The 144,179-nt window shown below is 40.2% G+C and overlaps 6 protein-coding genes across 8 annotated transcripts in view; 3 read left to right on the forward strand and 3 right to left on the reverse strand.

Annotated features, from left to right (window-relative positions):
• Positions 1-10,831, reverse strand: part of lcp1 (lymphocyte cytosolic protein 1 (L-plastin)) — a 13,651-nt gene extending 2,820 nt beyond the window's left edge. Inside the window, exons 1-11 of the mRNA XM_026144780.2 lie at positions 10,686-10,831; positions 4,853-4,948; positions 3,789-3,937; positions 3,544-3,667; positions 2,709-2,841; positions 2,235-2,316; positions 1,954-2,119; positions 1,578-1,720; positions 1,100-1,195; positions 344-539; positions 81-159 (exon numbers count right to left, since the gene is read on the reverse strand). Coding sequence (XP_026000565.1) covers positions 81-159; positions 344-539; positions 1,100-1,195; positions 1,578-1,720; positions 1,954-2,119; positions 2,235-2,316; positions 2,709-2,841; positions 3,544-3,667; positions 3,789-3,937; positions 4,853-4,916 — 1,232 coding nt within the window. The 5' untranslated portion in view covers positions 4,917-4,948; positions 10,686-10,831. The remainder of the gene's footprint in view (positions 1-80; positions 160-343; positions 540-1,099; positions 1,196-1,577; positions 1,721-1,953; positions 2,120-2,234; positions 2,317-2,708; positions 2,842-3,543; positions 3,668-3,788; positions 3,938-4,852; positions 4,949-10,685) is intronic.
• A 7,124-nt stretch (positions 10,832-17,955) lies between these two features.
• Positions 17,956-23,331, forward strand: LOC113007924 (GDP-Man:Man(3)GlcNAc(2)-PP-Dol alpha-1,2-mannosyltransferase-like). Its single transcript, XM_026144987.2, has 6 exons — positions 17,956-18,108; positions 18,388-18,609; positions 18,916-19,118; positions 19,446-19,614; positions 20,795-21,414; positions 21,575-23,331. Exons 1-6 carry the CDS (start codon positions 18,053-18,055, stop codon positions 21,856-21,858), a joined length of 1,554 nt encoding a protein of 517 aa, XP_026000772.2. The 5' UTR covers positions 17,956-18,052; the 3' UTR covers positions 21,859-23,331.
• A 499-nt stretch (positions 23,332-23,830) lies between these two features.
• nek5 (NIMA related kinase 5) lies at positions 23,831-43,488 on the reverse strand. 2 transcript variants are annotated; one of them, XM_026144982.2, is made up of 24 exons: positions 43,330-43,488; positions 42,460-42,587; positions 41,815-41,911; positions 41,638-41,735; positions 38,660-38,743; positions 37,845-37,915; positions 34,667-34,753; positions 33,122-33,176; positions 32,747-32,860; positions 32,279-32,365; positions 31,610-31,706; positions 30,309-30,421; positions 29,911-29,969; positions 28,891-29,055; positions 28,106-28,184; positions 27,735-27,848; positions 27,497-27,577; positions 27,244-27,345; positions 26,177-26,257; positions 25,887-25,985; positions 25,464-25,638; positions 25,253-25,363; positions 25,011-25,149; positions 23,831-24,225 (listed from the first exon to the last, which is right to left on the reverse strand). In XM_026144982.2, the coding sequence occupies exons 2-24, from the start codon at positions 42,580-42,582 to the stop codon at positions 23,931-23,933; spliced, it is 2,526 nt and encodes an 841-aa protein (XP_026000767.2). In that variant the 5' UTR covers positions 42,583-42,587; positions 43,330-43,488; the 3' UTR covers positions 23,831-23,930. The 2 variants fall into 2 exon arrangements, with proteins under 2 accessions (XP_026000767.2, XP_026000770.1); XM_026144985.2 differs by lacking the exon at positions 23,831-24,225 and having other exon boundaries at positions 25,048-25,179.
• A 2,459-nt stretch (positions 43,489-45,947) lies between these two features.
• Positions 45,948-67,041, reverse strand: itm2bb (integral membrane protein 2Bb). Of its 2 annotated transcripts, none has more exons than XM_026144524.2 (7): positions 66,798-67,041; positions 50,784-50,915; positions 49,593-49,661; positions 48,374-48,517; positions 47,890-48,000; positions 47,047-47,197; positions 45,948-46,796 (listed from the first exon to the last, which is right to left on the reverse strand). In XM_026144524.2, exons 1-7 carry the CDS (start codon positions 66,879-66,881, stop codon positions 46,708-46,710), a joined length of 780 nt encoding a protein of 259 aa, XP_026000309.1. In that variant the 5' UTR covers positions 66,882-67,041; the 3' UTR covers positions 45,948-46,707. The 2 variants fall into 2 exon arrangements, with proteins under 2 accessions (XP_026000309.1, XP_026000308.1); XM_026144523.2 differs by having other exon boundaries at positions 50,757-50,915; positions 66,798-67,036.
• Positions 67,042-69,516: 2,475 nt separating this feature from the next.
• med4 (mediator complex subunit 4) lies at positions 69,517-73,118 on the forward strand. Its single transcript, XM_026144869.2, has 7 exons — positions 69,517-69,673; positions 70,395-70,461; positions 71,057-71,227; positions 71,583-71,640; positions 71,746-71,832; positions 71,917-72,048; positions 72,427-73,118. Exons 1-7 carry the CDS (start codon positions 69,603-69,605, stop codon positions 72,597-72,599), a joined length of 759 nt encoding a protein of 252 aa, XP_026000654.2. The 5' UTR covers positions 69,517-69,602; the 3' UTR covers positions 72,600-73,118.
• A 1,324-nt stretch (positions 73,119-74,442) lies between these two features.
• On the forward strand, positions 74,443-107,262 carry sucla2 (succinate-CoA ligase ADP-forming subunit beta). Its single transcript, XM_026144041.2, has 11 exons — positions 74,443-74,599; positions 77,499-77,694; positions 80,664-80,763; positions 82,093-82,255; positions 86,374-86,502; positions 90,721-90,859; positions 95,047-95,208; positions 96,327-96,469; positions 96,606-96,726; positions 105,630-105,718; positions 107,008-107,262. Exons 1-11 carry the CDS (start codon positions 74,516-74,518, stop codon positions 107,080-107,082), a joined length of 1,401 nt encoding a protein of 466 aa, XP_025999826.1. The 5' UTR covers positions 74,443-74,515; the 3' UTR covers positions 107,083-107,262.
• Positions 107,263-144,179: the final 36,917 nt, after the last annotated feature.

The raw sequence follows: 144,179 nt of genomic DNA on the forward strand, positions 1-144,179 counted from the left end.
TGTAATCTGGAGAATGTGTTCATATTCTCAACATGCTGCATGTCAAAGAAGGACAGAGGAAGACCGGTGAGGTGTCTTACGCGTAGAGATGGTTGACACGAGGGTTGACTCCCAGTGAGTTCATCCAGTTCCTGAAGGTGCGCTCCTCTCTGGTTTCACCTGGAAACAAACAAACAAACAAAAAAAGTCTGCTATTAAACATCCATGGCAGGAAAACTAGGGCACAGAGATCGGGAAAGTTGGGAATCTCTCACATATGAATTAAGCCCGCTTTGAGTGCTCAGAAAGAGTAGAAAAGCGCTATATAAGAACCAGTCCATTTACCATTTACCATTTACATTACCTTCGATGGAGCTCCAGTCGATGTCCTGGTTCTCTGGCTTCTTCAGAGCCGGGTATTTGTTAAACAGATTGGCAACAAAAGCCAAGTTGAGTTTAGGGTTGCCGCGGACGACATCTGTGGGCATAACGAACTGTCTGCACCCGAGCCGGTCGGCCTGGTCCAGCATGAGCTCCGCTCGCTTCAGGTCGTCTTTCTCCTGCAGAGCGAGCAGCAAGGGCGACATTAGAATGTGAGAACCAAATCAGAGTTTCCTGCACTCAAAATAAGCTGCTGGCCCACACACCTGCTCTCATCACCGCACCGGCCGCTGATCCCAGCTGATTACTGCACTACTTAAGATGGCGAGTCTGCACTAGTCTTCGCTGGATCGTTGAGCGATCAGCGTCAGTCAAACTTGTGTATCTGCCAACCTGTATCTTGAAAGCCCTTTGTTATTATCCCGCTAACCCGACCTTTTGTGTTTAGATCGTTTTTGGAACCAGATTCTGAGAGGAGTGACTGAGGAGGAGCTTTTGTACAGAAAGTGTGGAGCACCCTTCCCCCTAACCCTGTTTCCCACGGACCCTGGCGACCCGGACCCGTTTCCCCTGCACGTTGTATATAGCCACTTGGTGATTGTGTTCACTGTGAATAAATGCACTGTTCTTCACTTAAAGGAATACCCTGGCCTGCGCCTGAGTCTCTTTCGGAAACCATATCAGAACTAGTCCTATAAATGGTCACTATGGCTATCAGATGCATGCTCGGGTGTCTTACCCTGAGTCCTGACATGTCAACGGCAATGGGGGGAATTCCCTCTTCGTCTCCTTTGGGTGCCACCTGGTTCAGCAGGTTGTAGTACGCCTTCGAATCCTGGAACAAACAGTTTGGAAAGGTTACCTTCTAGCAGCCAAACAAAAACTTCACACTGTAGAGAAGAAAAGGTCTTTAATGTGAGTCTGTCTGTAGTACGGTATCGATGAAAAATTGATGTTGGCTGATTTTACTTTCGTTTAAGAATAAAAGTGATCACAACTCGGCTACTCCAGTTCTTTTCTCCGTTTGGTCTGCGGGACTCTGAGAACACAGAGTTAGACTTACTTTTGCTGATGTTGTTTAAACCCAGCTTGTGTTTCTGGGCCTGAGACTGCTTATGCATTATACACATGGCCCAGGTGTGTGTGTGTGTGTGTGTGTGTGTGTGTGTGTGTGTGTGTGTGTGTGTGTGTGTGTGTGTGTGTGTGTGTGTGATCACCTTGATGTCGTTGTTGAAGTTGTTGATCTTGCCACAGCCCGCCTCCTCCAGGTGATAGTTGGCCCAACGCAACAGCAGCTCCTCGGGGGAAAGTTTCATCAGATCCTCAAGACTCTCTCCATCCCGCAGCAGAGCGATCAGAGCTGCAGGCATGTGTTTTCATTAAAAACATCCTCATGTGCATGGAGTGAGTATAGATTAGCTGGTAAGCAACTGAAAAGTAGCTGGTGGCTTTGGTTTTACTTTTGTCTTGAATACATGAATCTGATTCTCAGCAAGTAAATAATATCACTTCCAAAGTATTTTTTTAACATCTGTGGTCATTTTTTAGTCTGTTTTTAGCTTTCATTGTATTCTAAATGAGAAACACACGCACCTTCATTCCTGCTGAGCTCAATGTCAGCGAACAGCCCGATCTTGATGACCTGCCACAGCAGACCCAGGACCAGGTGCTGCCTGCCCTCCTTCAGGTCCTCAGCTCCAATGTTCACCACATGGCAGCCAATGGCTGATGCAGAGTTCAGGGCCAGGTTCAGGTTCTCCTGTTAGATCAAGCAGTAAGATATCCCATGCACAGAGACTCTGTTAGACTGCTGATTGTGCACAGTGGTAGGTAAAGGAGATGAAAAGCGTTGCCAGAATCCAGGAGAGTCTCACCTGGATGGTGAAGGGTGTGAGCTTTTTCTTGTTGATTGTTCTCTCATCGATGGTGTCGGCTACAGACAGGTTGATCATTTTACTAACAAGAGAGGAAAAACATCCAGATTGATAACGGAACTGTTTTCTTTCCCCAATTCGAAAGTAGAACTGATAAAGGCTTTTTTTTAAATGTCCCTGAAGCTAAGATATCTCAGCAAAGAAGTACAGTACATTTAAGAGATCTAAAAATTATTACACAGTATCACAGTTGTCTTCTTTTTTGGAGTTGGATTTCTCATTTAAACTTTTAAATTTGCTCAAATTTTCAGTTTATAACCAACCAGTAAAGTTATTATAGCTATTTAAAACTGAAGTAATATCCAACCCAAGCACGTCTGTAAAAAATTATGCAAACTGGGTCAACCCCTGTATGTAAAACCGTGATTTAAGTTTTCAGGAAGTCAGCTGTTGTTCCTGTGAAAGATAACGTACCAGAGAACGATCCCATCTCCCATGGCGGTGAACAGGTCGTTGGTGTTAGGATCCATGGGCAGAACATGTTTGCAGTCTGGATCCTTCTCCAGAGCTTTATTGATCCAGTTCACAAAGGCTACCTTTTCCTCCTCTGCAGAACAAAAAAAGCAAATTAAAGTGAGCAGCTGGATGATCATCTGCGTCGACCACGTGCAAAATATTAACAAAACTGATTGTTTGGTTTTTTTTGTTTCTTTTTATAAACATATGTGTGTCAGACTTTGGTGTCTGATTCATTCAGATGATTTCCTGAGGCAAGTTCAACAATGCACACATATAACAACAGATGTACTTTTTACTGACTCAGACTATTTGAATTTTCTATCGGTGGCCTCATTTATCCTGATGCATTTCATTCACACAGGTTAGCATCTCATATTGAATAATAGGTTTGTTTTATTGTTTACATAAACACTTTTAAGCTTGGTTGGCATCAAATCAAGTGAACTATTGATATGAAAACTCTCCAGTAATGTCTAATGTATTCAGATGGTTTGGGTGTGTGTGTGTTTCCATATCTTTGTGGGGACCAAAAATGAGAATGTTACTATGCTTACGGGAACCAACAGACCTTATGGAGTCAAAATGCCTGTCCCCACAAGGTTGAAGGCATTTTTGAGACTCAAAATGTGGTTTTAGTGTCAGGCTTACAGTTAGGTTATGGTTAGGTTTAGGCTAAGGGTTAGGGTTAGGCACTCATTTTTGATGGTTAGGGTAAGCGGCTAGAGAGAAAGCGTGATATCAATTTGATGGCCCTACTAAGATATGAAAACACGACTGTGTGTGTGCTGACCTGAGTAAGAGTGCTGAGTGCCAGTCTGCTCTGAGGTTCCTGCCACATTACAGATGCCCTCCTTCTTGGTGATTGCTTTCTTGAAGGTCTTTGCAACCTCTGCACTCTTTAGTCCATGGACAATCTGGAGATGGGAACAAGAAAGAAAGGTGAGAAATAATCATTTATGCAGTATGCATGAAGTGAGTGATCAACACACTATGTCTGCACTGTGTATTTGTCTGATCATTCTACAGTAAACTCACTTCAGTAAACTTATCAAAGTTGAGCTCTTCGCTGCTCTTGCTCAGCTCCTGGATCATCTCTCTGACTCTGTAGCCCGGCAGTGAAAGGTTGGCGGCCTTGAGGACAGCATCAAGCTCATCCTTGCTGATAATGCCGTCATTGTCCACATCTGGAGGAGGATGGAGGGGAAAGCACAACTTTAAAGAGGGTCCATTAAACTTTCCCTATAAAGTCTCATACAATGAAGACAGTAAAGGAACTCATGTGAGCCGCTCTGAATGGCTCAGGCACAGCTCTGTATGATGTCAGGTGGATATCCTTAATATGGTCATCTCAGGCACACAGCGGGTGGGTGGAGCTTCTGTGCGCCCAAATCATCTCCTCTTCAACTCCAACCAATCAGAAGAAAGATGGAGTGAAGCTAAAGTCATCATGCAAAGCTACTCTACTCTGCTCTATTCACTCTGCTAACGGCGCAGATTGCACACTACTCTCTAACACAATGTCCGGCCTGAAATATTAGTCATAGGTATTGTTTCATTATCTAACTTCATGTCCGGTGTGTAACTTCCTTCTCATCTCTGTGGCTGCACAGGCTGCTGAGATTACACATCATCCTTACTCAAATATTCAAAATGATATTAGTTTAACCTGTTGCTGTGTCTTCTTAGGGATCTCTTCCTTACATGGCATTTGTATTTATTTGAATGGTAACTGTATGAAATTTGGAATGATCAAATCTTTGTCATGAGAAGAAAGAAAAATACTATTAGAGGAAAGAACTATCAAAAGACAGCCAAGTCTGACTTTTCCCACTCACCCAGGACATTTTAAACACACTAACAGAGTCAAAGTCTTACATCTTTTGAGCACACCTTCAGAGATCCTCTGAACATCAGACTTTTAGTCACTTTAATTTTAAAACTGTGATTTTAAAACTGTATATACTGTATATTCTGTGTATTTATTATTTCACTCTTATTGCCTGTTCTTATTGTCCTTATCTTCAACGTTATGCTGCTCTGTTGTTTGTTAATTGCACCTTGGGGATAAATAAAGTCTTTCTGATTCTGATCTATCTTACCAATTTTAGTGAACGCTTCTCTAAGATCCTCCAGCTCCTCTGCAGTGATCGGTGGGGCGGCCATGTTGAAGCGTGAATCAGTAGAGGAACCTGAAACTGGCACAAGAGAAAAAACACAAGACATCCTTAAATTTAAAAGTCAAAGCCTGTCAGCACTGAGGAGCATGTAAGCAGGGACCATGTGGTGGAGAAAGAAAGAGGAAATTCAAAGATGGTATCCTGATTTTCTACTGTGAAGCAAACTGCTCAGTTCTCACTTCTGCCAGTGTAAAACTTCCTGCTTGTGCTTCACTTCCTGCCTGACAGACAAAAGCCTCTCTGTTCATTACTGCTGCGTGTGTAATAAGATCAGAGCACTCTGAGGTCCCCCAGGTAACCTTTAACCACCCACAGTCAAGTCGCAAGTACACACAAATTCTTTGCCAAAAGAGGAAACAGCACAGTGATGCTCTGGTTCACAAAAACCCTGTTTAGTAACCAGAATCTTTTCATTCACATTACGCTGCGTCTGCATTTGTAGATGGCGGTTGTCTAGTCGACATTCAAGCCTCCAGTTTTGTAATTACCACCTCATCATATGTCAATCAAAAGTATCCTTTGCTCTCATTGGTGGTTGCATCAGCTGCTCACCTTGAAGCTGAACTTGGAAACGGCCTATTTTTGTTTCACTCTGTATCCCTGACACCCTGCAGTCTCCAGTCGACACAACACTGCTGGTCTCTTCCTGTGTGGACGTCTCTGAAGAACATTTCTAGAAACACGGTCCCTCTAACAACCCATGCAATAAATAAAGGGTCTACCCAAAGCTGTGCAACAACAACAAGTCTCACTCTATGGGGTGGTACTTTTTAATTGCTGAGAATCTTTTGAGGTACTGAGTGTAGCCACTGGTTTAGCAGCAGCTACCATCGCTTCAGTAAATCAAGGAATCGCTCTATGCATCTCTGTTAGTCTAGCTTGATGACTGTTTATGTTGTTTGGACATAAATCAAATGGATTAGGGTCGTCTCATTTTGACGGTATTTTCTCTGCTGCTAGGCAATCAGTGGGCGGAGCCATCACCCCTACTACTGGGCATCAAAAGAGGTTCTTATGCTAAAAGATTTGTGATGTAACAGAAAATTCAGATGATTGCAGTTTAGAGCCAAAGAGAATTAGCTCAGAGACCACAGCAACCAAAGCTGCAGCTGTCTGAGAATTTACATTTCTGGGTGTTATCATTACTGATTTGATTTATAGTCAAAGACGACGTTACCCTGTTTGAATCTGTGATAAACGATGAACCACAATTTAAGCTAGTGATTAAATTAAGAAGAATTAAACTAATTTATTTAGTTTTTGAGAGCTGATGAAGAGATCAAGAGATGGATGGATCGATGGCATGTTCAAACTCTGTCTAGCTTTCATTTGGGGACAAACATCCACCAGGAACTGGAGACAGAGATCAGCAAACAGAAACTCTCACATCATGTTGTTGCATGCAAAAATGCTGCAGTAGAGCTAATGATGTTTTATGTGTAAGCTGACTCTCAGCTGCTGAAGGCACATTTTGCTCCTTGGATGTAGAAGTTTTAGTTCTGAGGACTGCTGGGAGCCCATCAACCTCAGCCTTTCAGCCTCTGTCTAAAACAGCTTCTTGGACGCAACAACACAGTCAGGTTTTACTCCTTTAGATGTTCTTTACTCACAAAAAAGTTGAAATTCACAGAGAGGAACTGAGCAACTGAAGATGTGATCGATGATCTCAGTTCAGTGGGGAAGTTTGAGGTCACATCGCAAATGAGGCAGAGCAGTGCCAAACTTCAGACTGCAAGTGTGGAAACTTTGACTATTTGTAACATTTACTTCTGATGCTGTAATGTGACAGAAGGTCCTTTATTTCACCGTTCTGCCAGTTTTGGTTTAACACTCTAGATACAGATTTATTTATTCATGTACTATTTATGCCACCGAGTAAACCTAATGTTTCCAGTGTCCCTTAGGCAACACAGAGACTAAATGAACAGAAATCATTGCATTATATTCTCCTTGCACTATCATGCGTTGCATTTTTAAAGAACGCGATTTAACTGGAGCGCTGTCGATTTTTGCAGCCAAACAGTCACGTTGACAATGACCACATGTGTTCATGACCTGTTTCTTTTTTGCTTATTAGAAAGGAAAAAGCAGCAGATAAGGAAGAGTGAAGCAGTTCTGAGTAGCTGCCAATCACATGACACACAGGACGTTCTATTTCAGTCTGTCATGATTCACTCCGAGCATTTGTCGACTTCAGATCCTTTTTTGGCAGTCGAATGTGAAGAGAAACACAAAGTAACATTTAAGACAAAAGGAGGAACGGGGGTACAACAGATTTACAGGGAAGACGGTTTGATGATGACTTTAAAATTTATGACTTTATTAATGAAATTGTTGGATGAAAAGCAACCTGATGTAAGGGATGATAAGAAAAGGCAAATTGCTGTAAAATGCATATCGATTTATTAGATGGTGTCGCAGTATAAAGAGAAGTGTCTCAGCCTGCGTTTCCATGTTATGCAATTGAAGGATACTGATGAAAGATAAGTAACTGATTGCAGACAGCTGTAAGGTAATGACGAAATACTTTGTTTAAAATGACTGTTGTAAAATTACCTGTTATACCAATGTTAATGAGGGGCAGCCAATCAAAAGAAAGCTGCCTTAAAAAGAGTAAAGTTAGCTGATTCCAGGTGATCTATCCAAGATAGGATAAATAAAGACGCAGCTAATATTGGTATGAGTCAGAATATGTAAATGTGTAAAAACACCCAAACTTCTTCTCCTTTCTTTTTCCCCATGAATGCTAAAACCGCTAAAGCTAACCCCACTGAGCTACAAGTGAAGAAAAAAAATAAAGAAAGACTTAATGATGCACATTTGTGGATCAGATCCATAGAGATGACAGGTTACAGATGTATGAATCATTTGGATTGAACTGTGCAGGTTACAGTAAATGTTTCTCAGCCTCAAGTGGGCAACAGTGAAATGTCCTTCATGGAGGGCCGGACTGGGTTTTGTTTAATTGTTTGTAAAGAGTGAGAATAGGTGTAGGAGATGATTAGCTCCTTTCTGTAGCAGCCCTTTGGACTTGGAAGCAAGGCACTCAGATACACTAATAAAAAGATTCCTCGCCCGCAATGAACATGAAACAATAAATATGAGAACAATGCAACTGAAATATAAGGTTAATTTATTCAAATAATTCATGATTAAGGAAAATGTGCCTGGTGTAAACTGCATTTGTACCAATCAAGTAAATTTCATTTGGGCAGATTCCATTAAATGTAACATTTCACATTTACTCGTGTAACTAAATTATTTGGGAAACTTACATGTAATTAAATTAGTTAGCAATAAACACAGCCTGAAGTCAGCAATAGATAGATCTATAGATACTTACATAGATGTTACAGCAGCATGATAAAGGATAAAAAATAGTGCAGTCTAAGATATACAAAGATAAACAACATAGTTGGATAAATGTGCCACAAGCACCCAAAAAGGGCCTTATAAGGGCTTTATACTGTTAGATTATTTATACTATTAAATTTGGGCAGATTCTTTTTCTTTTTTTCGAGCGTGGGTGAATGACAAACGCAAGACTCAACCACTGGCAAACATTAGCTGCTGCTAGTATGTCTGCTCTGGCACTCTTATTTTGATTTTGGAGCCAAATTCACCATGCGCACACATGTAAGCTTTTCATATCTTTTAGGTACGAGAATTAGCTTTGAGCCACTGAAAATCAAGCGGCCTGTTAGACAGCAGCCAGAAGTCAGAAGCAGAAATGAAACTCCGCTCAGCAAAAGTACGGGTCTTAACACTTTTAATGTGCTAAAAGTCTTGCAATGGGTCATGGAAATGAAATGACTCAGTCTGGCCTTTATGGTGCAAAGTGTCGCTGAGCTCTTCTGCACTGATGCTCTTCCATGATCTGCCTCAAACTATCTCTGTGGCAAGTTTCTTTTCACAGTTTTATTTTTAGAGATTTTTTAGATCAACTATTTCTGATTTAGCATCTGCATGCATGAGTTCTCCTTTTGTTGCTAATATTGTTTTCCTTCTGAAAACTTTAACCGCCTTAAAAACAGGGTTTACGGTTCACATGGTTTAACTTTCTCATGTACATGGGTCATGAGTCTGTGTGTATTTCACCTTTTCCCAGCACTGCTTTGTATCTTGACTCTGGCTAACACCTGGACTAAACAGCATTTATAATAAAACAACAACAACAAAAATATTAAAATCTAAAGTTACTTACACATGAATGTTGTGTCTGAAATCTCTTAGTGTAATTTCTAACATAGTTAAAATAGTGAAGTGTTGCTGAAGCTTTGATGATTTAGGATTACTAAATATGTCCCCAGCGAGAGGCGGGGCATGCACTAGCCAAGTCATCAGCCTGTCAGCCTGTCAGAAGCAATCAGACAACCACGCTCACATTCACACCTACACCCCAATATGCACGTCTCTGAACCCAAAACGAACCCACGCAGACATGAGGAGAACGTGCAAGCTCCACGCTGAGAGGCCCCAGCTGGGATTTGTACCAGTTCTTCTGCTGTGAGGTGACCCTGCACCACTGCGCCACCTGATATTAAAACAATCTAACTGTAAAGATTTCCACCTTCCACTTTGAAAATAATCGGAGAACATGCCACCAAAGCTCTGCACGCTGCTATGGTGAGCTGGCGTCATTACAGAGAAAAGCGTGGGGGGAAAACATGATGCAAACAGGCCATTTTAGTGTGTTCTATGTGTTAAAGCGAGGGCGGTATGTTTCCTCACCGCAGCATCGCATATCCCATGCTTCGTGCATGCTGTCATTTGTTTAACAAAGCCTCACACCACAGGAAACGCTTTTACACCTATGTTTCTCCTCATTTCCATTCGGCCTCTTAATGGCCTGCAGCGGCACGATCTAAAACATGCAACACTAGCAAGCGTCAACAATTTCCTGCACTGAATGTGCACGTGTTGCTTCATCTGTTGGCAAGCATCCTGTTTCATCAGAATATTGCATGATTGACAAGTAAAATCAAATAGCAAAGTAGTGTAGCAGAAGTATTATTATTTGGTAAACATGAGTACAAGTACTTTAAAAAGCTGAAAAAAGCACAAAGAAAGAGGGCCGTCTCAAAGCATCATGGCCCCGATCTCATCTCTTAGTGCGCATCGTCCAAGCGGCTCTGAGTTAACTGTATCCACAGCTTAGCATCTTCTCCAATCATAAAGTATTAATCGCTTGTCCTGAGATGATCTCTAGATTTCTGCCCACCCATTGCTACCTTAAAGGGATTTTTTTGCAGTTGAAGTTTGAAAACCGCAAACTTCCTTTTTCAGCTCTCTGCACTGTTCCTCTCCCCCATGCAGGCCTCACTCTGCTTCTAACTGCTCTTATTGTTTAATTTATGTGTGGCAGGTGTTAAATGATTAAAGGCAACATGCACGCTGTAAACAAGGCGTTTAGGTTTGGAGCAAACAAGGTTTGGAGTTTTGTGCTGTTGGTTTCTAAAGCAGGGCAGGCTTTAATGAATACAGCAGCAAAACTGAGCTGCAGTCAAGAAAGATCCAGCTTCAGTACTAAAATCAATGGCTATGCAGCTATATATGCGATAATACATCATTACAAAGATGTCCTGCAGAGATGTCCTTTATCTCTCGGTCTTTCTTGCTCTCTCTCTCTATCTTTTAATATTTAATATCTATTAAATATTAAAAAGAAAAATCTGAGTCTTTTTCTCACCCTGCAGTTACGCCTTCAGGAAATACCTACGTGGATTAGAAGCCACCTGCCCTCTACCTTCTTTACCTGAGAGACGTAGTGAGGAAGCTGATCTCTGGGCTCGGAGGGTTACACTTGTCGTCTGTCTTTATCTCTTTCGTCCTCAGTCGGTTCTTCTGGCTGCTGTGCCGCTCACTGCTTTTCAGACAGCGCACTGAGTTGGGACCGAAAGCAGGGCAACGACGCATCTATTCAAATCTAAGAGGAAGGAAGTGACATGCAACACTTGAAACTAGAAACAGGAATGAAAGGCGTTTTTTGTCTTTATATGGCAATGCGCGGTGGCTACAAGTCAAGGTGACCCCCCACCGCTAAAGGTTTGAAGCTTCTTTTACAGTTTTTGAGCAGTCGCCGTGGACGTTTAGGTGTCGCAGGACTCCAGTGGTATCATTTAAAACATTGTGACATCAAAAAGAAGGTGTTAGTTAAAAGAAACAAATTCAATAGATGAATCAATACTGAAGAAATGTGGGCAAGTAGTTTTTCTCCGTCACCTTATATCATTTAGTATCTACTTATTTAATCTGCAGTTTCATTTTTATTTGGATATAATTGTGGTTGTTAGTGTTGTTGTTGTTGTTAGATAAAGCAAGGAGGGAAGCTGAGAGGCAGGTAAAGACAAAAAGTAGAGAAAGACTACTAACAGAGAGCTGGAGTTACAGAGAGCCATGCACGGAGGAACAGTTAGGTAAACTACAGCTGTGCTGTGAAAAAGAATATTTTCATGCCCACCTGTAAAAAACTAAGTGTGGCATTAATGCTTCCATAGAAACTAAGAGGGTAAGTATCAAGTGCAGTTAATTAAACGACGATCAAAAAGTGTGAGCACCTCTAAAAAGCAGAGGTTGTGGCAGTTTGCAGGTCTGGAGTAGTTAAGTGCAGGGGTGTGTCAGCACAGTGCATCAACCTTCCCAAAGTTCCAGCAAATTCCCTCCAAAGTCAGACTGTGCAATTCTCAGAGAACCTGCAAAAATACACAACAAAAAACAATGTCAGACTTTAAAGACTGCAGCTAGCAAGCTAATGTTAAAGTTCATGATGGCACAATTAGAAAAAGACTGAACAAATATGACTTGTTTGGAAGGTTTGCCAGGAGAGAGTCTCAGCTCTCTAAAAAGTACATCTCAGCACAAACCACAAAGACATCTGGAACAATGTCCTTTGGATAGATGAGACCAAAGTGAAGATGTTTGACCATAAAGCACAGCACTGTAGTTGGAGAAACCCAAACACAGTTAATAAGCACAAACACCTCATACCAGCTGTCAAACACGGTGGTGGGGGGGTCATGATTTGGTCACAGGACCTGGGCACATTGGTGTCACTGAGTCACCGCGAACTATTCGAGAGTCAAATGTGTGACCATCTATCTGATCTCTAATGATCCCAAGCACACCCATCAAATCTACAATAGAATGGCTGAAAAAGAAAGGAATTGAGCTTGTGTAATGGCGGAGTCAAAGTCCAGACCTCAGTCTGACTGAAATCTTGTGGTAGAAACTCAAGAGAGCAGTGCGCAGACAAAAAACCTCAAACTTCAACAAAGTGAAACAACATTACAAAGAAAATGGACCAAAATGACTCCACAATAATGTGAGATACCAGCAAGTCATAGAGAAAAGATTACTTCTAATTATTGTACTTAGTGCACTTTGTTTTTCACAGGATTGCTCAGAGTCCTCTGAAAGCTCTCTTTTTTACGACATTATACAGTACTGTGCAAAAGTCTTGAGCCACCCCTCACTTTTTTATAAAAGGGAAAATAGGTGCAGTGATTTATGGAAACGTGCAATTGTATCCTTGTAACTACCTGAAAGTCCATATTTGGCATGGCCACCTTTATTCTTCAGCAAAGCCTGAAAACTCATAGGTAAGCTACTAAGTAATTTGTGTAATCTCTAAAGGTTGATTCTGTTCATCTGGATGTAGCATTTTCAGTGGGAGAAACGTTTTGTCACTCATCCAAGTGACTTCTTCAGTCTCAGCTGACTGCAGGTTTCTCCAACCTTATAAACAGTACATTTGCATAATGACTGAAACCAGCCCACTGAAGGAACAATGGGCTGGGAGGTCAGTTCCTTCATCATAATTATGCAAATTCTCATGACCACTGATCAAAGCCCACTGATCAATGGCCATGAGTACCATTCACAGAGAGTTGGGGAATGGCTGCAATCACAGCATTGTACGATGGCGAAACATGTACCCTTAGGCCCCCTCCTCGATTCAGAGATGGTCTTTCCCTTTTCATGTAAATGGCCTCCTTGACTCTGCGCTCAAACCAGCAGGAGGGGAGGAACAGGGAGGAACGCTGGTTTGAGCGCTGAGTCAAGGAGGCCACGTCCAGATGAACAGAATCAACCTTTGGAGATTTACTTACCTGGATGATTGAGCATGCATCAAGATAATTTGTGTAATAGTTTGAACCAAATATTAAAAATATGGATTCATCACTCCACTAGCCCACTGACTGCGTTACCCCTGAATGTGTGGTTTGTTATCTAATTGTGAAACAGCTGGTTGATCCTGGTTGTTCCTACGGGTCACTTAAGCAAAGTAGTGCCGTGTAGTAGCTATTTGTAGCTGTGCCCATAGAGGGATGTTCTTACAAAAACACTTTCCAAAGAGCCCACATGCTGCCACCCACTGGACTCCTGGTGACCACTTGACTGTTTCCATCTATTTTAAGATGTGACTAATTACAAACAGAACTGGAGTACATAATATGTCCACTAAAGTGTTTTTGCATAACTTAACTAACATGCCATTTTAAGCCTTAGTGTGTTATTCTGCTAGGCTAGGTTCTTAGCAACTCAGGACTATAGTAAATGCTAACTAAATCATATTTTTAATGTTTCTCAAACTTTTAATAATGTTCTGGTGATAAAAATGATAGAATTACTGTTGGTGATCCCTAAGCCTGGCCACACTGTTACAGAAGCTTATCTGTTTGGCTTATTGCCATAGTAACTTTAAGGGCACTATATCTGATTTAGTTACCAGCACTACTTTCCTTGATAGATGTTATTACCTGGTTATAGGTCAATCAATGGTATTCTGCACTCTCATTGGTAGTCACTTCAATTATTTAACCATTAGTTAGTTATTATTAATCTCTGGTTCTCTTCCACAGTGTGTCTTTTGTCTTTTTCCTTCCCACTGTCACCACATGCTTGTTCAAAGGGGTTCATATGATTGTTGGGTTTTTCTCTGTATTATTGTAAGACCTTTACCTTATAATACAAAGCACCTGTTGTTGTGATTTGACTGCTGCTGTTATAAATACATACGTTTTTTTCAATGGACAAATTGTCAAGTGGAAAACTCTCTTGAAAAAAGAAATGGCCTGCTGTTGGCTGTGGTCACCAGAGGAATACAAAAGAGGAACAGAGCACATTCTCACATACATAAATCTTCCTTTTAAAAAAACAAAACAAAAAAAAAACAAATGTCGTCTAAATTCAAACCAAAACTGCTGAATCACTTAGTGCTGCTCAAATCTGGTCTGAGCAGCATTAAGTGGATCATTTCAAGTCGTCTGGTGAGTCAGTGACATCCAACCCAAAATGGAGCATCACATGGTAATGATGTCAGGTCAACATCTGGCTGGTGTTGAAGAAAAGAAAGAAGTGATAGATGATCAATGTTAAATTGTGTTGTAATAACTGCATTTTCTGCAGCCATGTGTAATTTTTTTAAAGTAGACTCTTGGATGCGTAAATAACAGGAAGTGCACCGCGCAATATCTGTGTCTAAACTCTGAGCACGTTCTGTTCCTCTTTCTCAACATACCTTTATTTTTATTTTACCCTTTCATATCAGAGAAGACACCAATGAAATAAATAGCATTAATGAGTCACTTTTATTTAATGTCCCAGTAAGCGATGAAGCTTTTCCTGCCTTGACATGTCAGAACAGCTGCTATGAAAAGGCTGTTTGTGTTTAGATGCACATTTATTAATACACATTTTCAGTTCATACATGGAATGAAGATCAGCCAAAGCATCAGATCCATATGGAGCAACAAAGAAACTGTGACCTTTCTCATGTCAGAGAAACTAAACTGGACAGGACAGTTAGTGCCACCTGCTGCTTGTCTCAAGGAAACAGCTGGTGTCAACACGAAGGCAAAGAAAAAGGTTTTAATGAGCTCATTTCTTTCATTTCTCAATAGATGAGATACATTTATAAATCATAAATTAACTGCAAGGCTTTGAAATTTCACATATTTACAGATCCTAAGTCACAAGTAATTTTTGCATTTGTATAAATGTACAATCTGGTTTTGCTTGTTCACAGGCTGCAGTGCAGGAGGGGCACAGTAAGTGTTGGTTTTTGATCACTGTGGGGTGCACACAGCTGGTATTTTTGAATCTACTCAAGCATGAGCGACATTGCTTTTTGTCTCCTACATGGCAGCAGGTGCTTTGACACCTCTGAATGTGAGTGGGGCAGGTTTGAGGGGATCCGTCAGGCAGCAGGTTTACACCCGCGTCCGGGAGCAGCCCTCGGGCCACATTTGCACCCTTCTCACAAACAGAGTCACTGAGGGCTTCCACTACAAACTACTGCAAACACCCTACCCCCACTCCTCCAAAGAACAAAAAACTCAAAGTCAAGTGTCATTGCAATGTGTCGCTTCCTGTTATCCTGATCTGAGAAGGTGTCGGTTGCTAGTAACTAACTAAAGTTGCTGTTTTGCTAAATTATAATTGCAAAGATGCTCGGCTCGGACCCCAGAGATTTTACCTACAGGAAAAATCACCAACATAAACTATTGATTAATCATGTTTTGTTAATTGGGGTACTATTTACTAAATGTTTATCAAAAAAGGCTAATTTGCATCATATAATATGGACTGATCTTGGATAAACATGCAGCGAACCAACAGAGACTCATAGTCCATAACCAGGAATAGTCCTAACCTTTGTGCTGTTTGTGCTTCCAGCTTACATCATGACGTTGTATTTACACTAATATTCTGATGGATTTGAATACTGCACCTTTCATAAGTAGGCCCAGACTACTTCACCCACCAGGGAGTCAAATTTGTTCACGGTGCCCCAAATTAACACTTTATATTGTAAAATGAACAATATGTGTTTGATTAATAGTCTATATTTGCCTTATCTGACTTAAAAGCTCCCTCTTATCTCATCACCACCACCATCACACTGGGATTCCCCTGGAAATGTCTCAGAGTAAGCCTACTGAACCTCTTCAGTAGAGGCACTTCATGTTTCTAACAAGTTTTATGAAGCCTGTGTCGCCTCAGGTCTGACCTCGCTAGAAAAATTTGGACTTTCAGGCACAATATCCCATTGCCTGTTAGTATCACATTAGCAACTCTTTGCTACATTCAGAACGTACTCTACACCCAGCTGGTAAACACTAATATGCATTCATAATCAACTGACAGTTCATACTACATACTACAGTTGTAGGTGAAGACGCTGGTTTCTCTTTAAGACATTCTGTTCAGCCTGTAGTAGTGTCAGATTTTATACACAGGTTGTTTTCATGTAAGATCTAAACCTGGAAGGTAACAAGTATCGTACGACTTCCAGGACTCTGATTATAAATATCAAAAAACATACCTGATTTAAATTTGATATCTCCCTTTCCAGGTTGGCTCCTTGTGCATCTCTTGACCACTTTCATTTTAGCTGCACTCGTGGGCTTCAAACTTGCGCAGCATGGAAACATGGGTTTCTTTTGCAAACTGACCCAGTTCAGTGTGGAGGAGCATCACTGGTAATGAGACTGAGATCTCTGGCTTGAATCCTGAAAACTAAAAAGTCTGCAGTGGCCAGAAGGAAGCAGAACAAGTCAGAAGCATGACTGGGAGCATATAGGGAGAGATGATCAGTGTGAGATTCTACTACTGTATGATCCTGAAGCACCTACAGCAGAACGCTGTGAATTTTATGGTCCTCCAATAATAATAATGTAAGATAAATGTGAAATCATTAAAGCAGTAGATTAGTGAAAGCATTACATTCCTTCACACAAAGCAACAAAACACAGAAACACAGCATGTTTCCTGTGTCAACAGCAGGTACCTATTATCCATTATATAATCATACAGTATGATTGTCACCAGATTGGTTCATATTTTTTCTACAGACACAGGAAGACGCTCCTGGTTTTGAATGCAAAACCCAATCAAATCTGTGTTTCCTCCCTTGAGATGCTCTGGCAGGCCTTTACTGCTTCTCTGTCTGCTTGTTTGAAGGTTTTGTTCTTAATCAAGGGAGAAATTCTCCAATCATCCCCTTTAGCTGTCTTCTGTGCTCTTTCGCACCTTTTGGAGTTGCTGAGTTAGCCTGTTCAGAATCAGAGTCAGAAATATTTTGTTAATCCCAGAGGAAACAGCATGGTCACAGTTGTTCCACAACAGTAAGAAGAGTAAGAAATATTATTTGCAATAGTGATAAGTTAAAGTATCAATATTATATATAATACATTATACTATAGAATAGCTTTAATGTCTCTAATGTCTCTAAATCTCTGCCTAAATAAATAAATAAATCTGGGTAAATTCCCAGATGATTCCAGATGACCCCCCTTACCCCCCTGGAAATTACACCCCTGGCATTGATACTCCAATCAATACTCTAAAATCAAGTTCAATATATAGCCCACTGAATTTTGTAAATAATTAATTTTTGGGGTAAATTAAAAAATACAAATCAAACACACACTATGAAATTTGTGTGCTGTAACATCTACTAAAAAAAATCTCTCTTTTGATCTAACAAATTATTGTAGAAATAACTGTAGAATGAGTAATCACAGTGATTTAGTGGTCATTAAATTGTGTTCAGAATTTAAAAATACTGATTTATATTTATATTTATCCGGTCTACATAAGCTGCCTTTCTAAGTTAAAAGTATTGGTATTGTTATTGCCAATACTAGCCCTGTAGTTACTTGGTATTGGATCGATTCTAACCTCTGCAGTATCGCACAGCACTACCGACTGCTCTCCCAGCTTTAATGAAACTTTGAAGTGTATCATAAACAGGAAAATGATATTAGCCTTCAGAATAAAAGTTGTGCCTAACTCCTGCACCTAACAAATTTCCAACAGGTGCGACTTTTACTTTGAAGGACAACTTTAATGGTTTCTCGTTTGCGGGCACTCTTCACAGTTTCCCTCAGGGAGAAGCGAGTCCCTCTTTACTCACAAAATATGAACTCAAAGTTCACCACCCAGTGTTTAATGGTACATTCATTATACCCGCGCAAACTCCCCTCCTCTGACCTCCGTTGCGACTCAGGAAAGTCACGTGTCGATGACGTGTACGTAAACAAAGGCTGAACCAATCACAGTCGGTGAACTCCGGCAGCTGACAGTTACTTCCGCTTGTCACGGAGTTGTGTTGTCAAAATGGGACACGACAACCACCACCACCACTTATCTCTGTGTTTTTGCGATTTAATGAGGTATGTGTTGCTTTATTTGCAGTTCAGTGATAAAATGGTGTACAAAGAGCTGGTGCTAAACCCCCCAAACAAAAAGGAAAAGTATTGTTGAGACACGCGACAAGCTAACTTTTGCTTAACTAGCAGCTAGCTGACTTATCATTAGCCTAATCAACAGTAATAACAGATTTACTGTCGCCTGTCCGGTTGTAACGATAGTAACAGATTAATAATTATCTTGAGTAGAGCTTGTTTTTAGTGTCACACATTGCCAGTCCTCTTTTTTCCGTCCCTCCGCAGGCTGCTGTGGTCGCTGCTGGTGCCATGCCTCTACCTGAGCCTGATCCTGACCCTCGTCCTCCTTCTGCTCCTTTTGGGGGTCCGCATGTGGCTGCAGGGGCGCCGCAAGGCCCGTCGGGCTCAGGATGATGGCCCGGCGGTGGCTTTCTTCCACCCCTACTGTAACGCGGGAGGAGGCGGGGAGCGGGTCCTCTGGTGCTCCCTGAGGGCCCTCATGCACCGGTAAAATATTTAAAAATAATTTTAAGGGAAAGTATGTTTCATGTTTGTTGTTGTTTGTAGGTTGGCGAGGAAGTCACTTCTCTTCCAGCTCTGTCCTTGATTTCACAGCTATGTTTGGTTGAAACTACCTCTACTATTGTCTCCAAGACCCACAGACCATCTAGTGAGACCATTAGATCAGCTTCTTTGCTCTCTAGCAAATAGTATAGTACAAGTGACTGCTTTTAAAAACATAAGCTGACCCTCAGACCACAGAGATAAACCCTAAGTTTAAACACTAATGTAGAGTTTCTGCCTTTATCCCAGATATCCCGGCGTCTCCTTTGTGGTTTATACGGGTGACCAGGGAGTGACGGGTGAGCAGATTCTGGAGGGAGCCCGGCAGCGATTCCACATCACGCTGCCTCGATCAGTCACCTTTGTCTTCCTGCGTCACCGTGTACTCGTGGAGGCCAGCTCTTACCCTCACTTCACCCTGCTGGGTCAGAGCGCAGGCTCAATGTTCCTGGGTAAGATCTGGGCTAAAATGGAGAGACTAAATAAATTCAAGTACTTATTTATATTACAGTAAGATTTTTTTTCTTTGATTTAATATATGGGAACAAGATGATGTATATTTCTAACATTTTCTTTGTAGTCTCCACCCTATTTTGCTAACGTTTCTGCAAACATGAAACACATGATGTGTATGTGATTCCTTCATATAGATGTGATCCAGTGCTGTGGATCATATGTCTTTAATTTTACTGAATTTATTCTTTTCTGTGGGATCAACAGGTTTGTAAGTTGAAGTGACGCAGTGTGTGTGTGTGTGTGTGTGTGTGTGTGTTTTTTAGGGTGGGAGGCACTGACGGCCTTCGTTCCTGACCTGTATGTGGACTCGATGGGCTACGCCTTCACCTTGCCGATCTTCCGCTACCTGGGAGGCTGTAAAGTGGCAAGCTACGTTCACTATCCCACTGTCAGCACCGACATGCTGTCTGTGGTCAGAGAAAGGAACCCAGGGTAAAACTGCATTTAGACACAGCTCCATTTAATCCAGAGCTTCCCAAAGTATTAGCGCCCACACAAAGGCAAAGCAGGAGATGAAGCATAGCTGAATGTGTTTCCAAACCAACTTCATTCTAAGCCAAAGACTAGAAAATATGGTGAAGCATGTCTGCCCTTTGGTTTCACCTGCACAAGTGCCGAGGTCGGTCTCCCCTGCAGAATTGGTTTTCCCTTCGTCGGGAGCAGCGCTGCGCTCTTCAAATCACGGACAAACAGTATCCCACATTCTTGATTTTTAGTTCACAAACACTTGTTGTAATGACTAACTACTCCTGACATTTTGGAGATGTTAGGTCTGTATACAGTAAAGTTACAGTGGGATACAAATAACATCAGGCTGATCCTGCCACGATTTCTTTCCCCGGTTCAAACAGTATCCCACAGCTGTTGATGTTTTTAAACCCATTTTGCACAGAGAGGCATTTTTTGAGAAGTGTATTGATAGCAATGTTGAATATTATTACACAGGAACTAAAAACAACTACACGTAAAATAATCACACCGTGACGCCTCTGCCTTTCTAAATGGAGGGACAGTAACTGCGTGTGTGTATGTAAGCGTGTAAAACCTGCAGATAGTCAGATTAACATTTTGTCTCTATCTGCCATTCTGCAATTCATCTCATGTAAGCAATAACGTGGCGCACAGCGTGACGTGAAAAAAGGCACATACCTTTGACGTTGCGTGAGGAACTCAGTATTCCTTGTCCACACTAAACGCAAAAAGGGAGTTTTGAAAAAAATCGCAGTTTTCAGTGATTCGAAACGCTGTTTACGTTTGGACGGAACAGCTGCGTTTTCACAAATACCCGTGTAGGTGTGGACGTAGCATAAAAGAGTTAGTAGTTTATTTCATTGCTACCTGTAATTTGAGTGGTACTCATGGACAGAAAGAGTAATTGAAAAAAAATCATCCAGCCTTTCTGTAAAATGAAAACAGAGAATTGCTACGTACACGATGTGTTCAGTGTGGAGTGTGTTACTAGATTTGCCCTAAGCTATTCAGTTGTGCTGTATGAAAGCGTCCCAGGCATTTGAGGCTAATCCAATCCTGACCTGTAAATGTTCTGTTGTGTGATTACTCTTGCCCAAAAAAAACAAAAACCTTACCTTTCATCTTCGTCTTTATATTTCAGATTCAACAATGCTGATTTCATCTCAAGAAACCCAATCCTGAGTGCATTGAAGGTGGTGTACTACTGCTGCTTTGCTCTGCTGTACGGCCTGGCCGGCTCCTGCAGTGACGTCATTATGGTGAACTCCACCTGGACGCTGGGACACATCCTCGCTCTGTGGCGCTCTCCGAGCCGCACCAGCATCGTCTACCCTCCCTGTGACATCAGGGCCTTCCTAGATGTCCCGCTGGAGGACGAGGACGAGATGGAGGGCTGGGAGGAGCTTGGAAGAGAAGAAGAGGACGGCGGCAGAGGGGACAGGAAGCGCCACTCCATTGTGTCGGTGGGTCAGTTCAGGCCAGAGAAGGATCACCAGCTCCAGATCAGAGCATTTCGCAAACTGCTAGACAGGAAAGGGGACGGCCCAGGGGGGAGAGAGTCTCTACGGCTGGTGCTGATTGGCGGATGCAGGAACCAGGAGGATGAGGAGAGGGTGTTGATGCTGCGGGGACTCTGTCAGGAGCTGGGCATCGCCGACTATGTCGAATTCAAACTTAATATCCCCTTTGAGGAGCTGAAGAGAGAGCTGGTGGACGCCACCATTGGTCTGCACACAATGTGGAATGAACACTTCGGCATCGGTGAGGACAGCATGTGTTACTAAAACCGTAAAAAGTATTTCTTTTTCAATAGTACTTACTACACAGTTTTCCACAGAAATGACCCAATGAAAAACTTAACAGTACGACTTTTGTATCAGATCAGCCGGTCTGAACATTAATCCTCCATCTTTGTCTCCAGGTGTGGTGGAGTGTATGGCCGCAGGCACCATCATTCTTGCCCACAAGTCTGGAGGTCCAAAGCTGGACATCGTGGTGCCGTACGAAGGCAGGCAGACGGGCTTCCTGGCTGACAGTGAGGACAGCTATGCAGCTGCCATGGAAACCATCCTGTCGTTGTCACCAACCGCTCGACTGGAAATGCGCCGTAACGCCAGGGACTCTGTGGAACGATTTTCCGACCAGGAGTTTGAGTCTTGTTTCCTGGCTGCCATGGAGCCTCTGATGGGTACTCTAGAGCGATGAGTTAAAACAGATGAGGTGCCGAGTCCACCAGGGACCAGAACGTTGTTGGTCTTTTAAATAGTGCTACACACATATATAGGATTGAACAGTGAGGGTCATGTGTATGTTTAAAATGGCTTAAGCTTGAAGGTTTAAGTGTGATGGGGTGGATCATTTTCAGCATAATAATCTCACAAAGCAAGTCAACATCATCAAGACACATTCGAGGTGGACACCCAGAGAAATAATTGGGATGAATAAACAAAACCAACAAAGAGTGTAGGACTGTGCGTGTGTCACAATTGTGTGAAAGTCTTCAGTGACAGCAGAGCTGGAAGCACGATGATGGGAAAAAAAATCGGGTGAAAAATCACATTCTGTTCACCTCCAAACTGAGTCATGTGTTCATATGACTTTACATAAAAAATTACAAGACACCTTGAGGTTCAGGAAATATCCTCTTTAATCTCATAATTATAGCTATTATTTATGTTCTCTGTCATATTTGCTCCAGGAACAATTTAGGCAATCCGGAGATCACCTGGGTTTTGTTAGGATGTGCAACAATGGACACTCATAAAAGCTAAAAAAAAGACAACAATAAGGTGAGGTCATCGGAAGGTAAAGCTAGGTAACAATGAAAAAGAACATTAACGGAGTTCTCACATAAAGACGAGAGAGGTGTTAACATTCCCGGATGAACGTTTAATTCCCGTGATTTATTTTCATCCTCATATCTTTACAGTTTCAGATTGGATGTTATCCACATAACTGCTTCGCCCCATATGTGCTAACAACCTTTTGTGATTAGTAAACTAAAAATACAGATCGAATCTGGTAGATAAAACTCACAAGACACATGCAAATCCAACAGCTCTAAAGAGCTTTCACTGTTGGTGGAGCTAAGGCTTCTGTGTTCGTGCTAAGCTAAGCCACACTTGCTGCATCTCTGTGCTGAAGAGAAAACTGATTGTGAGAAAGACCACAGGAACACTCACGTTTCTCAAAATGTATTTCGTTAAATAATTTAATATTGCGGGGAGAGTGACATTCCAAGCTCCAACACTTTTAAGCGTGTAGAAGTGATTTATGTCCAGTTAATACTGATATAGTTTGATTTTATTTTTTGCAGTGGCGTGATGTTAGCAACATGCTTGTAAATGTACGTGAAGGGAAGGGTGGAAATGTTGTCTGATGAAGAATTTCTTGTAACGCTTTCTGTGTGCACAAGAAGCACTTAAACCCACAGGTTTGTGGTTTTAAACCATGGCCAAAGCACTCTTAATTTAAATGTTTTTTCAGCTGTTGTATTCCTGTTTGTGATGAGGTCCAGGCATGGAAATATTATTATATGTAAAAGGCTGACTAACCTTTATTTTTAAAGATGAATTAGAACTATTTAAGTCTGTCCATGTAAAAAGGCTGTTTGGAGTTTGTTTCACTTGCAAACTGCAATTAAATAAAATAATGCTGCAATAAACGAAACACTTCAGATTTGTTGTGTGCTGCCAGCCTGTTGTAAAAAAAACACACATGAAATAAACGAGACGAGATATCGTGCGCAAAAGTAAAACATTACCAAACATGATTAAAAACTCATCTGTTAAATGTCATATATGAGACCTGTACTATGAAGCCAGTTTAGCTGCTTAGCTGAGTCCTGCGGTCCATCACCATCAACCAATAACATGTCAGTGAAATAATGTCATATTATAGTATCATGGAGTGTCCGATAATACCCATTTGTATTAATTTAGTAGTGCTTTTCCCCTCTTACAAGCCAAAGTGCCTTAAATTTCACAAAAACTCTTGTGCTTTTAATAGTGTATGTTTCCTCACACACACATTCACGTAACTGCACATTATTCAGGCTTAACATCTTATTCCACTGGGCTATTTACTGGAATAGGTTAAAGATAACTGAGAAAGTGTGACTTGTTGTTACGCCAGATAAACAACCTAAATTAACAACAATCCTTCACAGAGTCATGTATTCACATCATGAAAACAATCACTTTTTATTATCAGATTCCAGTTACTCTTACATTTTTGTCCAACTCTCACAAAATCAAAATGTTAAAGTTTGCAGGCGGTTAAGGAGTCTGAGGCTGCTCGTTTGAAGCTGTGGTATGTTGTCTGTGGGACTCAGGCTCAGCAGGAAATACCTTGAACGATCCCGCTTCTTCACTTGAATTCTGGACCTCTGCTTGGATTTGTTGAGGATCTCCAGAGCTCACTGCACCTTCATCCATCTCCTCCTCCATCCTATCAGCTAGTGGTTCGCGTTCCTGCTCCTTTTCGTCTGAGCTCGTGTCCTCCATGACAAACAGGTTCCTCATGGAGTCTGCCACTGCTTCTCTCAGCTCATCCTCTGACTCCTCAAAGTTCCTAATGAGAAAGAGTGGAAAAAATTAACACTTAATGACATGTAAGAGTTTAAAAACAAACACACATTGACCAAAATGTTTGATGTAATTAAGTAAGATTTGTGATGTTGCAGAATTGTACACTGCTGAGTAAAGATGGGTAGAGGCTTTTCGACTCGCTGCACATTGTGGCTCAACCTCTGTGTAGAAATGTGACTAAAAATATGAAGCATTGCAAAAATCATTGCTCAATGTAAAAAGTAACTTTGTTGTCTATAATACATTCATATCTTATATATCTGGTATTGTTCTATTCCCCCCTCTGAAATTCAGAGACATGTAAAGCTCTGCGCTGTTACATGAATCAGTAGCACTGACGAGCAATTTTTGGTGCATTTTTTCACTAAATTCTTCTGGAATTTGACTAATGTGTCCAAAGTTATAGTTGACAATCTGATTCTCTTTCATTTAATCCTCTAATTCAGGGGTCCCCAATCCCAGTCCACGAGGGCCAGTGTCCCTGCAGGTTTTAGATCTCACCCTGGGTCAACACACCTGAATCACATGATTAGTTCATTACCAAGCACCTGGTCCATCAGCTGTGATGGATCAAGGACACATCTAAAACCTGCAGGGACACCGGCCCTCGTGGACTGGGATTGGGGACCCCTGCTCTAATTTCTGTACAATACTGTAATAAACTGATATCTGATAACTGTAACTCCATCTGGTTCAGCTCACTGTGGCAGCATGGAGTAAAAATACGCAGTATATTTAGAATGTGAACAGAAGGAAGTGTTGACTTACGTGTCATCATCATCTGACCTCGGCTCCAGACGCTCTTCATCCATCTCCACATCAGACTCCTCCTCTCCTTCACCATCCCTTTCCTCCACTTTGTCCGGGTTAATTTTCTCCTCTGTTCCGTCCTGCTGTGTCTCTAAATCTTTTTCACATTATAGACATTCCAGGACCACTGAGAACAGCACATTTCACCCTTTACACTGCTGGTTTCAACACCCATCAGATGTGAGTGTGTGATGTCTCACCTGTGGCCACTGAATCTAGAGTTGATGATGTGAGCTCAGCCTGAGCCAGAGCTCTCAGCAGGGTGTTAGGGGGCTCGTCAATCCACTGCCTACGACCTGCCACTTCCTCACCTTGTCCAATAGATCGACATTATTCAGAGAAGCAAAAACCGACTAATTGTAATAAACATTTTGAGCATCACCACCCAGCTGTTCTGTGGGTATGCTGCACCTTGTCCAGCCTCGACCGCCGTGTTGTAGACTGAGTTGATGTCCATGTTGCCGAGCGCGTTCAGCAAAGTCTGAGGAGTCCTGTTGCTCCACCCCCTCCTCCCCTGTAGCCAATCCTTGAGCTTCAGCTGTGCTCCTTCCTGGAAGGACAGAGTTCGATTCAGTGGATCCACTTCCTGCATGGAAAAGGAACGTAAGAGTGAGAAGAAGATTGGCAGTTAGAAAGATACTAAAGACTATATTTATTATATTTATATTTATTTAATTAATTATTTCACCTTTTCTTTTATTTGGCTTTGATTGATATCTTGTGTAATTTTATTATATAGTTCCTATGTACAGCACTTTGTGTCAGCTGTGGTTGTTTTAAAGTGCTTTATAAATAAAGGTGATGATGATGATGATGATATCTTCTGTCTCTCACCTGGTCATCCTGTTTTCTTCCTTCCTCTTCTTTCTCCTCCTCCTCCTCGTCTTCCCTTAGCTTTTCATTATCTAATCGGATCTCAAACATGATTCCCCTCTGTAGACGTCACAAACCCCCAAAAAGAGCAAAAGATACAGTAGTCTTCAGTGCTTCAGATGTGTCAACAACTTAAATGCCACTGTTGAATCTGGAAAGGTCTTCAATATTCAAATAGTTTGAATGCAGGTATACAAGTAGAATTACTGGACTAAACCTCTGCAGAATTGTTTTTGTTGGTATAAACTCACTTTGTCTTTGTGTTTTCTCTCCAAAGCTCTCATCTGGTCTCTGTTCTCCTCTCTGATCTGCCTCAGAGCTGCTTCAACATCCTGCAGAAACCAGACACAGAGAAAACTACAGTTATGAATTCTTCTGTAGAATGAATATTGTATCCCTAAATATGTGTGCAAACACTACAGTGATTGCTTTAAAAATAAAGCAGAATATACTGTCAGAGTATGGTTATAGGGTTGTAATAGTTCGTGAAGATAATACAGGTATATGCCATGCAGCCACAGGGTGTGATTTGCAAGGAGAATGGACCTTTAATCGATCTACAGTACAAACAACACTTTGTGCACTGGCAACGCTTTGATAGTTGAAATGATATTGCAAAGACGTGAACAATCTGGATTCTGTTCTGTTCCAACTTGTTGTTTCAGAGTCAAAACTATTACATTATTAATATAAAAAATTAAATAAAAAGATTTAGAGTGTCACATTTTACAGGACATTCAATACAAATATTTACAGTGGGTGTCCAACGCATGCCTGGTCATCTACATCAGCATTCCCTAAAAAGGTGAGATCTATAGTCTCGTATTTCATTCCATTGTATTCATTCAGTTATGCACGGTGTCTGTTGTCTCACATCCTGCAGTTACAAAGCCTTGATGTGAAGAAAGGCTACAGTTTGTTAGTTTGGCAGCTGATGGCGACGCTGCTGCGATGGGCTGTTAGAGAGGAACGGTCAGTGGAAAGACCAACCCTAACTTGACCATCATACACTGCATTCACAAGTTAGAGCCTGCAGTCCATGATGGTGCAGAACATGTTACAGAGATATTTTCACATATTTATGAAGTGTTTGTTGCTGGTCTGAATAAATGTAAAGCCTTGCCCCTTTTCCTCTCTGGAGGTTTGCATATATGAGTAAAAGAGGGGCACTGCACTGCAAATATCACGCTACAGGAAAGCAGAAAATTAACTGGCCTCTGAAAGAAATTAAATTAGCTTTAGAAAATTGCTTTATATTACTAAAATATCATCAATATGAAGAAAGTATTTGTGATTCCTATCCAGTAATCTATTTCACCAGTGCAGGTGCTGCTTCCTGGGGCTCTTTGTTGTCGACAGATGGTTCTATGTCCTTGGATTGCTCCAACACAAAGGTCTCGAGTTTGTGTTGTGGCCTGGCCTGAAACATGACAGGATGAAAATATGTTAATGCTCTTCATTATTGACTGAGAGTTGCTATTATGTGTATTTTCTGCAGAAGGTTGATTCAACCTTTGAAGTGACCCAAAGTGTAAAAGGGTAAGTTCAAGAGTTCAGGAGTTTGTACGTACCTCTGCTTCAGCTCTCATCCTCATCTGTTTCATCTCCAGGTGATATTGCTGTCTAATGAGATCGAGCTGACGCAGGTACTCCTGCAACCACACACACACTCTAAAAGCTACTAGAAAACATTCCTAGGAGAGTTTTTCTGCATTTCTTTATTTCTGTAAACACATTTTTGTCCTTCATTTAGATACTAAACATAACTGCTCACTTTAATGGCTGCTGTGTCTTGTGAGTGTGTCCCACCTGCTGACCCCCTTGTCTCTTGTCCAAAGGCATATGTTGGTGTTCAGGTTTGCCCACCTCCTGCTCTTGACCACCAGGCTTGCTGTTGCGCTCAGCTGTACATGGACGCAGACCCTGAACAACAGAAAAGCGAAGGCTAAAGGTAAAAGTGGCTAATCGTTGTGAAAACTGTGCCACTTTCATTTCTTACAGTATAGTCTTACAGGTAATAAACTCTACTGTGCATTAGTACAGTTTAATAGTGAACAGTTTTGATGTACTTGTGTTCCACTACACTAACCACAACACTACAGCTCCGCTTATAGTTAATACACTAATAGAAGAGTAGATATTCCAGCAACAGTGTGTGGAGGCACAGAGCTTAGTCCTACCAGCTGTTTCTCTGCTCTCAGCTTGTAGTCGTTGGCCTCCTGTCTTCTCTGCAGGTATTCATTTCGAGCGGCAGCCACACTGACAGAAGAAGATTAACTGTTACTTTAGTTCAATTCAATTGTATTTATATAGCGTAAAATCACTGAACAGGTGCTTAAAGGTATTTTATATTGAAGGTAAAGACCCTACATGGGTTACAGAGAAAACACCAACAACTAGATCACTGTCTTTGAGTAAGCCTTTGGCGACAGTGGGAAGGAAAACTCCCTTTTAACAGGAAGAACTAGGCTCAGGGCATCTATCATGACCTGTTGGGGTGAGAACAGGAAGACAGGGCAGGACCGTTCTTCTCCCTTGCAAAAAACTCTTATCTACTTGAAAGCTGAACAGCTGCTGACTGTTTTTATGAGTCGCTGCTATTTACATAAAGTGTGCTGCTAGGTCCTAGTATGAGTGCAGTTCCAAATTTATGGTCGTCTGGATGAAGGCTGGTCTAGTTTTGGAGACTTTTCCCTGATGCTAGGGAATCAGAGCTAACCAAGAAGATATTTTACCGTTTTATCCCATTTAAGTACTTAAAAAGAACCTTTAATGGCTGTATGTACAGCTGAAACAAATCATCCATTAATGAAGAGGAACTCAATTGACAGCTATGCTACTGTAATGATAGCTGGATGTACTTTCTATCCTATTGTTTTTATTGGTTGATTTAATTTAAAGTTTTTACAGAAACTGTTTCCTGAATAATTGTTAGCTACAGGTGTACTGGTCTTTGGTCACTCACAGCTGATATGGTTCCACAGAACAAGGAGCAGCTTGGTCTTCACATTGCTCCTTTGGTCTTTCCACAGGAGGAAGAGGAAGAACATCCTCTTTGTTCCTCCTCTGAAAGGCATCCAACTGGGCGTGGTAATGCTGGTAATGGCTGACAGGCTGCTGACCATTAAACCTGTAATTAATATTACATATTATACATGCATGATAAACCATCATCATTAAGTGAAGCTAATGGTTGATTAACCAAACCTGAGATCTGTATCTGTATGAATGATAAGAAACATACAATAGAGGTATAAGAAAGTACATCCTTTCAATTCTAAGGTTTTACATATCAGGACATAACTTGATGAGCTCTGGAGACTTGATGATGATGATTTAAATCAAGCACATTTGATTAGCAGCACATGGCTGCTACTTACCCACTTAATTCCCTCTGCATCAGCTAAGGGTCTACTTTGTCATACACTGCTTCTGCATTTTGGCTTAATTTTTGTTAAATATATAATGACATGGTGTAATTTGTCTATGTTCAAATCCAGTCTGGGGACTTTCTGTGCAGAGGTTACATGCTTTCCCGTGTCTGTGTGGGTTTTCCCTGGGAACTCCGGCTTCTTCCCACAGTCTAAAAACATTCTTGGGTTTAGGCTAATTAGTGATGCTAAACTGGCCATACATGTGAATGTGAAAGTGAATGGTTGTCTGTCTCTCTGTATTAGCCCTGTGACAGACTGATGACCTGTCCAGGATGTACCCCAGCTCTCACTGTATGAAGCTGGGATGGGCTCCCCAGTACCCCAACCCAAACTTGAACTGGATAAGCAGAAAAAGGATAGATGGATGTAATATGTCATGTTCATATGAGGCTGCGGCTAGCTATTATAAGCTCTAATTTTTTTTTACAGATCATCTTGAAATAAGATGCACTTAAAGCTGGTCAGGTTACACAGCTGTAAACAGAAGTGTCAATATCAGGCGGGAATAGGACCAAAGGAGTTACTATGCGTTCACATCATTCTGAGCAAACCTTTGGATCCCTGGAAACTCTCTATTGGCTGCTAGTTGTGCTTCTCTACGTTGAGGAGGCTGCAATTACAAACAAATGCAGTATTAATACAACAGAAATACAAGAAAAACTAAAGAACTGTATTATACCGACTGAGCTGTGCTTCCATTGCTTTACTGCAGCTTTGTTAAAAGAACAAAGAATTCCAGTAAAGCAAAAATCATGCTTGGGTGATACGAGCTCTACTCCAAATCTGAAAAAGCACCTACTAGCTAAGTACAGCAGTTCCACACCACTGGAGGTACAGTAGTTAAAAATAAGCTAGCAAGTCAAGCAAGTCATTAACCGCTGAAACTTACAAAGTTACTTTTTTATGGTGGTAATCAGTGAAACTGTGGATATTGTTTCCATGTTATTACTTTATGGTGGGTGGGTGTGTAGGCTTTGAGAGGGACTTTCCAATCTGGTTTAGCAGGCACTCGCTTGTTGGCATTCCCCGGCCTCTCGGCTACTCTAGCCTTCTGAATCTTACCTGGAAAACATGAGAATCTTGAGTTAGAATAACAAGGAGTGGGCTGTTTTTTGCTGTCTGTGAGCACAGAGTCACACGCTGTGATTGTTGTTGATGGTCGCTGTCTCACAGATAAAGTTCACTTTTCTTGGTTTCTGTGTTTTTAATGTGTCACTTTCACACATGACATAAATGTAGGTTTATACGTGTATACCGTGGGGGGGGGGGGGGTTTACTGCTTTGACAGTGCATGCAGTTTTTCATGCACTGCTTTATCGATTAAAAGAAAAAGACTAAATCACTCACACAACAGGTAAAAATAATGTGCAAGTGTTGAGACAAATAAGTTAGGTAACCATTGTGAAGGAGAAAGTGAAAATAAACACCCCCTCAGTGATTTGTCCTTGGGCTGTGCGCTGATGTTATCAAAACACAATGTGAGCCAGGATGTAAGGTGATTACATTTAGTCCAATCAGGTTCCAGCTCTTCCCCAACAGTTACTGAGTGATACGAGCGGACAGGAGTTTCCCTGCAGCTTATCAGATGTGTTGAAGGACAGTCGTGGTGTGGGTAAGCTACCACTGGGTGTCACTACAGTATACACAATTGAAGACTCAGAACAGAACTGAAATTATTAAGAGATTCTCTTACTGCTCTTATACCTGAAGGCTCTGCTGATGTTTATCTAATACAACTCTTAGTGCTTGTACTATAAAAAGTAATGCAAAAAGTTTTGGAAAAAAACACTCCTGCATCATAGACAGTGACTGGAAAGACACCACAGGGAATTATGTTTGATATGTGCACACAGCATACAGAGGCATCCCTACAGCTATGCTTTATGTTCTTTAAATTATTTTGAAAGTAAATTAAAACATATAACCATCAATAAACACATCAGACTAACATCTGAAGCCCCTGAATTCGATCTGCACCATAACAACATGGTCCAAGTCATAATGAACTATCTTGAGCAACACAACAGAAAAAGAAGTACAAGCAGAAGTATTGCAGCAGATGGTCTGGGCTGTAAGGAGTCTTGACCTCAACATCATGGACACAGTCTAGGAATAGAATAGGCAGAAGATACTGACAGAACCTAAATCAGAAGGGGAAAAAAAATCAAAGCATGTTTTCCAGGAGATGTGTGAGGGAAAAAAGCTGCCTTCCAAGTAATTTAAAATTTTGTATTGTAAGTCCAGCTGCACCTGGTGTTTTTGCTGCTCCCCCTCTTGTTTTAACTGGTTGAGACCCCACAGCTTTGTTTCTATGCAACACGGTGTGGCTAAACTCCTCTTGCATCACCTGCTCACACACAAGAAATCACAAAAACAGAAGCAAACCTGCACATTCATATATGTATTTATCTGTCAGAGATTTTTATGACCAAGTCAATACCTGGAATTTACAAACATTTAAACTAACACACTATATCATTTTATGTAATGTGAGATCTGTTTGAATTCATGACCCGTGAAGTTCTGTCTGAAAAACAAAACAATTCCTGAAATCTGAATTATCTAAAATCTCAATTAATCTCAATTAATATTTAGTAATGTTTCAATCTGTTTGACAAATATATTGGGCACTGAAAAAATATTTTAAAATATTTATAACTAAGTAGTTGTTTAGTATTATGCCCATATAGTACTATTTTTTAAGAAATTTGTTTGCTGTGCTTGTATGATCTTGATTGATTGATTGATTGATTGATTGATTGATTGGTTTATGTGTTTGATTTTGTTTCATGAATTAGTGACAGTGCTAATATTATCTTATTCCTAAACTATCTTTTTTATGTTGTAAACATGAACAATTTCCTTTTACTGAGACGATTTGATGACATCAATAATCTGTGAACCAATCCGATTGCAAACCTGAGTATCCAGGTGTTTGCTGATATGTTTCTCCAAAATAGGACGTCGGAGGACTGAAGTGACTGAGGGACGGTCTCGTGGGTTGACCTGAAAAAGAAAGAAAAAAAATGTTTGCTTTCATGTGTATGCACAATTAAAGTACAAACTCAGCGCTTCCTGGGAGATCCAAAGGTATTTTTTAGCAAAGACACACCATCTCGGTCTACCAATGCAGTCTCTTTCCTGTAGGAAGCATCCAGACTAGCTGCTCCAAAGTGACATCTTGGTCGCATGACCAAACCACTTCAGATATTAGCCCAAAGGAGCAGTTGTTCTACTCCCTGCTAATTACAGTCTGACTCATTACTAATTAAGTCTGAGTCAAAAGACCAGCTTCATGTTCATACTTGTTGGTTTTGCACACTTGTTTATCTAACTCATATCCACAGACCAAATGAAAAACCTGGAAGTGACATGAGAGTGTCTGACCTTAAAGAGCTGGGTGACCAGCAGGCGTAGGTCGTAGGAGTAGCGGCTGGGTACTGGGCTGTAGCGCCCCCTGCAGATTTTACTGACAAGCTGTCGCAAGCTGCTGGCCTCAAACTGCAGGAGACAAGTCGACACAGGCACACACAAATACCCCATGGGATATATATATGCAGCACACAGAGAGTTCATGTAAATGTCTCTACTTTGGACGACCAAAACAGATTCTGTGTCAGTTTCCTATTCGGTCTAATTCTGATTCTCTTACTGCACTCCTACACAGAGGCCAGCATTGGCGTAAGTGTTAGCATTAAGACAGCATTAGTGAAGCTGAGTGTGTGAAGCAGCTTTGGGTGTGCAGGGCGTTGGGCATCTTACTGGATGTTTTAGGGTACAGAGTTCATACAGGACACACCCCAGAGACCAGATATCCCTGCAGGAAGGAAACACACACACACACACACACACACACACACACACACACACACGCACACACACACACGGACCAAGGTTAGAAGGAAAGATTTCAAAAGCAATCGGACATCATTTTAACCACATCAACTTTCTAGTGAGACATAGACTTTATTACAAACCACTCTCACCTCAGTGTTGATTTTTGGGGGTTTTATTTACTAGAGTGTGTTTGCAAAGCATGTTAAATTATTATTTCTGATACACCTCACCTGTATAACTCAATATTTCCTTGTGAAACTTAAGTTTCCAGTCCGCTTGAGCTGAACAACACCACAATCTTAAGAGCACTGAAGCAGCTAATCAGAGCATAGCTGCCAATAGTAAAAATTCTTTTCAGGCATTTGCTTTCTTGGCTCAGAGCCAAGCGTGGGTGTGGGGTGTTTATCCTCTCGCAGTTTGGTGGGACCTTTTAAGCGTTGAGAAGTTAAAGGCATTTCTGTCTTCTTCTGAAAGGACAGCTTAGGAGTTTGGAATTAGTTCATGTCAGTAGGGGTGTCAGCCATGAAAACTGTGTGTGTGTGTGTGTGTGTGTGTGTGTGTGTGTGTGTGTGTGTGTGTGTGTTTGTGTGTATGTGTGTGTGTGTGTGTGTGTGTGGGAAAGAGGAAGGAACTTTGACCTCAGTTGTATCAAAATAAGACTGCAGAAGAGTGCAGCAAAAACACAAAAGAATGGAGGAAGGACGAATCATCAGCTTGAGATGTTGCATGTGTGAGTTTGCTTTTGGCAGGCCTGTATGTGTCTCTCTGTGTATGTGTTTCAACACATTGACACGAGTGAAGGTGCTGCAGCCTGAGCAGATCATGACTGGAAGATTACAGCACCGTGCTCTATTATTACACCCACAAAGCTAATCCACAGCCACAGGTTCTAGCAGGGAACCTCCTCATTCTGGCCTCAGCTATTTGTTTAAACCCTCCCACATCCAATCACAGCTTAGTCCCCAAAAACAAGGTGTAGCAGGGATTTCAAGATCACAATGATTTCACCAATGATTTCCTGGAACAAAAAAAGGTTTTAGGCTTCAGTGGCTGATTCCGTGTGATGCAGTTTCCTACATAAGCTGCTCCTAATAAACAGACTTTACACTCTGGCTCCACTGCTAAAAAAGATCAAAGTTAATGACAGATCAATTTATTTGTGCAGACATTTAGATGTCTGGTTTCAGAGCTGAACACAACTGGAGCTTCAGCCCCACACATGTGAGGTACAAAACAAAAACACAGTTTTACCATATCTGCTCTATTTTTGTGCCCCTCCTTTAATTGGTTTGTATAACTTTTTCTTTAAACATTAAATTGTGGGCACAACAAGCCTCTGTAGCTTATCATGGAATAAAATAAATATCCAAAAAGAGGTTATATTATGGAGCTTACTGGTTGCACAGGTATAACAGAACAATCTGAACAGTATGATATATATATATCATACTGGCAACCACACATACATACGTCTTGTTGTTATAGGGCCGATTCTCACAGATCTCTGGGGAGAGGTAGTACGGTGTCCCAACACAAGTCCTGGCCAGCTCCATGGTACTACACAATGTACAGAAACAACACTATTAGGATAAATAAATTAACTGTAAATACAAGTTTATATGCATGCTATCAAAGAACATACACTAAATTACTAGTGGTCTCATAAAGCAATATGGGTGTTTTTCATACAAATGTTTTTTTAGTAAGGGCACTCAGTGAAAACAGTTGGTTGAGGCAAAGTCTTGAAGGAAGCATTTGTTTTTGTTTTTTTGGTCAGCCATGTAAGATGGAAGTCATCATTAGTGGTGACGAGAAACATTAAATATATGTTCTGGAGAAAAGCAAATGAAATGACTTTCTGGAAAAATGTAAACACAAACAAGACCAAACATAACTTTAAACTGAAGCTCCTTTTGTCAGTGAGTCAAAATGTAAGAACATGAAGCTATGAACCTAAGTGATCAGGAAAATATGTATCATAAGTTATCTAACTGGCTAATTAGATTGTAGAAAACTTGTTTCTCTTCTTTACAAAGACTAACACGTAAGTCTGGTGTTTATTTTTTAGCCATTTTCACCTGCTCACTGGTTATTTTCTCTTTTATGAATTGTTTTTATGGGAAAATCCCAGTAGATCATCAGATTTTGAGCTGCACCTAACAAAGTGGTTGGTGAGCGTATATTCACCAGTAATTGGGACACGGTGTTTAGACCAGTGTTTGTGTGAATGGGTGAATTTAGCATGTTGTATAGATTGTTTTGAGTACTCCAGGAGAGTAGAAAAGGGCCATATAAGAATAAGTCCATTTACCGTACATTGCCTGCACTGAGATTGAAGAACTGGATTATCAGAGCAAACTCTGCTGTTAGAAAATAAATCATATGTAAATGCAAGTTTTGCAAAAGCTTTAATATAAGAGCTTTTAGCCTTCTCCCCTATCCGTCTAATGTGAACCATTACTTTAATTATCTGCTGTATTTTGTTACTGGGGAAAAAACGAAAAACACATTCGAGTTAATTGGCAACTAAGCTTAATGGACTGCCATTAAAGAAGCATGGTTTGCACAAGTAATAGCATTTTATAGGCTATTCTATATTGTGCTGGGAGCCAAACAGAGTGCTTTCAGCCCTGGGGTAATATGATGACATTTCCTGGTACCTGTTAGGATTCTGGCTGCTGCATTGTGAATGAGCTGAAGTCACCCTACTGATGATTTGGATAATCTGGCAAACAGAGCATTACAGTAATCTATCCTACTCGATATGAATGCATGGACCAATTTCTCAGAGTCAGTTTGAGACGATATTGATGCGATTATCAAAACTGAAACCCAGAATGACTGAAAGACTCCAGACTTGCTCACTGAGAGAGACAGAGTGGATAAATACGAAAGCATTTTCTGTCTCTGACTTTTTGGAAAAACAACAAATATTTCTGTTTTGTTTCTATCCAGCTCTAGAAAACTTTCCAGACATCAAGCAGTTAATGTCATCAGTGCAGCTCATTAGTTTGTGAATGGAGGTTAGTTCATCAGAGGAAAAGGATAAGCACAACTATGTGTCATCTGCATAAGAATGGGAGGATATCTTATGATTCTTCGTGATAGTATCAAGTAGGAGTACGTAAAGGTTAATCAGCAATGGACCAAGGACTGAGCCTTGAGGATCCATCCATCCATGCAATCAGGAACCTGACCTGGTAAACCCACTGTGTCATGAAGCCTTTGAATTAGAATGTCGTGGTGCTGAAAGCAGGAGTGAGTTCAGATAGAACTAAAACTCAGACTCTTTGTGAGCCATTATTGATGTTTATTGATGTTCTTTTTATTTTTTAACAGCCCTCTGTATCTTTAGCACCATTATTACATCCATACAATATTGATTGTAAATAAGGTTAGTACGTTGTTAAAGCAGGCCATACAAAAGGCGTCATACGTTTTTGTGCTCTGAGTGGATTTGAACCCTAATTGGTACTTATCATAAAGACTGTTAAATATATATTTACTCAGTTGTTTGTAAACAAATTTTCCAAATTTTGTGAAAGGGAAGAATAAAATATTAGAAAAGGGAAATTATGTCAATATTATTTTTCTTAAATAGTGGTGTGATTATTACATATTTTAGAGAAACAGGGAAGATGCCAGTATGTGGAGAACTATTGATACTGACTAAATGATTTGTAAAACATGAGCTACAAATTTGAATAGTTTCATGGGAATGGAGTCAAGGAACAAGGTGTAGGACTTGATGAATAATTGCTTCCTGATCTTTAAAATTTAAAGCTGAGAATATGAGGCATTGCTAGGTAAATTACTGTAACAGACTAAGATATTACCTATGATATCATGAACATTGCTCTTGTAGAAAGAAAGAAATTTGTCACATTTATTTATTGAAAGAAATTCAGTTGGTATGGTTTTGGAGAGATTAAGTAGTTTGTCAGTGGATGAATATAGAAAAGCAGTATTAAACTGGTTTTCAGTTCAGAGATGTAGAGTTGTCTGGCTAATTTAATTTTGTGTATCAGTAAAATATATTTTTATAGAATAAAAAATTAATTTGTAGTTTGTTTTTTTTTCTGTATTTTCTCTCAGCTCTCCTGCAAATCTATGAAAAACACCAGATAGTGATCTTGAAGTGAAGCTAAAGGATAAATGAATGTCAGTCGTACAAGTGGAAGCTGGCTGAACTCCTACAAAGCGTAAATCAAAACCTGCTGGTGGCTCTCATGAAAATCAGTCAAAGAATATTCTTCGGCATCAGGACTCATTCTCTGCGAGCCATGATTTTCTGCCCAAATGTTCATCAAACGTCCAATTGCTGAAACATTTTAAACATGTTTGCTATTTTCAGTCATGTCTAAAAATTATTGCATGCACAGACTGTTATTTACAGGACATGGATGTGTTTTTATCATTCTCTGCAAGCAGCCAAAAAAACTACAGACAGACCATTATTTCCACAGCCATTTGTTTACATGTCCGGGACGACGGTTTGTGGAATGATAATCAGTTGTTTGGAAGTCATCCATGTTTTACAGAGGGCTCAGCGACAGACAGCTGCACTGTCTGTGTGTGTGTGTGTGTGTGTGTGTGTGTGTGTGTGTGTGTGTGTGTGTGTGTGTGTGTGAAGATGACACTGACTTACTTATTCAACATTCTTGCGATTCCAAAGTCACCCAGCTTCGCTTTCATCCCTCCGTTGGTTAGGAAGATATTCTAGACCAGAGGGAGAGCAAGAATGAAAGGATGTCTGTGTTCAACAAGGATGGCACTAACATTGTGTGTGTGTGTGTGTGTAAACGGATAAGACTGATGATACTGATGATAGACAGTGATGGCCATGAGTAGTCTGTGGTCAGTTGTTTTGAGATATTCTTGGAGCTGGCATACAGCAAGGTCTTTGTTCAATGCAAAGCTGACCTCAGGACAGTTCAGCTGTACAATACTGTGCAATGATAACACTAGATAATTATAAAACTCAACCTCAGTCTCTGTGGGTAATGTTTACCACGTAAATGTCCAATAATGAATATAATGCATGATGTAAACTCTGCATTGTAAAGCTCAGGTAAAGTGATGGTACTTGTTCAGTTTGGTTCTGACAGGTGACTGTGATCACAATCCTTGTCTTTAAAAATGATAATCAGACTTACATTGGTTGTTGTCAGGACACAGACTACAGAAATAAATAACAGGTCTCGTGCATTTCTTTCACATCTTAGTCCAAAATCTATATGTAAATCATAAAAACATATAACTGTTCATGAGGAGGTGAATGCATGTGCAAGTTTGATCACTATTATTTGAAAAAAACACCATTACTATATAAGGCCACCTGTTTTGTGTAATTTGTTGAAAAGTTCAAAATAGTTTACAAATACTGAACACAGACAGAACAGCTTGTTTTGAATGAATTAGCTTTATATGTGATTGCAGGCTGTAGTGAAGCAGGTTAAATACTTGAGCTTTGATGTCTCTGTGGAGAATCTTCCGGTCATGGATGTGTTTGAGGCCCAGACAGATCTGAACAAACCAGTCGACGATCTAAGAAACATGCAACTGTTTTATTACTGTGACATTTTCATATGGATAGAGAGCAAATTACCACCTAATGAAGAATATAAATGAAAACCTCCACAATTAATGTTCCGATTAGGCATAACATTGTGACCACCTGCCTAATATTGTGTTGGTCCCCCTTTTGCTGCCAAAACAACTCAGCCTAACAACCCATCGAGGCATGAAGGTGTGCTGTGGTATCTGTCAGCAAGATGCCAACAACAGATCTTCTAATTGTTAAGTTGCAAGGTGAGGGCTCCTTGGATTGGACTTGTTTGTCCAGCACATCCAGATGTGCTGGACAAACTTTGATGCCTCACAGAGACATCAATGTCCAATTGGTTTGAGATCTGGGGAATTCCGAGGCCGAGTTAACATGTTAAAACCCTTTGTTGTGCTCCTCAAACCATTTCTGTAACCATTTTTGTTTTGTTGCACATTATCCTGCTGAAAAGGCCATCCGGGAGTACTGGTTCAATGGTGCGGTTGGTCTGCAATAATGCGTTGGTAGGTATTTCATATAAAAGTAACATCAACATGGATGACAGGACCCAACGTTTCCCAGCAAAACATTTCACAAAGCATAACACTGGTTTGCCTTCTTCCCATAGTGCATCCTATTGCCAGGTGTTCGCCCAGGTAAGTGAGTCACACACACCCGGGCAGCCACATGAGGTAAAAGAAAACATGATTTGTCCAGTGAGACCCCGTTCTTCCATTGCTTCATGGTTTAGTTCTAATGCTTACGTGCGTATTCCTGCCACTTTCGGTGGTGGGCAGGAGTCAGCACGGACACCCTGACTGGTCTGCAGCTATCCAGCCCCACACACAACAAACTGTGATGCTCTATGTATCTACAGTGGCTTGCAAAAGTATTCGGCCCCCTTGAACTTTTCCACATTTTGTCACATTACAGCCACAAACATGAATCAATTTTATTGGAATTCCACGTGAAAGACAAATACAAAGTGGTGCACACGTGAGAAGTGGAACGAAAATCATACATGATTCCAAACATTTTTTACAAATAAATAACTGCAAAGTGGTGCGTGCGTAATTATTCAGCCCCCTGAATCAATACTTTGTAGAAACACCTTTTGCTGCAATTACAGCTGCCAGTGTTTTAGGATATGTCTCTACCAGCTTTGCACATCTAGAGACTGAAATCTTTGCCCATTTTTCTTTGCAAAACAGCTCCAGCACAGTCAGATTAGATGGACAGCGTTTCTGAACAGCTGATCTTGCCACAGATTCTCGATTGGATTTAGATCTGGACTTTGACTGGGCCATTCTAACACATGGATATGTTGTTTTAAACCATTCCATTGTTGGCCTGGCTTTATGTTTAGGGTCGTTGTCCTGCTGGAAGGTGAACCTCCGCCCCAGTCTCAAGTCTTTTGCAGACTCCAAGAGGTTTTCTTCCAAGATTGCCTCGTATTTGGCTCCATCCATCTTCCCATGAACTCTGACCAGCTTCCCTGTCCCTGCTGAAGAGAAGCACCCCCAGAGCATGATGCTGCCAAACATAGCGTCTTGCATTTTGGCCAAAAAGTTCCATTTTGGTCTCATCTGACCAGAGCACCTTCTTCCACATGTTTGCTGTGTCCCCCACATGGCTTGTGGCAAACTGCAAATGGGACTTCTTATGGTTTTCTGTTAACAATGGCTTTCTTGTTGCCACTCTTCCATAAAGGCCAACTTTGTGCAGTGCACGGCTAATAGTTGTCCTATGGACAGATTCCCCACCTGAGCTGTAGATCTCTGCAGCTCGTCCAGAGTCACCATGGGCCTCTTGGCTGCAAACTCCTGTGAGTTTAGGTGGACGGCCTTGTCTTGGTAGGTTTACAGTTGTGCCATACTCCTTCCATTTCTGAATGATCACTTGAACAGTGCTCTGTGGGATGTTCAATGCTTGGGAAATCTTTTTGTAGCCTAAGCCTGCTTTAAATTTCTCAATAACTTTATCCCTGACCTGTCTGCTGTGTTCTTTGGACTTCATGGTGTTGTTGCTCCCAATATTCTCTTAGACAACCTCTGAGGCCGTCACAGAGCAGCTGTATTTGTACTGACATTAGATTACACACAGGTGCACTCTATTTAGTCATTAGGGATCAGGCAATGTCTATGGGCAACTGACTGCACTCAGACCAAAGGGGGCCGAATAATTATGCACACACCACTTTGCAGTTATTTATTTGTAAAAAAATGTTTGGAATCATGTATGATTTCGTTCCACTTCTCACGTGTGCACCACTTTGTGTTGGTCTTTCACGTGAAATTCCAATAAAATTGATTCATGTTTGTGGCTGTAATGTGACAAAATGTGGGAAAGTTCAAGGGGGCCAAATACTTTTGCAAGCCACTGTATGTAACCAGCATTAACATTAAGCAATCTGAGCTACAGTAGCTTGTCTGCTGGATTGGACCACACAGCCCAGCCTTCGCTCTTCACACGCATCCATAACCTTGTAGCTGGTTCACCACTGTCCCTTCCTTGAACCACTGTTGATTAGGTACTGACCACTGCAGACCAGGAACACCCCACAAGAGCTGCAGTTTTGAAGATGCTCTAACCCAGTCATCTAGCCATCACAATTTTTCTCCAAACCTTACACCTTGAGGGCTCTTGCTCCCTAATATATCCCAGCCACTAACAGGTGTCATGATGAAGAGATAATCAGTCTTATTCACTTCACCTCTCAGTGGTCATAATGTTATGTCTGATTGATGTGTGTTTGTACTGTTATTTCTTGCGTGCAGTAATAACAGAGACTGAATGTCCTTCAGTGTGTTTGTGAACATATTTCAGTGCAAAACTATCACAGTGAGGAAAATCTGATCAGCCTTTATCAAATAGCTAAGGCCAGGGTGAGGTATACCTGCTCCTCAGTGAAAGGAACTCCTCTCTGTATGTTGATTTTCTTCATCAGATCTCCTCCGTCACAGTACTCCATCACTATATAAAGGCTGCCTCTCTCTATACAGACATCCAGAAAACACTTTAACACTGATATAAACTGATACATTACATCTTCTACTCTGAAGCCCACACATACCTTGAAAGGACCGGATGAAGGTGACAATGTTTGGATGTTTCATCTTTGACAGCAACGTCACCTCTTTATTGGATGATTCCTTTTCCTTTGCTGACATCTGAGCAGCAAAACACACAAAAATAAAAGGAGTAATGTGTTCTTGGGAAAAATACTTCTAAATAAGCACTAAATATAGTTTAGAATTGATCACTTGAGCTCTAATGGTTTTATCTGGGCTGCAACTAACCATTCATCATCAGTGCTTTTCAATGTAAGTATATTATTTACTGAAGTTACTCTTGTAACAAATAACACTTAAGCAACACGATTTTTAGCTGAGAGATGTAGAATGTCTCAAGGGCTGTAGTGACATACAAAAGACATAATCTAATGTACACAGTGAGAAAGACAGCTTATTTAAGACTTGTCTTAGTCTATACTGACTGCAGAATATGAGTTGTTTTACCATAACCTGATTCTACTTCAAATTAAGCTGGTGCCTGTATATTAGATAAGCTTAGTTTGTGCTTGAAGCATACATTACAAAGCTGAGACACTACAAAGCTGCTTGAATGCATGTGTAAGTCACAGAGAGCAATATAGTGTGATCGTTTTCCTGATCCCAGGCAGCACTGCAGGTAGTGAAACTGAGCTATGCTGCTGTACCTTCCTGAGGCTGATCTCTTTGACCACACACTGTGTGTTTCCACCTCCCCCTTTGTCTTTGACCAGGAAGGCTTTTCCAAATGCACCCTGCCCAATCTGTCTGATAACCTCATAGTCGTTCATTGCCCCTGGAAGACAATATGAGGGGCAAACAGTTTAGCTGATGAAACACAAACTCACTGAGACTGAGTAATAATGGAAAAAAAAAAAAGTAAAATAGTAAACTTTTTGTTCTCATTTTAAAAATTAATGAAAATGTTAAAACGGTGGTAAAACAAAATAAAATAAATGCGTGTAAGCTATTTGCCTATGCCCTCGCCTTAAAAAAAAACGAATCAGTATTATTAACCCTTTCATGCATGAATTATGGCAACCTCAATCAGGATTTTTTCTTTTGAAAGTATTTTTATTCATCTTTAGGGCATGAAAAAAGATTTTTGAACTTCATTTTTTTAAAACATGTACTATTCAAAGAGTTTTTTACATGTCCACGTAGGTGGAAACCTTGCTGACCAGTGGGTGGCAGGGTATGGAGCGACACATCAGTGTCCAATGTAGTGGTTTATGTGCAAGTATACCATCAACACTGACACAAATACAAGAAAACAGACTTTGAATAGCTGTCCACTGTTGTGACCACTATGCGTGACAGGGTTAAACAATTTGGAATAAGTTTAAACAACTATTAACGCCTTCATTTTTCTTAATTATTAAGTCGCCGTCGAACACAGACGGAACTAAGGCCGTTGCCATGGAGACTGAAACACAGTCTACTAGCATTCAATTTAGCACGTTTAACACAAGTTCACCAAAGAGGAGGACAGTGCTCACTTTTTCTCTCTTATAGCGACACAGAAGCTCTGCACTTACCCTTTCAAAAGTAGCAAAAGCAGAAGTCACATTGCGAAAGAAAACGGCTGCAAATTACTTATAAAGTCATTAGAGGAAGCGCTTGTCTTCAGAAGTGTTGAACTACGGTAAGCGCGAAAGGAAACCACGCAGAATGCTGGGAGTAGTAGTTTTTGTAGGCGAGTTCGCCATTAGCTTTCGTCTTTATATTTCCCAAGCTGCTCAGCAGTTTCATTTTGTAGTGTTGTGTTACAGCACCTATTATTCATTAATTCATTCGTTCATTTTTATTTGCGCAGTAAACTACTTAAACTGCAACACATTTGGGCCATAAGGGGATTTCTTATTATTATGTTAATGTCAATTATTATTATATAAAAGGTTACCTGTTAAATGTATTTGTTTATAATTTCGTTTAAGTCTAACTTTCAACAGGTTATCTATTAAAATGTTCAAAGCAGCTGTTGCATGTCACTTCCTGTACACTCTAATTACGCCTGTTGCAGTAACCGACCTAGACTCGGTTTTATTTTTACACATAAACAGGACACGGACACAGGAAGATTATTTTCTATTGTTTGCTTTATATTACTTTCGATTACTTGCTGGTATACCTGCATTGTAATGTTATCTAAAAATCTTATGTTTACCTGTATAATTTTGGATGTTTTTTTAAGATAAGAACATTTATTTATACTACGTTTGCGTAGTTATTAAAAATGTTTCAGTAAATAGATGTAGTGGACTGGGTGTCTGCCACTTGGGATCAGAGCCAAAGGCGGATCATGTTTCTCTTGTCAGATTTTAGCATTCACACCCCAGATTGATATTCCAGGCAGCCATCATGTCTGTAGTTATTCATGGTGCGTGTTGCTCCGTCTGAAAAAAGGTGATGTAATCCTCTGAATAGCTCCAATATAAAATGGATCCTCACATCTTCAGTTATGAACGGGGTATTAGGTAATCATATCTCCAATTGTAATGACGGCAAAAACAAACTGATAGACGTGTTCAGGATAGATGCTAGACCTTTGGAAAAATGTGTATTTGTGAATAAATGTGAAATGCAGCAAATGTAAAATACAAATCTCTATATGTACTGTAAAAAGCAAAAATCCCCCCAAAAATTATATATTATTGAAAAAAAAAAAAAAGTAGGAACTTTGGTTGTTTAACTATTACTTATTACTCTGGTGTAGTGAGAATAGTTATAGGGGATGTCTTTACCAGTAGGAACAAAACTTATACCCCCCTTTTACATTTCTGAAAGCTGGCCAGTGGGTCTTAATTGAGTTTTTTCAGGGCCAATTCTTGCCCCTGGGCCTTATGTTTGACACCCCTGATGTAGACCCACAAACAGCCTGTAGGCTCCTGTTTGAGGGCCTCAGGCTGGCACAGGTTGGTAAGAGGAAAGCAGCTCTAAAAGACCTAAACTGAATCAGTACAAGCAGGCACAAGTTGAAATTAGCAAACATGAGTGAAACAATAATGAAGGTTTAACACGTAAAACAGACATCAAAGAAATCTAATAGTTTTTCAGTCCAGTATTTAGAGCAGATGTAACTGTACGAACCTCAGCTTTTATGACCTGTCTGCAAACACCTCCCTGCTCCATCAAGGTGACTTTCCATCCACTGCTTTCCCCATGAGCCCCCTGGGTTAGGGCTCTCTTGATTAGTGCTTTAATCATAGACAAATTTCCACCAGGATCCTATGACACACAGGCAGAGAGCCCACTGTGACAGCTGATCTATGTTAGTTCACTGAGGTAACGACTGCATGTGATGACACCGCTGTAAACAGCATGGCCACTGACACTGTCAGTCACATTCTTTATCATGAGTTATGATCTGTATGATGAAAACAAACTGTGTGGTGAACAGTACACTGACTGAAGAAATAATCTGACCTTTCATTAAAGTCAAAGAACCCATAAAAGATGTAGCGCTGATGCACCAGTGTGGCCCACAGTGGGCTGCCACAAACGATTACTTTTGTGATTAGTCGACTAATCAGGTCATGCATCCATTGGACGTAAAACGTACAGCTTATTGCACCAGCAGCATCTGCTCTTATATAACTATCATTAGCTTACAGCTTTAAGTGTTTAAGGTCTGTGCTAACTAAAAATAAAGACAAGATGATAGTTTATTAAATTTTAATGAAATTTGCAGATTGTTTCGGTGAAGTTTAATAAACTCAGCCGTCTGCTCCTTGCTATCTAAAATATAACAGGACACTGGAGTATATTCTCGAGCATCTCACACTTCTGAGAATCAGTTGTCTGCTTGACGTTTATTCAGCTGTGTAAAAACTATAACTTTAATCTCAGCCAAGCCGATTTACTCTTAAATCCTACTACTTATTCCTGCGTCTTTTGGGATCTTACAAAGCTTCAAACGATGTGTCGAATATTAAATTAGTCGTCCACGATTTTAAAAGTCGACATAATCGTGACTAGTCGACTAATCGCGGCAGCCCTAGGCACACTAAAATAAACATGTACTGCTGGTTTCAAGTAGTCTGATCCTTTGCTCAATAACAGAAATACAGTCAAAATAATTATTAGTGTATATACACCAATTAAAAGTTTATAGGATTTTTCTGAAGCTTCTGGCACAGAAACACACAACACACCATTTATAGTTTCTACCATTTTCTTTATTCTGTATGTCTGCTTATGTTTATAGATCATATACACAAATTGGTACAAGAAGAGTTATCCAAAAAAAAAAAAAATTACACATTCATAAAAAGACAGACAACCCCTGTGAAAAAGATTTTAATATAAGCGTGTTTTTATTTCTCTGAGCTGTCTTTCATCTGAATGAAAATATTGTGTTCTTCGGTCAGATTTCACACACTTTAAAGCTCAGCAGCAGAAGCGCACATTTACACTCTTATTTTAAGATCATTTTCCAGTTAAGAAAACAAGTGCAGTGTATTAACAGCTACAGCAGACAAAATACAAAAAAAGTCTTTGTGGACTGAGTGGTATAAAAGTCGCCCTGTCTTAAAATGTTATATGTGAACTGAAAGCAAGGAAATCTCATATTTACCCACGTCTATTAATGAAGAGCTTGATACTATGTTTGCAGTTAATTTGATTAAAATAATTTACTTTTGTATACTCAGCTGGCTGTAAGCTAATTTATCTCTGAAAATAATTTCTGTATAGAAATTGGAAAATAAAACAAAAAACGCAATGCTTCACTTTTTTTTTTTTTTTTTAATTTTAGGATCACTGAATATTCACCCAACAGCATCACATTTCACCACGCTCACTCACTCAAACTACCTGAAGTAAAGAACAGGAAACAATAGACAGGTGCGGATTAAAAACACAATCTCACTGCACGCCAGTGACTTTAAGAGCACGTCGTGAGGCGACGAGGCGTCTTAAGGCTCACAGATCAGGGTTTCCACCACAAACTGACTCCCAAAGTGACGAATCTTGTGGCAGTTCAGAGCCTCGCGCTTCTGCATACCTGTGAGGTGATCAGAGAATCTCTTATATAAACTTGTATGGCTGCATTTCGTGTCTCATGTTGCTGAAAGAGTACACAGAACTTCCAAACATTCAAATACACAGATTAAAGGTTGCAATGATTTACAATCTCTCTTAATGCTTGCTAAACATTTGTATGGCAGTGCATTTTGTCTTTGCCTTTCCTGTTTGGCATCTGTAGTCTTATATCTCTGTATGTTTAAACCTAAATGAAAGCCTGACATGCTTACCCAGAATCCTGTCTCTGCGCTGCAGTTTGTAGGTGTCTTTGCCTTTGCAGAGGTTGTTGATGAAATAGCCGAGCTGGTCGACGTGCTCCAGGCGCTCGGTCACCATCATCTCCTCACGGACCAGGTAAGACTGAGGCAAGTAGGTGCCAGCCTGGGCAAAGGGAGGAACCAAATGCAAATTATTTAAAGCATGGTGCAAATATGTAAGAGCTTGCGCTTTTTGGGTCTGTATTTCAATTTTTGGACATCTCTTTTCTTTGAGGAGTGCCAGATTCTGCTTAATCGTCATTAATACTGGAACCTGTATTAATAGATCCATGGCAAATATCAATTTAAAGCAGGCAGCTTGGTGGTTTCAATTCATTTATTTTGGTCCCAGCTGTTTGGAACAGTTTGAAGTGTTTTACACGAGGAAGACGTTAAAGCATCTTCCCCGAGCATCAGTTAGGAACTAGTTTCCTTAACATGTCTGGGAAAGTATGGAATGGTAAATTTGAGCATGTAGGACAGCTATAAATCATGTCATCTAAAACCTAGATTATACTCCATAGTGGATGAAGGAACGGACAGAAGGAGACCTGATGACCGAGAAGCCATTCCTGTTAAAATTCTTTCTCATGGGTAGTTGGTGCATTGTAATGTAAATTCTGTGGGGACAAGCCTGCAGGTTAAAAGAAAAAAAAAAAAAAAAAAAAAAAGGCAAACATGTAGACATCCACACAGACCCTCAAATTCACTGTCTGATGATGAAACTGTTACTTGGACCTCAGCAGATTTATGGAAATATAATCCAGGCTTAAGCCAGCACAGGAACACAAATAGGTCTGAACCCTGCACAGTTACCTTGATATTGATGAGAAGGTCCAAAAAGTCTTTGGGAGGCATGACAATGGAGGTGTTGAGTGGGATGACATAGCACTTGTCCAGAAACAGATCCAGGTAAGCAGTCAGCCTCTGAGAAAGAAGGAATACAGTTAGAAAACAGAAAAGTAACTGGTATTTGCTTTTTTTTTTTTCTTCTTTACCTAGTAACGGAATAGAAAGCTGAGTTGGTTATCTTTAAAATCTAAATGTTAAATAGCTAAATATATCTGCATACAGTTTCCCATAAAGGTGCCTATGCTGGGAGATGGGTAAATCATCTCAGGCTGAATTCCTACTGGCTGGTTAGCAGACACTGCATCACTCACAACTCACATGTTCTTCCTAAAATTCTAAAGCTGTCAGAATGTTATTCCAGGTGATGTTTGGTCTACTTTGAATCCCTCTAAATGTGCAACCGTAGCTTTGCGTCAACATCACTATTTCCATCTTTTCAAGTACATACCCGGCTGAAGTCGTGGACGATGTCAGCTGGGTCTCCATCTTCAAACTCGGGCACTGGCACACTGATTAGCTCCACCTGCTCTGTCTCCAACACCCGGATCGTCTCTGACATCTGACGCATGTGGTTTGGCAGCTCCACCTCCACCTATGAACCAGTGCGTAACATTTTTAATAAGTTACAGTCACTGGTTACTCAGTGAAACGCTTTCCTTCTACCTAAACATAATTCAGAATTGTTTTTGGATCAAGTCATATTTTCTTAAAAAATACTTTTGGTACAGAAATAAAACCACATGGAGCAAAGCTTGGAGGCCTGTCAGCTCATACACTGATTTATGGCAGTGATGCGAAACTGACTAGGCTCACTTTCCTAAAAGAGCCCTGCAAGCAGAGGTCAGTTAGTCACCAACTCAGGACATTAATCAGTAACTCAATCGGTAATGATTAAATGAAAACAATAGACACACTGAACCAGTGTCACATCTACTGAACACAAACATATAAACACAGGCCTGTGTTGCAAGGGAGTTCATCATACTCATGGTATCTCGTCCTTATCTGGCTTCACCTACCCTCGCATCTTCAATTAGACCAACCAAATAACGCTTGGGGATTTTCAACTCGATACATAACCCAGAGTTTCACAATCTAACCACAAACCCGTTCGCACATGAAAGAGCGAGGAATAAGGAATGTGCTAGAAATGATGACATAATTCTTCACAATCTTATTTAAGATCGCCAAGTACGAGGCTTAGGCTCAGGTTTACAGAGCAATGATTTCGATTTGAAGATGCCTGCAGCAAAAAAACCCAATTTTCCTAAAAATGTGATACCTGATGGGTATGCAGAGAAAACCAAAAGCTTTTTTCTGTCTCTAAAACCAGCTGGCCCTTCTGTTATCACTCTGGGGTCAAGAAGTTGTTTGTTTGTTTTTTTAAAATAAATGAGCAAAATACTCTCCAGAGAACTGATCAGTGGGTCAGTAGGTAGTGATTTCGTACCCGCTGGTCTCCAACCTTGACATATCATGCTCCAGAGCAAATCAGGTTTCCATCTTGAATGGCCACCATACTGATGTAGTCCACTAACAAATCAACCCCTGTTGTAACCCTGATAGCCGAGGGTTAACCCTGAAGCACCTCGCTGAGCTCCCAAATCCTGCTTCATAACACAGGCCTCTGATAAGGAAAAGATACTATATCCAGAGTTTTGCCATACCTCATCCTCCTCCTGGATCATGAAGTCTTCTTCGCGGTATTTGACGCCACAAAAAAATACTTGGCCCTCCTGTGGTTAAAAAAAAGAAAAAGAAAAAAGGAGACAGATGTGACATTTTTGACAAATAAAGCGTAACAGAACATACATCTCAAATTTGAGGAAGTCTTATTCCCAGTGAGTCCTTCAGTTTCGTCTGCTTCACAGCATTTTGTTATAACTAATAAAATCAGTTTTTGACGTTAAAAGTTTAGTTCTCTCTGGAGAAATGCATAAAAACAGATACTTCTGTAGACACAAAGTTTTTCTGAATTTAGAAACAGCGCATGTTCGCATTTCCTTAAGGAATGTAATGTGACAGACATGGAGACAATTTGATTCTCTTTAAATTTAGAGAGAATTTGGATTAATAAAAATAGAAGAGGACATTCAGCCACATCACAGCCATTTACAGAATAGTAAACAGGAAGCCTGTTCAGATCAGCGACGGGTTTATTCAGTCTTCAGCTACAAAAGATGAGCTCAAGTTGATAAACTCAAAACAGCTTGGTCTAGTTTGTGTCTAGAACTGCCACTGTGCTGTAGGCGGAGCTTAACGTGACAAGAACAGCTGGCAGTGGCGTACATGCTCTGACCTGTCGCGCTGTGTCAGTTCACATTTACTTTTGCAATTTCTGATCCAAGTTTCATGCCTTTTCTTACCCATGTCATGAACAGAAATTAAATTTGAATGTGTTTTCTTCAGAAAGTGGAGCTGAAATGTGTTTAAAAGTACATATAAATTTGTACCATGTGCTTTGCTCTTCACTGTCAGTGTGAGCTGCAGGAGTACAGCTGAGCACGGCGCTTTAAATAAGGGTGGTTTTGTTCATGGAAGGACAATAACATCCTAAATTATATGCAATTTTGCAGTAACATACATATGCATGTTTATGTTCATCACTGTCACTGTTTTAAACAGAAAATGTGGAAACTTATATATTCCATTATGAAGTTGATAAAGTGGTGTCACCATTGGCCATTAGTTTTTAATCATAGATGATCAACTCTTCCTGAGCCACCGCCATCTGTGACATTCTGTTGTAATGTTGTTAACTGCATTTCTACCTGTCTGCTTTCATATTTAACAACGCACCATTTGCTCCATGCGCTGTATGAGATACTTACCAAATTGTCCTCAGGCTCGCTACTCACCTCCATGACATAGTAGCGATACAGGTAGGCACCTCCGACCACCACTCCAGACAGCATGAGGGCCAGACCGAGGCACATGCACCAGCACCAGGCACGAGACTGGTGACGCACCAGCACCGCAGCCTCAGCGTCCTGCAGGAGAGGGCAAACTACTGATCAGATACGATTAAGTTTAACTGCCTCCAATTATACATTCAGGGATCTGAGAGAATCCCCCAAGGATCAGTACGCATCTGGTTATTATCGTTAAATACTTGTGATGATTTTCAACACATACCTATTATTTCAAACCCTCACAAATGCATTTTCCTGAGTTTTGAAGCATTAAGCATTCAAAACCACCCTAGCCTTCAAGGCAGGGCCTCCTCCCAGAAAACAAATACACTGATGAAACTGCAGCTGGTCTGGGGAGAAGCACTTTCTTAAGGATAAACGCAGGGAACAAAAATGCTGAGTACCACATATGAAAAGTTTACCATGCTGGACCTACTCAGGTAAAGTCTAAGTTCATGTAGGACAGTGCACGCACCAAGTACTGCGGTTATATAAATGTACTTAATAGCACTCCACATTACATTAATTGAAAGCAAAAATCAGCAGTATGGGTTGAATACTGTGCACATTTTGTTGTTTTGTTTTTTTAAATAAATTCAAATGCACTTAGACTCAAATAAAAATCAGAACCCGTCCCAACTTTCACCAGCTATTCAGCCGGGAAAATATCTTGAACTACGTCAACTATTAATCCAGAGGCCAGGGTGTGAGATGAGGAAAGAGAGTGTGTGTGTGTGTGTGTGTGTGTGTGTGTGTGTGTGTGTGTGTGTGTGTGTGTGTGTGTGTGTGTGTGTGTGTGTGTGTAAGAAAACAAAGGCTTTCTTGAGATCAGATGAAGCAGGCTCAACATCTCTTTTCAGACTAACACAGCATCAGGGTGACTCATCATGATGCGAATCACAGAGGGGGGAAACAAACAGAGAGAGTGAAAAAATACCTAAAAATGTGAAAAGAAACGAAAACAGAGATGAAAGTGTGGCTCTCAACTCGTTCTGTTATTACTTCACTGGAATCTTCAGGAAAGAGGAAACTACAATAAGATCCGATTTACATTTTCTGTTTGTTGAATAGTGACTAAAAGGAGTTTCAATCAGGTAGAAACTTCTACTTGATTTGCATTTTCTTCTTCTCTCTCTGACCAGTGGGCAGTAAAAAAAAAAAAAAAAAAAATCTGGGCAAGGTGAGGAAGCATGTTTTCTTGTTCTGGTTTCTCGTGTCACTGGAATGATCTCTTCATGCTATGTTCTTTTATTAGATTTGAATCGCGTTGCAAAGGCTGGAAGAACCGATAACAAGAAGCACTGAAGCTGTCCTGGTAGCTTTAAGGCAGCAAATGTTGATTTTTTCCCCTCCGCTTTCTTTTATTTACCAGTTTCCAACCAGTTCTCTTGTTTGCTCCTGAGCAGCTATTGTACAGTGGCATTTAGAGCCCCCTTTTATTGAAGTCCAAATGTTTTAAAAGGAAGAAAACACAATCCACATTTGTGGAGAACCTTGCACGCGTTCGTTTGCTGAGTAGCAATAAATGCCGGGACACTTCAAGGGGCAGCTTTACCACCAACACAATAATACTGCCTTTGTGAGGATGAGAAGTTGTTATATTTGCATCAGCTGAAAGTCACGCTCTGCCAGAAGAGGCTCACCAAGCTGCAAGCGTGGCAACATTACTACATGATATTGCATGCAAGTCCAGCTGGCATTTTTGTTTTAATAGCGATTTCTGTTTATGCCATAAAAGTTACTTTCTCTGAACAACGTAACAAAGGAAGCTGAGATTCTAACGTGAGCCGAGAGGAGAAATGAAGATTATGGGATTATGGGCAAGTAATTCAACAGCTATGAAAAGAACAGGGGTTTTAGCTGCAAACAAAACCTACACTGTGTACTCCAGCCGGGCACGTTCTTTTAGGATAAAAACCTCCAACACATTTGGGAACACGTCTGAAGTACAGCTGATCTGTTGCTTTCCTGTGAATACCATTTTCTTTTTTTAAATTTCCTGTTAAGTCTGAAAATAAATTGTGCGGTTTCCGTTACAGAAACACAGACGAAAACATTTCATAATCTTTTTTTGTGGCAGTTTTGGGGGTGGGGGGCACTGATATTACATAATTATGCTTTATGCTTGCTTTCATAATTAACCTGGTTGACCAAACATTTTAACGTAAAGACAAATTGCTCACAGTGCTGCACTATGTAAAAGGCCCATCCTTCTGTCTTAACTAAAGCAGAACATCCAAGTCTCCTATGTTCATATGTAAACCACGCATGTACACCCATGCAACAATTAAATGATCAAAAAAGGCTAATATTTAGCATGCATTTCCAGACAGAGTGTGTTTGCTAATTTCCTAAATCCTTATTGGTCTAGAACTGGTTCAGTTCAACAGTGTGCTGTATACAATAACACAAGGGTTGACAGGAAAATGCTTATTATTATTATATAATCAAACCCAGGGGATATTATGGTTATTAAATCATCCTGGTTAGACCAAGGTCAAGACTACATGTGTAAATTTTATAAAATGAACAAACACAGTCTTTTGTCACACTGATCGTAGTTAATGGTAAATGGCCTGTATTTGTATAGCGCTTTACTAGTCCCTAAGGACCCCAAAGCGCTTTACACAACCTGTCATCCACCCATTCACACACACATTCACACACTGGTGATGGCAGCTACATCGTAGCCACAGCCACCCTGGGGCGCACTGACCGAGGCGAGGCTGCTGGACACTGGCGCCACCGGGCCCTCTGACCACCACCAGTAGGCAACGGGTGAAGTGTCTTGCCCAGGGACACAACGACTGAGACTGTCCAAGCCGGGGCTCGAACCGGCAACCTTCCGATTACAAGGCGACCTCCCAACTCTTGAGCCACGATCGCTAATCACTAAAATGTTAAAGTTGTTTTTTCATGTTTTAGTACTTGAACTTAACACATTTATACACTGGATAAAATTTTTTTTAGGACATCCTCATCTTTTGTGGCCTGCAGATATACTGTGTCATCACAAAACAAGACTTGTCAGCATGAATTATCTGCTTTGAGAACAGCTGACTTCCAGTTTAAAGCTTGTTTTTACATTTTTGATTGGTCAGTGAAGCATTACCATGCATTTCAGCATATCGGGTAGAGAAGAAGAGTGTTAAGAGCCTTTTCTGTTTTTTTAAAGCAGCAGCAGGGTGGCTGCTGAGAAATAGATAGTCAGCCCTTTCAGATCTACAAGTCAAAGTACAGAAAGCAGGAGAGGACTCTTAGAATGTAACATTTTTCCTGGAATGAACAGAAATACCGGTAGCGATTAAAAAAAGGAACCAAAAAGCAGACGTTAGCATGAAACCAAATATGCGGACAAATAAGAGGAAGTGGGGGGTGAGACCGTTTAAAAAGTACACACTGGCTGACAGATCAGCAACATGTTAGTGTCAGATGCAGTCAGTTTAATACCACCACTGCCTGGCAGAAAGACACCAAATTGGGAACATTTCCTCAGGCTTTTCTCCATCAGCTGTATAGCTGGGGTCACCTCTGCTAAATAAGGGGTTTGCTCCAATCACATGTCTTTTTGGTTTTAAGGGAAGGGGAAAAAAAAGTTAGCAAAACATAAAAAGCAGAAGTCTCTATAGCAAACAGAACAAAAGAGTTCTGAGACCTTCAAGGAAGGACGCATGTATTGCACTTTAATTAAAAAACATTTACTTTAAGGATCCTGATTCAATATCACGAAAGAGACTTAACCCAAGCAAAAAGCTCATTCACAGGTACTCACAGCTCTCCACAATTGAACAGAGCAGAAGGAAGGAAACTAAAGCAGGAAAGTGTAGAGTAGTGCTGTCCAAAAAGGGTGTGAATATTGGCTCCAGTGGCAAAGCTGCAATAAGTTTACTAAGGGTGAGGTTAAATAAGGACTGATGACGACTTTCTCCCTGAAATGGTGAAATGCATGTTACTAATAACATATATGTCAGACCTGGTCTGCGGCTGAACTGCAGCTGACCGTCTATGGTTGGTTCATGTCTTTAATGAAGGATGAACTGCATGTGGTAACATACAATCTGAAAACTGCTCGCTACTCTCCAACAACAATTTAATGCACAGACCATCAAGCATGACGAGGAAGCATCAGTAGCAAGTTCACCAAGTAAAAACGTTTTCAAATTTCAAGACAAAGTTTGTATCAGGACCTCTGCTGTGGAGCACTGCTATGTCTTTTTCCAGTTTTACAACCATCTCTTAAAGTCTCACCAACAACAAGACCCAACAGGCCTTCAGACCAACGTTTCATAATTCCAACACACGCACCCTCATTATACCACTCCTATGTCAACACGGGAAAGCATGCCGACGTCATGAGAACAATATGTACAGTCAAAAACTCTACACTCAACACTCAAAATTTGTATCATTTCATCATTATTTGAGGGCCTACAGATTATTAATTGTATCATTACATTTAAAAATGTTTATGAAGTATATGAAACTGAAACATATCTGAGCTGGCCCAACTCTCAACACAAACATCTTTTTATACACAATGATATTTTTGTTTCTCAGTGCTGTCTGGTTAAATGACACGTCCTCTTTTGTTCTTAAGCCAGGAACGACTTATTGTGTAAGCTTTTTGTTGTGGTTGGTGGTCACCAGTGATGGGTGTAGCACATTCCAAAGTGTGAGGTTAATGTAATCAGATTACATTTCAGTACCTGCACATGTTTCTACAGTAATATAACTCGCAATCGCTTTGAAATCTCTTTGGGCTGGATTTCGACTGTCCTTTGTGTTACCATTTTTGTGTTCTCGTGCAAACACTAAAAGAAAGATTGTGTGTCCTCATTAGGACAGGGATTTGTGTTGCAGTGTGGTTTATATTGTTAATTGTGTACAAAGTCATTTATAGAGTAATGCAAAAGCAATGCAACAGTAGTGCAATAAGTTACTTTCTCTGGTAAGTAATTAATGAACATACAGCCTTACTTTTGAGAAAAGTAATGAGAATTGTGTAATACACTACACAATAGGGCACTCTTTTTGAGGAACAAACCCAACACTGGTGGCCACAGAAATCCCAGGTTTGAGCTGCTGCTGTGAGGATGAAGGCTGCTGGTTTACACTGTGCTGAAGTGTCCTCTGGGCTTCATTCACAACACCACAGGGATCAATGACGGTGTTTGTGTGTCTTTGAGATGAACCTACGGGCTGACCACACTAAACCCACCACAACAAACAAACATTTTCCAGTTAATTATGTTTGTGGATTCACATGGTTAGAGCTATTAATCTGTGTGTGAAGATCTTTAGAGTCATTGTGGCCACAAACCCTGCCCCCCCCCCCACACACACACAAAAAAAAACAAAAAAAACAACCAACAACAACAAAATAAACAAACCCAGTTAATTTTCCAGAATTAAAGTTGACAGCCAGGAAAAATAAATGATGTTTGTGCTCAGTGGTCAACAAGTAGTGGAAATCCTACAGAAAAGCTTTACAGTGTTGCTTAGTTGTTGAAAGTAAAAGACGATCAAGTCTCCAGAAATAAATCTGAGAAGTTCTTTTTGCCTTTTACACCTTAATGTAACATAAGACATGAAGTAAATTAAACTAGGGGATCAATGTTGATATTTATGCTTAGCATAAAGATATTAAATGTATGACAGTATAAAGATGAGGAGGAAAAGCTCATTTGAGAAGCTAGAATTCACTGAAAAGCAAAAGTACTTTTGCTTTGAAAGCAACTTCATGATTAAATGTAAACCACTGGCAGCCGTGTGTGTGTTTATGTTCAATTCATTACTATTACTACTATTTCAGGAATATTTTAGTTATGCATATATTCCATTTCTGTCAGGCTTTGGTTACCTATTAATGCAGTTCTTTGTCTTTTGCAGGCATACTGAAAGCTTTAACACTTTTTCAGTTCACCTCAACAAATATGTTTCATGTTCTGTATTGTGGCATTTTCCTTGTCAATAATCAATATGCAAATAAAGTACTATTTAGAACTCCCTGTGATCCTAAGCACGATTCAGTCTTTCAGTAAATGTCTTAAGCGGATAATGCTGTCCATAAGCATCAGTCTACCTGAGGACGGCTTGTGTTTCCATCTCTGTGGATACAGGTGAGTATCACTGTCCAAGGCGGGTTTTATTTCAGTCTACACATGAAACTTTATCTTCACCTCTGAGCTACATAGCGTGTCTGTGAAGGCAGTAACTGGGTAACGTTAGGTCGAAAGAAGAAAGAGTAGAAAGAGTGTAAGGAATATAAAAGAAAGCAGCAAATCTTTGTGTTTAAAAAGCCAAAGTCAGCAAGTGTGTCACACTGGCTTAAAGGAAAGCATTTAAGGGAAGAGCTGAAATCCTATTAGGGGTTCATGAAGTGTATTACCATTGGCTGAAGTGTATTACAGGTGGTTAAATGTTGATCCTCCACCACACAGTGTATTTATAAGTATGTAAACATACATTAGGACTTAGATATGTGTCACAGATATAATACTAATAGCATCATGGTGGGACGCAACCCTACACTTTTTCACTACGTTAAGCAGTGGCTGTGCACACCATTCAGATAGTGTGCACTATGTAAATGTGCATGGGCTTCATAGCTGCTGTCATATATATGTGCCTGCTTAGTTAATCCTCCCTCTTCTTGAGTTTCAGTGGTCGGCAGCGTCCTGTGGGAGGCAGCTAAAGCTCTCTGGCTGAGTCTCCATCTGACTGATTACACTGTAATCCTTTTCAAGCAGCCCACGTGTCTGAGACACCAACCAGAGAACAAACAAGCAGAGAGCAACTGAGGAAAGGTTAGGTCTGTAATCCAAATCTGTAATTAGGTTTACTGATGAATGTGAAGGTGGAAGAAAAATTTTTACTGGCACATGTGGAATAGCTCCTTCTCAAAACTGAGAGAAAACATTATTTTCATTCGATTGTTTGCTGAAAGACGTGATAGACGGAAAAGAAAATCAATATTACGTAAAAAGGAGACCTTTTAAATCTCAACAGACTACTAATGATAATGATTACTTCCATAGCTGATTATACTGTCGTCAGACAGGGCAGGGAGGTTCACCAGGTTTCATGCTGAAATTAGGAATCAAAGCACAGCAAGTATGTACATGAAGCTCTTAACCTAAATACTGCAATAAAGTTTTGCTTCAAAATGCCCACAACGTCAACAAGATACAACCACAGGTTCCTTTGAGCATCTGCATAAACAGCAGGTGTAAGCATGTAACTGCTCCAGCTCAGCCTCTATAAAACCACATACACTCAAAGTATATGACACCCAAACTGTGAGGCTCGGCAGATACAACTGCTCAAACATTTAAAGACTGAATTCATAAGATAAGAAGAACTTTATTTATCCCGAGGGAAATTCTGTTGCAATTAAAAGGCTCCTCCAAATGCGGCCGACAAATGTGTCCTTCATTTCCCTGGACTTGAAGGATGGGCTGGAGGTATTCTTCGTGGCCCAACGTATCCCACAATTCATAGCGTGGCCCAGCCAATTCCAGGTTCCAACAATAAAGCGGCAGCTACTTAGTTTTAATATTACTCTTTCTGGGTCACAAAATTTTCAAGATATCACCCAATATATCGGGTGATATCTGCTCGATTTATCAAGACATCACATATTTGCAAAAGTGCTATGCCGTTTTCATACCCTGCGCAGTCTTTCGCTACTGTTTTATTTGTTCCTGAGTAAATCGGTGCGGCTGATATTAAAGTTATAGTTTTCACACAGCTGAATAAATGTTACAAAGAAAACTGATTAAACAGAAGTGTGAGATGGTCGAGAATTTACTCCAATGTCGTGTTATATTTTAGGAAGCAAGGAGCAGAGGGCTGAGTTTATTAAACTCCACGTCCACACGTATTTTTGAAAACAGAGATTTAAAAAAAAAAAAAATCCCATCCACATGTAAAAGCCAAAAACGAAGTCAAACGGTGTCAAGAACATGCCAAATCCTAACCGTTTATGTTGTATGTTGGCCAATCAGAAGTCTAGGAACCTGGAAGGAAAAGAGTAAACAGGATTTTAACTTTAAGCACTTCTGAAAAGTTTTTGGTTTTTCTGGGAAGACTGCTAATTTTGTGTTACTTTTAAAGTGCCTTCATCATTTCAAATGTTAATGACTAAAAACAGTATTTTGGCTGGTGTTGACTCACAACTTAGAAATGGACAAAATGCACACAACATACATAAATAAACATTTAATTTAAAAAACATTATTTTATTCAAAATCGACGATGACGTTGGCGTCGGGATTTGGGTTGCGAGAGCGTCTGTGCTGAATGTAGAAGCCCCGTCCGAAGTTCACTCTGACAACTCCGTCTTTCTAAATGGATGAACAGTATCTGCGTGTGTATACGCAAGCGTGTAAAAACTGCAGATAGTAAGATTAACAGCAACAGTATTTTGTCTCTATCTGCTGTTGTAGAAATTCATCTCATGTAAACAAAAACGTGGCGCACATCGTGACGCCAAAAAAGGCGCACAACTTTGACGTTGCATGACTAAATCTCAATTTTCCTCGTCCACGCATAAACGCGAAAACAACGTTTTTTGAAAATCTCTACCTTGGCAGGAGTTTTTAAAAATCTGCGTTTTCAATGACCCAAAACGCAGTTTGTGTGTTGGCCGAAAGGGCCAAATGCATAGAAAAATCTGCGTTTTCAAAAATACCCGTGTACGTATGGACATAGCCTGAGACAGCTGGTGACAGCAGTGTATATTTTTACAAAGTACCAGAACTTTGTTTAAAGTACAGTAGAAAATGTTCACAAATGAAATGCTACAACTAGAGATTAAAAAAAAAAAACTTAGCACTCTTTATTTTCTAATACTGTCTAGTTTCGTTGATGTTCAAAAAGACTATATACGGGAAAAGGAGTCTAGTTTCATAATCTTCGGAATACAGTGGTCCCTCGCTATAACGCGGTTCACTTTTTGCGGCCTCGCTGTTTCGCAATTTTGCATGCTGTTTTTTTTTTTTTTAACAGTGCATTGTGTTCTGCGTCCTGATTGGCTGTAGACCATTGTCAATCAATCTCATGCTGCGTCTCCTGTACAGTACAGTATGTGTTCAGCTGGTCAAATTTACATAAATCTTCAATCGCTAGCAGTGTGACTCTGAAGTGCTGCACTGTATGTTTGTAAGTTTTCTCCCAAACAAACACAACAATGTCAACGAAACGTTTTGGACCCTCAAAGGCACCTGCGGGTTCCTTTGGTTTCATTCTATAATACTGGACTTTTTTTCTACGAAGGTTTGAACTTTGAGTGTTTAAACAAGAGAGAGAAGTGTGAAAATGTTCATGTGTGTCTGAGAAAAGTGTATAAAGCTTATAGTGAGTTGTTTTACAATCTTAAAACATTTTGCAGATTTCACCTATTGCAGGTTGTTTTTGGAACGTAACTACCGCGATAAACGAGGGACCGCTGTATACTTCTCTTATCTGTACTTCAGCTTAGACACTTTATTAGCTGACACGCACAGGCCAAAGTTCAACCTTATCATCTATTTCACTCATCACAGAATGAGAGGATGAAGACGCACACTGAGACGGTTTTGACACTTTTGCAATATGCATAGTTTGAAGACTCATTTCTTCTATTTGACAAATCAAACTTATTATCAAACGCAGCTGCAGAAGCCATTTTGTAGCACAGTCAGTACACAGAGGTTGCACGACGTTGGTCCCAGGAACTTGCTCATTTATAAATAAATGGGGGAGTGGTTTGGCTGCTTTGTCTTGATTGTTACTTTTTAAAAATGTATTCATTTAAATTTAACCTGACTTGAAGACAAAAGTGGTTTCTCATCACTACAAAAAAAGTCTCTTGGTAGCTGGCTGTGTTTTACTTATTTAAAAAAAATATAATTTAAGTCGTGCAAACTTTTTCTCAACATATAATTGAAAGTAAAAAAAAAAAAAAAAAAGCCCATCAAGTCAGGAGAACTCAACGTTTATATTTAAGCATGAAATTAAACACTAGACTCTTCTGAGAGTGAAATTTTCAGCGCAGTGGTTTCCTCCTGTGATGTTCTACACTCAGCTTGACACGGCTGCAGTTGATTTGAGGACAGAGATGTGAAAGCTGATCTTTAATAAGCACCACCCGCAACTGCTGTAGCACTACAGCCTGATTCAAACACTGCCGCTCACCAACTGTGAGGTAAGCACAGGTGCTCCTCCATCCAAAGTTAAGCTGAGGTAGCTGGAAGTTATTTGCCTTACCATCTAAGCAGTTTTCGTCATTTAAAACCAAATTATCATATATTGGCCTTGTTTTTCTCATCTTAACATTAAGTACTAATAATGTGTTTGTTGTGTAAATGTGCCTTACAAACGCAAAACTGCACTGTCTCAATGACAATATGATGAAAATCCTGTAGTGTGCTGTTGAAGCACTTGGTCAATAAAACTGATAATTTATTAAATAGAAAATTTTTAAAGAGAAAATATCTAACTGAAGAACGCTCTAAATTTGCACAAAGCGGCAATTTTGTAAAGCAGACATAATAGTATATTTATTAACACTTGAAATAAACAATAAGTGGACAAAAAGCATAAAGATTTTACTAAATTTGCAATAATTATTCTGCCGACTTGTAAGTCAAATAACTGTTTCAAACGTTTTAATTGGGGGGGGGGGGAAACCAATCTGTTGGCTAAAGCTGAATTTACCATCTCAGACTCAGAAATATTATGATAGATTATTTTCTGTGCATTAAATAATAGGATAAATTGACTGTATGAGAGGTTTTTCACTGGACATGAACAAAGTTCTGGTTTTGGACACAGGGTGCTACAGCTGGTATTAATACTTGCTGAGTTTCCTAATGTGTTTACGGTCACCTGTAAATTATTTGCAAGGTTGCTATAAAACACACACACTGACATCGTTCTATACCAAATGCAGTGTATGGTGGCTACACAGCAGCTGTCTCTTATATAGCAACTAGGAACAACACCGAAAGTATAAAGGTGCAAGTCCAGCACTATGACTGTGCATGGCTCACAGCCATCCTGTATAAAAGAAAGACTGTAAACACAATCAGGCAGACAATATAAAGGGCTGCAAAGCCACATCACAAACAGCACACTGCTCTGTAGGTGCGGTCATGGCCTTCAGTTCAACTGCTGTGCAAGGATGTTTCTATCAGACCTTAACAGGTTAAACAATCCCCAATAATCCTGAGTGTGTCTCATACTAACGACAGTCACTGAGACAACTATAGAGGGAAAATAGGTCAAGCTAAATATTTAGGCTAAGCATATCTTCATGCTTAGTTTAGCTGTCCCCGAATACACCACAAGTGCTCAAGCAGTATCTGTGGAGCCAAACAGGCTTGCAAATTTGTTCCTGTTATACATGAACCTCTATGAGTTTCATTCACATGGCTTTTTGCTGTCTGGTAATACGCCAAGTCACTTTGTTAAAAAACATCTATTTACTCAGAGCAGATACATAATCAAGCACCTTTAATTCATTTCCAACCAATCTTAGAGAAATTTGTATTTGATGCAAACACAGCTGTATCCATCATAAAACATGCTGATAATTGTTATTCAATTTATCTAAAGAATACTATAAATTTTCAAGTTTACAAAAGTTCAATATGCTGTTTTTCTGCTCATAACTGAGCTAAAATATAAGAAGAATGAAAATGAAAGGGAAGTCAGACAAGAGTTTATCAGACAGATAGTGACTCAGAGAGTAAAGAGGAACCCAACAAAAAGAGAAACTATCAAAATTCAAGTTTTTTCTTTGGCAAAGTATGTCTTCATCACTCAATATAAGCCAGAACATACTCACTGCTTAGTTCAGCTAGAGTCAAGATGATGCAAATACAGCCTTTAATTAACAAGATCTATTCACAAGTAGTAAAATTGGAAAAATGTTCTGTAGCTGAGTTTGTGATCATCAGCAGTTGCAGGTGCTGGATTTTTAACTGGATTGCTGTCGATCTTTCACCTACTCAGCCTCCAGTGGCAAGCAATCAAAGTTTTGGTTAGCTATTGGATCTCTATCATTCCCTGTGAAACAAGTCTTCCACAGTTCAACAGTCTGCTGTTGTCTGGACCGCTCTTTGCTCCTGCAGACATTCTTTTGTTTAGTCTACCAACCAACAAGGAGCAAATGGCTGATCTTGTGAGACCTCCTACCATACATAATAATCATGTGGCATTCTCCCCAATCAGTAATGATTAATAACTGTATCTGAATCCAAACATCCAAGGAAAATTCACAGCTATAACAGGAGGCAGGAATGACCAAAACATCTGATGAGGGCAGAACGGGATGGCTTACAGACAAACTCACTGTCTCCAGCCTGTCAGACCACAAGACTCATGGCACATTCAAGTGTCTGCCATCAGGCCACCTTGTATCAGCAAGACTTGGCTCATCCCGCACTTTAAAGCATCCTAGCTCCTATTTTTGTATCATAACTCATCTGTTGTTTACTAATCGGCACATATGGCAGTAAACCAGCAAGCTGCTACATTTACAAGATTTGCAACTCACTGAACTACAACAGTGTCTGTGTTCACATGAGCAATGAGGAAAAGAAAACAAACAGGAGCCAAGACCTCAACAGATTGACTATTTTTATAATCAAATAACCTCCCCAACACACATAAACACAACTGGCAAAAACATAAAACATTTGCTAGTTCCTGTTTGGTCCTGTGCGGTCTGACCAGTAGAGCAGATTCCTCCCTCAGGAAGCAGAGCAGCAGGAAAATTTCCATGAAGGCAAAATAGATGACGGTGTGATAAACTCAAGCCTGCTCCATGGGAGATTTTTTTTTTTTTAATAATTCTTTGATTTCTAAATATGTTAGAAAACACTTTCCAACATATTTCCTTGACTACAGAATGAGGTATGGGTATGGTGAATGGTTTTAATGGTATTTCTAATGATAATGCTTATCAGTCCATTACTTTAATGGTATTTTTATCGGTACTTTCTGAAGAAGAAATGAATCAAATTAAAAACAGAACTGAATTTACATCACATCATGATTTTTTCCAAGCTATTTTCTAAACTAAGGCTAATGTACTGTATTAGCATACTGTTCCTCTCAGCAATTTTTACACATAAACAAAACAAAGTTCAACACGTTTAATGAGGGATTAGAGAACCAGAGGAGCTGTTAAAGACTTAATAGTCTTTCACTTATTCAGCTAATATTCATCCACCTATGACCGCTACTCAGGGGTACTTAAATCAGATTAGATATGATCCAGTGCTCTCTCACTGCTACAGACAGGACTGGCTTCGCGTGCTGGATGCGGGTAATAAAACTTCCTGTTCCATCTCTGCTCCTGTCCACTTCTGTTGGTGGTTTGGGATAAATGGATTTTTTCTAGTTGCGATTAATTTAAATCAGCTAACCGTCTGTTAAAGCAGCTGCTTACTAATAGCTTTAGCCTGCAACGTTTATATTTTATAACCACTTTTATCAGTTTTTGGATCCTGTTGAGCAACAAGACACACACCTCGTTCCTTGACTGTAGAATGTTTTTTTTCCTTTTTTGTTTTGAGGGCATGTTAATACATTTGAAAACAGATCTGATACAGTGCAGAATTTTAAATCGTGTCTTAGAAATTTAGTAAAGCGTCCTCATTTATGAAGAACTTGTTGACTTTGCCAATGATAAATCAATCATTAATCACTATCAGAAATGTCTGTTCTTCCACATGAGCACCGGACTTCCTCTACAGCTTTATCCTGTTTTGTTCTGATTTCCTCAGTTTGAGATATATTGCTTTATACAGACACTTTATTATATATTTGCCACTTTTTGACATTTTATTTAAATGTTAAGTTTTTTTTTTTACTTGCATTGTATTTTATTGCATTAGACTTTTACTTATTTAGTGCCTTCACTTTAGTTTTCTGAACTCTTTTGAACTCTTTTGTTTACAGGTTGAGTTAATTTTTGGCGGTTGTAACAAAGAAATTTTCAGACTTTTGGGACAATAATGCACTTGTTATCCTATCCAGACTTTGTTAATTTAAATCAAATTAGAGGATAGGGGCTGATATCTAACTCTAAAAAAACAACAACCCTACTTTAAAAAAGGTTCAGTAAAGGACTTCAAAGGATTACATTTCAACTAAATGCTACTGAACCCCACGCACGAGACACATGGCACAAAGTCCTCATTTGCTCTCTCCACAAGTGCTAGAAAATCCCCCAAGACACAACCCCAACCGAAGTGCAGAATCGCCTCTTTTCTACTTCAATCCCCCTGAAGGAGCACATTAAGCTCTGATTATCAAGATTAAAAAGATAAAAGTCTGTGACACTGAAGCTCAAGACACAGGGGGGTGGGGGGTTGGAGGTGTATGCCACCTTCATACAGTCTAATCCCACAATAACCAAGCAGGCAGATTGTGTGAAAGTTTCCAGCTAATGCAGAACTCTCACCACGAGTCAAGATAAGATATTCTCACAGCTTCTCATCGAGAATTACACTTTGTGGTTTGTCACTCATTGCACATCATTGAAACTACAAGCAGCTGTTTGCGTTTGCAACTCCAACATGTAGCACGGTTGACATCGCAGCGCTCTCTGCATACAGAGAGAGCCCAGACGTCCTCAGTCAGAACGAAACAGAAACAACAGACAGCTCCTTTTACAACAGGGTGGAGGCCAGCGGGAAGATCTTGTAGACTTTACCGTCTGAGAGGCAACACGCCTCAGCAGCCCACACATTCAACTCCACAAGTCAGCTCGAAAGCAGCTGAACAAGCTCCTTCGCAGGTTGAGATCACACAGCAGTCACAGCCACTCTGCAACTCCAAAACTGTCATTTAGTTGCACTTTTCTAGTGAATATTGTGTGAAATGCACTGCAGTGTCACCATACTGCACAGCACTCCTTTGGGTTTTTGCATTTTTATTTTTTTATTTTTATTTTTTTGGGGGGGGGGGGGGGGGGGATTTTCCAACTTATGAATGACATTTCTAGGACACTCTACATACATACCTTTCAGACCACAGAGGTTGGCGAAGTGACAGACTCTTATGCCTTCCTGTGAAGCCTTTCCTTCCTAAGCCGTCATTAATTGCTGAGAGGTGCAGACTAAATATAAATAAATTTGCATGGACTTTTGAGTTTAGTGATGGGGAAGTTCCCACCTATTATGCTTTCTCTTTTGTGAGAGTGGCACCTTTCACCAAGACGCAATAACATAACATCTGCATTTTCTGTTGTGTTCTTTTCTTTTCTTTTTCCCCCCCTCAGCACATTTTCACGTCCTTGAAGTCTGAGGCGAACTGATTGCAAAAAAAGGAGGAATAACTGGTGAGAACACTGACAACTCCTGTAATACGAAACCAGATTAAAACCCATCTTAAAATTTGTCAGGTAAAAATCTACACGTGATTTGGGGTTAAAAAAAACAAAAACACCAAAATCAAATTCTGTTTATTGACTGATCGGTTTGGAAACTACACGCTTTAACCAGCTAGTATACTTGCTGACCTCTAAAACGACATGAAAAGTCAAGCAAAGCTCGTTCCTGCACTTTAGAGCCCATAAACTTACATTAACGTTTTCAGAGTATTGCCAGACCAACTTAAAAGGTGTAAATATTATATTTATGTGGCATTTAGTCAGTGTATAAAATAGATTTAAAAAAATGGAAACAAGTAGAAAATACCGGAAACATCAAGAGTATCAAAGGTGAAAAAAACAAACGCCACCTGAGAAAGTAACGTCCACCGAACTCTGAATTATTTGACGTTAGTATTTTAAAAACATATTGTATGATTTTAAAATGTATTATTTAAAACTGTTCAAAGAGTGGGGAAACTGAAATATATCAGGAGCCCTGTTAAACAACAGTATTGTGTCTCTACGCATTTATGCTTAACTGCGCCTTTTCCCCCACCGAGAACCTAGTTTGCCGTTAGCCATTTTCTACTCACTTTGTCCTCCTCGGGAATAAGAGTTTCGGCGTCCTTCTTCACATCTTTCTGTGCCAGAGCCGTGTTAAATGATACCTTGACCATCTTGAAACAAGTGGTGACAATCTCCGACAGAAAGTGGGAAAAAAGCAACACAACAAAAAGCAAACAACAGCAAAGAGAATTTGCTCCGAAATAAAAAGAAGTCGCACTTCTTCCCCGGCCAAGTCTGTTGTTGTGATAAGAGCGACGTAAAGCTAGACTTAGAGTGACCGCGCTTCCGGCCTTCAAAATAAAAGCATATCCACGACGATTAGTCTGAGACGTTCCGACATTTGACTGAAATACGAAGCAAAATGGCACAATCCCAGCTTAAAACTTAGCTTACAAGCAACATCAATGTGAAACTATGTAAACATCTGTATCTACGTGCTTTATTATACCTTATTATACTTGCTTTTATTATGCTTTATTTTATAGCCTCTTCTATGTACGACATGTATTTCAAAACGATTTACAATAGGCCGAGAAGCACAGGCAATGGGAATGCAAGATAAACAACAAAATAAAACAATGCAGAAAACAATAAACGAAAAACTCAGTTAACATATTTAGTACTATACCTACTTAAAAGAACATATAAATGGCTGTTAAATAATAAAATAGATAAATAATACAAAAAAAGCAAGTAATAGACTAAAATGTTTTATTTAAATATAGAACATTAAAACTGTGCAAATATTATGAAAGTGATTAGATCACGACTGTTGCTCTAGTACCTAGAGCTGTCAATAAATATTATATAATTTACTTCCGAAATGTAATGGATTACATACACTAAACTCAAGACTTTATTACTATGACTATAATTTATAGAGTTTATTACTTTGCTGGGATATATTTGCATAACCAACCCATCAACACCAAAGAGTGGGGTGGGGGGGACAATCCGAGCTACGCACACACACACACTGATTAATACGGTAAAAGTAAGGCAGGGGCGTCAAATACCCAGGGACCAGAATCAGTTGCCAAATACTCTCCAATCTGGCCCCTGGGACAACTTTTTAAACTGTATTTTCATAAGTTTTATGAGTTTTATTACTGATCAAAAAACTCCCCCGTGACCACTCACCTAAAGTAAATAAAGAATGAAAACACAAATGACACTTTTTTACTGTTGTTATTCAAATTCATCATTTTTGCAGTGGCCTTTAAAGGAAAAATACAAAAACAAAAATTCTTTCAACTAACAAAAATGTTCTGTTTTTATAAGTAAAAGACCATCTGTGCCATAAGCTAATGGAACTTTTTCTGTATTAATACATTTGGATGTAAATTTTATACAATTAACGTAATTAGTGGAAGTAATTTATGCATTTATTTCTTACGGTTTAAGCCCAAATAGTTGTGCTGAAAAACTTTAGTATTTCTCTGTAATGCAGAAAAACTGAGATGTATTGTGTTGTTAAACTTTTTTGCAATGACAGAAATGACAGTTAAGATCAAATCTGGCTTTATATTTACACAAGGAGTTTGATATCCCTGCCATAACATAAGAGAAAATAAGAAAATTAACATAACGACACGAACTTAAATTATGACTAAAAACTGGTAGTGTGTTAAAGAAATAACATTCAACATAAAAATCCAAAATTTAAATAATTTAATGGGCTTCAAGGAAATATACACATTTTTGATTTACAGAAAAAAACAGAAGAACTGTCAGTTTTACCTGATGAGCTATATAATGAATTCAGAATATATCTTATTTCTTTGATTCAAATATCTCAACAAACCACGTGAATAAAATTAGGCTGTAATGTGAGTTCTCATCTGCAAAAGACAATATCCAACCACGAAATACAGAATCACAGTACACAGCTTGCAAGAGAAAAACGTTTTATGTATTTTATCTTTTAATTACTGTGGCACTTTTCCCTTTTTGTATAAATGCTTGCATTGCATAAACTTTTATGAAATTTTAAGCAGGTTTGCACTTATTTTGACGGTCCGGAAGTTTCTTCAGTTTCGGTTTGCGCTGTCTACGGCCTGACCGGGGGAAACAGCCTACATCTGGGAAACGGCTGTTTCCCCCTGGTCGGAGAATATGGGAACAAAATAAAATAAAGCTGTGTGAACACATTTATATACAGTGACAAAACAAAACAAAAGATTAATACAATTCTTTCTCGCCAGCTGGAATGTGTGATATACTAAAAAAAAACACACACACACACACACACAACAACAGTGAAAAAAGGATGCCGGAAGTACTGTACTCATTTTTATTTTCAAGCGCTTGAATCGTTACTTGAATATTTCCACTTTATTCCCCGTCATAATAATATATATATTATCAACCTTTCCAACTTAATGTACTCCTTATTTTTTTGGTGTTGCTTTTCGCTTGAATGAAGGTGAAATACGCTGATAATAGAAGCAATATTTGATGCTCTTACTTGTGTAAATGAGAGGTAACCTGTAATTAAAAACATAGGTCTGATAAATAAGTGCAGTGCATTAAAACGTTAAAAAAAAAAACAGGAGGAATTTATTTGGAGTAGATGAACTGAGTACAAATTATTGAGAATTATAGATTACATTATAGATATATAAATAAGGCACCATAAGTCTAGGTTAGAATATGACTGCCAATAATATTAATAACGCCAATAAATGCTACGGAAGTGAGAACAGGAGTCATATCTCTAGCATACCCTAGAGACCAAAACGCAAATTGCCCGAAAACAACAAAGACGACGAAGAAGAAGATTTTGGAACGTCATTTCCTGTCTTGCGCAAACCAGAGGAACGAAAGTAAACATGGCGGCGGCGGAGAAATCGACGAAGGAGAGACTGCTGTCTGTGCTGGATGATTTGGAGGTTTTATCCAGGTAAAATTAAACTTCGTGCGAGCGTTTTCTCGTGTCTCGTGTAAACTGTTTGGTAAGCTATCAGTATTTTATCTGTGAAGAGATAAAATACTCGGAGCCGTGAACTAGCACCCCCAGTTTGTGCTGATTACTAGCAGACATGCCGCTCATTGGCCGAGCCTACGGCTTTTCTGAAAGAAAGATAACGAGCTCTGGGATTTGAAACAACCTGAAACACTGTTCTAATTTTTCTGTTGGAAACTGTTAGCAGTTAGAAGACTCCATTTTATAAAACAAGGTTGTTGAAGAGTTTGTAGGTACTACACTCTACGGCTAATAGTCATTTTCAAAAGGAAATATGTCTGTGAAGGTTCTCATTCATCCAGGTCATCGTAGTCTAAGGAGCTTGGAAAGAAAAGGGTCTGGACTTCTTTGAGACTGGGACTCTCCACCATTGGACCCTTAGAACTGAAGAAGCTTCTCGGATGAGAGGTGAAACGTCTTCAAGCAACTCAAAGAAGTCCAGGCGCTTTTCTTTCCAAGCTCCTTAGACTTTCAAAAGGAAACTACCACAAGAATGGCCAAAATGACTAATCAGAGAAACAAAGCGAACATAGGCGTACAGAAAACGATCATCAGTATGAGCTTTAAAAAGTAAATAAATATATAAACATAGAAATTTGATTTGTTGGATTGAAATGTGGTTTTTGACCATTTTTAATTGTGTGTGTGTTCATTTCAGGGAGCTGATAGAGATGCTGGCATTGTCCAGGAGTCAGAAAATGCCTCAACCTGGAGAGGACACGCAGGTAACACCCCACTCAGCCTTTAGTCGACACACGGAGATTTAAACAAACTAATGACCATCACAGTGGCTGTCAGACCATGCGTAGTCCTAGGGTTAGTGGTGATCAAAGGCCTTCTAGAAGCAAGTCTCACTATGTGGCAGCTATTCTAAAATGTCTCCAGCTATATATTTGGTCAGTGTTGTGAAACACTGTCCAGTTTGATACTTGTCTGCCACTCGGTGTCTGTATTTTTCCAGTTTCTGGTACTTGATCTTCAAGTTCTTTGTGGATTTGCACAGTCTTTTGTTTTTTGCTGTTTTAAAGTTTTGGTGAGACGTGATCACTGATACAGGATCACTGTTTCTTTAAGGACAAACCTGTGCTTAATTGCTAAGCATAATTTTTTTTTAAATTTAAGCATTTAATTTTAATGCTGTCACATTTGAAGATATCTAGTTCCTTCCAACTGATTTTCTGTCGTCCATAAATCTTTCATAGCTTTTGAACCTTTTATTGTGTTAGACATGAGTGATTTTAGTTAGTTACACTAACCTGTATGAAGCCTATGAAATAGGAAATCTTTGATAACAGAATGTGTTGATGCTTTATCCATAAGATCCTGGAGCTGTTGGTGCAGAGGGACAAGGAGTTTCAGGAGCTGATGGAGGTGGCCCAGCAGCAGGGGAAGGTTCACCAGGAAATGCAACTGCTGGAGAAGGAGGTGGAGAAGAGAGATAGTGACATCCAGCAGCTCCAGAAACAACTGAAGGAAGCAGAACACATCCTGGTGGGTTTGGCTTGTCTCTTGTTGTATTTTTTTTTTTTATCCAGAGCAGGGCAGCGCTGACAGATTGAAATAAATGCTCAAATGTTTTAAGTATGCTGGTGTAGCTGATACTGTGCTCTTACAGCAGAGGTGTTCAGGGTTATAGTGTTGCTATTGTAATGTAAAGGGGCCTATGATTCTCTTCTTTTTCTGATATACCGTGTTACAGATGTTCATATTAAACATGGCCAAGGTTTAAAATAATGAGGCCAGCATACGAATAGTCATAATAAACAGAAACTACATCTTCTTTAAATTCTAATATCATGTGAGAAGTGATAAAGAGGATTGATATATTTCTGTGTATCTGTTTCAGGCCACTGCTGTTTACCAGGCAAAAGAGAAACTGAAATCCATCGAAAGAGCCAGGAAAGGTGAGGGAACACTCCCGACACGTTCTGGTGAAAGCTTTGTTTGATGGCTGGTTTTCTCTTTGATGGCTTGCCCATAAATTGACACTGTTTACATGTTCTCTGCAGGAAGCATCTCATCAGAAGAAATCATCAAGTATGCTCACAGAATCAGTGCCAGTAACGCTGTGTGTGCTCCTCTCAACTGGGTGCCAGGTATGTGCCAGGCTCTCTGTATCTCACACTGGGTGTTGGTAAAAGTTCATGTTCAGCTTCATTCACTGTTGTCATACTTGAAAGGTGATCCACGCAGACCGTACCCTACCGACCTGGAAATGCGTAGCGGGATGCTTGGTCACATGGCCAACCTGTCCACCAATGGTGTGAACGGTCATCTGCCAGGAGACGCGTTAGCTGCTGGGAGGTTACCAGGTAAGTTCAGCTGAGCACTTAAAGGAAGGAGTACCCATGCCTCCTGGCAAAGAGATTTTAGATGAGGTCAGAGGTTTGTTACGGTGATTTCAAAATGTATCATTTATCAATTTATCATTATCCATCCTTATCCATCCTTTAAAAAGTTAAAGGATGGATCCATTATTTTTCTTTTTATCAAGTATAAACACTGAACACAGGTTTTATTTGTTGCCATTCAGACTGCATCTACATCAAGCTCTGTAACATAAGAAACTTGGCAAAAAGTACCAGCTTTCAGATACTATATAAGGGAGCTGAGAGAGAGGCTGAGATAAGTAGTGTCAGTCAGTGTTTGGCGTTTCACAGAATAATCACTTTTCTCTCGTGTCACCTCAGACGTCCTGACGCCTCATTACCCGTGGCAGTCGTCTGATGTCTCAGTGGGGATGCTGCCCCCTCACCACGGCAATGACTTTGGCCTGGAGCCTCCGGGTCACAACAAGGAGAATGAAGATGATGTAGAGGCCATGTCCACAGATTCCTCCAGCAGCAGTAGTGACTCCGACTAAAAGTGTGTCTCAGAGTCAAGAAATGCTGAGACGTGTGTGTGTGTGTGTGTGCGCGCGTGTCTGTTTGCTCGACTTAAAGCTCACCAGCGAGCAACATCTGAGCAGGCATCTTCAGCTTCAGTCATTTATTGTGCCTTTGAGAAATTGATTTTTTAAATGTACCCTTTTTGAATATTAGTAAGTTTATGGTGTTAGTAGGTGGATTATGTTCCCTTTGGACAGAACCAGGCTAACTGGCGTTATTATACAGTTCAGTGAAACTACTGTATAAACTAGAACTAGCAAAAATGAAGAACGTGTCATTCTGGACTCCTACATGAAAGAAGACAGACCAAAGAATATCCTTCAGAAAACAAAGACAATAATTTGCCTTCTTTTGCTCTTTGGTGACACCGTGTGTGTGAGAGACTTGATGTCTAATTTTAGTTGGTCACGGTCAGAATGTTTGCAGTGTAGTATAAGTTGTGTAAATATGCCTGTAAATACTCAGTCTTGTAAATAAATACTTTTTGAATACAATTTTTTTTCTACTCTTTTTGTGTCTGGATTTGTGGATTTGTTGTTTTGTTATTCATGTTTAGGAACACCAACTTTCAAATGTTCCTGAACAGCATTAGATGGAAGCAGATACAGTCAGAGGTCATCTCATCCATTACGATTCAGTACATTTCATGGTGCAAGGTGTTGGCTGTATGTTTTTATTTATCAAATCTTTGAAAATCTGAACTGACACGTGCTGGAACACTATTTCTCACTGGAAGTGGAAGTAGAACATAATGCAAAAGAGCAATAAGTACATCAGGGCCATCTTGCATTTGACATCACTTTTTTGAGTGGAAAGATAAGGAGATAATAGAGATACAAGCCAGAAATTAGCACTGGGTAGAAAAGGTTTAATTTCTTGTTGCATACAAGTGGAACTAATGTCAGAGTGCAACATGATGCCTACATGTTGTTGTTGTTTTTAAAATGAGCCATGAGATATGACTTCATTTATTCATTTACAAGTTTATACTTGACACTAAGAATTGTATTTATTTAGGTTAAAGGGCGGAAGGAGTCTTTATTTACAGTATGTTGAGGCAATGATAGTGCTGCCTTCAGGAGCTCACTGTAAAACACTATGTTATTGTATACTATGGTTAAAGATTGAAATAAAGATTTGTTTTTGCAGTATGCTATTAAAATTATGTGATGTAGCCTATTTGAGTTTTTGCAGTGTTATGAAAAGGGGAAATAGGCACGAAGTGGATATTTAAAACAAATACATTTAGCTACTTTTTAAATGCTCATTTTTATTCTTTAAAGTAAGTACGCATATTTTCAGATATTTGAACACACACCAGCAGTATACTACCCTAACCCTGAGTCCTTCATCCTAAGCATTGTACAATGGTAGTAATAGGGCCAGATTAATAAAAAAAAAACAATAACAAATTGTGTTCATTTTCAGATTTTGGTTGAAAATTTGACATTACACTTGAAAAACTATTTTGAGGGGGAAAAGGCGAAATGTGGAGATTGCACATTGTGTTTATGGTTAAAAATAAACAATTTACTTGTAACATAAATCAATTCTGAAGTACGATTTTACTAGTTCATCTACGCAAGGCACTTTGTAGAGGGCTTTAATCTCTACATTTCGACTTTATTCTCAAAATACTAATTCCTAGTTTTTACAAAAATAGTGTATATATATATGTGTGTGTGTGTGTGTGTGTGTGTGTGTGTGTGTGTGTGTGTGTGTGTGTGTGTGTGTGTATGTTTATACGTATGTATTTTCTTTTTTTATTTGGCCATAACATTCCTTTCATGGGACTGAACGTTCCGACAGCATTTGAAATTACCAGAGGGGAGGGCGTCTTTGGAATCGCACTACGCCTGCGCGTTCAATCCACTTTGCTGTAGAGGGAGACATGGCGACGTCCCTGATTTGCGGCCGTTTGACGGCTAGCCTGAGAACTTCAGGGGCTAGAAACACTATTAGCTCCGCTTGTAAGGTAAGTGTGTATCCACAACGGAAGACAACGTTTGGGCTTTCGTGGAATGTGTCTGTTATGGCACCACACCTTCCCCGAGGGTTAAAAGTTCTACGAATCTGACAGGGTCAAATTTGACATTAGCACAACTCGATTGAGTTTCCGTTATTTTGGCTAACACGCTAACTAGCACATAGTTAGCACGGCCGGCTGTCAAATCTGCAGATTAAGCAGTAAACGGCCAAATAATCACTGTGCCCTTAGTCTTTTCTGTAGCCGTACACTTCGTGTGGCTGTGAACGGCATTCTTGGTGGAGGATATGCTCAGTGAAGCTCAGTGACCTCCACCGGCAGCTGCTACAGCTTCCATCCCAGCGATTCCTCCCCCATGACATCTGTCCCGCTGGGTCTTCTTGGGAAGTTATCTGGCCAAATCCGCTCAGGCTCGGAAGCATAAACAGCTTTCACTGCAGAGATACGCTGTAAATATACAACGGGGGGGAACAGCAAGATAAAATGACGGAAGAGATCTAACCGGGAAGAGCGCGCAATTGAACCGGGAGTCCATTACACCAGGGCCCCCATAAGATAGAGCCTGACCAGCAAAACTCTGAATACTCTACACTGAGCAGAATTACGTTATTTATGTCGTATTGGTGGGAGGCTTTGGGTCTCGACATTCCAGCCTAAACATTGCTGCAGACACCTGACACCACAGGACAAACTCAGTGGTCTCATGGCTGTGCTCTGGCAGTCCGGAGCTGTTTTGGAAGCATGAAGAGGACCTACACAATACAAAACAGCTGGTTTTAGTGTTTTGTCTTATCGGTGGTAAACGTATCAGCATTCTTAACAGAAGTCTTTGTGACATCTTAGGTGAAAGTTTGAAATGCTTGTAAAACTTATTTTGACACATTCTGTTCAGATAACATCAGCAAAGCTTTACATTTGTTTTACTAAAAAGGTATCTGCAGGTTGTTGAAGCTCTCTAAAAGCACTGAATTCAGTTCTTTTGTCCAAAACTCGGAATACGCCATTTAGTGACACAATATTAGCATTTTTTCAGCTAAAAAATTTATAGGATACTGGTTTGAAAGATGGTTGAAAGGTGTAATATAGATCAACGAAAAAGAACGGTGATCTTTAAATTGTTTCATTCTTTTTAGGCTACCTGTCAGGACTCCGTTTGCCTACATTTGTATTCATCAATAGGAATTTTTGAGTTATCCATCTGGAAATGTGATATAATGTATATTTTAATTGCAGTATTGTTCTGGGTTTTCATTTTGGATGGTGTAACAGTGAAATAATACATGTGTTACACTTTATGTGGTTGCAAGAGGGACTTTAAAAGTCTTACTTGAGTAGCCAACAAAAAGTCTTCAGTTGCTCCCTTTTTTTCTGTTCATTATAATCTTGATAGTGTGTGCACACCTATTAGAGTTAATAATGTCTGTTTACACACACTTTTGCTTGTGATATAATTTTATATAGTGTGTAAAGGTAACAGAACAAAATAATGTTTGACTAATTGTCTGGTATCTGAAACCTCAAAAACCACAACAGGTTTAGTTCTTCTTGTTCTGTTTTAGCTAAACACTTACTTCAGTCACAGGTACGCCATACTGGTACCGGGGGGAGGGGGGGCCTTTTGGCCTTCAGAACTGCTTTAATTGTCTGTGGCACAGATTTAACAAGTGGCTGGAAACATTCCTTAGAGATTTTAGTCCATATTGACATGGAGCATCACACAGATGCAGATTTGTCAGCTGAACATTCATGGTGTGAGTCTCTTGTTCCATCACATCCTAACGGTACTCTGTTGGAATGAGATCTGGTGACCGTGGAGGCCATTTGAGTACAGTGAGAGCTTTTAAATGGTGATCAGTTTGTACTTAAGGCCCCAGAATGTTCCAAGAAAATATTCCCAACACTATTATACCACCTCATTAGCCTCAGCTATTGAAACAAGGCAGGATGGAGCCTGTTACGGTTAGCTTTGATGCTATCATCTGAATATCACAGCAAAAATCCAGAATCATCATTCTGTTGACTGCTTTCGGTGAGCTTCACTTCCTGTTCTTATCTGACAGGAGTGGCACCTGGTGTGAGTTTCTGCTGCTTTAGTCTGAGTGGTTATTGGAGCTACTGTTGCCTTCTTGTTAGCTCAAAGCAGCTGACCATTCTCCTATCACCTCTGACATCAACAAGGCATTTTTACCCAGAGAACCACCACTCACTGGATGTTTTCTTTTTTCAGTAAACCCTAGAGTGCAGATCAGCAGTTTCTGGTACTCAGACAAAGCCTGTCTGGCAGCAGCAACCACTCCACCGTCACAGTTACTTAAATCGCTTTGTGTCTCTGGTGTGATACTGAGTTTGAACTTTAACAGGTTGTCTTGACCATGCCTATTTGCCTAAATGCTGATTAGATATTTGTGTTAATAAGTAAATATGTGAACCAGGTGTGCCTAATAAAGCAGCCAGTCGTCTTCTTTTTTTTTTTTTTTTTTTTTGACCAAAAATGAAAGGTTGGATTTTTCTTTTGGTCCACTGATTTAGTTGAGGAAATAAACGTGATTGTCTAATGCCCAGCTGATATGCTTTGAGTAACACTTTGTTTCACATCCTTGCTGAAGTTTCCAGTGTTGCTTTTGTGGTCCTACGGACTGTGAACGATTCTCTCTTCCTCCAAGGATGGTTATGTTTTGTGTTGTAGGAATTTTATCTCGTGGGTTTAGTGTCTGCGATTTTCACATGTTGCTCTAGCAATATTGAGCAAAAGACAACACAATGATGTGTCTGCTTGTTTTGAGTTAAAAGAGATTGTTTATTTGTAGGTTAGATTGACATTTGAAGATGGTAGATGTACTGGTTTTAAGTTCATTGCTTCCTGTGCTTGTTCTTTCTGTCCCTTCAGGTTCTTGGTGGTTCTTCAGGTCTGTTTGGCGGCCATGTGTCCCAGCCCCAGCCCCCTCACGTGCAGCAGCAGCAGAGGAACCTCTCACTACATGAGTACATGAGCATCGGCCTGCTGAAAGAGGCCGGCATCTCTGTGCCGGCCGGCATGGTGGCTAACTCCTCAGAGGAGGCGTACGCTGTGGCCAAGCAGATTGGTAAGGCTGAACAAGTCGTTAACAAGCAAGTTCACTTTCACTGTCCTTTACTAAAGGACAAAAAAAACAAAAACTGTAGTTCTGTTATTTAGAACAGTTTAAGTGATTTTTAAAGACAATGTCCAACCTCAGTCAAGATGCACAGCTTCACACTTTAATGGATAAAGAGGCACTGACATTTGAAGATGTTGTATATGCATTTAATTACAGAAGCCTTTAGAAACCCAGCAGGCTAAACTTCAAATGCTTTGATTGTGAACTGACTGTGGCAATATTAACGTTTTAAATAAATCATAATACAACCTTGTCTGTAAGAAGCCAAATTACATTAGTACTGTTTCTATTCCAAACAATCTCATATTGTATAAGCCATCACTTTCACAAACTTGACTTAAGTACAGAAGTCTTAAATTTAGAGTCGCTGTAGTTAAACTCTGTTCTGTCAAACTTCAGTCTGGAGACCTTTGAATTTAGCTACCATGTTAAATGCAGTGGGCTTTAGTAGTGTTATGAATGTTTTATCTGTTAATGGTCCACCACCAAGCCACTGTTGTGGATTTACTAGTGGTGATTTTCTTTGGTTGGTCTTATATGAGCAAGAAGAGCACTTTAGAGCTATGTTTGAAATGAAAAACTTTAAAGATGCCGGTGTTAAACATTTTGACCCCATTGCTCTGCATTAGACTTGAAAGCATTTAAAGAGATGGAATGAAAGTTTTGACTTTAACCACGCTATTACTCTCTGACAAACCCAGTGGCGTGACTATCCATTTATGCTGCTAACTCTTTCATCACCCCTCTGGACCTGAATGCCACTTGGAGGCTTTTCTAACATTGTTTGTGTGTGTGTATGCGTGCGTGCGCGCGTGTAAGAGTGAGACAGACAGAGAAAGACTCTCGCACACCCAGTCTATACATAGCCATCTCCTGCTTCAGTGGTATCAGTTGACACTCAGCGTGCACAATTCTTGGATAGAAAGAAGATGCACCTGTTGGAATCAATACACACCCTGTTTCTTGTTCATTGTAAATAACATGAAAGGAGCTGCATGCCATGTTTTTTTTTTTCTCCTCATATGTTACTCCTACTTTGCCTGTGTGTGAAGTTATATTCCTCTATCAGTAAGGAGACATGTGATATGATAAGACTTATTTAGCTAAGCTGGTCCTCTACTGCTTTTTTTTGGGGGGGGGGCATATACAGTATGTTGCAAAAGTTTTTAGCCACCCCTAATTTCTTTATTTTGCTAGGAAAATGGGAAGCGTTTGCAGTTATTTATTGACACATGTTCAATCATACATGGAAATACAGTATATAAGCCAAAAATAAGAAGTCTTTGGTATAAAGACCTTTATTCTTCAGCACAGCTTGAACTCTCTTAGGAAGATTGCTTGTCATGTGTTTCAGTAGTCTTCAGGAATTGTTCTCCAGGTTTGTCCAAGGACATTCAAAACTCTTCTTTGCATGTCTTCTGACATTTTTTTTCTGTTCTCTGACAAGATGATCCCACACTGATTCAGTAATTTTAAGGTCTGTGCTCTTGGGAGGCCACTGTCTGTTTGTCCATACAGGCATGCTTTCACTGGATTGGCAGTGTGTTTGTGGTCATTGTCATGCTGATAATGAAGCTATTGATAGTCAGATGTTTTCCAGATGTTAATTTGCAGTGGATCAAAATCTGATGGTACTTTTTCATGATTCCACCAATTTGACAAGATCTCCTGCGTCCCTGGATGAAATTCAGCTCCAAAACATGACGAACGAAGCCTCCACTATGTTCTATAGATGGCTGTAGACATTCACTGTTGTATTTTTCCCCTGTATATATTAATGATGATTTGAACCAAATATGTAAAATCTGGACTGATCTCTCCATAAGACCTGCTGCCGCTGATTTTCAGTACAGCTTTTGTCTGATTTTGCTGTTTATGTTCTTTAAGAATGACTCCTTGACAGCTACCCCTTTGACTGAGACCATTTCTGAGGAGGCTTGCACGCCCACATTTGTGAATGTACTAACTCAAGAATAAGACGATGTAAAATTTTTATACGATAGGTGTATCTGCTAGGAGGCTGAGTGGTTCCACTGGCTGCTGCCACGTCTTCTTTTGTCCTCCACTTTTCTAATTTCATCAAAATCTTTAAGAAATTTTACAGACTGCTCTAAAGAGCTTGTTTGAGACAGAGGATGAACTGTGATAGGGTGTGGCCAAGGCCAAGTATAAGATAAAAGGAAATGATTAAACTGAGCTACCCCCCCCCCCCCCCCTCCACCCTCAGTCCCAGAATGAAACTGTGTATTGATGAAAATGAACAAAAGTACTAATTAATGGAATAAAACTGAAACATGCTGTGTGCTACAGCATGCCATGCTGTTCTTAAAGAAGTTAAAGCTAAATGTGTATATAATTTACTATTATCATGAGACATTAGCACAGTTAGTGATAAGTTGCCACCTAGATTTGAAGAAAACTGGTTCAAAAGCCAAACTTGTGAACAAACCTTCAAATAAAACTCAACTATGACCCAGAGCTTTGTGTCACTGCATATTTTTGAAACGGTCAAGGGTGCGTTAGTTGCCAACTGGAGTCCTTCCTCTCACTTTTAAACTCAGCCATTATTGCAAAAGCCTCATGGTGTCTTGTAAGCCTTTGGCCATATTGTTTATGCGTGACAGGAGAATAAGATCAAATTAGTCCATCTAAACGTTGTGTCACTACAGAAAACATACAAATGGAGGTCTGTTTCTGTTAATATCAAAATTGAAGTAGAGCAGTGATTGGTACATCTATGTATAAAGCAGCAAACACACATTTGAAATATGTGAGTGTAAATATTAACAGAAAACCAGGATATTTTTTTACTTGATATTAACAATGTACAAACTTCATTTCTGGCCGGTCTGTCATGTAACTGATTAGTTACTATGACATTTAGTGCATTTAATATCACTGTGTGTGTGTGTTAGGTTCGAAGGACCTTGTAGTGAAAGCTCAGGTTCTGGCTGGCGGCAGAGGAAAAGGGACGTTTGAAGGTGGACTAAAGGGAGGAGTGAGGATCGTCTACTCGTAAGTAACCCACCCTTTATAATTAAACAAAATAAGTCGTTACTGGCAACAAATCGGCTAAATTACGATTGTCTATATGTAAACACATCTTAGATAAAATCCTGTCCTCACTTACGCGTGTACCAAAGAGTATGTTTTGCTGCTTCACAGTAAAACCCATGTTTAAGATTATTAACATGAAACAGGATCAGCAGGAAATGTTTGTGTTGGCCATGGGAGTGGAAAGATTGTAGGAGAGATAACGGTAAATAACGATCACCCTAGCTCCTCATCATGTTGTGGCACAGAAAGGAGGAGAGGAGAACACATACATGAAGAGGGAGGTGGAAGACACCAGGGAGTTCAGCTCCTTCTGTATGAAGAAACAGTGCTGTGTTTAGAGACCTTAATGATGTTTGACCATGTTTACATGCTAATCAATTTAACCTACCCTACCTTGAGTAGTGAATATGCAGTCATTTGAAGAATGTTTTCCCACGACTCTATGCACTTCTGTGAAAAACAGCCTGCGATTCGATAGCTTATAAAAAGATCTTTAGCAACAATAACGTAAAAAACTTGAAGTCATCACAACTGTGCTATCATGAACTTTGACATGCTAGCTACGGTCTGTAGGGTCTGACATGTAGCTCCTGTGTTTTTTGTAGTTTCTTAGCATTGCTAAGTCTGCACTTGCTGAGGATTTTCTGGGCTGTTTCCACTGCTGGAAAATTGTGAGGGGTCTTTCTCATGCCTACAGATTGTAGAGCTGATTGAATATCTGAGCTGCTGTAGTCATCAAAGTGCTTCATTAATTTTTATTTAGCACAGCTGACTGCTGTGTAATTGGAAAATGCTGCCTACTTGGCAAAGTGTCTCCAGTATGGCAGCAACAAACTGCAGTAATACTGAAAAATGGATGAAAATGAACTCCAGACTTCATCTGAAGAACAAAATAATTAATTGGACTATTCATTTCCTCTTAATGAGTTTGACAAGCCTGTTCTATTGTCTGTTTTCAGAAGTTACTGCACAGACTTTGCATACTGTTGTTTAGAGGACAAAGGCTGTAAAGAGTGGAAATTAACTTTTTCTGCACCGTACAATACACGGAGCAGATTACACTTACAACCTTGGTAACTGTGTCCATCCTCATTCTCCTGCTTACTGACTAGCTCAGGAAAGTAGTGCTGACAGATATGATTTAAATGTTAATAAACTCAAGTATCTGTTTAATAATTTTAGTTTGTATTGTCCTTACAGGTTTTTATCTATTTGTTTCATAAGTTTTCTAATTAACTTGTTATGCATTAAAAAGTTTTCAATTTCCTGTCTTCTCCTCATCTCCAGGCCAGAGGAAGCCCGAGACATTTCATCTCAGATGATTGGTCGAAAGCTGTACACCAAGCAGACCGGGGAGGCGGGTCGTATCTGCAACCAGGTGTTCATCTGCGAGCGCAGGTACCCACGCAGAGAATACTACTTTGCCATCACCATGGAGAGGTCCTTTCAGGTGAGGGAACACAGGCGCACCCACAAGAAGCCAAATGATGTGTTTGCTCAGCTGAGAACGATGCTTTCACGGGAAATGAATTTCCTTAAAAAAAAAAAACAACAAAGGTGGAAAAGTTCAAAAGGAGTGCTCTTAATGCCCATTTCTTTGTGTTTTGTAAATCATGCATTAACCTTTCAAACAAACCTTTAGAGGAGATGATAAATTTTTTATGTTGAATGGTGTTCAGGCTTTGCTCCTCCCCTAAATGGTCCCAAAAAATCACAGATTTAGTGTTACTAATAACCCATCAGTCTCTGTGTAGAGCCCTGAGCCCTGGCTGAACGACTTGACACGAGCTGTCAGGCGCGACTGCCATCGAACTGAGCGCAAGTGGAAAAAGGACAAACTACAAGTGTCATTCCAGATGCTGAAGGACTGTTGGCGTCAATATCAAAGAACTGTAAAAGATGCCAAAAGAAAACACTTATCTGACATTATTTTGTCAAACTGCCACAACCCGCGTGTTTTATTTAAAACTATTAACTCTGTTCTTAATGCACCGTATACTGACTGTATTGAGCCCTCATCAGAAGCCTGTCAAAATTTTTTACACTTTTTTATTGAGAAGGTCTCCTCCACAAGGGATCAGATCTCTCCTTGTGGTCATGACCTCTCACTCTCTGTTTCCTGCTCTGCTGTCTTTGACAGGTTTGAGCCTGTGACTCTGTCCTTTTTAAAGGAGACTGTTGGTCATCTTAAGCCTGCAGGGTCTCCAAATGATGCTGTCCCTCCTCGACTTTTAAAAGAGGTGTTACCTACAGTTGGTCCTTTGGTTCTTGAGCTGGTAAACCATAGTCTGATGTCAGGTATTGTCCCTAAAGATTTTAAACATGCAGTAGTCAAACCCCTGATTAAAAAACCTGCTCTTGATCCTACGGTTCTTGCAAATTACAGGCCTATCTCCAAACTACCTTTTCTTTCCAAAATTCTTGAAAAGGTAGTTTACAGCCAAATAATGGCCTTCCTGGAAAAGCAAAATGTTTTAGAGGTTTTCCAATCTGGTTTTAAACCCTTTCATAGCACTGAATCAGCCCTTTTAAAAGTTTTTAATGACATATTTTTAGCGACTGATGCTGGGGACTGTGTTGTTCTTGTGCTTTTAGATTTGACAGCTGCGTTTGATACCGTGGATCATGCCATTTTATTCTCTCGTTTGGAGCACTGGGTGGGCATTAGGGGCACAGCACTGGAGTGGTTCAGGTCCTACTTGACGGGGCGAACTTTTTGTGTCAGCCTTGGTGACTATGTGTCGTCCTCCGCTCCCCTCTTGTGTGGTGTCCCACAGGGCTCAGTTCTAGGCCCCCTCCTCTTCTCTTTATATCTGCTTCCTCTTGGTTCTGTACTGAGAAAGCACGGCATTCCTTTCCACTTTTATGCTGATGACTGTCAGATCTATGTCCCTCTAAAGAAAAAAGGCAGATACCTTACACAGCCATTACTTCAGTGTCTCGATGACATTAAGACTTGGATGTCTGTTAACTTTTTAAAATTCAATGATAAAAAGACAGAGGTGATGGTTTTTGGTAGCTCCACTGAGACCCCCAATGTGTATGTAGATTCCCTGGCACAGTATGTTAAGCCAACTGTCACAAACCTGGGGGTCAAAGTGGACTGTGATCTGAAGTTTGATAATCAAATTAAGGCCGTGGTAAAATCTAGCTTCTTTCACCTCAGGCAGCTGGCAAAAATAAAGCCAATTCTTTCACGGCAGCACTTTGAGACAGTGATCCATGCCTTTGTTAGCACTCGGCTGGATTACTGTAATGCACTTTATATTGGGCTCAGTGCATTATATATTAGTCATCTACAGAGGGTGCAAAATGCCGCAGCTCGTCTTTTAACAGGCACTCGAAAGTTTGAGCACATTTCCCCTGTTTTAGCTTCACTTCACTGGCTGCCCATTTCTTTTAGGATTCATTTTAAAATTCTTTTATTTACTTTTAAAGCTCTCCATGGCCTAGCTCCATCTTATCTCTCTGAGCTGCTACAGCCTTATACACCCACCCGCTCTCTCAGGTCAGCTGATCAGCTGCTCCTGAAGATACCCAGGACTGGGCGTAAACTTAGAGGAGATCGTGCTTTTTCTGTAGCAGCTCCAAAACTGTGGAACGAGCTTCCTTTAGAGATTAGACAGGCCAGTTCTTTATCTGTTTTTAAGTCACTCTTGAAAACCCACCTCTTTACCCTGGCCTTTGACACCACGTGAGATGTTGGTTTTTTATTTTAGTTGTTTTTAGGTGATTCGATGCTGTTTTATCTTGTTTTTGTTTTAACATAGGGCTGTTTTTAATTTTATGTTTTATGTGTTTTATTTATTTATTTTGCTGTTTTTTGTTATTCTATTGTTTTAACTTATTTTCTGTACAGCACTTTGTTCCTGTGCTGGGTATTTTAAAGTGCTTTATAAATAAAATTGGATTGGATTTGTTAGAGGTGATTAGTATTAGTCTAAGTGTTAGGGAAGGTACACTTACACTACAGTAATCTCATGATGTTTTTGCGTGGCATTGAATGAGCTCTAGATCATTTTAGTTGAGCTGTTGACAGTCTGCAAGCCTAGTGTGAAAAGCTCAAGCTGCTGCTGTTTGTTTACTTAAACACATTAAACACATTACTCATTCATTTAAATTAAGATCTGTATCATAAGAAAAGTCAGCTCTGAAAAAATTAGAGGCAATTTATAAACTACAAAAATTAGATGTGAAATTAAAGATTTAGATGAGATTAACTGTTGTTTTTGTAATGTAACTGTACATCGCACCTCCCCTCCACATCTTTTCATTCAGATGACTAAATTAAGCAAAGCACACACAGATTCATCTGTCAGTGCTTAAATGCATCTTGACTCATCTTCATTGAACTCATAAAAAAACAAAGTTGTGATTCAGTTAACAGATTTTGTCCACTAGATGGCAGCACAATACTGAAGATAAAGTCAGTGTTTTTACATGTGTTAAGAATTTTAACACTTTCACTGGATCTTTTTCAGGGTTCAGTGAGTCTGTATGCTTGACTGGATGTTCAGGTTTTTATTCATAATTAGGCAAAGCTGCTAACATTTGAGTCGATTGTGTCTATAACTTGATTATAGATCATGAACTATGCGGTGAGCAAGAATTTTATATGTTTAAAACGTTTTCACACTGTTGTGTATATAGTATATAAAATTCTTATTGTAATGTATTCCACATGTTCTTACTGTATGGAGAAAGGGATAAAGATGCTGCTCACCACAGAAATTCCTTCTTAGTATTTTGCCGTCATCACAGCAGAAATAAGGAGGTCTCAGCTCAGGAGTCTTTGGAACAAAACCTTGTATTAAACAGGGTTTGTGATCTGAGGAGCCTCCTTAGGATGTGCAGTCATGAAGACTTGTGTGGATAACCTTTTTATTTTTTTCTCTCTATGCAGCTGTGTTTATGAAGCTGCTGCAAGCAATCAGCGCGCTCAGTGATTAGCCTATTGACAATCAGATGAATGTGAAATTAATAAGTATTTTCATATTTTATAAACTATTTAGTGTTGCTTTTCTAACAACAATGAAAATTACTTACTCCGGTCTGAGAGTTTCTTCTTTTTCCTGTTTTACACGACTTTAAATAGAAAATCTGAGGGTTTGAGAAAATAATCTGAAGATAAATGACATGATTATAAAATTGTTTATTGTTGTCTTTTGCATTTTATTATGAGGACGGTGATTTTACTGTGCAGGCACAGACTACTTTGTTGCTTTTGTTATGAGAGGTTTGAAGACATTGGAATTTTTTTTTTTTTTCATGGCAATAGCATCTTTTAGTTTTTACACAGAAAAATAGGAAGTCTGAAGGATGTGGCTTCAGATTTGATTTAAATTACAGGAAGAGCAGCCAGGTCAGTAAAAAAACAGAAGGTAATTTTGATTGTAATTATTGGGAGAGGATAGTCAAAACCTCCTTGCATAAAATCACTCTTATTAAATCACCCATTTTCTTTGTAAAGGTGTCTATCCGGAGCTTAGGTTTCACAGATTTCGAAACAAAAATGTTGCAGTAACTCTAAGATTTTAAATCCCCATCCCTCCCACTTGTGTCCCACAGGGCCCTGTGCTGATTGGCAGCTCACAGGGTGGCGTGAACATCGAAGATGTTGCAGCGGAAAATCCAGATGCCATTGTGAAGGAACCCATCGACATCGTGGAGGGTATTAAGATGGAGCAGGCTGTCAAGGTGCGATCAATGGTAGATGTAATAAGTCACGAAACAGACTTGAGGTGCACCCACTTTGTAGTTTGGGCTGCAGGAAGACTTGGAGGAAGAGAAAGGGGAGTGTGTTTGTGTGCGTTCATGCTGCAGTGAGTGCCAAAATGTCTAAATCAGAAGGGGCTCTTTGCTGTTTAAAGAAGGTTAACTCTTATCTAAACAAGGTCATTGGTTGGAGAAATTGTTGCATTCTTCTTAGCGTGTTTTTGCACCTATTTTTGATATAATTAAGGTTTTTCGAATTTTTAGTTTGTTATCCGTTAATGACAAATTTCCGCCCATCATCCCAAATTTTCCTCTGAGCCTAAGTTATAATCATTTTCCAGGGCTTATAGAAAACAACTGATATTTTCTCATGTTTACAGTATGAAATTGGTGCCTGGTTTAGAATAATCATACTTTTTTTTATTTTTCAGTCTGATGTTTGCCTTTAAAATAATCTGTTAGAGGGAAAAAAAACCCTTATCCTGTTTTAGATGATGTGCCAAGCAAGATAAATAATGCTCCATGTTGTGCTTTATTTACAAAGATGACTCTACAAACATTCAGCTGGAGCTTTTTACAGAATCAGATTTTCACATGAGATGTACAAACAATAACGGCGATGAAGAAAGAAATGTTATCAGTTAATTTTAAAATAGTCTCAATAAGACACTGGCTCTAGTCCTTATGAAGGAGTAAGCTTGTTTTTTAAGGACAACAGGTTGTGTAGGTAGGGTTGGGTATTCCTGCGGTGCATCAGGATAATATCCCCAGTGTTTCACTTTTGTCAAATTACAGCCTTATTCCAAAATAGATTACATTCATTTTCTACCTCAGAATTCTATTCACAATACCCTATAATGACAAAGTGAAAAACATTTTCTTGCAATTCTTGCAAGTTTATTAATAATATAACATGTACAGAATTTTTCACAGTCTTTGCTGTGACACACAAAATTGAGCTCAGGTGCATTTCCCTCGGGATGAATAAAGTATTCTGATTCTGACTATGTTTCCACTGATCGCCTGTCGGGTGTTTGTACAACATTACTAGAGTCCACCTGTGGTAAATTCTGTTGACTGGACGTTGTTTGGAAAAGCACACAGCTGTCTATATAAGGTCCGACAGCTAAAGGTGCATATCAGAGCACAAACCAAGGAATTGTCTGTAGACCTCTGAGACAGGATTGTATTGAGGTACAGATCTGAGGAAGGGTGCAGAAAACAGCATTGAAGGTCCCAGTGAGCACAGCGGCCTCCATCATCTGTAAGTGGAAGAAGCACCAGGACTCTTCCTAGAGCTGGCCGCCTGACTAATCTGAGCCATCAGGGTAGATGGGCCTTAGTCAGGGAGCTGACCAATAACCTGATGGTTTCTCTAACAAAGCTCCAGCATTTTTCTGTGAAGCGAGGAGAACCTTCCAGAAGGACAGTCATTTCTGAGGACTACACCAATCAGTGCTGCATGGTAGAGTGGCCAGACAGAAGCCACTCCTCAGTAAAAGCCACATGACAGCCCCCCTGGAGTTTGCCAAAAGTCACCTGAAAGATTCAGACCACGAGAAGCAAAATCGTCTGGTCTGAGGAAACAAAGATCAAACGCTCATCACTGCCCATCACCTGGCCAATACCATCCCTACAGTGACGCATGGTGGTGACAGCATCATGCTGGGATGTTTTTCAGCAGCAGGAACTGAGAGATTAGTCAAAGTCGAGGGAAAGATGAATGTAGCAATGTACAGACACATCCAGCGCTCAGCTCTGCGACAAGGTTCATCTTCCAACAGGACAATGACCCTAAGCCCACAGACAAGATAACAAAGGAGTGGCATCAGGAGCACTCTGTGAATATCCTCAAGTGGCCCAGCCAGAACCCAGAGTTGAACCCAATTCAACATCTTGGAGAGATCTGAAAAGGGCTGCCAACCAACGCTCTGCATAAAGTCTGATAGAGCCTGAGACGTTCTGCAAAGAAGCAGATCATATTAAAAAAAAAAAGCGCGCACACACACACACACACACACACACACACACACACACACACACACACACAAATGACTTGAGGCTGTAATTGTGTCATTATGTTTGTTTCATCATCACTATTGCTGTCATTATGGGCCAATGTGGAAGAAGTGAAGCGCTGCAAATACTTTCTGATGCACTGTGGTCTACCTTTTGTCAACAAGATGATGCTGCAGTGTTTGTAATGTAGCTGCTGTACTTTACAGCTACTTGAGCAGCTACTTGTGAGAGAGTGAGAATGTTCCTGCTACATGTACCGAACAAGTAAAAAGCACTAGGGGGAAAATTCAGCACTCTTGAGCTGAGCGCTCAGGTGTGTTCACTCAATCACACTTGGATCATGAACTCCATTAACTGTAGTTTATTTCCAGATCACCTGAACAAACTCAAAACATTACAGCTTTCACAAAACTATCATGTTTAATAATCATTATCACGGCATCTGCACGTTGCAAAAGCTTCTTCTTGACCGATCTTAAAAAAAAATGCGCTTAACACAGAAACATGATCTTAATAATAATTTCAATTTAAAAAAAAAAAAAAAAACTACAAAGATGAAGTGATCGCCCTGTAGCCATGACACGTTATGTCTGCTTGTTTCCTGACATAAATCAACTTGGAATTCATAATTACAGAAGGCTTCATCAGGTTCTCCCTCTGTTTCTTCTTACATCAGCAGGAGTGCTTTCACAGTTGCAAGCTGTATCTGGACGGCTCTTGTTGGGTTTTCTCACGGAAGCTGCCATCAGTCTTTTACCACTGTAAATATGTACTGCTCAAAATAAAATGAAGGGAACACTTGATCATCGCAGTCTTACACCAAGTCGGTTAAACCTCTGGACATCAGTCTGTCCAGTTAGGATGCACAACAGGACAGACCCAGTGTCACCTGCTTTGGTATAAATGAAAGTAACAATGGCTTCTTCCCCTCAGAAACATTAAGCACTGATTCTAGACTTGAGTTCTCTAAAAGCAAAGTTAGAGGAATTGTAGTAATAAGAAAATCATTCAAACAGAACACAGTTCATGAAGAAATTATTCTAATCACCTTTAAAAGAAACATGAATTTCGTTATTTTTCTATCAGCTGACTTTCAGAAGCTAATGCTGGAGTTCTTTCTTGTTTTTGGTGGACTTGATTTATTTTGTTTACAGATGTACTCATTTCTCCACCCTGTCTCACTTCTGACTGTCTTTCTTTTCCTTTCCACTTTATTCCTGTTCCCCTGTTGCTGCACATCTCTTTGGCTCTGAATATTGAATATGTTGGTTGTCATAGTGAAAGCAGAGACTCAATATATTTGACAGAGAGAAGAGGTGTTGATTGCAGGGCTCTCAAACTAGATGGAGCGGCATTGATATTCCTTCGCTGCATTTATTTTTGTCCGCCAAGACCACATTTTTCAAACAACGTGATGTTCTTACAGACCCAGCAGGCTTTCCGTGCTTCTAATGAGACCTGTCGAAGCTACTGTTTCTGTTTGAAATTTCACTTTTGTCTTAATGTCGACAGGATTAAGCTCTGTGGGAGCAGTGAATGAGACAAAGTGCTACATATGTGACCAAGAAAACCAAAACAGTGAGCTGAAAGATGTTAAAGATATCAGGACAGTTAGAGGAGATGCTTAAATCAAGCTATAATTCTTATGCCATTGTTGATAATGATCAGAACTCCCTTTCTCTCAGTGTACAGAAGTTTTACTACACATTTAATTCCCGACAAATCTTAATGTAAGTAAACCACACAAGCTCAGTGTTTCTACGTGATAAAGAAACGCTGCAGTGGTAAGTAAATCTGTCAGCAAGACTTTTTCGGCAATGACCTACCAGAACTTTTTCTGTAGCTGTACACTTTAATTTAAGCTGCTTCGTAGTTATAAAACAGAAGATATTTGATCATTCAAAAAAATATGAAAATACTGAAAGTTTATTTCTTTCTAATTACTTAATTACTTTGTAGCGAATGCTGTGAACCTAAAAGTATAAAATTCCTCCTTCACATTCTCCAAAGCCGGAGTACAGTCTTTTCTCAAGCCGATTTTGGCCCCTGGGCTTTATGTTTGACCCCCTGATCGCGGCTATAAACATGTATTCTTTGGGCATTTCTCTGCCATTTGTTTGAAAATAGCTCGCTGCTGATTTTTTTTTTTTATTTTTTTTGACAAAGTACATCTGTCTGCAGGTTGCTCAGAAGATGGGCTTCCCTCCAGCGTTGATGAATGAGGCAGCTGAGACCATGGTCAAACTGTACAATCTGTTCATTAAGTATGACGCGTCAATGGTCGAGATCAATCCCATGGTGGAAGACTCCTCTGGCATTGGTAGGCGCACACACATGCACCTGTCTGTTTCTGTCCTTGTAGGGTGGTGCTGGGTCTTGTCTAGCCTTTTCCCCTAACCTAACCCAGCTGTTTGGAGTGATGTATAGCCTGATCATGTGGGCAAACAAATGTGTTTACAGTTGTTTTGAGCACATTTTAAGCTTTCAGTAGCAGGAAACTGTTAAAATCCATCAGAGATGCAACCTGAGTTAGAACAGACTAATCTTTCCCTTCTGAGTCATAACATCACTGTTCCACTCTCTATCACACACATTCTGTCTCATTGAATTTTTAATCATGTGGTCTGGAGAACAAAAAAGAAAACATCCTCTTTGAACACAGAGATGAAGTCAGAGTCACTGTTAGGTTAGGAAATACAGCTTGAAAAAGGAATATAATGGCATTATTTTATGGTATTTTAATAAATGTAAAAACTAGGGGTGCAACGATACACAAAATTCACGGTTCGGTTCGGTTCGATACTTTGGTGTCACGGTTCGATATTTTTTCGATACAAAAAAATGTTCATGCCTTTTTAATTTGTCATTTATTAAAATTATAAATATATATTTTAACTCAAAAGTACAGTTTTTAAATTTAACCCTAACCCTTGTGCGCGTTTTTTATTTTGACAGCGAATGCGCACCTGCGGACCACTTATGTGCAGCCCTGGTTATTTAGCTCATCATATTGCAGCCACAGAAATTCTTTTGTCCATGAAACCATAAAGCTGCACTTTCTTTTTGCCTTATAGTCTGATTTGTCATAACTTCTCCGTTTTGTGGTAAGCTTTTCTTTGGCTGTCACTTCTTCACCCTGACCTGTCTTATTTGGCTCAGCAGAACTGAAATGCTTTTACACGCACTCACATAAGCTCAGCGATTCTCTGCGCGATCAACCTCTCACATGTTTAAGCTTGCTGCGGGAGATTTCACTTGTCATGTTTGCATAGTAAGCTAACGATTAATAAGACGATGTCAGAGGAATTGGTGCACAAATTATCATCACTCACAGATCAGTGCTGTCGCTCTCTATACACAGTTCGCACGATTGCAAAGTGAAAGCAAAAAAACAAGCGCAAATTCAAACGCGACTTCAATATGTCACATATTGACAGTGGCTCACCGATGCCAATGACATAATTACCCAGCTACATTTCTGAAAGAATGCAAAAGCATTGACATATATTTTTCCTACAATAGCCCGACGGGCAGGGAAGAGAGAGATTTTGGTAGCCCGACTGAAAAAAATCGCTAGCTCCGGGACGTCGGGCTAGCGATATTGCAAGCCCTGTATCTGATTGAGGAATCACTCATCTTTGGAAAAGAGAGTTTATTACAGAGAAATGGCTCTTTCCAAAATAAAAGCTATACTATCCGCTTCTTCTGGGCTATATTCTCAGCAGCATAAGGAGAATCATGTGCTAACAGCTGTCTAAATGACTCGGCTAAAGTTAGTAGCATGCTTGCTTTTTTTTGTCTGCTTCCACTTGTCTTTGCACTAGGATGATGTCGGCGTAAATGTGCAGTCATATTCGTTGTGTTCCCACTAGTGCTTTCAGGTTAATCTCGTTGAAATGACCTTAACGCCACAACACGGCAAATCTCCGTTAACGAGCTACCGCCGATCGCTCCGTGCATGGGGCTAGACGGCCAACACGTTAACGAGCTAACTGCGCTAACACACTAGTTCACACCAATGTAATTGAGCATTGCATGGCACATCCAACATACTGTTTTACTTTAGTCCATGACTCGCTTACCTTCAGGGTCATACGTCACATGAAAACCAAAATAATTCCAAACGCCAGATCTGAATGAGAGTGGGGGAGGTCCATGTTAAAAGGAGAGCTTAACTTCTGTCTCGCTAGCTTGCCCTGCGCTCTTCCTTCTGACTATGCTGTCTGTGTTGAGCGCTCAGTGGATCTGCGCTGGACAGTGCAGCCTAGGCGGAGTAGTCGAACGCAGATTCACTGAGCGCTCAACACAGACAGCATCGTCAGAAGGAAAATTGATAAAATAAATTACAAATGTTGTATTGTTCGATACATATGCGTACCGAACCAAAAGCACTGTATCGAACGGTTCAATATCGATACGAATATCGTTGCACCCCTAGTAAAAACCAGTTTGGTCTTACCGAACAGTTCAGCATGTATTCAAATGAAAAGCATGCAGGTGCCCAAATTTAGTTTTGGAATTTTTTTTTTTTTAAGGATTTGTAAATCTGGTAATCTAAAAAAATGGCCATTCATTTCATTGATGGCATTTCGTAAAAATTAATTACATTATTTTTTTTATGTCTTAATCCAAAAATAATATTATTAAGGAAAACAGTGGTGAGAGGCTGCTGCAAAACCACATTTATTGCAATGAAGTAGCATATGATGATTACCTTGGACATGGTTGCTTTGAAGATGAGGATCAGACCTGTGACCGGTCACAGTTGGCTGTCACATTAAAGACCTTTGGTGATAAAACTGAATCAAGACACTGCTATCAGTTTGCAACTGAATGGGGTTGTTTTGTGATAGTATGCCATTTAACTGTGATAAATCCCTGGGAATCACAGACCTGTGGTCATCTCCATGCACAGAAATCACCTTTAATAAATAGTGATATAGTTGCTTCAGGACGACTGTTTAGTTGGGAAGTGACTTGGTGCTTGGTAACCTTAATATAACCAGAATACAAGCTGCCCGGTGACCAGTTGAGTCTCCTACTGCAAAGAGACTCATCAGCGAGTTCAGCTCATTGGCAGACTGACCAAATCTTTTGGCAAATGTTTGCAACCCTTCTTTAAAGTAAAATATTCAATGCAATCACTGGGCAACCACCATTTTTTGTTTATTTGTTTTTTTTGCACAGGTGGATTGATCATAAAAGCTCTGCTAGCTTTTGTTTTACCAGGAAATGCTTTCATGGTGATTATAGTAACAAGCGCTGTTGCTGTGAATGCTACACAGCAAAGAGAGGCTTTACTTCCACATTAAACTACAACTCTTCACTGCTGTTGTGTTATCAGTCATGTTGTTCAGAAAAATATGTACTTGGACTGAATTGTGTAATCATTTTTGTCGACATGAATGTGCCTAGGCTCTCTTTTTTTACTAAATATAAGTGAGAAGCAGCATCAGCTTCTTGCTGCATTTTTCACTCTTTCACTCTTTTCCAAATCTTCCGGAAGATTGGTTGGAGTTGCACTTTTTTTCAGCTGCACAGTCATGTTGCTCAAGAGGGTTGACCCTGACAGACATTAACCATACACGACTTGTCAGTTTAATTGTTAGTTGGGGAATTTACCACTTGACAAATATCAGGATTCTTTAATTTCCCGGGCCTAGTTGACATTAAAGAAAAATGGAGCCATGCTAGTCTTGCCCAGGTTTACAGTCTTGCTGACTGAGATGTGGTTGGTATGCTTGTGCAGCTCTTGGCCTCTAAAGGTCATTTTCATTTTGCGGAACAGACTAATTTAGCTGGACTTATGGGTCTCTGGCAAGGAGGAATGCACTGGGGTTTGTCCATGAAAGCATCCTGGAGATGATGAGGAGATTGATTTCAGTCTGAGGTGTGCGTGTTGTTCTGTCAGTGAGTCAGAGTTAATGGCTTTGCCTGATGCACAGTGATGAGCTCCTCAGGCATGAATCACAGCTCTCAAACACAGTTGTGAGGAAAGGAGACCGCTGACCTTTGTGCCAAACACTATGCTGAGCGCCTGATGAGCTGTTAGGTCCTCCTTCATTCATATATATATATATATATATATATATACATACATACATACATACATACATACATACACATATATATATATATGTATGTATGTATGTATGTATGTATATATATAAAAAAAAAGAGCTCCTTAGCTTCCTTCACTGTAGTTTGAGTGAAGCTCAGAGTGTTTCTTTTTCCTTGTACTCATAATCAAAGGCAGACATTTTAACAAAGTGTAGCCAGAAATAAGTTGTCCTCCTGAATTATTCTTTAATAAGCAAAACTCTTTCCTCAACATATTCAATTATTTGATCATTTCTGAGGTGATATGCATTTAGAAAAAAAGAACTCAGCTGCACATTTACATTCCTGGTGCCAGTGCCCCATGGCATGGCTCTCTGGCAGATGGAGAGATGAGCTGACATTGATCTTCTTCTAATGTCAAAATCTTATGTGTCTCCTTGTCAACAGTAATGTGCATGGATGCCAAGATCAACTTTGACTCCAACGCAGCGTACCGCCAGCAGAAAGTGTTCGAACTGCGGGACTGGACTCAAGAGGACCCGCGGGACCGGCAGGCCGCCACGGCTGACCTCAACTATATCGGTCTTGATGGAACCATCGGCTGTCTGGGTCAGTCCAAGCGAAATGTCAGAAAAGCTATTTAGTAGTTTCATTTTTTGTGTTTATTATAGCTTTTGAACCTATTTGGTGGTCATTTTGAGATATGTTCTCAGTTGTAATCCTGATTGGGTACTGCATTTCCCATAATGCTCGGTTATGCCAGACAGAAAATGAACGTTATAGGTTATAATGGTAACCCAGAGATATTAATATGACCAAACTGGACAAGATATGAATATCTATAGATTAAAAAAAGGAGCTTGCTAATTTGTCTGCGATATCCTGCAGTCTGTCAGTCTCCTGTTTACTGTCTTTTTCTCCCTCAACTTTCTAGCCACCTCAACTCCATACACGGCATCCCACAACATAAAGCCACCAAATAAGACACCTTGTGGCCTTTTAGTGGAACTGTTTGTTTTTCTTGACTTACTTTAAACAATGTCTCAGAAACAGTTCACAGGTCCAGCTGAGCTGCTGTGTTGTGTCCAGTGCTGTGCTAGCTTATCTGACACAATTCTGTCTCTTAACAATGAAAAGCAGATCATACACTGTGTTTTTCCCCTCTTTCTTATGTCTTTAAAAATATCCAAACTCAGTAGCTTGTTGTTGGCTCTAACACTTTCTACTGGCTCAAAGTGCGAGGGACTCATAAATACAATGGGGTGGTATTTTACAGCACAGTGGCACCCAAGTCTTGTTTCCATGTGTAAAAACTATTTTTAGTGAGAGTCTGTAATGTTTTGTCATCATTTAAAGATTTCAAAATGGATATTAAACCATTTCCAACCACTTTCACATAACATAAGGAAGAAGTACAGTTAGTTTCAGACCTAGAAGTACACACCTGAGCTGCTTTAGTTCAAAGTGGTGCATCAGTATCAGCCATTAAAACCTACCAGCCTATCACCAATTGGCTTTTTATAACGACTATCAGACCAGACTTTGAGTGTAAAGACAGCACTGTCGTAGTAGGAGCTCTTTTAGTTGTGATTTAAATGTAATGCGTTTCCATTTAATGTCAGTCTTATTATCAATGAGTGTTTTTTTTTTTTTTCCAGTACATATTCAGTGCAAAAGAAGAAAATCGTCTGCCTGAATCATTTGACCAGTGGCTTTGTCTGTTTTAGTAAATGGAGCAGGTCTGGCCATGGCTACCATGGACATCATCAAGCTCCATGGCGGCACACCAGCCAACTTCCTGGATGTAGGAGGAGGAGCCACAGCTCATCAGGTGACGGAGGCCTTCAAACTCATCACCTCTGACAGGAGGGTAAGAAGATGCCAGCTTCCAAAGGCTGTTCATGGTTTTAGACAGGAAACTGTTGAAGCCCGATGTAGCTCACCCCTCTGAGCTCGTCAACATTCAGTTTTTGATGAAGTTGTTTCTTTTTTCTTTTTTTCCTCAGGTTCAGGCTATCCTGGTCAATATCTTTGGAGGAATTATGAGGTGTGACGTCATCGCCCAGGGTATCATCATGGCTGTAAGAGACTTGGACCTCAAGATACCCATCGTTGTGCGGTTACAAGGTGAGGAACAAACTGCTATTTTTTTTTTTTAAATTTTCTTAAAAGGATTTAAAATGTGGCATTGTATTCATTAACTTGTTAAATTGAAGCTTTGACTTTATCCTTATTTGAATTTTTACTGTTGTTAAATAATTTCCCATGAATTTGATGGGGGATTGATGCCTCCCTCCTTCTGAATGTTGAACGAAAGGATGACGACCTCAGACATCTGGTAGCAGCCAGTTGAAGTGATTTGGGAAAAGGATCAGAGATTATATATATCTCATCTGCACTAGGAGCCCCTCAGGATCCCTCCATGAGAAGATCTTGCTGAATTCAGGGATGTCTGATCTTAGTGAGCTATGGAATGCAAGGAAATCCCGACAACTCTCCAGCACAGTATCTCAGATTGAAAACAAGTACAGATATTTGTAACGCAGATTTCATTACCAACCTGACCAACAGCCTAAACCTTGTTTTAAAAGGAAATGGAAATAGACAGGGGTTTGGGCCCAAACACAGTGTTGTAATGTTCTGGATCAACCACAGCCACAGGCTCCCCCTCCAGTGGAAACACACACTCTCCCCCACCTTGTCAGGCGGGTTAACACGCAGCAGCTGGCAGTGCTGAGGGGGGGGGGGACTCGTGTCAGTTTCATTTGATGCTTCCTACTTCAAAGTCTGGCTCCTGGAAACGCGCAGAAAACGACAAACACAAATGAGCTGTGAATTATTGTGATATCGTGTGATATATGCATATGTACATTCATACTCTATATTATCAAAGGAGGCCAAGTGTTGAATACAAAGACTTGCTGGTCCTTTGTGGCCTTCCAGAGAGCTGAATCCCTCACTGGGTGAAATTCCTCTGCCAATTTGGTTTTCTCATCTTTATTCATTCGTCAGTGCAAGGCAGTGAAATTTGCAAGCACAAAGAAATGGTGCATGCTTGTATTTGGAGCCTAAACAGAGCTGACATTTCTCAGTTTTCCTCAGGGTAACATTTTCTGCTCCTGTTTTCTATTTTGGAAACGAGAGGATGTCACCTCAAAATGCTGCTGCGTTCCAGCGCCAAGACTGTAACTGCACTGCAGCTTTAGACACGTTACGTGAATTAAACAGGAGCGCTGCCTTCTGTTTACATGTTTAATCAGTTTTTTAAAAGTTATTCTTTACACATTTTATAATCTAAGATGTAGAAGCGCTTCTGAAGTTGGATTGGAGTCATTAGGCAGTTCTGTCTTATATCTCAATTAGCACCTCTGTGGTCTTGTCTGCAAGTGTAAATGCACTGGTGACGAACAGGGCAGGTAGTTTTGGTGTTTTTTTTTTTTGTTTTTTGTTTTTTAATTTTAGGGAAGCTTTGCATGTTGAGTTTTGACTGAGTATATGTCAAAGACATGGTTTGATCACCATTATAATAGTTTCTGGGTAGCTGCATAGTCAGAGACCCAGGCCCTTGCTAACTTCTGATGCACACCCATTCATTTTGTTCTATAAGCCTGAAATATGACAGAAATGACTCAGTTCTGAAAAGCTTCAATTGTTACTGCTGATTGGCTTTCAAAGGTTAAAAAGTTAATGCCACCCTCCTTTTCTTTTGATTGGCTGCTCCTTGCATGCTGTATTTTTTTTATTTTTTATAGGATGTTATGATCAGCAGTGTCACAAGGCTTTGGATGATGACTCCTTGTTGGAGTCACCTGAACAGAGATGGACTTGGGCTGCTTTAAGGTCACTTTGTATAAAATCTGTTTCAAAGAGAAAATAAGATATGGGTGAAAGGTTCAACAACAGAGGAAGTTTCCTTCTTTAGCAGAGTACATCCTAGTTCATGGTTTGCAGCAGATGTTTTCAGTTCCTTTGTAGTGATGTGTGCTTCTTTAGAGGTTTGGACATACTTAACATACTTGCACAATTAAAAAATTGCTCATTAATATTGGCCATAGCAGAAACTTTGTGTATTTTATATTTTCTTCAGGGAGTATTTTCACACACAAAGTTTTTGGACATGGTTGAATGTAACTGAGATTTTGTTGATAACCTATAGCGATGTGATTAAATACTGTGGTTTGTTTTTCTACCTTCAAAATGAAGTTAATTGACTGAGTGCGGTTGATACTGTAAGGCTTCAGAGTACTCAGTCATTCAGTCATCTGAAACTAAATACTCTGCTGTTAGTCTAAAACTCTGAAGACTATTTGAATTTTAACACCCTGCAGTACAGGGTAAGATGGACTGCAGCAGATGCATTTGATTCATTTGGCAAGAATTCCTTCATGTATGCTTCATCTGCTTTTATCTTCTAAAGTTAGTGGTAAAGGGTAAAAGAAAGTAGTTGGAATAACTTTCCAAAGCTATTAAATTCTGTCTTGTAGGCTTCCGGTTAGATCATGAGAGGGTGAAGACGCGTGTGCCACAGCTCCTGCACCTGATTTTACGAAATTTCGACAAATATCAAAGTAATACATCTTCTTCCCACAAAGCAACATAGGGATTGTGAAGAGTGCATTCTTCTCCAAATGCCTCCAAAAAAACTAAATCTGAAGCTAGTGGCGACAGAAACGACCGAATTTGATGTGGCCTCAACTGAAAATGACGGCGCCAAAGCTGGCACGCCAGTTAACTCCGCACTCGAGGAATATACACAAGGTAACAAACAAGTACTCTCTGCGATTACTTCCTTGGATAATAAGATAACTCAAATGAAAATAGACGTTTGCGACACCCTACGTGGGGAAATCGCAACGCTAAGGGCTGAAAATAATGAAGCCATCACAGCTCTAAAAACGGTAATGGAAAATTACAATGCACAGCTGAAAGATCTATCAGAATCAGCGACAATCACTTCTAACTCCGTGGTGAAACTAGAAGAAAAAGTCAAACAACTTTCTAATAAAGTGGAACAACTGTCCGAAAAATGCACTGATCTGGAAGGGCGTTCAAAGAGGAAAAATATAAGGATAGCCGGAGTACCTGAAGGTAGAGAAAAAGGTCAACGTCCTAGAGACTTTGCGGCAAGGCTACTACGAGACCTACTAGACCTGGACGAAACCCCACTGGTGGACCGTGCACACAGAGCCCTACGAGTGACCCCAGAAGAAGAGGCCCCGCCACGACACCTGATTGTGAGGATACACTATTGCCATACTATGGAAGAAATACTTCGAAGAATCTCCACCAGGAAAAATCTGAAGCTCGGAGATATCCGCGTTCAGATTTTCCGCGACCTACCCCAGGCGGTGGTAAAACGACGTGCAGCGTTTACTCCAGCAAGAAACCTGCTTCGAGACCAACCCGGAGTTAAATATGGACTTCTATACCCGGCTAAACTTAGGGTGACACACAATGGTACGGAACTGGTCTTTATAGATCCCAACGAAGCACTTCGCTACGCACAAGAAAAATTTGGATCTCAATAAGGACGGCATAAGGTAGATAAACCAGAGCTCTGCATCTGGCCCAATGACACGTACTTACTTTGATATAAAAAATCATCATTTGCCCAGGAGCTATGGACAAAGGAAGTTTTGAGATAGAATATTTTGGTAAGCTTAGTTTTTGTTATAGCATCCCCTCGAATTTTTTTTTTTTGGGATACACGGAAGGGGATGCATTGCTTACGTTTTTTTTTTGTCACGGTTACACACGGGTAGGGGGGTGGGGGGTGAGGGTTGGGACCCATATCTCGACTGTACAAATATGGAAAATACGAGAATTAAGCCGCCCTAAAGTATACAAATGCAAGATAATGGAAAGGTAAAAAATGTGGATTTAACTTTTTGTACTTGGAATGTAAAGGGTGTAAATGAACCTGTTAAAAGAGGCAAAGTTTTATCGTACTTGAAATCTCTTAACGTGGATATTATTTTTTTTACAAGAAACTCACTTGAAAAATGCGGCTCACAATAAACTTAAATGTAGATGGATAAATCAGGTGTACTACTCAACACTTTCCGCCAAAACTAGAGGGGTAGCTATCTTAATCAAGAAAGATACCCCGTTCAAACATAACTCCACTATAGTTGATAAGAATGGGAGATATGTATTAGTGACTGGGGAGCTGCATACTACTCCAATTATTCTACTGAATGTCTATGGGCCCAACCATGACGATCCAGAATTCTATAGAAAGGTCTTCAGCTTAATTCCGGATATACCCAACAGTAATTTAATAATTGGAGGTGACTTTAACCTAGTATTAGACCCATATTTGGATAAATCCTTGTCCAAAAAAATCACACCGTGTAAAAGCAGTAATTTTATTAAAACATATATGAAGAATATGAATATCTGTGATGCGTGGAGAATTTTAAATCCATCAGGCAGAGAGTATTCTTTCCACTCCCACGTACACAATAGTTATTCAAGGATTGATTATTTTTTGGTGGATGGAAAAATGCTCCCCCTAATTCGAAATGCAACCTATCATAATATTATTATCTCTGATCACTGCCCCGTTACTTGCTCCTTTGCACTTAGTAACCCCATTAAAACATACAGAAATTGGAGATTTGACCCACAATTACTGAACGATTTAGAATTTAAACAATATATAAACTCTCAGATGTCTTTATTCTTTGATATAAACGATAATGCTGAGACCTCTCCAGATATACTATGGGAAACGTTTAAAGCTTATATCAGGGGGTTTATAATATCATATCAAGCGTCACGGAACAAAAGGAATAAATTAGAACAGCTAAATTTAGAAAAAAGAATCCACGAACTGGACGTCAATAATGCAATGGCTCCTTCTTTAGATAAGTATAATACTATTTGTGCACTAAAATATAAACTAAACCAAATATTATCTATTAATATTAATAGAACTTTCACTTTTGTGAGACAGAACTATTTTGAATTTGGGGATAAACCCCATAAGTTGCTAGCCAGACAACTAAAGAAACTAGAAAATGATAGAGCGATTCATAAAATCAGAACAAGTAACGGAAATCTGGTCACATCACACAAAGATATTAACGATAACTTTAGACAGTTTTATGAATCCCTCTATACTTCTCATCCCACTGCAGGGCCTAATGAAATGCAGGAATTTTTAGATAAATGTGATCTTCCTGTGTTAGACCAGACAAATGCCAATATTTTGAACGCTAAGATCACAATTGAAGAAATTACAAAATCTATCGGATTACTAAAAAACAACAAGAGTCCAGGCCCTGATGGGTTAGGGAATGAGTTTTATAAATACTTTAAGATCAAATTAAGTCCATATCTATTTAAATTATATAACCATGCATACAAAATGAGCACCCTACCTCCAACATTGAATGAAGCAACTATTATAGTACAAAAAAAGGCAAAGCACCGGAGGAAGTGGGATCATATAGACCTATTTCTCTATTAAATTCTGATCAAAAAATTCTGGCTAAAATACTAGCGAGTAGACTTAATACAGTAATAGATAAATTGGTGCATTCAGACCAAACAGGTTTCATTCCAAACAGGAGTTCTTTTAATAATCTTCGACGTCTATTTAATATAATCTATTCCCCCAAGGTACAACAGGACCTACTTATACTTAGCTTGGATGCCGAAAAGGCATTCGATCATGTGGAGTGGTCCTACCTCTTTGCAGTCCTAGAAAAATTTCAACTGGGACAAGATTTCATCTCTTGGATAAAACTACTTTATAATAATCCCACAGCCAGAATTCTTACAAATCAGACATTATCAACTCAGTTTAAACTCAGCAGAGGTACAAGACAAGGATGCGCTCTTAGTCCATTATTATTTGCCCTGGCTTTGGAACCCTTAGCACAGACAATTCGAACCCATATGGATATACACGGTTATGATACAACATACACTTCTAATTCTATATCGCTCTATGCTGACGACATATTATTATACATAACAAAACCATTAATATCCCTCCCAGCAATTCTCTCCGTGATTGATAAATTCAGTACTTTCGCAGGCTACAAGATTAACTGGGGAAAAAGCGAAATACTGCCCATTAAATTAGAGAATAAACAATGGCTTACATCTCTCCCATTTAAAATAACCTATGAAAAAATCACTTACTTGGGCATTACAATACCAAAAAAATACAGCTCCCTAATGAAAGAGAATTTTCTTCCCTTACTGGAGAAACTTAAAAATAACATTCAGTACTGGAGGACACTTCCTATTTCTTTAATAGGGAGAGTGAATTCAATAAGAATGGTATTCCTCCCGCAGTATTTGTATCTGGTTCAAAACATCCCAATTTTCTTGCCCAAATCTTTTTTTTAAAAAGATGGACGCCATCATTATGCCATTTATATGGAATTATAAAACACATAGAATAAAAAAAAGACCACCTATGCAAACATAGATCCCTTGGTGGACTTACACTACCTAACTTTATGTACTACTACTGGGCATCAAATTTAAGAATAATTTCCCTTCTATTGGATGACACAGCAATACTCCCTAACGGCTTACAGATGGAGCGGGAGGATTGCCTTCCTTACTGTGTTGGTGGAATACTACTCTCTCCTATTCTTTTGACAAACTCATATTACAATTCGAATCCAGTGATTTATAATACCGTACAAATTTGGAGACAAATAATTAAGCACTTCAAATTGAAAAAACTATCAATGTGTACATCCATTACAGCTAACCCCTCTTTCCTTCCATCATGTGTAGACGGAGCTTTCAATATATGGCAGGAATTGGGAATTTGTAAATTAAAAGATTTATACCTAAATGATACTTTTATGTCATTCCAACATTTAAAAGATAGATTTGGATTGCCTCACAGTCATTTTTTTAGATATCTTCAACTAAGAGACTATATCCGTACATACCTGCCACAATTTGAAAACATATCGTCCGATCCTTTGGACAGATGTCTTAGTGATGGAAGGGGGTTTGAACAGAGAATTTCATTATTTTATAATTCAATACAGGAGATGAGTATACCTTCAACTACTTCAATCAAAGAGGAGTGGGAAAAAGATTTTGGGACTCTCCTATCAGAAGATTTCTGGCAGGAGGCCTTACACAACATAAATACGCCTTTTATTAATTCCCGTCACTGTTTAATTCAGTACAAAATTATACACAGACTACACTATTCAAGGGAAAAACTTCACAAAATGTATCCAGAGTGTTCCCCCCTCTGTGAAAAATGCAAGATACACTATGGAAATCTGTTACATTGTTTTGCACTATGTCCAAGGCTTCAGGGTTTTTGGTATGATATTTTTACTTATATGTCTAATATTTTTAAAAGTAAGATTGAACCAAATCCGACAGTAATCATCTTTGGGATTTCCAACGAAACACAAAATTTACAACACTCTCAAAAAAGGTTTATGGCATATGCTTTGATTATTGCAAAGAAATTGATCCTGCAGCTTTGGAAAGGCAATGAGACTCCTGTATTAAAAATGTGGCTTACTGAACTTATAAACACTCTTCACCTTGAAAAAATAAGATATAGTATGAATGACAATGTAAAAGATTTTGAATTAATCTGGCACCCTTTACTTATATACCTTGGGAAAATATAAAACTTTGTTTACTTGTTTCTCTTCCCTTTTGCCGACAGCCGGGGTATTGGGACCCCTTATGGGTGACTGCGGGTGTTTTTTTTTTTTGTTTTTTTTTGTTTTTTTTTTGTTTTTTTTTTGTTGTTGTTGTTGGTGTTGTTTAATTATTTGCCTTGTTAGTTTAGAGAAAAAAAGGAGCATAAGCTATGTTATGTCAATTTGTAAAAACTACAATCATGATACTTGCTCTCAATAAAAATATTTGAAACAAATTCTGTCTTGTAACCTCTTAAACATCTGCGGTGTTTTTAACTTTGATAAACTTTAAGCATCACACTGATGAGCTTGAAACTCAAATGCTTCATGGATTTTAAGTCAGAGCTACAAGTAGCACCTCTGTAAGGCTCTACATCAGCACAAAGACGCTTTTCCTGTGAGCCAATCCACAAATGTGCGTGTGACCAAATGACTTGTTAATCGGGGCCGGACTCGGATACATCAGATGGGTCACAGCTCCTAATTCGACTCTGGAAACTTGACTGGACCACGTTCTCCTTTCAAAACAGGAACATGCTCTTTTTTAAAATTTTAATGTTTTTTTTTTTTAAATAATAAATATACTGTGTGTGTCTGTCTACACACTGACAAGTTACTTTGGTATGTTTATACATGCTCTTTCGTGTCTAAGACTGCTTCCTGGTTTATCCTGGTTTATCCTGGATTCATGGGTTTGTGTATTTGTGTCAGTGGCTAATTCTGTAATGTGTCTGCTTTGCTCTGTTTGTAATTCTTTTCTGGGTTGTGAGGTCTGTCTGTATAATCAGGCATTAAAGCAGATGTTGTTGATCTCCATTGATTTGTAAAATAAGCCTCCGTTACCATTTTTCCCCTATGGTTGTATCTGTGGTTGCCATGGCTGCACACCAGCCACAGAGGCAAGCTGAAAAAAGTTGAACCATGAAGTGTGAAGGCATCCACCAAACAAAGGAGGAGGCAACGGCTTGCTGTGTGACAGCAGCTTTAATAAAAACTGTCTGCTGGGAGGTTATAGGGCAGTTTTAGGGAAATTGAGTTTTCACTTTGGTCCGGCGAACATTTTCTTTTTCATCAAAGAAACTTCATCAGCTCTCCAAACTTCTGGAAAGACCTTTTAGACATTCAGCTTTGTTTTTCCCGAGTGCAAATGGAAACTGTGGTCTGAGGGTGGACAGTACAGGAGGCACAGGTATCCACAGAAAACCACAAGGAGGTTATTAGCTTCCTCGAGGTTCAAAAACATTCAACAGCATCCAAATGAATGTTTGCCGTATCAAGAAACTCTCAGTTCTGACAGTGACACAGCTGTAGGGTGGCCAAAGGTACTGCTGTTTTGAAAAACTGACCTTTTTTCATTTATTTTTTTTGTTTGTTTGTTCTCAGGAACAAGAGTGGACGACGCCAAAGCTCTGATTGCTGCCAGTCCGCTGAAAATCCTGGCCTGCGACGACCTGGACGAAGCTGCAAAAATGGTACGCACAAAGACCCACGTTCAACTCAAATGCTCACGTCATAAATGGGGAGAGCAGGGCTGACATGTACCTGCCTTTAGATGTGTCGCTGTATGCGAGGAGGCGGAGGGTGTGTGTGTGTGTGTGTGTGTGAGAGAACCAATGTGAGGAAAAACGTCACTTTACATTTATAGCACAAAGTAACCAGAAAGCAGCAACAGTGTGAAAGCGTATGTGAGAACAGGGTTGGGGAGCAGGTGTGCCGGGAGGCAGTTTGATAACATTTTATTAAATCTTACTCTGTTCTAAACACTTTTCACATCCAATTAAGCTGCTTGATTAATTGCTTAAAAGTGGACTGATTCCAGCTTTCATGTAATGATTATATATGTGGAAAATGGTTGTATTTGATCTAAAAACAGGATATTAGTGATGAGCAGGATCAGCTTTGTTAGATATGTGAGTTAGCGAGGAAATGAAAGCCTTTGTTCTGTTCTTCTGGAGTTAGAATACAAAAGATTTTCAGGAAAGATGAGAAAGAATGAAAACCCTTTAGATTGTTGTGAGTGGAGAGTCCTTGTTGTTAGATTAGGAAAAGAAACGTGTATCAGTCACCTGTATTAGTAGTTGTCGTGTTTGGTATTTTTGTTCTGCCAAAATAACTAAAAAAAATTTTTTTTAAACTTTAGAATTAATATGATTTTGGAGAAAATTACTAGACAAGTATGACATGATATGGCATGAAACTGCAGCGTGTGTCTCAGTGCACAAACCACAAGAACAAGACTGCACATGTGCAATCAGCTGATTAACATGTGCAGCTGCTCTGTGACTGTTCAAGTAGAGTTTGAGGTGTGCGTGTGTCGAGGGAAAAATATGCGTCTTCTAGATGACACTTGGGCGGCCCACTCCCACGGTAAAAGTTCTAGAAAAAGTTTTAGAAACGTAGAACGTCAGCGGCTAAGTTGGTAGTAATGATGTGAAGTGAAGCATGACTGCTGTGAGTGATGGGGATGTCAGCTGTCAAACCTGAAGTGCACTATGTCTCAATCCTAAATTGAAAGCAGAATACCTGCATAACACCTGAATTTCAGACTTTTCAAGCACAGTCAGGAGGAGGATTGGGATCCCATTGAAACAGTTGCATGACTTCAGAGACCTGTATCATTTGTGTCATCTGTTCTGTATTGACTGTCTTAAAAAAAAGGTCTCCTTTTTAAAAACACGGGTTTGTTGGTTAAATAAAGGTCAATTGTAAAAGTATGTTATGTTAAATTTTATTTCATGAGCCCACTCTGCTCTGTCCACAGGTTGTAAAGCTTTCTGAAATCGTCTCCCTTGCAAAGGAAGCTCAAGTGGACATCACTTTCCAGCTGCCCATCTAAGAAACCCAACCTTTCAGATCTCTTCCTCCAAGCACTTCCTCTCTCACACCCCTGGGTCAGCCTATCAACAACACGCCACTCCACTACCCAATCAAACAGCAACATGAGCTAGAGAGAAGACACATTAGGTTAGCCCTTTGTTGAACCTGTTTCTGGCTCTGTGGCACAATGACACGACTCTGAACAGCCCCCCCCCCCCCCCCTCCCCCCTCCCCCCCTCCCTTACTCAAAGTCTCAAACCCAGAGAATACCCTTAAGTTGCACTTGAGTCGATACGCACAAACCTCCTCCTCCTCCTCGTTCTTTTTCGCTCTCTTCCACCCTGAGAGGGAGACTCGCGGTGAGCCTTTCTGTCTTCTTTGGTACTTGTTGCGAACACTTCCTTTGACCTACTTTGAAACAATAATAGAATAAAAACAGTAGCTTTGTCTTGTTACTCGGTGTTCAGGTTGGGGCTCTTTTGAGTCGGATCATTTCCTGTTTCCAGCTGAATGCTTGTGAGTTGGGACCCACTAGTGCTGTCCATTACACGGTTTAGCACGAGTGCCTTTCAATCTCTAAATAGGAATGTATTCCTCCATTCACGATTTTCTTTGTGTGTGAGTGAAGAGCTACAAACACACAAACAACATGCTGGCAAGCTTGACACTGGCATGAGGAAACAACCTCAGTTTTCTCCTTAATGGAGAATCAGCAGCATTGATTTAATATTGGTGGGGTTTATTTTCCATGCAGGCCTCAGTGTTATTTCTGTACCTCCTGTAGGCATGAGTTCCTCAGCCTCCTTCATTACTCCTGACACAGCAGATGTTTCCTCCTTTCAAAACTGCACACTCGGCACGGACGGTCTTCGGGTTCATCTCTGACTTTACCTGAAGGTTTGAACGGCTCAATCCGGTTTAACCCGGGTTTGAACGAGTCGCATTTGTTTGCCTGAATTATTAGACACCAGACCTGCGGGCGTATCGATCGACGTCAGGATCTGAGCGAGTATTGATGAGCGGGCCTGGCGTTTGGGCTGTGCCCCAGCTGTGGTGGAGCTCGTGTGTGGGTATGTTGAACACAGGTGATACATCACATAAATGTGTTGGGCACCTCAAGTTTTGCCAGGAAGGAACATGGAGATCAAAAGTTGAATGATCTCAAAGTAAATCAAGAGAGCTTGGTGTACGTTCCTGTTCCCATGGAAACTGCTCCTGCTTACCTGCCAGGTTTCAACCAGATGGAGTTCACATCTTGTGACCATCTGAAAATCAAAAAGGCCGTTGTTTTGATGTCTTTCATGACAATACTTTTAAGATCTTTGTTTTGAGCTGCTAATTAATCCAAATAAGGAATTTGAAGTATTCCCGGGCAGTGTGAAAATAATTAAACAGAAAATGCAAAAAGTTCTCAGTTGCAGTCTTCGTGTTTTAATATTGAGATTATTTTCCAAATTGAAACTGCACAAAACAGGAGGACGCAAGCACTTCCACTGTCATCCAAACAGTACTTGCTTATACTGTCTAAAGGGGGCAGCCAGGAAGTCTGAAGGTTGACGTTCACAAGTCACAAGTTTTTCCGGTTGAGCTCAAACTGAAGAGGACAGAAAAGTCACTGGTTCCGATTGCAGGTTTATCACCGTGTTCAAAGTGGTCATTGTAGGCAACTTTCTTGTTAAATGAACTACTGCCATAATTCCCCCCCCCTGGAGCATGAAAGTCACCAGAAATGGACTGATGACTGCTGAAGACACTGGAATTTTGTGTCGTTCTTTATTTATCTGCTTTGTTCTCTCTATGGAATAATTCACTGGTTTAGACCTCTGCAGTTGCTGCTCCCGTGTGTTCAGTCGTGCCATCGCGCCACAGTCTATTAGCTCCTTTTTTTGTTTCTGTTTGTGAAGTCAGAGTCGAGGTTGGGGTACTCCAAGTCAAACTGTAAAACGGCTGTAGGTTTTTTTTCCTCCTTCCCTTTACTCCTCCTCCTCCAGCTCTCCAAACACAAGCCGACATTGTGAGTTGTACGTCATTTATTTTATCTTGTAAATAACCAGACTGATGTTCTCGCTCTGTAAAATATTTATGCTCCTCACAAAGAGCACAGCAAAGGAAGAAAAAGAAAAGAATAAATACAGAGAACACCAACTTTTCCCTGGTTGAATTTCTTGTCTCCGGTGTGTTTTGTCTTGGACACTGTACAAAGCTGAGCATTTATTTTGGTTTAATCTTCTTACCAAAAAATGCCTAATTGGTGCTGAATGTAGTGGCACCATAAAGCCTCAGAAGCCTTTATTTAGTTTCCTGTTAAAGAGCAACTGTTTAATGTTTTGTATGAGTTTGAAATCAAGAACCTGCAATAGTCTTGTGAGATAGTGGAGAATACTATTCATACATCCAGGCCTCCACCCATTTCTTCTGCTTATCCGGGGCATGGGTCACAGAGACAGCAGCCTAAGCAGAGAGGCCCAGACTTCCCTCTCACCAGCCACCACCTCTAGCTTAGTTTGGCAGGAGGTCCTCGGTGTGCCAGGGACACCTACAGCCGGAGGCATTCTACTAGGCTGGCTCCTTTCGATGTGGAGAGGCTCTATTCTGAGCCCTACTCAGATGAGTGAACTCACCACTTTCTCTAAGGGAGAGTCCAGCCACCTTTTGAAGAAAGCTTGCTTCTGCTGATATCTGCCATCTCGTACTTTCAGTCACTACATAAGCTCATGACCATTGGTGAGGGTAGGGTTGTAGATGGACCGGTAAATGGTGAGCTTCTCTTTTATGCTCAGCTCTGTCTACCATGACGGACTGGAACACAATCCACATCACTGCAGGCATGGCTGCAAAGTGTCTGTTAATCTCCCCTCCCCCCTCACTCGTGAAGAAGACCCTGAGATATTTCAACTCCTCCACATGGGGCAGCAACTTGTTCCTGACCCGGAGTGGGCACTCCACCCTTTTTCAGCTGAGGACCATGGCCTCAGGTTTGGAGGTCCCAATTCTTGTTCCTGCCGCCTCGCATTCTGCTGCAAACTGCTTCAGTGCTCGCTGGAGGCCACCACCTGAACAAACCAGCAGGACAACTGCAAAACGCAGAGATGACATTCTAGATGTGTTGGTTTGATCAAGCGGTTTGGAGAGGTAAAGTCTTTGTTGAACTGATTCCAAGTATACCAAAAAGAGTGGCCAAATCAGTGTTGGATAGGATGAATGCACTGGTGAGTTTAGCAACATCAAAAGGTCTGGAAGACCAATGAATTGGACGATTGCAGAATTCTTTCCTGGGTTAAGATAAAACCTTCCACGACAAACAGCCCAGTCAACAGCTGTCGCAACTGCAGGTGGCTCATTGTCAAGAGACACCTTCATGAGTGGAAATGCAGAGGGTTTACAACAAGGTGCAAACCACTGGTTACAAAGGATACCAGAGGATTAGACTTTGCCAGAAAAAATAAAAAAGATTCTGCACTGCTCTGGAAAACAGGACAAATGACACCAAGTAAGTCACAGTTACAGAAAACAACTAATATTCACTCTAAATTTATCGAATTACCCACGCTGTACAGCCTCTATTCATGAATATACAGATTACTGTCAGTAGGAAAAAAAGACTTTTTTACTTGTTTGTTTTTTTTTTGTTTTAATGTTATGTAGAAAGCAGTTTGTGAAAATAAATGGTGGTTGCTCCTTATGTATGGACATTGCTTGTGGTGTACCCCAAGGGTCAGTTTTGGGTCCAAAATTCTTCAACTTGTACATTAACGACATCTGTAAAGTGTCCAAAGTATTAAAAATGGTTCTCTTTGCTGACGATACAAACATTTTTTGCTCTGGTGATGATCTGCAGAATTTATTGGAGGGTATGACTAATGAAATAAGTAAAGTGAAGTTCTGGCTTGATAAAAACAAATTATCATTAAATTTGAATAAATCTAAACTTATGTTATTTGGAAATAGTAGTTTAAATACTAATGCAAAGATTCAAATAAATGGTGTTGATATTGAAAGAGTCAGTGAAAATAAATTTCTGGGGGTAATAATAGATGAAAAACTTAACTGGAGAGCTCACGTAAGATATATTCATTCCAAAGTATCACGAAGCATTGCAGTACTAAACAAGGCAAAGCAGGTATTCGACAGAACATCACTTCATATTCTCTACTGTTCACTGGTTTCACCATACTTAAGCTATTGTGCAGAGGTCTGGGGCAACAACTATAAAACCACATTACATTCACTTTTTACTCTTCAAAAGAAAGCAATTCGAATCATCCACAATGCAGGTTATAGGGAACATACAAACTCACTATTTTTGCAGTCTGAAATATTGAAAATTGACGATATAGTGAAATTCCAAACAGCACAAATTCTATTCAAAGCAAAAAATAAAGAACTGCCAGGTAATATTCAGAGTATGTTTTTTTTTGAAAGAAGGAAGTTATAATTTAAAGGGTTTTTGTAACTTCAAAACAATGAAGGTACGTACTACAAGAAAAGGCTTTTGTGTTTCTGTTCAAGGAGTGAAACTATGGAACAAACTGAATATGGAATTAAAGCAATGTCCAAACATAAAACTGTTCAAAAAGAGTTATAAAAATATGATCTTCTCGATCTATAAAGAAAAGGAAAATATTTAAATTAAGTGAATGTCTCTATTTAAAAACAAACAAACAAAAAATTCATGATGTGATATTATAGTATATAGTATATCAGAAATCTGTTCACTATTTTTATTACAAATTATATCAGTAAGGAAGCTGACTAAATATTCACTGATAATTTATGGGACAGGGGTGGGATTAAATAAGTGTATACTTCTTCCCACTCCCTTTCAACATGTAAATTAATCAGAATGTTTTTTTGTATGTAATTTGTATAGTATATTTTTTTTCTCTCATTTCTTTTCTAAATGTACTTGTATATTGTTCACATGTTGAAATAAATTACCAATCAATCAATCAATCAATCAATCAATCAATCAATCAAACCCTTTTCTGTAATTTTGCTGAGGTTAAAAATGTTCTCAGAATGAGTTAAACTATCACAAACAACAGGGAATATGTTTTCTAATGTTTACCTGTGTAATCTCAGTCCCATCTGAATGGTGTTTTAAACTATGGTCTTTGTTTGATGCTATTTTCTAACAATTCTGCTCGGTATGTAGCAGGATCATTTTGGTGTTTAAATAATAATAATTTTGTAAGCATATTTCCATTTGTGTTGGGCCTGTAACGACTGAGCGAGCGCTCTCTGATTGCAGGTTCTGTCAGAGTCACCCACGCTGGCTGTAATGGCAGGTTGATTACCTGAGTGGGTGTTTCTTGACAGCAGGTTAAAATGCTTTTGACTATGTTGATGGAAAACAACACATGATGATTCAAACTCTGGTCAAGTAAAAAAAAAACAAAAAACTGGAGGAACATTCACACATGGTTAACATTTGAAGATTACCCTGTTTTAGTTTTTTAACAAGGTAGAAGTTTTCCAAATGCATTTAAAAAGAAAAGACGTTTAATGTGGGCACTTTGTCGTCTTTCAGCTACCCTGCTCTGAAGTTGAGAAAATCAAACATCAGTCAGGTCAGAGGACAGAGACCAGTTGAGATTGTAGAAGGACACGAAACGGATAAGGAGTTAGATATTTCACACACTCACACTGAGTTGGTCAAGACCCAAAATGGAACTAAAAAAGAAAGAGTGTGTCCTATAGTCAAAGCTTGACCAATCAACTGTTGAATAGGTTTACAATAACATGCCAGATGATACAAGTTTAAATCATAGATGGTATAGAAGATGGATGAAGTTTATGGGTCTGAAAACTGAAGCCAACATGGAAAAGCCTTAAACTTGCATTCTTCCTAATGACCAGCAGTGGGTTGCAGAAAGCCTTCCAGTTTTATAGAAGTATACGACCCTCAGCTTCCTTGTTCTCTTATCCCAGTAAACTATGCCGGCTCATTGGCTAATGGCTTGCCAATCACAAGTCGAAACACTCAGCTTGAGGCTTTATAATGGGACTTCAAACCATCCTGTGTTTTGTGCCGCCCATGTTTAAGATCAACAAATCTATTTATTTAATGATAGTTATGTAAGTTCATGCTTATTGTATCCATAGCAACTAAGTAACAGCCAGGTGCTAATAATCAAATGCTCTTCATTAATTCATTATCAGTGAGCGTGTTCACCTCTGAAATTTTGACAGCTTTTAGCTTTGCACAGCAGCATCTGAATAAATCAGACTTCTAGAAAGACTTAGGACAAATGTGGCCAAAGTAGTGCTGTTTAGCTATGGTGCACAGCACTGTGTTTGATGAAAACCAAACGCAGTATATCAGCACAAGCACCTCATACCAACTGCAATGCATGGTGGTGGAAGGGTGATGATTTGGGCTTGTTTTGAAGCCACAGGCCCTGGTGACCTTGCAGTCATTTATTTGACCCAAATTAGGTCGTGCAGCACAGATCGTAGACATACATCACAGTTGAAAAGGGAAAGAATCAAGGTTTTACAATATATTAATCAAAGTTCAGACCTCAACTCAATTGAGAATTGAAATGCTGTAGTGTGACCTGTGCAGAAAGAAATGTTTGTAAAAGAACTGAAGCAATGATGTAAAGAAGAGTGGGCCAGTAATTATTTCAGGGTACTACTGCTCAACGAGGATCTGCAAGATACTGAATCATAAGGTGTAGTTAGTTTTTCGCAGGACTGCATAGAGTTTGGTGAAAACATTCTTTCTTACATGACTATTGTTCCTTTGCAATTCATATAAACTAGCGTCAAAGGTTTTGGACTACTGACACCAGATCTTCAATCAGCAAATTTGGACAACCTCTGTTATATTTTTATGAACACATATTTAAAAAACAAGGGTAGTAATATCTTCCAATCAGTCGATACAACAAGAATAACCGCAATAACTACAAGCAAGAGTTTGTACTGTCACATTGTGAGTTCATTTTCCTGTGTGCATGTATGTGTCTGAGTGTGTTCTGGCTGGTAACGAATCTAAATAAAACCTCTACAGGAACACACCAGTTAATCTGTGAAAGATGCCAAAACAAGCAAAAAATATAAAATCACTTCTTTATGAATCAGTGTGTCATTCTTTATGTGCAGTGTGAAGTCATTTACTATACAGTTGGTCAGACAGCTGCTAAAATGCAGGTGCTTGACGTTCACAAGCAGCAGATCTACCAATCAGTCAATCTGCACACAGCCACACGTGCCCTCTTCCAGTTCAGGCAACAAGCTCTAGCAGTTCTTTGCTGCTGAAATCCACAAGGGCAGCACTGTTTTAATATGGACGGTGAGATGAAGTCACTGCTTTAAAGCTGAATGTGGATATGGCCTTTGAGCGCTGGAAGGCCGTGTCACTGTAGAAGAGATGAAAAGCTGGGTTAAGTCATCAGAGGACTCCCTGCTGAGTTCACATCTTCACTCAAATTAAACCTTGCCAACACAACACACACTCACACTGAGCTTTGAAGTCTTTGCTCCAGCCTCTTTTTCTACGATTTCCTTGGCTGTAGCACCAGGCTCAAATCTCCACCCTGTGGGTAGAAGAGATGATTTTGATTGTACACAAGACATTTCATTATATCTCTCCCTGCCATGTTTCTCCAGAGATGAAAAGTCTGCTGAGGCCAAAAATCTTGTGATAAATGGACCTTTTTTTATTTCTAAAACTAATTAAGAGGGAAAGGAGGGGTAAGCTGGGCTCTGATTTGTCATGGATGCACTGTATGCAATATGGAACTAAAATATGAAACTCGATGACACATTTTTAATTTTCTAAATGTGTGTTTGTGGGTGGCAGGCACAGCGTCTGTGCTGGAGCCGGGACAAACTGCACTGAATCTGTGTCATGAGTAATTTTAGCTGTAATGGAAAAATGTAGCAGTACCTTACTAAAATCACTTGTGCAGTGTTTAATAAACTTACGGCGGGTGGTCAAAGTAAAACAAATGCTCTCTACGATCTAAGTCTAGCTTTGTTCATCTCAAAACCAAACCAACACTTTTAATCTGGTGTTGTTTTTCCTTTTTTGTGTATGTGTGTGGGTTATTGCTAAGTCATTCAGTTCAACCAGGAGAAGGTTGGTTTTTTTTAAACTCTGTGCATAATTTATATTTGTCTTTGGTATGGAGAACAGACCCCAGCAGAACATGGAGCAGGCATCTGTGGCTTGAGGTGGGTTCCAAAGTGGCCTGCAGATGTACAGCAACTTTTAACAAACTAAACGCAAGGATTACCAAAGTCTCTAAGAGCAATATTGTAGGTTTGAAACACATTACATATATGAATTGCAACATAATCAGTGAGACCAAACGGTAGAAAAGGTGGGTTATGAGGAAAAGCTCATTCACATGAGAAAAAAACTGGGGCAGTAACTTCCTTGTGACAGGGAAGACACAATTATGGCATTTCGTTTCAGTTTTTTGCTTTCAGTGACAGATTGAAAGTGTTGAGAGGGGTGGGAAGTCCCCCAGCTTATCTTTCATTACATCTGAGAGAGGATCAAAGGACTTAATATCCAGCTTTTTTATTTAAAGTGATACAAAGTGCTACAGCATTTTATCTGTATGTGATTATGCTAATAATGAATCATGCTTAAATCTGCTCAGAAACAAAAATAGATCTAATCAAAATCTAATCAGATGAATGAGAATATAATCATCAGAATGAAATGTTTCTAATACCTGAGTTCTTGAGTTTGGTGTGAGTTTGTACTGTGCTGACATGGATATTTCAATGGAGAAGTTAAACACGGTGTAGCCCAGATCTTGTCTGAGGGGGAGAAGCTTTAAGTGCTCGGTCAGAATGATTAAGGAATGTCTGACTTTACCATGTATCATTTATGAATTTATTTTTGCTGTATAATTACAAACTCTGTGTAAAGCATCTTGGTATGAAAATAAAGCAAACACTTGCGAGACCTAATCATAGGTGTAACCATCACACATGTATCAAAGTAGCTGAGTATAGAACACAGAAAAACATGAAGGATTTTTTTTTCTAATTCTTCATAGTTCCTGGCATGAGCAGAAAACATCATCTGAATCCAGCCCTGGGAGATCACAGTTAGAAATTACAGCAAGAAATGCCAGAGAAAAACCCCTGCATGAACCACAAACTCATTTTATATTTTCTGGCTTTTTCTCTGTGAGATTATAACCTTTGAGAGTTTGTCTGTTTCCTGCTGGATTACATTGCATTCCAAAATTCTAAATTGTTGCCTTTATCTTTTTAATTATTGTGAAACAGAAAAGTTAAAACCCTGTGTTTTATTAAAATAACATCACCCAAAGGGTTGCATACATCTCCTGGTGGAGATGGAGATGTGTCTTCAAACAATTGCTGCAGTCACTCTCACACAGACTGGTACTTGCGGACTATTCTGTTAACATAGACAAGTTGCCAACATGTTGTAATTTGTCTGTTTGCTATGGGGGACGACTTAACTGTTTGCCAATGGGTCATATTCCTATAAAAAAGCAATGTTTCTAAGTGCTTATGCCATTTTCCTGTCAACTAACCATCCTGTGGCAACAACATCAGTATTGTACATCAGTGTCTAGACTTTGGATGTAAGTAGCACATGTTAATTTAATTTATTTATTATATAATGTGATTTTCTGTGTACATAGACAACTCCTGGAAGAACTGGACTACCTGTACAACCTGTAAAACCATTCCTGTTTTAGGGATTGTGCCATTGTTGTCCCTTTAGTGCACCTGTTGCTATAGTTTCATCAACATTTTCATTAACAACCCCTCTGCTACTTAACCCAATATCAATATCCCACAAGTTTACTTGACTTGATTCCGTACTCTGATTAAAAAGTGTTCCTGTAATTGTTTTGAATTTCTGTGTATGAAGAGTGCAACAGATTTATGACTTTCGAGGATTTTTTTTACAGTCAATAAGCAATTTGACCCCATTAATTGAAAACAGCCACCAACCCTTTGGAGTCCATGTTGATTTTTAATCTATCCTTGATCTTGCATGCATGTATCCTATGTAAGCTAAATCACAGCGTGATAGCAGACTGATCAGGTGTCTTATTGCTGTTTTAACACTCATTTTGCTGTAACAAGACAAGACACTTTGAAGACAGCAGCTGAGTGCAACTGGCTGCAGACTCGCTCCATGTAGTGGTAAGACTACACACCTTTGGAGCAGGAATCACAAGTTCGATTCCCACCTGGTATCCAGTAAGGGTCCTGGCTCGACCCCCATGCTAAAAAAAAAAAAAAAAAAACAAGCCCTGGAATTGTGCGGCTATGTCTGCAGCTCGGACACAAGCGTTTCACTACATGTTATACTTTGTATAATTGTGTACGTGACAAATAAAGGTTGTTTGTTTGTTTGTTTTGAACAAACCACGTGAAAAGCAACAAGAACTTCACTGCACATGGCTGCAGTAAAAATCTCCAATCACTGTTTTCCATAGAGTGACTGCGGGACGAATTTGCTATTCATTGACTTTCATTACTCTTCTCTCCAGAGCATACCTCCACCTCTCCAGGCTCTTTCCCACCTGCTTCCTACTCTCACTACAGAGCTCACCATCATCTGCAAGCCTCATAGTCATTCAGGGTGGACAATCCCGCCACTTCTCAACATGTGCTGCACCAGCTTCACATACTTCTCTGACACCTGACTTCCTTATACAAAACCACACTTCCTCTATTAACAGGTCTATAGCTAGATCTTCAAGAATGAATGTGGGTCATATGATCTACAGATGATAGCTTGGCTATCTATGCTTAAACTAGTTTTATTAATTATTTTTTCACCAAAACCAACTGTTTCTTCCCTCCTACAGTGGCTGTGACTTCAATCACATCCCAGTTGTTCTATTTAAAATCTACTGTGGTTGTGTACAGAAAAAAAACACTGTCACTGTCCCCAAACCTACAGGCCTAAGTGTATTAAAATACTATAAAACCGGCACCGACATGATGCATTTTACTGATGAAATTTGTGAAAATCTTAATTCTTACAATGGGTTATTTTTACACATTATGCCATGGCCTAAAATAAAAGGCTTCTCCACCACTGATATTTGAAGTGTCAGCACGGATCACATCAGGGACTCCCACTCTCTCAGCAGAGGCGACCGTGCTGCTGCTCACACGTGAATCCTGACGCCTCTGGCTGGTCATTGCTCACTTTGTTGCAGCAGAAGTGAGGGAAGAGCAGCAGGAAGGAACCCTTTAGAGTCCGGGTTGATTTTTAATGTGTCCTTAATCTTGCATGCATGTACCGTGTGTAAACTAAAACAGAGCCTGATGAAAGTTTGTAAATTAAAGAATAAAAACAACAAACCTTATTATACAACTAGATTGTAAAATAATGCTGTGAAAGATTTAAAAAACTATAAAAAACCCCACGTCTGCTTCCTTCATGCTGGACACATATATATATATATATATATTTATCAATGAAGGTTTTAGCTTTGTCTTTGATCAGGGAAATGTGTGTTTGTTGACCAAATCTATTGGAAAAAGTGAATTTTACATATTTTTTTCATTTTACAAAAGAACTTCAGTGATTATCACAGACTATATTTCATAACTTTATGTCATCTTCTATCCTGTCCTCCTTCTCTCACCCCAACCGGTCGGAGCAGATGGCCCCGCCCCTCCTTGAGCCTGGTTCTGCCGGAAGTTTCTTCCTGTTAAAAGGGAGTTTTTCCTTCCCACTGTTGCCAAAGTGCTTGCTCATAGGGGGTCATGTGATTGCTGAGTTTTCCTCCGTATGCATTATTGTAGGGTCTACCTTACAATATAAAGCGCCTCGAGGTGACTGTTGTTGTGATAAATAAAACTGAATTGAAATTGTTATAGTGGGATAGCGAAATGTGGAGGCTAGTCAGTGGTGCTGAAACAATGTTTATCTATTCCCATGTCAGAATCCTAGAACTCACATGCTGTTATATTAGTGTGTGATTGCCTGTTGGACCAATGGAGGACGCAGCTACGTAAGCTAAGTTATCATAATTACTATTTAATGGTATTTTCATGGTTTATACACTTGCACTACTGTTTGCAGACCTATATGAGTTGTTTTCAACTAACTGTTCCAATTTTAGCAAATTTGTAAAAATTTTGTTAAGGTATTTTATTTAGGAAATTCATTGGTTTGACAGCTTTACAGCATAAATAATGGGTCTCTTAACTGTTACAGTAAAAATGGTTGACATAAACTACACAGTGATATTAATCTTGACTTTTTAGTGTTCTGGTAAACAAAACAGCCTGAAAAACCCCCCCACAGGTTTACAGTTATCAGTATTTGTGTAGAAGCACAAAAACAAAAAGTGTGCCGATCTGGCCTATCTCTTTTATTCGGAAGCTGTCGAATTTGAGTGCATTTATGTGTATAAACCTGACACCTCTACAGCAATCTGAGAAATCCATCTTCTCAACTTTCAATTTTCAGTCAAATCCAAACACATGTTTTCAAAGACCTCTTGCTGGGTGGGAAACCTGTTATTTTCATCCAAAGATATCACTTTCAGTACCATTAGTTCAAGTGGGTTTTTTTCTCTTTACATATTATCTATTACCGGTAGATGATTGCTTTCTGCCCCAGTTGTCACATAAGTGTATCTGAGACATATAGGGTTCATAACGGTCCAACCTCTTATTTCAGCCACAAATCCACTTCTAGTCTGTCACTGTTTCCAACATTAGCTAGTATTTTGATGGTCAATCTGCCACTGACGTCACTGCTAAAATCTGAAACAGAAATTGTTTTGCACCACATGTTTACTTAAAGTCTTATTTCAGTGAATGCTGTAAAGCATGATAAGACTTTGGTTGACTGGTTTGTCACTCTGGGCAGCAGAGTTATTTATTATTGCCTGATACTGATCGCTGTGTGCAAAATACACAGTATTCCACTTCCAAAATACCAGAAAAACTTTGCATCACCTTTGTACTCTATTGTTAAATTCAAAATTTTAAAAAAAACCTTAAAGACTCCTGTAGGGCTCAGTGATGGGGAGACCCTTATATCAGGAGAGGAAAGTCATAATAAAAGTGTCACTCATTCAGCATGCATAAGCCATAAATGATGAAGAAAAGGGTCTTTTAATTAGAAATGAGAGAGAATGGAGAAAGAAGGCTGACTGCTCAGGTGAACCCTCACTGCTTTAAGACGCCCGTTAATAAATAACTGGCATTATGGGATATCTATGTAGGGCTAGACATGAGGGAAGTGATAGCTGGCCACTTTTTGAGGTTTCCTCTTGGTAAAAAAACCTACATTTTAAAGAAAATTGATCATTATTTTACAATAAGGTTTAAATTTCATATACTTAGATAGGAACACAATTTACTTGTGGACACTGGACAGTTGAATAAGAGTAGACACAAACATAACCTTGATTTCAATGAATGATTTAATTGGATAATGAAAAGTCAATCACACTACAATGCAGGAGAAAACCCATTTTTGCCTTCGTCTTTTTTTAAGCTGTTAATTTTTCTATTTTGAACACACAGATTTCATGATGCAGATGATTATCGTGCATTGCATTACAGAGCGGCTGTGACTGTGGGCAACATTTTGTAATGTTTTATTATAACTTCCTACTATAAAGTGGAATCCAAAGCAATTTGCTTGATTTTGCTCTGATTATATGTTTATTTGTGTTGATACATGTGTATTATTTTTCCAGTGAATTTGAAATGTACTTCTTCTAAGTCACACACACACACACACACACACACACACACACACACACACACACACACACATACACACACACACACACACACACACACACACACACTCCACTGTCGATTTCTCTTTTTGGCTTAGTCTGGAAACTTGGTGAATTATACTCATTTTCATCACAGAATGACAGCGTGTTTTTTTTTATGAATGGACTAAATTGACCAACAACTGCCTGCCACCTCCATCCCACCCAGCTCGCTGCAGCTGACTGGCCTTATCACAAGTTAAGTAAATGAACTGGCAGCAGCAGCAGCACAACTTCTGTAAACTCTGAACCTTATCAGAGCACGCCAGCTGAGAGCAAGCAGCCAGGGAGCCAAGCCACCTGTATTCACACTGCTGGAACTCCATCACTGTCTGCACCCAGCGTGGAGATAGCAGGGAGAGAGAAGGAAGTGAGCAAGATGACGAGAGGAGGATGAAGCACAGATGGAAAGAAAACTGTTTATCTGAGTTTTTGTGACCTAATAAAACTATCAAATTCAAGCGAGGCTCATCATTTTCAGCCGGAATCAGTTGAGATGTTAAAGTGAAAACTGTTTTACATCAGAACATTTGCTGCAGACAAAGGACACGGTTCATTTTAGTTCACAGTACACGGCCTCACTGATGACGAAAGCCCTGAATACTGACACACAGTCAGAAAATACAAGCTGATACACAAAAAACCTCAAACAACCCGAGGCACGTCTTGATTCATGCTCAATCATCAAGGTATGTAAATCTCAAAAGGTTGATTCTGTTCATCTGGACGTAGCATTTTCAGTGGAAGATATGTTTTGTCACTCATCCAAGTGACTTCTTCAGTCACACTGAAGACCTCACAGACTAAAGAAACTACTGAAAACGCTACGTCCAGATGAACAGAATCAACCTTCTGGGAGCCCGAGGCACATTTACAACATAAAAGTTGCACATTAGCACAGCTATGCAACCCAGTTTTAATTGGAAACAGGCTTTTTTTTTTAAACAGCAAGGAGATAAATAATCAGATCTGGTGCCCCTCTCTCTCTCTCTCTCTCTCTCTCTCTCTCTCTCTCTCTCTCTATATATATATATATATATATATATATATATATATATATATACACACACACACACACACACACACACACGCACACACACACACACACACACACACACACACACATATAACTATATATTTCAATGCAAGTGACTTCTGATTAATATCATAATATAATATCATCTGTACAGCACATGACCTTTGATTTGGAGGAATAACTCTTAAAGAATCTTTATATTGGGGATAATTGTAATAATAATAATAATAATAATAATAATAATAAAGATTTATAATAATAATAATAATCAAGATTTCTTTGGGATGGGCTAAAGATGACTTTACGCAGTGGTCTGACTCTCCCAACACCCAGACTTTTGTAAAAAATTCATGTAATGTCTGGATGGATTTAAAAGTTGTGACCTTGCATAAATTTACCAAAATATCATCAAAGATAAAGCCAGTCTTATGAAATACTGCAGGATGTTAAGCAGCACCCATTTTGGCTTTAATGTTCTACACTGGGAGCTTTTCCTCACATGTCAGTGTGGGCTGGTTAAACATGAAGTCAGTGAGCCACCTACTGAGACATGTGCCCCCTGCCTGCCTGAGCCCACTTCCTCTGTTTCACCTTCTTCAGGATGAAGCATCCTTGGCAGTGTTGTTCCTCCTTAGTGCAGCAGCCCAGCAACCCTGCACACAAGCCTAGTCTGAGCTGCCTGAAGCCTGTCCCAGCACCCCTTTATCTCTACTGCTGAGGACAACTGATGCCAGGTCCACGTCTATTCCTCTGCCTGGGTCAGCCAGGGCTGGGTCTAAATTCTTAAATTCTTCCCCACTCTGAGGAGGAAGGTCACTAGTCTTTTGAATATGTGGCTTTACAGCTGAAGGCCCCATCCAAAGTTGTGTTTCTTAATGTTTACAGGCCTCCCAAATACTGCACAGACTTTTTTAATGACCTCAGTGAACTGCTGTCTGTGATCTGTGTTGATTTCGACTGTGTAATTATTGTTGGGGATTTTAACATTCATGTGGACAACCCTCAGGACAAAGGGACTAAAGACCTGAGTAACACTCTGGGCAACTTTGGGCTGACTCAGCATGTAACAGAGGCCACACATAATAGAGGACACACTCTTGACCTACTGATCTCCAAAGGCCTGAGCATTTCAAAGGTTACTGTGTCTGATGTGGGCCTGTCTGATCATTACTGTGCTTTCTTTGAAAGTAAAATCTCAGCCCACACAAATATATCAACAACAGTGATCACAAAACGGTGTATAACTGAACACAGTAGTGCAATTTTTAACCAGGTCTTCCCATTAACACCTGACCTGTCCAGAGGTTCAATCAATGAGCTCGTCAATAGCTTCAATGCTAACATGTTAAATGTAATGGACACTATTGCTCCCATTAAGGTGAAGGTTATCTCTGGAAGGAAAAAGTCTCCATGGAGAAACTCCACACTGGTGAAAAATGAAAAAAGAGAGTGTAGGAAAGCTGAGCGCAGATGGAGAAAAACAAACCTCCAGGTTCATTATGACATTTATAAAGAGAAACTTCACAATTATAATTTACAACTGAGGAATGCAAGGAGGTCCTACTTCTCTGACATCATCACTAAAAACAGCCATAATGCTCGGGTCTTATTTTCTACAGTTGACAGGCTAACAAACCCTCCTGTGTCAGTGACAGCTGAACTTCATTCGACCATGGCCTGCAATGACTTTGCCAAATTCTTCACAGAAAAAATCCAAAAAACTAGACAAGCAATTGGTACATCAACAGCAGATCCAGGATATGTACTGTGTCCACCGAAAAACTGTTTAAACACCATGAAACAGTTTCAACCTATTAACAGCAAAGACCTGGAGGACATCTTAGGTAAACTGAACTCCTCCTCCTGCTGTTTAGATGTCCTGCCAACAAGTTTTTTCAAAAAGGTCTCAAAGACTTTAGAGTCAGACCTGTTACAGATCGTCAACTTTTCTTTATTATCAGGTGTGTTTCCAGAACCACTAAAAACTGCTGTAATAAAACCTATACTGAAAAAGGACAATCTTGACAAGACACAAATGAACAACTACAGGCCGATCTCAAATCTCCCATTTTTAAGTAAGATCATTGAAAAAGCAGTTTCTCAACAGCTCAATTACTTCTTAAAACAGAATAATTGCTAGAGAAGGTTTTAGACAGAACCACAGCACTGAAACCGCTCTGACCAAAGTGTTTAATGACATATGTCTGAATACAGACAGTGGAAAAATGTCAGTCTTAGTTTTACTGGATCTCAGTGCAGCATTTGATACAGTTGACCACAACATATTACTCAAACGACTGGAGAACTGGACAGGTCTTTCAGGAACTGTACTAAACTGGTTCAAAACATACTTAGAAAACAGGAAATACTTTGTATCAATAGGTAACTTCACATCTGAGCAGACAAGTATCACATGTGGAGTTCCCCAAGGTTCCATCTTGGGACCCCTTCTGTTTAACATCTACATGCTCCCACTGGCACAGATTATAAACAACAACAAAATAAACTATCATAGCTATGCAGATGACACACAAATATATATCACAATGTCACCAGGAGACCAAGGCCCTGTGCAGGCTCTTGGTAAATGCATTGAGGAAATCAATGACTGGTTGTGCCACAATTTTCTCCAGCTAAACAAAAACAAAACTGAGGTAATAGTCTTTGGCGCCAAAGAAAAACGATTACAGGTCACCAGAGAACTTCAATCTATACATCTAAAAACCACAAACCAGGCGAGAAATTTGGGTGTAGTGATGGATGCAGACCTAAACTTAGAAAAACACATTAAGACAATAACAAAGTCAGCTTACTATCACCTCAAGAATATTTCAAGGATAAAAGATCTGATGTCTCAACAGGACCTGGAAAAACTAGTCCATGCATTCATCTTTAGTAGGCTTGATTACTGTAACACCATCTTTACAGGTCTACCTAAAAAATCAGTCAGACAACTACAGCTCATTCAGAACTCTGCTGCTCGAGTCCTCACTAAGACCAAAAAAGTGGACCACATCAGTCCAGCTCTGAGGTCTTTACACTGGCTGCCTGTCCGTCAGAGGATAGACTTTAAAGTCCTGATGCTGGTCTATAAAGCTCTGAATGGTTTAGGACCAAAATACATCAATGACCTCCTGACCCAGTATGAACCTTCCAGATCCCTCAGGTCATCTGGATCCGGTCTTTTATCAGTTCCCAGAGTCAGAACCAGACACGGAGAAGCTGCATTCAGCTTTTATGCTCCTTATATCTGGAACAAACTCCCAGAAAGCCTCAGATCAGCTGAAACACTCAGTTTATTTAAATCCAGGTTGAAGACTCACCTGTTCTCAGCTGCATTTGAATAAAGCACCAAATCCACACTTTTAAGCTTAAATTTCAAAACTTACATTTAACTACTGATTTTATCTACTGTTCTGATTTTATCTGTTTTGATTTTATATACTGTTTTGTTTGTTTGTTTGTTTGTTTGTTAATTAGTTAGTTAGTTTATTTGCTTGTTTTAATAAATTTTAAATCATGCTTTTTATTTGTTCTTGTTTCTAATGTCTCTGTAAAGCACTTTGAATCACCTTGTTGTTGAATTGTGCTATACAAATAAACTTGCCTTGCCTTGCCTAGGGCCCAGACTGTTCCTGCACCTAGTATTAATACCCTCTAAGAGACTGGCTTGCCTGAGCCCCCATGCTTACTGTGTCAGCTTTCTAGCTGACTGTTTTTCTTGAGCTCCCTGAGTATCCTGAGCCCCCAAGTATCTCTGAACTGAAAAAGCTACAGAGATCCAGGAGCTCCTGAACTTGCCGAGCTCGAGTGACTAGAGACAAAGAGCCTTGATCCTTTTGAGCAATGTGAGCTGGGTCATTACATCCAATACTGACCAGACAGGATCGGATTGTGGATATGGTGAACTTTTGGTAGCTCTGCTATTTTTGCTGCTGTTAGCCTCGGTTAGCTGCTGTTGGCCTATGTTAGCCGCTGTTAGCGTTAGTGAAATTGTCTTTGAAGTGGATGTGACATAGCTGAACTCTGATGCTTAGTTAATAAACTCTCATATGATGCAAGAATGCAAACAAACTGTTATCAGAGGGAAATTGGGATTTTTAGGCTAATGTTAGCTTATAACCTCCTTTTGTTGTTGTTTGCTTGGCTCTTGTCAGCTGTCCGGAGGTGGGAGGGTCACATGTATAATCTACTGATGAGACATAATTGTGACAACATTGGAAATAAATGAACATATTTAAGCAATTTTTTCTGTTAGAGCTATGACTTTAATCCAGGACATTAGGCTTGAGGAGTGGAGGAAGAGTTTTATGAAGATGTCAGTGGCGTTGTCACTTTTCTTCATGTTTTTGCTTCTTAGTTCAAGGAGACCTACATATCTTGAGGTTGAAGGTTCGGGCATTCATTTAAATGCCCCTCCAGTGCCAACACGTTCTCATCCCAAAGCGTAACATTTTACGCTAGGTGACAAATCGTCAACATATTACGTTTTCGGGCACCCAACACGTTCCTACACGACGACATCGGAAAACTGAGGACCTATGACAACCGTTTGGACTCAATCTACACATGTTTACTCTTCTCCTTCAAATCGCTTGGGAAAACACTATTTAACGTCATTAAAGTGGTGGTTAAGCTTAGGAACAAGGTTATGGTTAGGGTTAGGGAGAAGGTTAGGTTTAGGGCTGGAATACAGGGCTGTAACGTCTATTACCGCGGGACCGTCATTCCACTGGATTTCTGCCATAACCCGGCGCGTACCATAAGAACGCGGAAGGTCACCTTTCGCGTTCCTCAGGAACGCCGCGGGACGTGACAAAACGTCGGAATGTTACGCCTCGGGAGTGAGAACGGTCTGCCAGTGCACATGAATGCCTACAGCTTCTCTTCCATCTTTGTTGTGACCATCTGTTGCTGGCCTCTAGCCATGTGCGTAAATTGCTATTAATCTGAAGGGAGATGTCCTTCACGGCCACTGTATTAAAATATGGGGAAGGCTCTCAAAAATTGCAAACCTGTTCCTATATATTTTTATCAATTAGTTATAAACTTATGAAAATGCATCTGTTTGTTATAAAATGTATATATATATATATCATATATGAAAATTGTATATATATTTATTAGTCATTTTCCTATTAAATAACCTCAAAAGATCATTTTAAATTTGTTTACAGTCTGATAGTTGATTTTTGGATGAGCAAGAGCTGGATACGACCTTCTGGCTGTGCCATGATTACAACAGTCAAGATGAGACAAGGTGAAAGCATGTTAGCATGAGGTAAAAATAAATGATAACCACGTGGTCCTTTTGAAGTGATTTTGGGTTGTAGGAAGCATTAATGTGTTACCTTGGTAAGTAAGTCCAGAATTTACAATAATATGAGCAGAGACCTGATTAAAATCTGTCAAGGATGCTATTAGTGGGGCATCCAGATTTCTCTTTTTCAGGAGTGGCCTGCAGTTTTTAATGATGCTGGAGAGATGCCTGTGAGAAATGAGCAGTTTATAATTTGCAAGAAAACCACTGCCGCAGAGCAAAACAGCTTTTCAAAAGCTTGTAGGCAGGGTGCCTAATGAGCAAGTAAATGTTTAACATGCCAAAATATTTCTTAGAAATTTCTATTAATTACACCAAATTCAGAAATGACCATAGTTTTTGCACATGTTTGATGCCATCCCTGCTCGACTGAGTGGATATAATATTAAGTTTCAGCAAAGTCCGCTGACTTGGTTCAGCATTACTTGGCAACAGGGAAAGTGAGGCAGGTTGTACTGGTGCATTTGTGACAGCTACACATGAAATGCCTTCATACATGCCATGTCCATGAACTGACAGATTTCCTTGCTGAGCTCAAAAACTCTATTGAGAATTTTTATCCCAACTCAGCCAACGGACCTCTGTATGATAAGGAATGTCGGCAAACTCTGAATCTATTTCCCACATAAAAGACTGAAATTGACGGTGATTTAACTTTTAGCTCAAATAAAATTTCGTTTGTGTTACGGTGATCATTACATGCTCCATTTTTAGGACTTTACCACCAGAGATGGGCTGTAATGCGTTACTGTAATCTGATTACTTTTTTCAGGTAACGAGTAAAGTAAGGGATTACTATTGCAAAAACGGTAATTAGATTACCGTTACTTTCCCGTAGGAACGCTGCGTTACTGCGTTACTAAAACCTGATTTTTTGCGAGAATGTCTCATGACAGTGACGTAAGCGAGTGCGCCGTTTGTAACAACAGCTGTCTGCAGATCAACAATGGATCACATATCGATTGTGGGAGAGAGTATGAGCGTGCAGCGTTTAAAGCGTGGAAGTACTGACCTTACTTTGAGTTTGATTCCATAAAAAGTGACAAAAACATTAGCGTCCATCGTGCGTGGGAAGAAGAAGAAGAAGAAGAAGAAAGTGTGTACATTATTGTACTTTATTGAGCCCCGTGGGGAAATTGCTCTCTGCATTTAACCCATTCACTCAGTGAAGCAGTGGGCAGCCATTGGGCGCCCGGGGAGCAGTGTGTAGGGACGGTACCTTGCTCAGGGGTACCTCAGGGTAGCTGTTAAGGGGAATCGAACCCCCAACCTTCCGATCATGGGGCAACCACTCTACCTACTGAGCTATCCCTGCAAGAAAGAAAACTTCTTTTTACAGTGAAAAAACCCCTAAACTTCCAAGCAAGCACCGAGTGCGCTATGACGTAATGGGAAACTCACAGAGAAACTCGCGGATTCTTCAACTGACCGCTGCGGCACACCTGCACCAGGGTAAACCTCCGCCTATCCTACTCCTGCTTTACAGGTGAAAATAGAGCAACAGGACCGCTGAGTCTTTGATGTTATTTATTTTCTGCTGTGTTTTACTTGCATCTATTTGAAAGAGTGAGTGTAAACACAAAAAATATTTTATTTTATGTGCTGGAATGTGCAGAAAATAAGTTTAAATGTTAAACAAATTTCTTCCAGTCAGAGAATGTTGCATATAATTAAATTTTTGCTTGATGCATAAAGTTAAAAGATTAAAACTAATAAAACAAGTTTTTCATTTGATTACATTTTGTATGATGGATTATGCAGAAAAAGTAGAATTGGGCTGAAAGATCTATGGCTTTATCACCTATTCAGGTTGTAAATCGTGTTTTTAAAAAGTAACTAAGTAACTATGTAATTAATTACTTTTGAAAATAAGTAATCAGTAAAGTAACAGGATTGCCTTTTTGGGGAAGTAATCAGTAATTAGTTACTGATTACATTTTTCAAGTAACTTGACCAACACTGTTTACCACACAGCCTTTCCTGGTGTATGATGCACTGATATGCTGTTAACTCACCGGTACAGTTCTCCTCCTGCATCTTTACTCGCATCCTGCTGACTAGTCTGCTTTTTTCACCGCATAACACTGGCGCTCCATCTGTTGTAAGTCCAACAAGTTTGTCCCAGGGCAGTTTTTATGTCAGTTACACTTTGACATACGTTTTTAAAAAATGTCTTTTCCTATCGTTGTCCCGTGCATCGATTTAATGTTCAATATTTCCTCTCCACGGATGAAGATGGCCAGCTGTGCAATGTCCATCATGTCTATACTTTCAGCAGCAAGAGAGTATGCAATAAAGTTTTTGCTTCTTTCACACAACTGTGTTCTTAAATCAGTGGCCATCTCACAAACCCGATCAGCAATCGTATTTCTCCTCAGGCTCACATTTGCCAAAATCTGCGTTTTGTCTGGACACAAGACGTCGCACAGCTTCATCATGCAGCTCTTCAGAGTGGCTGATTTGGCTCCTCTGCTACAGTAAAACTTGCTTTCACAACAGCTTCACGTTGTGATTTTGCTCTGGTGAAAAAAAGTCTGCTGAAATGTTAGATTCTTCCTTAGCTCTTCTACTTTCTGTAGTTTCTGCTCTGCATTTAGGTTTTTCAGCTTATGCTGACCAGAGGTGGGTAGTAACGAGTTACATTTTTCTTTGCCCCCCAAAAAGGTATGTACAAAACGAAGGAGAACAATGCCGGTCCGTACAAAGACAGACTTGATGAAAAGTCAAAGAAAAGATACGAGGAAAAAAATCAAACCAGTGAAAGGGTCAGACCCTTATGAGCACACAGAGAGACAAAATACGTTAGCGTGCTGCCCAACTTCACCACGCTCATATTTATAATTTTACGGTTCTTGGAGTGAGGGCATACACTCGTGAAGTTTAGTAACTTCAGGTCACTGCAACAAGCCCAGGTACAGTTTACCGACGGATGGGTACAGGACCTTGAAAGGCACCGTGTAGAACGAAAGACCATCATATGTATCATAAGTTTACCAGTCTCACAAGTCGTCTTCATGAATACACATTCGTTAACCGTTTATTAATAGGACCTTTGAGCTCAACGGTAATTAATTAGTAGTGGAAATAATTTCTGGTAGCATCACAGAAATGTAGCAGTGACAATAATATTGTATGTTGTAATCGTACTGGACAATTAGTGATACAAAAAACCTGTTTTATCCTGTGAATAAAAGTATATGTTTTTGTCAATGTACCATGGTTATAAAAGAAGCGAAACACAAGATTGTGTCAGGACAATTTACTATTTATGCACAATAAACAAAGGAGCATAGCGCGACAATTTCTGTTCAGCGCCAGACTTGCTTGTAACCTATATCACCAATTATGTTAAGAAAAATGACGCATTAACTACAACAGCAGACTGACCTTTGTGGAAATGCTTGGAGCAGACTAACCTGTGAGCTGGAGTGTTCTGGGATGTTATATTTTGTCTTTGAATGGCTGCAATCCAGGCCACCCGTCACCTCTTTGTTACTTCGGAAACATGGCTCGAACAATTTCTCTTCAACGACGTAATCCGATAACAACCGATCTCTTTACCCGTCGGCTTCCCGTGGCTGTCATGCGACCGGCTATTGCAGTTAATAATACAACAGCTTCTTGCCATTTTTTGGGTTTCTTTTTATCGCTGTATAACTGATTTCAATTGAAAGCCTGCGTGCACTAGTACCTCTTGCCACGAGTTCCCAGAATTCTTTGCGGTTTTACCCCTGAATGACGTCACATTTTCAATCTCTATATGCAGCTGAAGATCGCCTCGACCAGCCGCGAAAGCTGGAGTAAAACGATAGTCCAAAAAGGGGCTTAGCGTGAGACCCAAAGCCCCCAGGGGCGAGGCGAGGCCAGCAGCAGGAACAAAACTGGACGGCCAACAGATCGGAACACAAGATAAAACAGGGCAAGACAAGACAGCAGCTAGGCAGGTGTCTTGACTCTTTGCTTAAAATCAGGCAGTTGGTCCCTGAGAAGGTGCGGCAGCAATCAAACCCTACAAACAAAAAAGGCAAAGATAACCTTAATCGTCTCTAATTTACAAATACTAGCAGCTATAATATAAGCGGCTTACTCCAAGACTGGAGGCGCTGTACTATACGGTGAACGCAACTCACGCGTCTCTCCACCACAGCTGGAGTAAAGAAAAGAGAAACAGCCGCGCTGTAGCGGGCCGGAGAATTATGACTACTATGGACAATGGACAATGCCAGGCATCCTCTGCACACGGCCATTAACAACCAGAAGAGTCTGTTCAGTGACAGGTTGCTTCTCCCAAAGACAAGAACTAACAGACTTAAAAACTCCTTTGTCCCACAAGCCATCAGACTGGGAGAGGGAGGGGAAACAGGAGGACAAAGGAGGGGGGAACAACTAAGCTGTAGTGCCTCTTTACCTCACTGTGCAATACCCTTTGTGCAATACTTTTGTAAATAGTCAACAGTGCAATAGACCTCAATACTTGAAATGTGCAATTCACTTGTATTTTTATTTTTTATTCCTATTTATTCTATTTATCCCCTTCGTATATTTTATTTATATTGTCTCTGTATTTATATATATGTGTGTGTGTGTGTATATATATATATATATATATATATATATATATATATATATATATATATATATATATATATATATATATATATATATACATATATATATATATAATATTCTGTAACTCTGTAACTTCTGTCGGTGCTGTGCTTTTTTGGAAATCGAATTTCCCAGAGGAACCCACCCGAGGGATTAATAAAGTTCTATCTAATCTAATCTAATCTAATCTAATCTACTAGTTACCGACTTTTGAGACAAATCAGAGGTCGAAAGGAGGCCTACCTGTAGCAGTCACACAATCCGATCGTATCGGTAAATTAACCAATAGGCCAGCATTTACTGCTGTATCGCACCAGAAGCTCGGGAGGAATGATCCAACAAAAAAACCGGCTTCCCTTTATACAGGTAAACACCACCCTGTAATCAATATGCAGGTGGGTTCCTAATTAACCATACAAGGATACAAGGAGCGAGTGCAGCGGAAAGAGAACGAGGGTGGTAGAGCGAGCGAGAAAGAGAGAAAAAGAAGGGCGAGTAGCCCATCCGGCTACATCCACATCAGGTAGATGTAATTTAACTCCAAGCAATGCTTCGGGGCTAATATAATGAGATGATCTGAGGACGATCTTTTAACTGGTCGCTGGTTAGCTAGCGTGAGCTATAAGCTAACAGCTAGCATGGTTAATGACGCTAGAGTTCCACGCACATGCAAACAGCTCGTCTCTACTGCTTTAACTGTTAAAACACAAGGCAATACTGCGGGTGACAGGGTTTGTTATGTGAAACAGCAGCTTGTTTAGTTTAAACAGTCTGCATTAAGCTGGGCAAACACTGTGCGATTTTTTTCAGTCACGTTATTCAGCTCCTGCTCAAACTGTACAATTGAATCTCAGGGGTTAGAAGCTCATAGGTCACGATGCAGGGTCTCACACGGCCTGATGCTCTGATGCGACCTGAGTGCTCAAACTGTGCATTCATAACATGAAGCTTATCATACAAAATCTGTCTCTCGCTCTCCCTCTCTCTGTCTTACAGACACACACACACCACCACCGTCAACTTTGCCAAATTACTAATGGAAAACATTGACCAGGCAGCTGTGATTGAGCAACAATGTCCATCCAACTCTTTTCATGGTTGCTGTAGTCATCATAATTTTGTGAGGCCACATTGAAAAGCCTTGGATACGGAAGCGTAGTACGGAAGCATAGAGCTGCCACCCAGGCAAAAGATAAATAGAAAAGTATATTGTTCTAACAATATACCTTTCACGTTTGAACAATATAATATCACGTTATTACAATATACAGAATTATCACGTTCGTACAATATAAATATTATATAGGCTACATCACAGCTCCAGTCACGCTTCCATCACCGTCTTTCTTGTCTTTTCACAGAGTAACAGCCAAACAGGAGGATCTATTGGCTAGCACTGCTTAGCCTTGCACGCATTCTTATTTTAAACTTAATCTGGAATTCATTGCAAACTGTTTGTGCGGGATATGAATGACAAGATTTTGTTTTTCTACAAGAGTTAGTAAAAAATATCTCCAGTGTGATCAAATCTTCTTGCCAAACATCCGCAGCTTTGCAGTGTATACAGCACTATAATGACCAGACCTAATTCTTTTGAAAACCTTACATCTTTCCACAGGTCTCCACTTTATCAGACATCACCTAGACACAGAGCTGGATGAGGCCAGCACAAACAGCGGCCTAACCAACTAAGATGATGGATCCATGGGGTCAGGAAAGCCAGAAGCAAGGGAGCTGGAGAGGTACCTTTCATGTCCATTCACTGGAGGTGTGGATCTATTGCATGGCGTTCCTCATATCAAGAAGCTGTCCATCACAATCAATAGCTCTTCCTGCATCTGGAGCTTGTGAAGGACTTCTCAGTCATGCAGGAGTCCTGTTCACTGCTAAACAGTTACAGCTGTTGTAAAAAATGTTGTAAAATTCTTGAAATTAGAATTGTTGTGCCTTATTTTGTTGATCTTTTTACATATATTCCTTTTGAAAATACTCAAATTTGTATATTTATTTATTTTTGTTTGTCTGATAGCATTTATTTATAAAATAAATCGGACATTTCAAACAGTTACTCGCTACTTGAGTAGTCTTTTCACCAAGTACTTTTTTACTCTTACTCGAGTAACTTTTTTGAAGACTACTTTTCACTTTTACTTGAGTAATAATATTTTAAAATAATGCTACTCTTACTTGAGTACAATTTTTGGGTGCTCGACCCACCTCTGATCCTGACGTTTTGTCTGGTAGATTAAATTCCTTAATTACAGCCACATAAGCTCCACTAATAAGACACATGGTTTACCAGCAATGTCTGTAAACATATATTCAGTCACCCACTGGCGCTGAAAGGCTCTTTTTTCAGAATCAACTTTTCTCTCCACCATTGTGAGCAGCTAGCTTCCTAATAACAGAAGTTTGACTTGATTGACGCGGGACTGTTCCAAGTTTGCCTAGCGTTCAGTAAGGAGGCTGCAGCACTGCATTATGGGATCTGTAGTTTGTATATTATTAGCAGTGTTGGGTAAGTTACTTTAAAATAGTAACTTAGTTACATTACTAGTTACTTCTCTCAAAAGTAACTCAGTTACTTCAAGTTACTCGTTACTTTTTTTTTTTTTTTTTTTTTTTTTTTTTTGGAAGTGACATCAGAAACAGCAGCATGTGACATCACGTGATGGCGGAGCTTCAGTTCATCCTTTGTCATCCTTTTTTTTTTTTTTTTTTTTTAATAGGACAGGGGGAAAGAATGAAAGAAAGAGGGGGAGAGGAAGAAAGAAAACCAAAGGGGAGAAGAGACGGTGAGAAGGGGGGGAAGAGAGAAAAAAAAACAAAAAAAACAAAAAAAACTCCTGGGTCACCTGTATGGAGAGAAAGAAAAACAAAAAAAACAGGGGAGACAGCAAACAACAAAGAGCAACATAATAATAATAATAAAAAAAAAAGCACCATCACAATAAACTAGCTAGTCATAGATATCAATAGTTACTAAATAATAAACGATATTGTGCAGCATGCAAGATAGACAGCGCACAGTGTGCTTTGAGGCAGCAGCCAAGAAAGCTGTAGTCCGCATCTGTGAATACCCATGTGTACACCTGTGTGCATACCTGTGTGGATCAGCATGCTTGCATTCCAAAAGTTTCTCCATGTAATGATCTGCTAGAGAGTGTGGGGAGCCACAGCCCTGTCCTCTATGGTATCAAGCAGGTATGGAGGAGATCAAAACTCCAGACATCCAGAGGCCCCCAGAACCCAAGGGATCAAGGAAGACCCACAGAGGGGCAGCCGCGCCACTGTCCCAGTAAGAGCTAAGGAGAGTCCCAGATGAGAGCTCATTCAGCAGCCGCGGAGCAGAGGCCAGGGGGAGTTGCAGTGACGCGCCCGTGAGCTCCGCCGGCAGCCAGCTGTGCCTGAGTGACCGAGCCCCAGGCCGAGAGGCCGGGGGCACCCCACCTCCAAAGTGGCCCGAGCGAGCCCCAATAAGCGGCCGCCAAGGAGTGAGCCGGTGTGTACCCGGACGCCCACCCCCAGATACAAAGAACCACCAACGCACCGATACCTGAGGGAGTCCGCCACCGGCAGGGGAAGTGGTGGTGGGTGGAGATAGGCCTCCAAACCTTGGAGGGCCCGAGATGTCCCCAGAGAGGTGGCGTCTGATACCCAACCTGACATATAGACACAGACATACAGGCACACACAGACACAAACATCCATTCCCACCCTCATGCTCTCATATGTACTTCACACTCAACCGACGTGGAGACAGACATAAAGGGACGCTGTATACACGATCACACTCCCCAAGCGTACTCTACTAACCGGGTCTAGGTTACTCATTACTTTCAAAGTAACTAGTTACTAGGGAAAGTAACTTTGGTTTTACTCAGAATTCTCTTGTTAATGTGTTTCTTCCATAACTTTGCCAGTCTTCTAGCTTGCTTACTTGCCACAAGTGCACTGTGCCACCTACCAATAGAAAGGAAAAGATAATGTGCATATTTCCACGAGAGAAATCCCACGCCTGGACCGTCATTGACTGCTGCCATGATTCTAGCCTACGTCACAGTGTCATGTGCGTCTTTTACATCCAACACAAAAACTGCAGTCGTGGTGCTTTCGATTGTACTCAGAACTCGGAAATTCTGCCTTCTGAATAGGAAGATGTAGGTAACACCAGACTGCAGATGAGCTGCATACAGGGCTGGACTGGGACAGAAAATTGGCCCGGGCATTTTGACTAGAAACTGGCCCACCATTATAGGAAAAATCATAAAGCCTTTGAATGAAAACAAACGCTGTTGTGACAGTGATGTGCACTGTTTTGATGGTATATATGCATCAATCTATCAATCGTTTGTTGTAAGATTCAGATAATTATTTTTTAAAAGCGAGACATTTTAAATGAGAATAAGAAAGAAAAGTATTTCTTTGTGCCCCCCTTTCCCTGTTAATGCCCTACATGCCCCCCTGGCAACACTTTGCTAGATCCGCACCTGCACAGTTACCAGCTGTCAGCTACCTAAAAAAGGATCCTGGGGTTATTTGTCTCTCAGAAACAGTTCATAACTTCCCTTCAACTCATTCATGTCACCTAAAAGGTAAACCTGTTTCTCCATCACCTGTTCAGCTCTGATGATCCAGTAAGGACATCTCCTGGTTTCATCTTCATGTTTCCCTCTCACCACATATCCAAACCGACATCCTGACCAGCAGCTTTTTTGCAGCTGTGGCTCCAGCAAACATCAGCTGATACTAGAAATTAATATTAAATAAATTCTAACAATAGCTGATCAAGCTTAAACGTGCTGCTGTTGTTTAGCGCGACATCCGCTGGTTTCCTCTTTCGGCGCAAAGTGAGCGATAAACAAACAAGAGAGAAAAGCCGATCAGCTGATCATTGATCAGTTTAATGACTGAAGTAGAAACAGGAGAGGGAGGGGGAGAGAATGAGAGATAAAGAGGCAGCTGTGCAGCGTAAACACAGAATAACTCCAGCTTTGTGCCTTTTCCATTGTAGCTGAATTACGGGACAAACTGTTCCTTTTCACCTCAATAAGAAACGCGTAATATTTTCTCTGAATACCAGACGGGACGGTTGGCAACTCTAATAACTTATGAACAAAATAAAGTTCAACATCATTAACTTCATAGCACCACCCAGCTGTATAGAAACTCGGTCATGCTAGCTAGCACACAGTACGGAAAAAGTCAGAATAACGAAAATAAACTCCACCTAAACTTGGTTCATATCTGACCCAGAGAGACTGCAGGTCATAACTTCTTACCTGAAGTTCAGTTCAAACTTGGACCGGCGGCCGCCTCGGGTCTCTTTTCCTTCTGTGTCCCTTTTCCTTCATCCACCTGCTGGCTTCCACCACTTGCTAATGTTACTGAATCTGTGGAAGCTCCGCGATAGCCACCACACGAAGTAACGAGTAACGACCCTATCTAAATCCCAGTAACGAGTAACGCGTTCCTGGTTTTGGCATAATAACTAGTTACCGTGCTCGTTACCACAATAATAACGTAGTTACTGTAACGCGTTACTTATTAACGCGTTAGTCCCAACACTGATTATTAGCGCCTCATATCGCCGGGCCATGCATAACAATATTAGTACATCTATATAAAATGATCTCGGGGCCGAATATAAATGTACGCCGGGCCGGATGTGGCCCGCGGGCCTTGACTTTGACACATGTGGTTTATAGCATCCTGCCATGCGATTGCATTTGTCCCTAACCATCGGGAACCCTCACGTTAACTTTTATCAAATGGTAAAAAGTTAGCATCCTTCCACTGTGTTTATGTTATGCTAACGTAGCTGTGTCGCTAGTGATCATGTAGCACATCATTATATACCAGCTAGCCCAACTTCAGTAACCCTACAAACGTCACTGCTGTTTAGTTTTCTGTCTTCATTCATGTTGAAAGTGATAGCAGAGCTGCACATTTTAATTTTTTCAGAAATCTCTCAGTCAGAACATGCTATAGGTGGAAACTAGCGAGCTAACTTCCTGCTAACTTTTAACTCTGTTAAATTTAATAAGTTCTATTTTAATGGATGATTGGATGTTTTAACTTAATTGTTACACCTGGTAAAGCAGCAACACTGATTATTTTATTAAGGATGAAAGAATTTAGACAGTTTTTAACTCTCAGTGATGCTGCAGTGTTTGTTTAACTTTGGGACCTGAAGTTGACAGTGTTTTGGACCCAGATTACTCCGTGAGGCTCCTGACTACAGTAGCCATAATGCTCCGACAATCCATCAAGCTGTGCGGCTTTGTATCTTAACAAAGTCATACTAAAACATTGTTTGACAGATTTTTGAGCGCCGCGTACCACATAAAATCGTTTCGAGGTCAGTAAGCACAACCAGAATTCATACATTATAAGGCGCACTGTCGATTTTTGAGAAAATTAAACGTTTTTAAGTGCGCCTTATAATGCGGAAAATACATTAAATACATTTAACCACAAAGGTGTCAGCAGTGATTATCAAAAGTATGAAGTAAGGCTGGAAGTTCTCCAGCCAAGACATCATTGATCTTGTACAGTGTGTTTGATCAGCTGTTTAAGACCTGTGACATTTAAAGGGCTTTGTGATGTCATTCATACATACCCGAGTAATGATTTGTGCAGGTATTTTTTAAATTCATCTTCCATATGTGTCACAGTGTTCCTGTACATATTATACATATGTCTGGTGTGTTTTTATTACAGATAAGTCAGTAATTTGTTGATCAAAGACACTTTCCCCCCCTAGTTTTGCCTGTCTACACCACCACTGGTGATTTGGTGGATAAATTAAATAGTCAAGTTGTGATTGATGTTCAGACTTTCAGCTTTAATTCAAGGGCTTTAATAAAAGTATTGTGTTGATTGTTTAGGAATTAGAGTCATTTTTATCCATAGTCCCTGCTCTTTAGAGGCTCAAAGTTATTTGAGTTTTTTCACTGTTATTTTAAATATGTGTCCTAAAGAGATGCTTGTGAAAGGGAGGGAGACGGCATTAGGCTGGAAACCCCCCCCCCCCCCCCCCCAACACCACACATGAGGGAGAGAGAGTAAAAATTCCAGGAGTGGCCAAATAAACAAACTAGTGCATTTAGAAACAGACTGAAAGCATAGCCCAGCTTAGCAACACCGAAACACCCGTCGCGCCGTCGCGCCAGTACTGCTGAGCGGGCTGCACCTGTGGGAGAGAGTGACTGTGCGTCACACTCGCAGCCCAAGTTTTCTGATCCCGGACTTCATGACCTATGCACTACTGTGAGTAACTCTGTTTTGCCCGCCATTGTGTTACCTGACTCGGATAATTCCGTCACCTTATGTTTGGACTCCAGAGACACTGTACAGCGAGGCACCTCAGTGTCAGATCATTCACCGGTTGCTCTCGCTAGTAGCCTTTGTGTTTTTGAGCCCTCTGATTCTGGTAATGCTCACAATATTTTCTTTGATTTAGCTGATATGAATGTGTCACCTGCAGATAGGGTTGCCAACTCCCTGAAAAATAAATAAGGGACACCTCGTGGCCAGGGCCGGGCAACCCAGTTGTCTTCACCCTTCCCAGTGTGGTGAATTTTCTAGCTCTTTTTTTGTGTGTGAAATTATTTTTTTAACCATTTGACTTGAAGTTGATTTAAGTAGATGCATATTCTATTCTTTGTGATATGAACACATGTGAAACAAATGATCATTTAGCCATTTATTTTTAGCTCAAAATTACAACATTAACACAATAAAACAGGTCTCTTTCTTAAACAGAAGCCTGTCATGCTTAACTTTTGAGAATATAAGTAAATCTTTCTTTAAAAGAACTCTGTCCTGCTTAACTTAAAATAATAGAAAACAATAGAAAGAAAAATATTCTTGTAACAGTGCACATTTAGTGCATTTAGTACAATTGGCTTCAGTTGAGGTATTATTTCAGCTTTTCTAATGCTAATCAGCTGCTCCTGTTTGTAAACCCGCTTGTTCCCATGATTACGCATCTTAACTCATCATCATTATTCATCTATGTATTACTTTTATGTATTAGTCATCAATTTGTTGTAATCATCTATCCTTGCAGTTGTTTATTACACAAAATAAGTTATATTATCTTCTGGCCACATAGCGCTGATATTCACTGCACATGCCCATATTAACTTTTTCCAGCCAGGTGTTTTCCTTTTCCCATTCTTCCCTTTCTCTGAGGGGAACAAACATTGCTGCTCTAACGCTGGGCTCACACTGTGCGATTTTAGGCCCATTTTGAGCCGATTTTTGAGTGATCGGACCGATTTTGGCCTTCATCGTGCGTCGTGTAGTATACGTGGGGTAACGAGAAGTGATTAACACCTCACGACCAGCTCCCGATCATCAATCGCTCGTGAGGGTGTCACCGCAGGCGCTCACACTGCTCACGCGCAAACACGTAAACGTCCGTGAAAAAGACGTTGCAGCACGGCTGTGGAGCGTGTGATCTGGACACAAGCGATGGAGGCACAACTTGGAAAACTTTGGAAAGCTCATCCGAGCCTTTTCGATGTAGCATCACAAAATTATCACGACCACAACAACCGTGAAAATAGTTGGATTTACATTGCTGCTCAATCACAGCTGCCTGAACAATGTTTTTCATTAGCAATTTAGCAAAGTTGATGGTGGTGGTGTGTCTGTATGAGTGAAAGACAGAGAGAGAGAGAGCGACAGAATTTCTGTTATAACCTTCATTTTATGGAGACACAGTGTGAGCACTCAGGTCGCATCAGAGCATCGGGCGGTATAGTGTGAGACCTGCATCGTGACCTACCAACTTCTAACCCCTGCGAGTCAATCGTGCAGTTTGAGCAGGAGCTGAATAACGTGACTGAAAAAAAATCGCACAGTGTCTGCCCAGCATTAGGTGTACTGTCATCCGAGACTTGCACCGCAGTGTCGGCGTTTATTTCCCTGTTGGCCATGCTTCTTGTTGTGGTCATCTGTTGTCTTCCGGTATTTTCTCCGCAAGCGACCTTTCCTCGACCAATGAGATGAGCGGTAATCTGAATTGTCATACTCGAATTGTCATAAGTGTGCTGTCAGCTCATTGGTCACAAAGCAGGAGAGGGGCTGGGAATTATGTTTTCAAACAAAGTGTTAATTCCATAAACATTTATAGACTACTTTTGATTCTCACTGTATTACGGGACAAAGTGCGTCCCTTATTAGCTCAATACGGGACGTGTACTTTTGTTTCTAAATACGGGACGATTCCATATTTTAAGGGACGGTTGGCAACCCTACCTGCAGAGATAGCTGAACCTAGGACTGTTGCTTCACACCAGACTCATCTACAGTGGGGCAAAATAGTATTTAGACAGCCACCGATTGTGCAAGTTCCCCCACCTAAAATGATGACAGAGGTCAGTAATTTGCACCAGAGGTACACTTCAACTGTGAGAGACAGAATGTGAAAAAAAAAAATCCATGAATCCACATGGTAGGATTTGTAAAGAATTTATTCGTAAATCAGGGTGGAAAATAAGTATTTGGTCAATAACAACAATACAACTCAATACTGTGTAACATAACCTTTGTTGGCAATAACAGAGGTCAAACGTTTACTATAGGTCTTTACCAGGTTTGCACACACAGTAGCTGGTATTTTGGCCCATTCCTCCATGCAGATCTTCTCGAGAGCAGTGATGTTTTGGGGCTGTCGCCGAGCAACACGGACTTTCAACTCCCGCCACAGATTTTCTATGGGGTTGAGGTCTGGAGACTGGCTAGGCCACTCCAGGACTTTCAAATGCTTCTTATGGAGCCACTCCTTTGTTGCCCGGGCGGTGTGTTTTGGATCATTGTCATGTTGGAAGACCCAGCCTCGTTTCATCTTCAAAGTTCTCACTGATGGAAGGAGGTTTTGGCTCAAAATCTCACGATACATGGCCCCATTCATTCTGTCCTTAACACGGATCAGTCGTCCTGTCCCCTTGGCAGAAAAACAGCCCCATAGCATGATGTTTCCACCCCCATGCTTCACAGTAGGTATGGTGTTCTTGGGATGCAACTCAGTATTCTTCTTCCTCCAAACACGACGAGTTGAGTTTATACCAAAAAGTTCTACTTTGGTTTCATCTGACCACATGACATTCTCCCAATCCTCTGCTGTATCATCCATGTGCTCTCTGGCAAACTTCAGACGGGCCTGGACATGCACTGGCTTCAGCAGCGGAACACGTCTGGCACTGCGGGATTTGATTCCCTGCCGTTGTAGTGTGTTACTGATGGTGACCTTTGTTACTTTGGTCCCAGCTCTCTGCAGGTCATTCACCAGGTCCCCCCGTGTGGTTCTGGGATCTTTGCTCACCGTTCTCATGATCATTTTGACCCCACGGGATGAGATCTTGCGTGGAGCCCCAGATCGAGGGAGATTATCAGTGGTCTTGTATGTCTTCCATTTTCTGATGATTGCTCCCACAGTTGATTTTTTTCACACCAAGCTGCTTGCCTATTGTAGATTCACTCTTCCCAGTCTGGTGCAGGTCTACAATACTTTTCCTGGTGTCCTTTGAAAGCTCTTTGGTCTTGGCCATGGTGGAGTTTGGAGTCTGACTGTTTGAGGCTGTGGACAGGTGTCTTTTATACAGATGATGAGTTCAAACATGTGCCATTCATACAGGTAACGAGTGGGGGACAGAAAAGCTTCTTACAGAAGACGTTACAGGTCTGTGAGAGCCAGAGATTTTCCTTGTTTGAGGTGACCAAATACTTATTTTCCACCCTGATTTACGAATAAATTCTTTACAAATCCTACCATGTGAATTCATGGATTTTTTTTTCACATTCTGTCTCTCACAGTTGAAGTGTACCTCTGGTGCAAATTACTGTCCTCTGTCATCATTTTAAGTGGGGGAACTTGCACAATCGGTGGCTGACTAAATACTTTTTTGCCCCACTGTACATACTGCTACTAGCACTGTAGCCCCGCAGAACTGTTTTACTCAGCCTTTGGATTCTGAGGTTTCCCAGTCTGAGCTCAGCCACACACCACCAGTATCATCAGCTCTAGATGTAACAGTGCATGCTGAGAAACACATACCCCCTGAAACCGTGTGTTCTATAGCTAATGCTCCTCCTAGTGACTGTTTCATGTTCCAGCCTATTTTGTCTTTAGACATTCCTGGTATTTCTCAGCCAACTCCTCAACCAGCCATTGCTTTCGCAGCTCCTCAAAGAGTTACTGAGAATGAGACCTGTTTTGCTGAGCCAGCCAACTTAAAGTCTACGCCTAGCGTTCTGCCTGAGCCAGGTGACACAGAGACTATTAGCCATTCCTCTGCTATGAACAGTTTACTCTTTAAACCAGCTCTTGTATCTGTGACTCCCAGTGTTGTTCCTTCAGTTTCTCAGGCTGTGGTTTTTTCTGTGCCACAACTTGAAAGTGCTAACTCGGACGCTACCTGTGTAACCTCACCTTCTCTCGTGCCTGCTAAGCAGGAGACTGCTTCTGTTTTTCCTCGTGGACTCCTTGAAATTGTGTATTCAATGCCTGCTAAGGTTAAGAGCCGCAAGGTTTCATCTGCTATACATAAACTGGCAAAGGATTTTAGTTTGAGCACTGCAGAGCTGGTTGCACAGGTTAACTTTTCTGTTCCCTGGTCATGTCAGTTTGACTCTGTGCGCCAAGTTCCATGGACTCTGTGTGTGCTACGTCTCGGACTACATTCTGTACAACTGTGTGTAGTGTTGTTTCACATCCAGGTTATCCAGATGCTGCTTGTGTGAGTTCTCCAGTACCTGTGACTGCTCCTAAACTCACTCTTTCTAAGGCTGCTAATCATGACATGGACAACTTAAGTACAGCAGAGTTGCTAGAACCAGCCCACCATAAGTCTCTGTTTGCTAAAACTGTGTTTGGCTCCACTAACTTGATTTTCCCAGTGTCTGTTACTGCTCCCGAACTCCGCTCTCCGCCTCCAGTTCCTGTAACCAGGGCAGCGCGGGCCTGGCTTTCCCTTGCTCCCGTATCAGTTCCTCGGGTGAGGGTGGCTGAGGTCCCGCTGGTCCCTGCTTCTGTCCCTAGCCTGGCAGAGGCGCCGTTCATCCCGGCACCCGTACCTGCCCCTCGGGTGGGGTTGATGGACGCCCAGCCTATGCCTGCGCCAGTTCCGGTTCCCTGGGCGAGGTCCACTGTGACCCTGCCGACTCCTGCACACGTCTCAGTCCCTCGGGTGGGAGCAGCAGAGGTCCAGCTAGCTCCTGCACCTACACTGGCCCCCAGGGTAAAGGCAGCCAGAGCCCATCTCGTCCCTGCACCGTATCTGTTTCTCGGGTGGGGATGACTGGTGTTCGGCCAGGCCCAGCACCCATTCCTGTTCCTCGGAGGAGAGCAGCCAAGAGTCAGTCACCTGTTC

This window comes from Astatotilapia calliptera, chromosome 16, assembly GCF_964374335.1.
Source record: "Astatotilapia calliptera chromosome 16, fAstCal68.1, whole genome shotgun sequence".
Classification (NCBI taxonomy): Eukaryota; Metazoa; Chordata; class Actinopteri; order Cichliformes; family Cichlidae; genus Astatotilapia; species Astatotilapia calliptera.

Coding starts and splice junctions, on each gene's coding strand:
- itm2bb (XM_026144523.2), bottom strand. CDS start 66,881: ATGGTCAAGGTATCATTTAACACGGCTCTGGCACAGAAAGATGTGAAG. Junction 48,518..49,592: donor TGATCCAGGAGGAGGATGAG/GTATGGCAAAAC, acceptor ACTGGTTCATAG/GTGGAGGTGGAGCTGCCAAA. Junction 47,198..47,889: donor ACCTTCTCATCAATATCAAG/GTAACTGTGCAG, acceptor CCCTTTGCCCAG/GCTGGCACCTACTTGCCTCA.
- nek5 (XM_026144982.2), bottom strand. CDS start 42,582: ATGAACGACTATGAGGTTATCAGACAGATTGGGCAGGGTGCATTTGGA. Junction 26,258..27,243: donor AGGAAGCAGCACCTGCACTG/GTGAAATAGATT, acceptor TGGTTTCTGCAG/GATGTTGAAGCAGCTCTGAG. Junction 25,364..25,463: donor GGCGGTCGAGGCTGGACAAG/GTGCAGCATACC, acceptor CTATTGGACAAG/GTGAGGAAGTGGCAGGTCGT.
- sucla2 (XM_026144041.2), top strand. CDS start 74,516: ATGGCGACGTCCCTGATTTGCGGCCGTTTGACGGCTAGCCTGAGAACT. Junction 80,764..82,092: donor GGAGTGAGGATCGTCTACTC/GTAAGTAACCCA, acceptor CCTCATCTCCAG/GCCAGAGGAAGCCCGAGACA. Junction 95,209..96,326: donor TGGAACCATCGGCTGTCTGG/GTCAGTCCAAGC, acceptor TGTCTGTTTTAG/TAAATGGAGCAGGTCTGGCC.
- med4 (XM_026144869.2), top strand. CDS start 69,603: ATGGCGGCGGCGGAGAAATCGACGAAGGAGAGACTGCTGTCTGTGCTG. Junction 70,462..71,056: donor AACCTGGAGAGGACACGCAG/GTAACACCCCAC, acceptor TTTATCCATAAG/ATCCTGGAGCTGTTGGTGCA. Junction 72,049..72,426: donor AGCTGCTGGGAGGTTACCAG/GTAAGTTCAGCT, acceptor GTGTCACCTCAG/ACGTCCTGACGCCTCATTAC.
- LOC113007924 (XM_026144987.2), top strand. CDS start 18,053: ATGGGACACGACAACCACCACCACCACTTATCTCTGTGTTTTTGCGAT. Junction 18,109..18,387: donor TGTTTTTGCGATTTAATGAG/GTATGTGTTGCT, acceptor GTCCCTCCGCAG/GCTGCTGTGGTCGCTGCTGG. Junction 21,415..21,574: donor GAATGAACACTTCGGCATCG/GTGAGGACAGCA, acceptor CTTTGTCTCCAG/GTGTGGTGGAGTGTATGGCC.